This window comes from Mugil cephalus, chromosome 2, assembly GCF_022458985.1.
Source record: "Mugil cephalus isolate CIBA_MC_2020 chromosome 2, CIBA_Mcephalus_1.1, whole genome shotgun sequence".
In the NCBI taxonomy this organism is placed as follows: Eukaryota; Metazoa; Chordata; class Actinopteri; order Mugiliformes; family Mugilidae; genus Mugil; species Mugil cephalus.
The window spans coordinates 15,660,030-15,789,068 of NC_061771.1; the positions used below are offsets into that span (position 1 = coordinate 15,660,030).

The 129,039-nt window shown below is 45.0% G+C and overlaps 5 protein-coding genes across 15 annotated transcripts; 3 read left to right on the top strand and 2 right to left on the bottom strand.

Annotated features, from left to right (window-relative positions):
• Nucleotides 1–441: 441 nt before the first annotated feature.
• papss1 (3'-phosphoadenosine 5'-phosphosulfate synthase 1) lies at nucleotides 442–17,008 on the bottom strand. The gene is made up of 12 exons (XM_047578662.1): nucleotides 16,730–17,008; nucleotides 16,002–16,116; nucleotides 15,667–15,902; nucleotides 14,367–14,505; nucleotides 13,486–13,604; nucleotides 13,048–13,161; nucleotides 12,736–12,847; nucleotides 10,363–10,568; nucleotides 6,181–6,316; nucleotides 5,589–5,857; nucleotides 4,188–4,417; nucleotides 442–1,540 (listed from the first exon to the last, which is right to left on the bottom strand). Exons 1-12 carry the CDS (start codon nucleotides 16,787–16,789, stop codon nucleotides 1,402–1,404), a joined length of 1,875 nt encoding a protein of 624 aa, XP_047434618.1. The 5' UTR covers nucleotides 16,790–17,008; the 3' UTR covers nucleotides 442–1,401.
• A 353-nt stretch (nucleotides 17,009–17,361) lies between these two features.
• On the top strand, nucleotides 17,362–25,226 carry sgms2a (sphingomyelin synthase 2a). Of its 2 annotated transcripts, none has more exons than XM_047574823.1 (6): nucleotides 17,362–17,646; nucleotides 21,237–21,744; nucleotides 22,601–22,718; nucleotides 23,084–23,237; nucleotides 23,536–23,702; nucleotides 24,502–25,226. In XM_047574823.1, exons 2-6 carry the CDS (start codon nucleotides 21,296–21,298, stop codon nucleotides 24,685–24,687), a joined length of 1,074 nt encoding a protein of 357 aa, XP_047430779.1. In that variant the 5' UTR covers nucleotides 17,362–17,646; nucleotides 21,237–21,295; the 3' UTR covers nucleotides 24,688–25,226. The 2 variants fall into 2 exon arrangements, with proteins under 2 accessions (XP_047430779.1, XP_047430788.1); XM_047574832.1 differs by having other exon boundaries at nucleotides 21,240–21,744.
• Nucleotides 25,227–25,763: 537 nt separating this feature from the next.
• On the top strand, nucleotides 25,764–30,875 carry LOC125000118 (cytochrome P450 2U1). Of its 2 annotated transcripts, XM_047575493.1 has the most exons (5): nucleotides 25,771–26,821; nucleotides 27,790–28,434; nucleotides 28,904–29,065; nucleotides 29,616–29,783; nucleotides 29,923–30,875. In XM_047575493.1, exons 1-5 carry the CDS (start codon nucleotides 26,389–26,391, stop codon nucleotides 30,135–30,137), a joined length of 1,623 nt encoding a protein of 540 aa, XP_047431449.1. In that variant the 5' UTR covers nucleotides 25,771–26,388; the 3' UTR covers nucleotides 30,138–30,875. The 2 variants fall into 2 exon arrangements, with proteins under 2 accessions (XP_047431458.1, XP_047431449.1); XM_047575502.1 differs by lacking the exons at nucleotides 29,616–29,783; nucleotides 29,923–30,875 and adding an exon at nucleotides 29,194–29,333 and having other exon boundaries at nucleotides 25,764–26,821.
• A 1,764-nt stretch (nucleotides 30,876–32,639) lies between these two features.
• hadh (hydroxyacyl-CoA dehydrogenase) lies at nucleotides 32,640–35,960 on the top strand. Its single transcript, XM_047578005.1, has 8 exons — nucleotides 32,640–32,837; nucleotides 33,171–33,299; nucleotides 33,383–33,540; nucleotides 33,772–33,898; nucleotides 34,133–34,222; nucleotides 35,223–35,295; nucleotides 35,390–35,506; nucleotides 35,606–35,960. Exons 1-8 carry the CDS (start codon nucleotides 32,721–32,723, stop codon nucleotides 35,722–35,724), a joined length of 930 nt encoding a protein of 309 aa, XP_047433961.1. The 5' UTR covers nucleotides 32,640–32,720; the 3' UTR covers nucleotides 35,725–35,960.
• A 1,134-nt stretch (nucleotides 35,961–37,094) lies between these two features.
• Nucleotides 37,095–79,441, bottom strand: lef1 (lymphoid enhancer-binding factor 1). 9 transcript variants are annotated; one of them, XM_047577998.1, is made up of 11 exons: nucleotides 78,174–79,441; nucleotides 76,135–76,201; nucleotides 74,708–74,832; nucleotides 57,131–57,263; nucleotides 53,192–53,282; nucleotides 51,419–51,538; nucleotides 50,473–50,635; nucleotides 49,568–49,675; nucleotides 47,910–47,949; nucleotides 47,233–47,290; nucleotides 37,095–38,692 (listed from the first exon to the last, which is right to left on the bottom strand). In XM_047577998.1, the coding sequence occupies exons 1-11, from the start codon at nucleotides 78,372–78,374 to the stop codon at nucleotides 38,656–38,658; spliced, it is 1,143 nt and encodes a 380-aa protein (XP_047433954.1). In that variant the 5' UTR covers nucleotides 78,375–79,441; the 3' UTR covers nucleotides 37,095–38,655. The 9 variants fall into 9 exon arrangements, with proteins under 9 accessions (XP_047433954.1, XP_047433953.1, XP_047433951.1 ...); XM_047577997.1 differs by having other exon boundaries at nucleotides 47,910–47,952; nucleotides 78,174–79,440; XM_047577995.1 differs by having other exon boundaries at nucleotides 47,910–47,958; nucleotides 78,174–79,438.
• Nucleotides 79,442–129,039: the final 49,598 nt, after the last annotated feature.

Here is a 129,039-nt window from a genome sequence, read left to right on the forward strand (position 1 = left end):
CAGCTGCGTCTCTTTGTATACTGTGTATATAGTGTGCTTAAGTCTGATTGGGGTCACTAGAGGGTCTGTCTCATTCAATATACAGCTGATTGACCAACTGGGAGGTCACAGAAGTTCCAGCAGGCCGTGCAACAAAGTTGAAGAAATTTAATTTTGGGGAGTGCATTGTTCCTTTTACATGCACTTGAAACAAGTTTGTCACAAAGACGGGAATCTACAGTAAGATCACAGGCGGCTAAGAGACGACATCTCATCAGCGCAACTTAAAGCTCATTCAGTTCAGGGCTGACATTTGAAATCAAGAGGAATTCTTAGGGAATATGTTATGAATTTAAAACGCTTTGGTGTGCTTCAAAAGAAAAATAACACATACCGTGCAGTGTGTGTGTGTGTATGTGTGAGAGAGAGAGAGATTAGAGAAGGGAAAAGTAAACAAATCACTTTTTTTTTTAGATAAAAATGGTTTATTGGACAAGGAAGATTACAAATCTGATCCCTCAGTAACCTTCAACCATCTGATGATACAGGCCAACTCTTTAAAAACGAATTACCACATGGAAAATATTAGCAGACCATGAGAAGGAAAAAAAAAAAGAAGATAGAAATGATGAAAAAGTAACAAAATACCAAGAGGTTGAAGCACAGAAACTACAAGCACGACGACGTCAAAAAGAGATAATGTTAGGAGAGAATAAATATAAAAGTCTGGCTGAAATGTTTATGAGGGTTGCATATCTTTCATGCTGATCTGTTTTGCAGAAATTTTTCGGCCGTTTCAGTGCAATAATACGACAGGTGGCTAAAAAGCAGGTGTGTGTGTGTGTGTGTGCGTGTGTGTCCTAAAGCAAACAAGACATCATGTGAGTCGATTTCTCTGAAGACCAAGGCACTCAACTTTCACTCCGAATACTTCGGCACCACAGCCACTTGCACGTACACGGTACAAAGCAACTTGTGTCGGGGCTCAGACACAACCGTTTAAATTTGGATTTCGCACAAACTCGACGTTCATTCCTGAATATTAAAGCGCTGCTCAACAGCGCTTTCCACACAGGTCACCGCGAGCTGTCTTCACCGTTATATTTTCACATGATATTGCAACCAGTCATAATGTTAGTGAGAACATCTACGCTGAAAAACTTGACCCTACGGTTTACCTTTGCTATTATATTTCACAGAGTAGAGTTAAATGAAGCGGGTACAGCTAAAACAGGACCGTTAAAAACGACTGAGATCAGTCTGGTGACTGACAGCTCAGTGTAAAAGTGACACAGACACAAGCCAGAGCGAGGGTTTTTTTGACAGAGGTGAGTGAGTGGTCCCCACATTCATCATTTTAAACATCAGCAGAAACCACTGTGTTCCCATGTTTTTTTTTTTCTTTCATCTTGGACTCAACCTTTAGGCCTTCTCCAGTGACTTATAGTATTCTTTCAACACGGCCCAGGCCTTCGGCGCCATGAAGCCATCGGGAGGGTTCTCCCCCTCGCGGGCCATCTTACGCATGCGTGTGCCTGAGATGAAATCATAATCTTGATGGCTGAAATTAAAAGAGAGGGACAGAAAGAGAGGGAGAGGGAGAGAAGGAGAGGTTTTTAGCAACAGACATATTTCAATCAATGGACAGATGCTTATCAACGGCACAGACGGCCAAGAGCCAAGAATCATTTGGACGAGGGAGCGGGCCGGTTAACATTTCTGCAAACCAAAATGAAGCTCTTACGACGCTATCTCATGACACACCCCGGCCTGTGAAATGAGACGTGATGATTGTTTGCGTATGAGAAAATGTTACTCAACAACATTTCATATGCTGACCGTTTCTCACGATTCAAAATTCCTCCAAAATTACTCAAAGGCGAGCGAGCCAATGTCGTGACGCTGCACGCTACGACAGACGTGTTCGGGAAGTGAGGCCGGTGGAGCCGACTGTCAGCGTGTAGACGTTTGAATTCAGCCAATCAGCCACAACATTAAAACCACCTGGATATAACCGTGCAGGTCTCACGTGCCTCCAAACATGAGGGTTTGGAGGCACTTTTACTGTTGTTTTAAGTAGGATTTCACTAGCTAGTTTTTTCTCTCTCTCTGGCAAACTAGCATGTCACACTTTAAGCTAATGTCCAAGCAGCTACTTTAGGTATTCAGCAGTAAATGAGAAACATTCATTCATTTGAAGTTTCCTCCACTGTATTCACCAAGTAGGCAATAACGTTGTCTGTCACTCAGTGCAGAGTAGCTAGTGACAACAGACGCCTGCCGAGGCCAAAGAACGATGATATAAGAGCAGCCAGAGTCAACAGCTGAAACTCACCATAAAGAGGACGGTGGTGATAAGTCTCCATCGCTCCTTTTTACTGTCACGTTGTTAAAATAAAAACATTCATTACTGCTGCTTTAAGACAGAATGTTCAAGATTATACGCGAGTTGACGTACATTTATAAAATCCAAGACTGATTTAAGCTTTCATGACTGGATATTTAAACAACAGTTTTTTTTTTTATTTAAAGTGTTCTGATGGACATAACTCCTCACATACACATATGGGAATTAATCTGTATTGGAATCAAAGTACCAGTAAAGAAGTGTTTTTAATGTCTCTTACACTCACTGAAAGACAAAAAAAAAAATCATATAAAAAAAAAGGCAAAAAGGGGCAGAAAATGCTTTGGGGCCTTTGTGTGTTACTGTCTGTAACATCCTAACCTTTGCTGTTAAATGTAGCCCAGCCTGAAAAACACACATTAAAACTACTTCAAACTGGTTTAAAAAACCAAGCTAAAAACGCTGTCTGCACGCAGGAAAACTTTACAGTTTTGAAGTGTCCGGATACTTTTGAGCTGAGCGGAGCGGAGCACTGGCTCAGGTTCATCACATCTTCACCATCCTTATTTTGCCCTTGTTTATAAATTACTGTAAGGGATAATCAGGACCATTTTAAACATCTTGTTAGCAGACATATACACACTCTCTGCCCTGAGCTCACATCCACAGTGTCAGAGTGAAGCTATTGGAGGAGTGAAATGTCTAATCGTTATCACATGAAAGCGCTCATCTCGTGGCTTTGAAACATTAAGAATCTGCGAGGAAGAAGATCTCAAAGTTCCCTTGGCGTAAGGTGAAGCCGCTCCAGGCAAATTCTTCCGAGGACAGTTTTACACAGTGTCAAATTAGAAACAGCCTCTGCTGTGATCGGAGTCATCGTGCTTCAGAGCGAGACTGAGGGTTATCATGATTAAGCTGCGCATCCATATTCCTCCTGAAATCTGGCGAGGCCGGCGTGACTGAGAGAAAGGAATGCAATAGATCTAACCGAGTGACGACTGCAGACTGCGGAAATCTAACACTGTTGAATTTGCTCCGTAAAATTAGCCTTCAAATAATAAACAAAATCAGATTAAATATAGAAAAAGTGTGGCGCATGCTGCTAGAGGAGTGACTTAGTATGTAAAACAAGAGAGATTTTCCTCTTAAAAACCAATAACATGCGTAAAACACAAAGTAAACAGCTGCCTATGTCACTTCAAAGCCAAGGAAATCTAAACAAACGCTATTTCTAGCAGCACTATAACATCTTGTCACAGAAGAATGAGATGTCCCTGATCAACAGTTCACGTTGGACTTAACAGCGTATGCATCATGGAAAACAAAGCAAATCTTTTCATTAGTTTGGCCGTATTTACTTTTAGCACGGCTGGCTCAACACAGCTCCAGTTGCATAAGCTGATGGAGGAGGCTGCACCAAACCTGCAGGAAACTGCATGATTTTGTTAGTCATCGTGTGCAGTGTCCACACACAGACTTTAATTAATAGCAGGTTTCTGTAATTCTGAGCAACATCAAAGCTCACACTAATCCACAAAACCTTTTAACTGAGCAAGAAAGAAAAACAATGGCTGCTATTCTTGGCATGGCATTTTCTGCAGATAGAAAAGAAGAAAGAAGGAAAAAAACTGATGAAAGGGAATTTCTTTGTGAGTAAGACAAGCCTAATGAGTAATTAATTTAGAGAATATACCATAACTTCTGTTTAGACTGCTCGTGTAATTGGGCTAAATGTGATATTACTCCGGACTAAACATACAAATAAGCTTTGTAATTAAGTGTGACTGAGCATGATAAAGAAACTTAAAAAGTCGGGGCAACCAACTGGGGGCGAGTTTATACAACGTAAACATGCACTTACTTTTTGGGCTCATAAAAGTCCATTGCTCTTTTGACCTTGTTGTAAGCAGCGACCTTAAAGGGTACGATCTCAAGCGTGATGAGGCCTGGAGCCATGGTGAGGACTTTGGCTCCGTGAGTGGGCTCGTACAGGTCCTTTCCAGTGTCGGGGTGGGGCATGCCCGCAGGGTCACGACCCACAATATAGAAGTTGGCCCCAGCCACCATTCGTGCTCTGCAATGCCACTGGACCTGTGGACAAGGAGTACAAAGGAAAAAAAGTGTCTTAATTAAGCAGGAAGTGAGTGAAAACAATAAGTCATGTTGCAATTGTTGTAACATGCTAACATGGATAATACGGCGATGGCTGTGGCTTAGTTGGTAGAGCGGGTCTGTCCACAAACCACATTTAGAGGATCGATCCCTGGAACGTGCCACATGTTGAAGAGTCCTTGAGCAAGACACCAAACTACCAGTTGAATGTGTGTGCGCTTGTGTGAGCGAATGGTTCGATGCGCCACTGTATCTGTAAAGTGCTTTGAGTACCAACAGGAAGAAAGAAGCCTCAAAATAAAGGTTACTACTAGGTTCTACCTATGAGCAATAACTTTACTATTTTCACTTTTTAGCAGACCTAAACTACCTTCACATAAGTTCAGTCGGCCAGCCTCGAACAATTGCTCTCTTTAGGGACCATAAGCACCGAGGCTCTCTCTCTGTTTCTCATTACCAATAATTGTTTAATCCACACATCAATCCTTGACAATTACTAATACTAGTGCCATTAGGTCTGTGCCCATGTAGCTAGCACATTTCAGGATCCGTGATTTTTAGATTAGACTTACAAAAGTGGTTTCAGCTCAAGGCAGACCTCGCTAAAGAACATTCTGTAAACATTAACGCTGGAGAGGAAGTTCTATTATTTGAGTGGCATGCAGACCAAGGCTGTATGTTGTGTTTAATGGGGAAACAAGGGCTGAGCTATGATACTAACGCTGGGAGTGCGTCTGGCTCTCAAAACCTCCCATTCAGTTACAAACCGAATAAATTCACTGCCTGACATCCACCAGCCTACAATCTGCTCTCAATAATTTGCACCATAGCTTTCCCATTATCATAAGTGAATGATTAAAAGATTCCCAGCTACACAGCTACGCTCAGTCACACACACACAGAGGTTTGTGTATGGCATGGAAACACTGAACAGTGTCTCAAGACAATTGTAAATCCCCTTTCCTGACATTTTTCACTCTCAGAAATTTGCAGACAAAGTGTGTGACAATCCTGTTCTCTGTGCGCCTGTTGTCGTTATTCAATGCTTCAGCCACACTGTTCTCTGTCACTTTTGAAGAAAACACAATGCCTTTGTTTCGAGAAACCTCAAACATGCAACTGCAAATACAACATTCTTGATAGCCATTACCTCAGTTGGCCCCGCATACATCATGGGTGAGGGAAAAATAGCAACAATAGTTGAGTCTGGCTTCAGGACGCCCTCCTCCAGCACGGCGGCGTGTTGCTTCATTCTCCAGGGCAGCGGCACGTCATCGTCTTTGGTCCAACCTCCCAGCGGATGGAGCAGCAGAACGGGCCGGCGATAGCCTCGCTCGATGAGGCGCTTGTGGGTGTCCTGCATCAGAAGAGCGTGGCCGTTGTGGACCGGGTTGCGGAGCTGGAAGGCAAATACGGCATCTGAACGGAGAGGAATGAGAAGAAAGGTTCGTTCAACTGCAACCAAACACATCTGCATACATTTGTACAAGACAAACAAAGGGCCGCAAAGCACCCAGAGATAATCAAACTGCTAAGTTCCTAACCTCTGCAACCACATACAATCTGTCTCATTGTTAAGGAGTGGAATCACACCAGACCATTTTTTTTTTTCTTAGCAAAGAACAGAAGAACTGGGGTGAGGGTACAACCAAAGTTCTTACAAAGAGCTAATGTTAGCAGTTTATATTTACACTGGCGTCTCTCTTTTTGGATCAAGATTGCCATTTTGTTGTTACAGGTACCTGCATTCATTTCTTTAAACTTCTGTTTGAGCTCAGTGGGCGTCAGTCGGTACTGGTCGAGTCCATCATTCCAGTAGATCCTGTCCAGAACCTGCAGGTCTCCACCAACCAGCCAGTCCCCACTTTCCATCACCATCTGCAACCGGGAGGGAAAAACGAACATGACATTGAACACAACTCAGACTTAATCCAGACTTAAGACTGTATGGTCCTTTAAAAATTCACTGTGCTTGGAACCAAGCCAGCATGGATTCTAATAAAACCCCAGAGTTATTACCCAGTTGAAACAGGGACACAGCAGCATAAATCAAAGTCTCAGTGTGTCGTTAAACAGCCAACAAAACCCTGGGATTCCATCCCCTCTGCATTTTGGTCACAACTGCTACCTTAATTTCAAGAACAGCGCACAGACAAAATCAGATTGTATTCCACAATAAAAACCCGGTGATGAGCTCATGACCACATTGGAGAGAAATTTTCCCCTCATGAGATTCATCCAACAATGTCACCAGAGAGCTCAGGATCCAGGCAAAGGCTGCTATTGTTTCAGACAGTATCTTTTTGCCTGCGTCCTGTGGCACTTATGAGACTGTAGCTAGAGTTACTGAAAACATTGGTCTGTGCGATGTTAACGTGATACAAAGTGACAAATTACCACAGGGTAGGTCGTAAAAGCGGAGGCACGGCTCCAGCGCCGAAACTGAGAACTTAAAACGCCAGTAAATTAAATCAAAAGGATAATCGGGAGCGTACAAAAAAGAAAAACACAAATTTATGTCACTTATGTTGTTGACATGTAATTTATCAAACGAATATCATTTAATAACCATAATATTACTCACAGATTGATTTCAGTTTGATCTGGCAAATAAATACATAAAAAAAACAAGTGTTTTCAGGAGCGGAGGTGTCTGTGAGATTCGATCAACAACCATTTGGCTGCGGTCGTTATGAGAAAATTCTTTTAGGGTCATGTTGTGCTTTGTTTTTCACACTGTAGTTCATCCAACCCCTCCACTGCAGGTCTGATGACAGCTACGAAAGATGCTTAAGACTGTTATTCTTTATAAAGATCAACAGCATAGACAAGTCACCACAGATTTTCCCAACACAACTGAACGGAATATATATATGAATAAACCAAAGGGACAGGCCCATGGGTACATGTGCGCTCCGTTGAACCAAGTGTGCCACGACTTCACATGTGGAAAGGGGCCTAGCCAAATAAACAGCCACTACGCCGTAGCTTCTGACGAAGGGGGCTCCTGTCTGACTGACAGACAGGTAAACAGGAAAAAGTGGATTAACTACATGTTATATGGAGCGGGTCATTTCTAGCCGAAAAGAGACGGGATAATAATGTTGTAGCTATCAGTGCGGTGGCGTGTTGACAGACTGGCTCCGGTGCAGCGAGTTAAACATACACTCTACGCATACACACACTCTTTAATGAGTGAGATACTAATCAGAACAGGCTGAACACACACGTAAAGTTCAAGCTTATATACAGTCTACGGGCTCAAGTTGATAGAGAAGGATGACTGTGGAAATACAGAGCAAGGGGCATGTGTTTAAAGCCAGAACTGAGGCATCGGGCGTTGACAATGAACAGTCATGTTATAATTTATGAAACAAGTAGTTTCTAGTGTATTTGGAAACACATTACCACATTTGACCAAAAAATTATTTATACCTAAATTAGCAAAGACTGCTGCTGAAATACTGAGACGGGCAAATCATCATTTACCACAAAGGTCACTATTAAATTTGCAGTAAAGCTTTAGCCTACGTATGAACTGCAACTAATCCGGAAAACAAGGAGGATACAAAAGAAGTCAGACATGCAACTTTTCAATGTAACTTTGCCGTATTAGTTCAGCCAGATGTTATTTAAAAAAGGAAATCTCACATCTATCTTTGTCAGCACCGCCAGACATTTCCGTTCTATTCCAACAACAATCCAATGCCACTTTCCGCAGGGTGTGCAGTATCATTTCAGGACATTATCTCTCCAGCGTCTACCTGAACCCCGCGGCGGTCGATAGCAGACAGATGGAAACAATTCACGGGTATATTTGGAAAAGGGCTGGGTGAACGGAAAGGTGGAAGCTGGCAGTTGAGAAGCACAATCTCAAACGCATTATGGAGGAGGCTGAGCGAGAGACTCCCCATCCAAATGTAACACCTGCGAAACGAGGTTGGACCGGGAAGATCCAAGTGATTACACCGGGCATCTTGACAGACTGTGAGAAAAGCTCCACTCCTTCACCTATTCAGTCTTTCCATAAGCAATGTGAAAGGCCAGCTGGGATCTGTGTTCTATCAGCGTCGAATCCTGGGAGGCAGTTTGCTTTCACATGCTACGAGTGTTTATCACATAGCACTCCGAGACAGACAGTCTGGAGCTCTGCAGATGCCGTTGAGGATTTTGCCAAGGCGGAGCGTCTATACAACTATTTATTTAAATATTGTGAGCATTGCATCTGTGCTAAATGTCATGTGGGTTTCTCAGTATGGTCGCCTGGGATTTTGGTTAAAGTGTGTACACCAGTCAGCCACAACATTAAAACCACTGACAGGAAAAGTAAATAGCATTGACCACCTTGTGACAATTCATTGTTCTGCCGGGAAACGTTTAAACCAAGGATTCATGTGGATGTTACTTACACATGTACCACCCACCTAGACCAGACCAGCCAACACACTCCATAGCAATGACACTAATAATGGCAGCTGCCATGCCCAGCAGTCTGATGCAGTCTGACACACACGCGCGAACGGTTTAGGAACAACTCAAAAAACATGAAGAACAGCACAAGGTGGCCTCTAAATTCACCAGATCCCAAACTGATCAAGTATTTGTTTGATGATCCACAGAGGCCCCTCCCCTCCACCCATAGGACCCAAATTCCCCCACAGGACACCCTCAGAAGACCCACATCTATTCTCTGAAGAGTCACAACTGCTTTGGAGGCACAAGGGAGACCTACACAATATTAAGAAGGTGGTCATAATGTTATGTCTGATCAGTGTATATTAACTGTGTTAAGCTACAACAGTCCCAAAACTCCAACTCTTCCCACTGATGGAGGCTCTGTTAGCGTTTGCTGATGAGGTAGCAGGACAGCTGGTGGTAAATGGAAGGCTGATCTCTTGTGAACACAAACAAAGAATTAGAGGGCAGACTTTATGTGTTGTCAGTACCAGCTGTAAGGGATAGCACTAATTTATTTGTTTATTTTTATTTTTTTAAATGCTGAATGATGCATTTAAGAGGAGTACATGTAGAGTTTTTCATTTATCCTTTAAAGAATGGTGGCAATAGTTTGGAAATGGAAACTGGACATGTATTTAAATTTGACCTTATCGTGCAGTTTTCACATTTTACTCTAAATGGAATAACTGTGTTCATAGCTTGTTGACTGTGGAACAAATCAAAGTTCACATCAGCCAGTTACTATTAAATTCTGGCTGCTATTGTCCCAGGCTTTTCACCCACCTCCTGTGGCATTCATGACAGATACGGTTACTGGCAACACTGGGCTGTACGATGTTAATGTGATATAAAGTGACAATTCTCTAGAAGAATAGGCAGTAAGAGAAGCACAGCTCCAGCACTGAGACTGGGAGGGCTCAAAAAAAAAAGAAGGAACAAATGAAACTGATAAAAAAAGACAAAACAATTCATGTCACTTATTTGGATGACATATAATGTATCATGTGAAAACTCTTTGATATTTATACTTTACAAATAGACTCATTTCCGATTGATCTGGAAAACTCTTCACGAAAATAGGATTTATGTCAGCAGCAGAGGTGTCTTTGCAATGTGATCAATAAACACATCGCTATGATGAAAGAAATGTTCAGGACCATTTTGTGATTTGTTTTCCACATTGTAATTAATCCAATCTGTCGACTGCTGGCCTATGAGGAGTCATGAACGACGCTTAACAGTCTCATTCTTTGGACAGATCAACAGCATAGACAGTCATAACTGATATTCGTACCACAAGTGAGTGGAAAATACAGTATCTATGTGGATAAATCCAACAAGGTCTACACACATGATATGTGTTCTGATTTAACTATTTTGTCCCAAAATTTTACATATGAAAGAATCAACCAAGGGTTATAATTTATGAAACAAGTAGTTTCTACACATCCATCTTTGGCACCAACCTTGATGTAGGGATGGTCCTTGCAGGTGGTGCCCCACTGCCGAGCACAGCGCTCCTCTTTTCGGTGCTCATAAAACTCAGGGTTGCGGAGGATGGCCACTCGTCTGCCTTCGTAAACGAGGGCCATCGCGGTCACGCCATCCAAGCGCTCTTTATCGGCAGTCGACAATGGCAGCACCACAGGCACCGACAGGTTGATCACACCACCTGTAAGATGAGACGGTGCATTTATTCAGCAAGAAATTACATCTACTCAATGTTATTGATATTTTTGCTGAGAATTTGCAAAAAAAAAAAAAAAATAAATATCAAAAAATCAAAAAAAAAAAAAAAAAAACCCAAGGTCACATCCGGCAAATCTCTAGAATTCTGACAAATATCAGCACTATGAAACATTTTATGATTTTTTATTCATGTAATGCTTATGTAAGAGCATGCAATACAAAATGTATTGTTAATGTGATATAAAGTGACAATTCTCTAGAAGAATAGGCAGTAAGAGAAGCACAGCTCCAGCACTGAGACTGGGAGGACTCAAAACAGGCATGAAAGAAACTGTTAAAAAACACAAATCCATTCATGTAACTTATTTAGATGATGTGTAATGTATCATGTGAATATTCTTTGATATCCAGACTTTACAAACAGACTATTTGTAAAGTGTCCTGTGCTATTCCACTCATGGGCACTTGGTGGCAATAAGATGCCAATGAACGTACCAATGTACCTACAAAGACAGTGAAGAACATGGCTGCCCTTTTGTATTAGTTCTTTCAGTCATTTATTAGAAAAGAACTATTCAATTATAAGCATACATGTGATGTGTTCTGGCGAGAAGCGATGTCTGTACAGTAGTCAGAGCCCTAAACACAAAAAAGACTTCAAGATCTAATTCCCAACAGAAGTATTGAAGTATAGGTCTGAATAGCTTTGCAAATGAGAAATATTCATTCATTTTACAAAAACAAATGTGCAGAAGAGTATATGTATGTATGAGTCATCATACAGAAGAAATGAAAGTTTAAAATGTCCACAGGTGTGGTACACGCAACAAAACAACTTCATCATTCGTGTAATGTCCCATGCGGTGAGCCTTCAAACTAAATGTGGAATATATGGCTAAACCACAGACTACAGTGAATCCTCACAGCTGCAATTTAAGAGGCTCCAAAAACAAAAAGAAAAAAAGAAAAAACCCTTTTCTCATTTAACCTGTGTGGGGACAGTGTTTTTGTGGCACGCTCTTTTTGACATCCAGGTTGATGAAAACGTTGAGACCAGCACGCTTTTCACATCACGTCAAATCAAATCCGGTGGAGACAGGAGGGGGCGCCGACTGCTGCTGCCCCCACCTCCCACTGGACCCTTCTCTGGTCCCCTCTGTCACAGCCCAGAGCTCACAGCTGGTTCCAATAAAAACCTCACACAAGAATGCCAAATGTCCGAACAAGGCAGACAGATTCTCCAATTCGGATTCCTGCATATTTTCTATGTGATCAGTGAAACCTTCAGTTTTATGCTTCCCTAACAGTTTTAGCATTAAAGCATTTGCAATCAATCCTTTTACTGCCTGATCTCCTTGAAGGAAGTGAAAGTGGACAAATGGCGGTTTGTGGTGTCAATCCATTAAGTAGCTTCTTCCTCTATGTCCATATTTATTTGTCAGATTTTATTCTACTTTGTCCAAGCAGCTGTTACATACATAGAATGTATAAACTGAATACAAATTATGTTAAGGGTCATTCCTTTTTATGCAAATTTCATTCTACCATTTGTGTATCAAACTAAATATTTGGCATCATAATCATGGTCATAATCTTAATCATGTAGAATTGAGATTTAAGTAGTCGCATCTTCCATTATTTCAAACTGCACTATTGCTATAACTACACAAAAGTGAGGCAATCCTTAGGCCTTCATTCTTAAAACCACAAACCTTTTCCATATTTTATCAGCGCCATTCTGCCACCATAGATAAATCATGTGTCATGGTGATGCAGATTGAAGGGACACATGCAGGATGTACTTGTTCATCTAATTTAATGTTGTGAGTTCAACAAAGACAGTTAAACACTTCTGAGCTGGCTAATTAGATGATCTAATAAAGAAGGCGGATTCGGGGATTCACTGTGTTTGATCTGAGTCTGATCTCACTCAGTTTGTTGTATATTTGCAGGATTATAGCTCCAGAAAGTCTTGTAAAAATGCAATAATAACTGAAACTCAGTCCACACAACATCCCAAAAAAAAAAAAGGACATTTTTCTCAGAATCCATTTTGTGAGCACTTAACTCCCCCTAGTGCCTAATGAGCTGAAATGTTAGGGTTATTTCAAACTATCTGTGAAACCAATTGATTTTAGACAAAATCTTACCATCCAGCAGACAGTCAAAATGAAGACATTGCAAAAACTCTCTCTCCCTCATGAAGCCATTCAGAGGAGTGGCCCAGCCTTCAGCCAGCACCTGCACCCACTGCATGTCCACCTGCAGATTAAATGTCACATACGAAAGGTTACATTCTGACCACTAACTTATCATATGTTCGGCTTAAAACAGTGAATGTTTCAGTAAATAGATAAATGACCAAGTAGTTCATATACAGTGCATGCAAAGATTACCAATAATTGTCTTCTTTCATTTATCATTAAAATCTAGATTGCTTTATATTAAGTGACTACAGTTACCTTTCCAATCTGCACAGCAGGAAGAGTCTCTGCATCAGCCTTAGCCAAGTCCAACTTATTCTCCTGAACATAGAGCTCTTTCACTTCATATGAAGCATCAACAGGAACTATATCCTGTGAAAACATTAGAACATCAAATTAATATTTACAATATTATTAAAAATATATCGCTTCATCGAGGGGTCGGAAAACGTTTTCAATACTCTTAAGTAACCTTGATTTATATAGTAAATGTACAGATGAGGCAGCGTCAACGTTCATATGACAAGCATGATGCTTACCTGCCCCCTAGTGGTCAACAGAAAACTTACAGTACTGTGGTATCTATCAAGTGGGAACTTCAAAACTGTGGATGTATCTATGATTGTGACGTTAAAGAGGACTGCGCTGACAACAAAAAGGAAATAAATGAAATAAAATAAACAAAACACCCCTCACCCTCTCCTGAAGCAGGTCAATAAGCTGTTGTATGCACTCATTCACACTGCAGGAGTCAGTCTTCAGCACCAGCTCTGGAGCCTCTGGCTTCTCATACTCAGAGTCAATGCCAGTGAAACCTGACAAGGAGAAAGTTTAATGCAGCTCTGTTTACTATTCAAAATATTCTACTCCTGCTGAAAACCCGTCCGCACTCGATTCCATTTTATTAACCAACCATGTCAACTATCTAATCGAGATGTAACCACATATATATTAGGATAGAAATGTTTATGAGACAGAGCGTTGCAGAAAACAGCTTGGTCTGAGGGAGCAAACAAAGAAAAGTCTCCTACAGAAATGACACAAAATACAGATTACTCAGTTAAGACATAGAAAACTACCCTCACAATATCACAATGTGGTAAGAATCACTTTCTCTAGCAGTGATGGGTCACTTTGTGACCACCATGTCTGTATGATAGCAAATGAGAATTAGTAAAAAAAAAGAACAAAGTCAAGGAAATAATGGTGCTTCCATGCGACAAGAGGCAGAAAGTCCAAAGAATGAAGGTCACTACAGACTGATAGGAGCAGGTTTTTTTGCCAGTTCTTCATTCACAAGCTCCAAAGTTAAGCCTGCCAACAAACATTAATGCAAGCTTGCTACAAGCAAAAATCAATATTACTTGAATGTATCGTTTGGGGAGAGGAAAGCAAGTATTTTAATCTAATCTGTTATGTGCTCAGCAACAATGGAAGTGCGTTTTGGTCCAACCCCTCTATGAGTATATGTATACAGGGCTGTGTGACAGATGTCATTTATTATCTAAAGTAAAAGTTTTGAGCCAAGTCAACACAGGATTTAAATGTGCAGTTCAGATAAATAAATCATACTCCACCTCTGATCTCCCCTGCTCTGGCTCTTTTGTACAGCCCCTTTACGTCCCTCTGCTCACAGACGTCCAGTGGGGCATCGACGAAAACCTCAAAGAAAGGCAGCCCTGCAGCCTCGTGGATCTTTCTGGCATTAAGGCGATCCTGGTAAACAATAACACAAAGAGTATTTTAGCCCAATTTTTAATTTATTTTTTTTTAAAATCCACCTGAAAGAGTTGGCTGCATGTTTACAGTAGCTCCTTGATGTTAACCTTTTTAGGTTAATCTTAGTGTTTTAGTGGTTGTTTTGTATCTGACTGAGATTCCCGCAGGATTTCAGAAGAAGTGCCGGGGGTGCCAGCCTGGAGTTGGAGGTGGCAGAGCGGAGGAGGTGGTTCGGGTCGGCGGTGCCGTCCATCCTCATGGGGAACATGAGGTCTTTGGGAGCAGAATGGATGGACATGTCTAGTGCTTTGGAGGCCTTGTTCATACCGACCACAGTACATCTGTGCCCGGCTTCGGGACTCTATGAGTTGACATGCTCCATTGGTATTGACACACTCCGTTGCTCTGTTGCCGGTTACACCTCCCCCTCAGCGACAAGGAAACACCACGTGACACGATACACACCGCTGTGGCTTTGCAACTGGCCAAACAACCACATGACCTTGGACACTGTTTTGCCAGGTACTTTTTCTATATATGCTCATAATGCTAATTCTGTACATTTTTTGATTACATCATTTATTTTATTTTACTAGATAACACCCTTTTTTAATTTTACTTTATGTAATCTCATATTATTTTATCTTTCTTGTCGTTTTTATGAGTGTTTACTTTTATGTGCGACGAAGCTACAGTGACAAAGTAATTTCCCTTGTGGATCATTAAAGTCTGTCTAAGTCTATTATGGCTGATTACGCTTCAAGCTTTTGCTGCAGTTAGAGGATATCACAGTGTGCAACAAGTTAGGGTGTGATTATGCAAGTACCACTCAATACAGGAAATCAAGAATACAAAGCACAGGTATAAACAAAAACAAACAACCCGAACCCTAATCCAATAATTTCAAACTGAATGACTTTGTCAGTTCACATGACAGTTTCAAAATGTAGTGTTGGGGCTTGCATTATCAATTAAATGAAATTCACAATACTGTAGAGTACTACACTGCAAATGCTTCCAGTCAAGAAGAAAGATCTTCGCAAAAAGACCAGACTCTATTTAAATATGTTTCAATAAAGATGGTAAAACAGAACAAGAGACAGATATACATCATTTGTCTCATTCAAATGCTGATGCTCTCTTTGAAGAGTCACTCACCCTGCTGTAGGGAGAGATGAAACTGGCTATACAGACAAGTCCGGCATCAGCAAAAAGCCTGGCCACCTCAGCAATGCGTCTAATGTTCTCTTCACGGTCCTCTGGGCTGAAACCAAGGTTTTTGTTCAGTCCCTGGCGGATGTTGTCTCCATCCAGGGTGTAGCAGGGGATACCATGACAGACAAGGTACTCCTCCAGAGCCATGCTCACTGTGGTCTTCCCAGCACCGGACAAACCTTAACACAGAGAAAAACAGCGTTGACATGAAAATATGAGATCAGATGAATTTCTTTTTTTTAGGAGATTGTGTGTCTTCCTAAGGTCTCGTAACTCACCAGTCAGCCAAACGGTACATCCCCTGAATCCTCCTCTTGTGCCCACAACTTGGCCACGTTTGTTTCGGCTCACGTGATGCGCTTGGTAGGTGACATTAGTTGCACGTTGCATTCCCTGAAATGATTCATCATAAGGAGATGGCATCTTAAAAGAGTACTTGAAATGTGGCATCTCAGAAGCTGGGTGATGCATTCAAAGTTCTTGTTTTTTTTTTTTTTTTCCCCCAACCAACAACCAAACCCACAAAGCGTTCAGTTTGCCATTACTAACACAAAGAGAGGCTTTATATCATAACACTGGAGAGAAAAAAAATAAAGATTAGTTTTACTGTGGTTATTGTTTATGTTCATTGATGGACACCATAAGAAGGTGATGGCTGAAAATGCTACAGTGCAGAATTAACAACAACTTGTACTATCGGCATATATAACCTAAAGGAAAATGATGATAATATTGGAACTATTAAAGGCAACGCTGTAAGTAAACAGTAAGAGCATTAACCACTTACTGCATGCCCTTGCGTTGACTGAAATAGCGTTAGTCGAGGCGTTGCTAGGCTTTAAATGAGCCAACTGTGGAGTATAGCATTGTATGCTAACTGCTAGTCAAGTAGCTAGCTTGGCCTCGGCTAGCCCGTTAGCACATTAGCATCTGGTTGGGCGAAGTATGCGTAAATACCGAAGGGCTGTGTTGAATGAACACAACTTGGCCAAAAAAGAAAGCTCACCCAGTTCTCGGTTGCGTTGCCGAGCTTCTGTTTCTTATGCGAGTTGCCATGCGACTCCATTGCCTGCAGCAACAGTCAACGGCTGATTCAACCGGCTACCTCTTTAAAAAAAAAAGACACACACAAAACAACGACACGCCTGTCGGTTCTTTGTTTACCGGCACAGGTAGTGCTGGATTTTTTGGCACAGCTCTGTCCGGTGAATGGAGGTGTCCGGAGCCCAGGAGCCTGGCACAACACCCGGGAAGAGCCTTTCCGAGGAGCCACGTCACCGGCGACAGAGTGACGCGTTTCCTCGGTCTGTCGTCGGTCGGTGAGAGGAACTGATCTGAAGTCAGTTTAGCTTCATCACTGACGACAGACAGCGTGAGCTACCCGACAAATAAAACCGATCTGAAATCTGTAGTCTGAAGGAAAAATCTAGTCTTCTAGATATTTTAAACTATTTTTTTATATATAAAATACCCTTTATTATGAATATTTAATTATTAATGCTGGCTTGATATGAAATGTTACATTAACATGTATTTTTCCCTTGTTTTTGATTTATAAAATTGCAAAAAAAAAGAAGAAAAAAAAGTATATTTATTCCCATTATAAATGCGTAGTTGTTGGCCTAAAATTAAAGCACAACTCCGAGCAGCCCGGTTAGGATGGGAGGCGCGCAGAGCATCGCTTTTAAAAGGGCGCATAAGGCGTACACTGATTAGAGGGAGCTGGATTAAAGGGGATGCGAGTCAGGAGGCTGGATACAGTGTGAAAGGCGTCAGGGAGGAGCGCTCCCTCAAAAGCGAGCGGCAGAGTCGAGCTGTGTAGCAGTGGAGCCTGAGAGAAGCAGCGGCCAGACAGGGCGCAGCATCGTTGATTTGAGGAGCTGCAACTACACCGAGAGCTGCTAGGAGGCCCGAGCGCGCCAGGTAGGATTGCTACAGACAAGAGCAACATGTGAATTTGACTGCAACATCTTCTCGTCGACGTGCTTGGGCTGCATATGTTGACGATGGCACTGATGTGTGATGTTTCATGCTAGGGTTTTGTTACAGGTGCCTAAATATGCCAGCTATGCATACGAATGTTTACATAAATAATTTAGAGGATGCTTATGCATGAGCGTAAAAGGCCACGTGTTGATGGCATGATATTAAAAAAAAAAAAAAAAAAAAAAAACAGGTGACACAGAGGTATCTAATACACAAGTTGTCACATTGCCTGTATCTGGATTATTAGTGCGCTACATGGTCTGTGCATGGCGGTGACTCATATGTATCCTGATTTAATTCAATTTTAATAATTCAGCTCCCAGCTGCAATAGCTTTGACTGAAACTAGAGGGCTTAATTATAGGACACGCAATGACCTGTTGCCCCACCCAGGAGCCACATGGGAAACCTAGTGTTTAACACTGTGTGTGGGTCCACTGCGCTACACCCCAAAAGTAAACTTCAAAACCTTCTGTGCCACACATCACATGTGACAGGCCTGTAATATAGGGCAGGCAAGGGAGACACCCAGCTCCTGAACCTGACATTACTGGCGGCATCCACCCCACATGTGGTTACAGAGTCCAGAAAAGTAGGGCTGGGTCTGTTCACAGCAAGACTATTTTTGGTCTCACTCTGTGGAAGGGCTTGTCTTTTTGGAAATACAACAAGAATCGCTGTGCATTTCTATGTTTTGCTGAGCCGGCCTTGGATGTCGGTGTCGAACAGCAGCTGGGGGACGTGAACATAGACGTGAACACAGTGTTAAAACCAGACATTTGCCCTCCACCATTCACAATATTGTCATGACATTTTAGTAAGTGAATGACCGTTTACGCTGCCGCTACTGACAATGCTGTCAACTAATATTTTCATTACCACTACTGGTACGGCCGCTGCTACTATACACTGAACAAAAGTAACAAGGAGGCCCACAGCAGCAATCCAGGCCTTTACTTAAGTACAGGTGATGTAAAGTAAATAAACTGTTCTTAAGTACATTTCTAAGGTACTTATACTTCACTTGTATTTTACACAAATTTCACCTTCATCTCCACAGAACTGTAGAGGGAAAATGCGGTACTTTTAACTTTAATTTATGTGACAGCTGTTCCCACTAAAACGAGTGAAATCAACTGCATTATACAAACGCTGCTTTCATGTCAACACATCAGTAACATATGAAACATAAAATACTGACAGAAGGCTTGTTTTATGGTCTGTAATGATTACCTTTATTTCATATTTCCCTATAATACTTTATAGTTTGTATATAGTTTGTTACTTTGGTCACTGAGATTTTACAGACACCACATACACAATGTGCGGTCTATAAAGTATTGCCTTCACTTCAGTTAAATATGTTGGCGATGAAGAGCTGTTACAGTTAGCATCATCTATAACGACAGTGAAGTGCTACTAGTTGGATAGTAATAAACCTTTTTTTTTTTTTTTTGCAGGAATACTACTATATTTATGTACAATATGTATGTGCTTGCAACAAAGTATTTATTCTCCGAATCTGTAGTACAGCAAATTTTACTTCGACCTCTAATGCTGCTGATACACAGAATAATAATGATAATGGCTAGTCCTCCTAACAGCATAATGAAGGTCGCCTTTTATCATGTAGATATCATTACAGCATTTAATTTATACATGCTTGTGTCAGATGTATCAGTAATTTTACATAACTGTAATCAAAACGTGTTGTTCTGCTGAACACGAAGGCTTGTGTTAGAGCACGTACATAAAGTATATATATATTTTTTGTGTGTGGTCTCATCCGTTCCTAGAGGGCAGGGCCACCTCTGGTTGGACTTATTTTTAACCCTCCCTTTGATAGAGACAATCTACATGATGCAAAGAGGAAAATGACTGGACAGCAGCAGCAGCATGTCATTATGAAGGCCCCGAAATGGAGTCAAACCCCTGGTTCCCTTTGGAGTAAAATACAGCCTTCAAGGCAACTGGTTGGGTTCTCTGGAAATAGCCTGGGTTGAGCCGAGGCAGCCAAGTTATCCAGCAGTGCCTGTGACTGTGAGGAACAGCTCTTTTCTGCCAGTTTTCCATCACCGCCCCTGTAGAGGGCTCGGTGCGCCAGTTGGTGGGAAAATATTGTGTAGTGTACACTGGGGAGGAGGGGACTGGAAAATGAGTTTAATGGAGACACTCCGCTCACCTCCCATGTGCAGAACATACAGTGAAAGCTCATATTGAACTCCGGAAAAAGAATGCCACACTAATACACCGCAGAGTATGCACAAACACATAAGACGGGATTAGTATTGGGCTGTGATTCTGGTGGGTAAACTGTAAGATGAAAATCAGCTCATAGAGACCCAGTGAGACAGTATTTTTATAGTGTAGTATTTATAGTATATAAAACATACTGACTAAATATGTCAGTGTTTACTATCTAGTCGTACTGTTTCGTGTTGACACTAGAGACCGATTTATTTACAGAGATGATGTAAAGTCTGCGATCGACCACTCAGTTGCTTAATTGGCTTATACTGTTTGTTTGCTCGTGTTGATTGTATTTGCCCTCGTGGTCGGTATTAACATACCTTTATGGAACCATAAATCCTGTCAAACGTTACGCTCTGTTCCATCTATCAGTTGCCTGATAGAGACTGAATCTATTATGGGTTAGTCGGAGGGCATTCTACTCTAATCTTGTCTCTGCTGTAATAATATTTTCCCAAAAATTGATTTGGAGGAAACCGATCCTTTCAGCAGCTCTCTTGTATTTAGCCATACGCTGCCTCATTCCCATCATTCATCTTGCTGCTATAGTGCGCTTTCTCCCTCCGAGTAAACACTGTATTCTGCATGCATCCCAGGCGGCATTCGCTGTGATGCATTTCAGGGCTTATGGCAACGTCCTCTGATCCATTAAGGGGGCCGTTAATCGGACTGTATGCCTTTTAGATGTGAAACCAAATGAAAATGGTCATGGCAGCGCTCTCAAGTCATTAACTGAAGACAGCGCGGAAGCAAATATTTCCCCGAGCTTGACTGCAGATATGTTGCATTTTAGAGCGTCTCACAGGTGTTTGGCAGATACAGTGCATGTATTTAAAGGTGGCGGGTGGCGTTTCTGCAGTTACTGAGGTCAGCTGAAACGACTTTACTTTTGCTGCCTGTTGAGAACAGCATTTTTGTATTTTTTTTTTGAAAAACAGAACTCCTAAAATAAGAGTCCCTGGACGTACAAACAGAAAATTGTCTGAGTGGTTCTGGTGAATGTCCAAAGAAAGGAAACTCACAGCATTACAACCACATCTAGAATAGCAGAGCACTATAAAGTTAAAAATAGCTTTTCAGTCTAAAATGGCTATTTGTGACAGTGGAATCAATAAGACCTCCATCTTTCACAAGGCGTATCCCTGAAATAAAGTCTAGCCGAGCATGTCTCCTCTCTATTTCTCACCGTGGTAATTTCACATTCATGCAGCAACAGCTCTGTGCACAAATGTTCTGTCCAAACCAGAGAGTTTCAGCTTTTTTTGTTTTCCTCCATAGCAGCTAGAAAAGCCTCCGTCCAGAGGAGCAGAGCCTGTGGATGGACATTGCTGGCACCCATGGCGTCACAGGAGCTTGTGGACGGGAGAGACTCTTCCGCTGAAAATCTGAAGCCAGTAATGGAGGGCGGCGTTGTGCCCAGCAGCGGCAAAACCTGCCCCGTCCACACGGTGGGCGGAGAGGATACAAAGAGGGGCTTCCGGAAAGGCATAAGCAGGCATAATGACTATGTGAAGATCTCTGTGCTGGAGTCCAAAGTCAACCGTCTGCCCATGGAGTGGTGGAAGACGGCCATCGCTTTCTTTTATGCCGTTTTCAACCTGGTCCTGACGACGGTCGTCATCACAATCGTCCACGAGCGAGTCCCGCCGAAAGAAACCAGCCCGCCCCTGCCTGATAAGTTTTTTGACTATATTGACAGGGTCAAGTGGGCGTTCACAGTAACAGAGATCAATGGCATGGTGCTGCTAGCCATTTGGTTGATCCAGCTGTTCTTCTTTAGATACAAGTAAGAGCCATTTGTACTCAGTGTCATGCATATGGGTTTTTATGTCAGTCTGAAGGACAGGTGTGGTGACATTCTTTATTTTAGTCTTAGTTGACAACAAGAGAAATACAGAAAAGGGAACTGTGCTGTAAAGAACGTAGATGAACCCATTTGAACAGTCTTTTCATTATCATTCATTCATCAGACATTGTTAAAGGAAGTGAATTGGCACGATAATACTGTAAGTTACAGAAGTGTTACATCAAAAGACGGTAATATCACCACCACTGTCCATGAAGGCTGTTACATTATCTATTTGCAGGGTAATAGCAGGGCTCTACCTCCTTGGGGCACCTCCTTTGTCAATATTCTGTGGAGTTTGTTAACTCTGAATTACAGAATGTCAAAAATTAATGTGAAACAATGGGAGAAAAATGAAGTTCTCCGCAGAATAACTTGATGAAGCTACTGTGTTTGCAGAACTTATTATAATGGTGTATGTAGGTGATTCATCTTCACTGGTCTCTCTGTCCTTACCGATTACTCAGGAAGTCCGCTATATCAGAGCCTGCAATCAGTGATGAAATTAAGTTCGTCGTCTATACAAAGTGCAGCTTAAAAATAGGTTGCTGTCGTTCGCAGCAAAACACGTTTTCCACATTTAGCCGTGTGCATGTATGAATTAATAAGTCTTTGTGATTTGCATCACAAATTGCAGAGTTAAAGCTGGAGAGAAGAGATCATCATTTTGTAGTTTATACTTAGGCTTAAGTAGGCTAATAATGTCGATAAGCCTTTTCGGATGAGTTGCATTATAAAAAGACTGAAAGACACATCTGTCCGTGACTGCACACACATTTGCATTTCCCTTTTGCAGGTCAATCGCATGTAGACGGTTCTTCTTCCTCATCGGCACCCTGTACTTGTACCGCTGTGTCACCATGTACATCACCACCTTGCCTGTACCTGGCATGCACATGACCTGCGCTCCTAAGGTGGGTGGCACGCCAACCTCCACTCCATTCTCAGCCGTACGCTCTTGTGCCATTTTGGGGACCTGTTTTGCACAACTGCGCACAACAAGCAGCTATAAATACATTTCTTTTTAGCCATTTTAGCTATTACTGCCTCAGGAAACCAGCTATATTCAGGTGCATCAGCGTCAGTGGCAATTGTCTGCTGTGGTTGGGACAGTTTAGTAGTTGTTTTTCTCTCAAATTTTAAATGATCCTCATAAAATGAACATAATTCACTTTTGAAATGTTGGAGCATCCAAAGTTATTGGAAAAATTAATATAGAAAAAAAAATAGTTTGCAGCCTTCAGGCTCCTTCTGATCCAGTGTTTATCTCCCTTGTCAGCTTCACGAAGACTCCCAGGCAAAGATCCAGCGGATTCTGCGGCTGATTTCAGGCGGAGGGCTCTCCATCACGAACTCCCATCTCTTGTGTGGAGACTTCCTCTATAGCGGACACACCGTAATGCTCACCCTCACCTATCTGTTCATTAAGGAGTGTGAGTACTCAACGTAGTGTTTGTGCAGGAATAATCTATGGATTTGTCCTGAATAATACATGAATTCTATCGTGTGTCTCCATTCAAGGCGCTAGTGGGACACAAACAGACACGCTGCTTTACTGCCGCTTTTGCATTCACATTCAAAGTTTGACAGTGTCCCTGGATATTTGATATTGGTGTCACCGCCACTAAGATTTAGTTTAATTCCAATGAAACGCCACGTACATGAGGACGAACATATGGAAAGTCTGTGATGATCACTGACGTTCTCCTCTTTCCTTCCCTCTCCCACAAGACTCTCCGCGGTCCTTTTGGTGGTACCACCTCATGTGCTGGCTGCTGAGCGCTGTGGGTGTGGTGTGCATCTTGGTGGCACACGAGCACTACAGCGTGGACGTGGTCGTGGCCTACTTCATCACCTCCCGCCTGTTCTGGTGGTACCACACCATGGCCAACTTACAGGTCTGAACACTGGATTGGATGCGGTGTGTGGCGTGTGTGCTGGTGAACGAAGGCTCGCCTCTCATTGACCCTTTTTATATATGAGTCATTGGCGCCTTCGCTGTCTGCCTGGTGATGCATGGGCCACTTCAGTTTGCCTCAAGTGTAACAGTTTCAGGCCAAGACAAAATTTTATTACAGTTTATGTTTAAAGGAAATGGATTATAGCCTTGATATATATATATATTCATACTGTGTTATAAATAATTCATTATTATTATGCCATCAAAATGGTGAATGACCCCCTCTACTGGGCTGTTTTTAAACAGACAGTTTGCATGTGATTGCACCAGTGCTCGGTTATCTCTCGGCATAATGAAACAATAATGCCACGTTTGACATAATATTCTAACAAAGAACAGCATCACGGGGTGTTTTCTGCCGCTTGACAGTCTTAAATTAAGTTGCCTGTCAGATCTTAATAATAATAAACAGTCGATCTTATATTGTTTGACTCTTGACAATAAATTCCTGCTGTTATCAGGCTTTGGCAGTTTGAGTTACAGAAATCAAGCGATTTCTTTTTCAAAGTTTCAAAACACTTCTTAATATTACTACGGCTTGAACTAATCTGTTGATTTTGTTAAAAACGATTCTAAGGTGCTTCTTTCATGTAACTTTTTAAATGCCAACCCAAAAATTAATCACAGTAGTTACATATACCTACAACGTGTGTACGTATATTTCCCAGGCCTGATCTATGCTATGATTACTATAAACACACGCTTTCTCTAAAGGACTGCTGTTCTTGTCTTGACAGACTCTGAAATGCTCGCCCAATAACTACCTCACCAACACCTGGTGGAACCCCCTGTTTAACTTCTTGGAGAGGAACGTCCAGACCGCGGTGCCGTGCTCGTACAGTTGGCCCATCACCTGGCCTCCAGCCTGCCTTAAGAACCCCTGCAAGAAGTACTCCATGGTACAGAGCACACGAGAGGAGTGATTTGACCCCGATGCCGCAGCAGTGTTGCTTGATAATCCGCTCACGCGTTCAGGAACGTTGATACCAAATGCATAGAAAAAGGCTCCTCATATTGTCTCCGTTTTATTGCCACTGTGATTTATTTATGAAATGACGTCCCGCAAGTTGTCTTCTTTTTCTTTTTTGTAAATGATACTTGTATCTGCTCCTGAATTTCACACGTGAAAGGACAATTTGTTGCGACATGCTCGCAGGTTTGTTGCAGTATTCAAAAAAAAACAAAAACGTTTTTGTTGTTGTATTTGCCTTCACAGCTCTTCCATACGATATGTACTGATAGGGGTTTCCTTTGTATGTCAGTGTGCTGAAGTCACAAGGTGCCTTAGTGTGTTAAATGTTCGTAGGTGTACCAAAGCTGCCGTTATGACTCTTATCGTATTTCTTTATTCTATGAGTTTTATTACTATTATTATTAATTTTGTATTCATTTTAGAAGCCTTGAGTGTCTATATCCCAGCTGTATCTCAAAATTGTACCATCGTATTAAAAATTTAAACATTCGGCGGTTTCAGTGTGTTGCCTTTATTTCATTACATAATTCACAAAACTAAACCCCCAAAGTGTAAATATGTTATGAATAGAAGTTATGAGTACAACTTTTTATTATAAACTGCTCAAATTTTAACTTAAATCTGCTGTATTTAGATCTAACAATTAGCAGGGTAACATTTCTATAAATACACCTATGTGTATTTTAATGGTTAAAAATGTATACATTAGGAGATAAAAGAAGTCTCATCTCATCCTCACTAGGTTTGCAGGGGTTGCTGGAGCAATTAAAAGTATATACCAAAAAGAAGGACGTGTAAGGGATTCAGTTGTAGGTATGCATGGAAATCATAAAATAATGTCTTGCATATGAAGAGAAAATACTACAGTAAACAACAAATTCCACATTCTGTTATTAAAGACTACCTTGCACCAGTGCCTTGTTCAGATACCTTTTTTTCTTTTCGTTTTTCCCTGGAGGACAGCAGTTGTAAATGTTAGTATGGGAATAAAAAAGACATCACCAGTAGATAATAAATGTCATGCCATGGGTTTTATAATCCATCAGAGTCTTAAATATCCATATCAGTCGGTCACATCTTTTTAATGTACAAATTTCCAGCACCCCTTTCCACAAATTTACATTTCTCATGCCCTGTTTCATCAGGAACAACCAAACTGGTAGAAAAATGTGTAACTTATGGAGACGTGTGCAGCCTTTTTGTAGAATCACCTGCATTAAAGAGAGAGTCATGCTTATTGTTGTGTACCACTGCAAATCATTAGCAATTATTAAATCCGTTTCTTAAAGAAACTTATGTTCAATCAGAAAGACATTTTCAATGTCAATTGTTGCTTAAATGCACATTATAGCCAATAACATCCGGTGGTGCAGCCTGTGAGTCTAATTAAAGGGCTAAAAATTCCCTCACGCGACAACGTCCAAGCCGACCAATCACAGCAGGGCACAGCTCCGTCAGCCAATAGGAAGCCAGTAACGGTACAACGTTGACTCCCCACGTTTGACAGTCACAACAACACAGGAAGAGCCAGAGCTACTGGTGGCGTAAATAAGGAGAAGCAGGGGCATCGTCCTCTAAAAGTGTTATGATGTAGAGATGCACCGTCAGTGTTGTCAGCTCGCTCGGTTCCGCTCCTTTCTACTCTGGCGCCATGGCTTTGCTGTCGTGGCTGGGACACCTGAGCAGCTGCTTACTATCGCTTACAAACGTTGTCAGTGCAGCACTTGTCTTATCCGTGTATCATTTAGTTGCTTTTTACCGCAAACAGCGGGAGCTCCGGTATAAAAACATCCCTCCGGGTCCGAAGCCATGGCCGGTGGTGGGAAACTTCGGCGGCTTCTTCGTGCCCTCTTTCCTGAAGAGGAGGTCCGGGCAGCCGGCGGAGCGCAGGAACATAAACACCATGGACGTCTTAGCAGAACTAGCCAAGGTCCACGGTAACGTGTTCAGCCTCTTCGTAGGGAGTCAGCTGATCGTGGTGCTGGACGGCTTTGACGCGGTTAAAGACGCCCTGTCCAACCACCCCGAGGTGTTCTCGGACAGGCCGGATGTCCCCGCCATCTCCATAATGACCAAGCGTAAAGGTGAGGAGCTGTCTGCACAGGAGGCACGCTTAACAAAAACAGAGATCTGAATCCTGTCTGTGAAGAAAATGCTTGTCCCTTGCCAAAAACAAAACAAACAAACAAAAGAAAAACAGTTAAGAAAGAAAGAGGATTGTGCTTTTTTCCTGAATCTTAGATATCGACTAAAAAGACCAGGACAATTTTTTTTAGAATTTGAGAATTATTTATTTATTTATTATTATTATTATTTTTTGTCTGAAAGTAATTTTGACAATTCACGTATTTGAGGGATAACCCAGGAAAACAATTAACGTAATGTATATTTAAAATGTTGGGAACAGTTCATGAAACTAATTAGTTTTAGAATTTGAGAATTCATTTTTTTGTCTTTTTTGAAAAATGTATAAAATCAGCAAAAAATACCAATTTCTTTCTATATTTACTTTCCTTAATAGTAGTTTATGTAGCCTATAATAACCTAGCTATACATATTATTCCCCATTTTGACTTTTAAATTAGGACATTTTTATGAGTGATTTTTATAATTTTTTTAGAAGGTTTATAGAAAAGGCAGAAAGCACTACCAGTCACAGTAGGACACAGTAGGAAATCTGATTTTATGAAGTAGTTGGTGAATTTGTGGAAGTGTACCCTGTGGTCGCCATGTGACCATTCTGGTGGTTGCTCTCATAAGCTCACATATGCTGCCAACCATTTCCTGCATTATACTTACTGGAACAGAAAAATGCAAGCTACACAGTAAAATGTGTGACCGATTTCAAAGATAAAGTTGAGTTAGTTCAAGGAAAAATAAAAGTATTTTTTTGTATTTCAAGGCCTTAGTAGGTCAGTGTGTATCTACGTGCGTGTTACAGTTTTACAAGTTAAACAGGGAAAATGAAAAAAAATAAATAAATAAACACGCCTCTGTGAGGTTAATGATCTGAGCCGTAAACTCCTCCTTTTCTTGCTTCATTGAACCTCAGGGATAGTCTTTGCACCTTACGGGCCCGTGTGGAGAAAGCAACGCAAGTTCTGCCACACCACGCTGCGAAGCTTCGGCCTGGGGAAGCTGAGTCTGGAGCCGTGCATCCAGCAAGGCCTGGCTACCGTCAAGGCGGAGCTGCTGCGTCTGAACCGAGAAGGCGGCGGCGCCGGCGTGGATCTGAGCCCGCTCATCGGCAACGCCGTGTCCAACGTCATCTGCTCCATGGTCCTGGGTCAGCGCTTCCACCACGAGGATCGCGAGTTCCGCACCATGCTCGACCTGATGACCCGCGGGCTGGAGATCTGCGTCAACAGCCCCGCGGTGCTCATCAACATCTTCCCGCTGCTCTACTATTTGCCCTTCGGTGTTTTCAAGGAGCTGCGGCAGGTGGAACGAGACATCACGGTGTTTCTGAAGGGGATTATTCAGAAGCACCGTGAAACGTTAGATCCGGAAAACCCAAGGGACCTTTCAGACATGTACTTGATGGAGATTCTGGCCCAGCAAGGGGAAAAGGACAGCACCTTTACAGAAGATTATCTCTTTTATATCATAGGAGATCTCTTCATTGCCGGCACTGACACCACCACTAATTCAGTTTTATGGACTATGCTCTATATGGCCTTACACCCTGATGTTCAAGGTAACAGTAATAACGGTCCATTCAGTGTGTCCTTTGCAGGCCGCTTCCATTCACGCTAGAAAATCTAATCACTTCTGCAGATTGCTTTTGAAAATTGACCTCCAGTGGAGTGTCCATCAGATATGGTAACTGATATCTGGTGATAATGTTTATGATAACATGAGTGCATTTGAGGAATCACGAAAAGAAACAATGTGGAGAATTGCACTGTTCTATATTAATGCATATTTTTATTGAGAAGCTGCAGCTCAAACACTTCCCGGATTTATAAACCACACGTCTTGCTCACTCATCCATTTAACCACTTCTGCAACTGTTTCAAACCACATCGATTCTCTCATCAAAAATATTCATTCACCGCTTTGTTTTGAAATAGTTTTCGTTTTCTTAAATTGCACTTAACCTTTGCCGATCCGGTGAGATGAGGACTCCATTGATCAGTTCTGTTGCTTCTCTGCTCTGATTTAAGACAAGGTCCAGGCAGAGATCGATGAGGTGGTGGGCAGACAGCGGGTCCCGTCTCTGACTGACAAAGGAAGTTTGCCTTTCACTGAAGCCGCCATCATGGAGGTGCAGAGGCTGACTGTGGTGGTTCCACTGAGCATTCCTCACATGGCCTCAGAGACAACAGGTAAATGAACAGTAAAGTCTGAATGTGTGAATGGCTGAGTCGTAGTTGGAGCAAACAAACAATGACTAGATGTTCCAGAGAACCACATAGGAAGTGGCACTTTAAGACTTTTCAATAACATTGTTCAGCAGGTGATTGGGAGAGAACCATCTGCTGCAGCATAACTTGCACCAATCAGATCAACGAATCATGTAGTAGGAGTATGATGTGGCACAACTATCTGCAATGTGAGTGGTTTTGAAAGGTAGCTAGGTAGGTGGGTGTTTTACTAAACATCTGTGCATATGAAGACAACCTGCATTTCCTCTCTGCACTCTGATTGTTCCTCACCTCTGTGGATCAGTCACAGATGCATAGTTGCAGGATCCCATGAATGTTGCAAAAATTCATCTACTTTTGCAGGTTCCTCAAACTGAACAGCGTCCCGATTCAACAGAATTTTGCTGCAAGAAGTTTGGTGGAACACTTGTTTTCAGTAAAGATTTGCAGGTCATTTGCTAACACGATGGCCTTATAATATGGTCTTTCACACTATTTTTTTTTTTTTCAGAGTTTAGAGGCTACACTATTCCTAAGGGAACTGTCATATTCCCCAACCTGTGGTCTGTTCATCGAGATCCCACCGTGTGGGACGATGCAGACAGTTTCAAACCAGCGCGCTTCTTGGATGATGAGGGAAAGTTGCTCAGGAAAGAACACTTCATACCGTTTGGGATAGGTACGACTTTACTTTACTCATATGTCTATAAAGTTTCCCAGTCATCAAGGTCTCGGTATATCCTTGATCAGAGATTCATCTGTGAATGCATTTAATATTATGCTCCCTGACCTAACAGCTTGTCCCTGGTGTCCCTCAGGTCGCAGGGTGTGCATGGGTGAACAGCTGGCAAAGATGGAGCTGTTCCTGACCGTCACCAGCTTACTGCAGGCATTCAGATTCAGGCTCCCAGAGGGAAAGCCTCCTCCTTCCCTGCAAGGACGTTTCGGCCTGACACTAGCGCCCTGCCCGTACACTGTGTGCGTGAGCGCTCGCAGTTTTGACAGTGGGGCAGGTGATCGGTGCCTGAAATGAGAATGACCTCACAAAAGTATGAAAGTGCCAGTCGAAGTATCCTGGAGAGACTTGGCTTCATGTGGGAAGCACTTAGATATATTTTTGACCAGAGTTACTCTTTTAAAGACTGAAAACCACTGGGATATTTTGCTAATTTATAGATTATTATCTATCTTAATTTATCTTACTTATTCACAAAACTGAATCAAGTATTTGATTCTGACTAATATATGGCAGGTGCCTCATTTAATTTTATTTTAATATGCGTGAAGTTTGTCTTGAATGTTTAGATTTAAGCACTAAATTTAGCAGTAATGTAATTATGAAGTGAAAGACTTTATTTTTATGCTCGGGAGTTTAAATACATGGTGCCTTACAGACTTCGTGTTATGCGATTTTTAACCTTTCAATACAAACTGATGAATACATATTCAGTTGACAATGTATTTTTTTTTGTCCTTTTTGTACTGTTTTTAACTTTTTTAGGATTATTGCAGTTTCGTGGAGACATTTGTGTCTTAATGCAAGAAATTCTGTTACGGACACAAATGTACTGTATCAGTATCTAAAAAAAATATGTCTGTCATTAACACAGACATTGACCTGTTTTCAGAGCAAATCTGGTGTTTCAGAAACACACACACACCTCAGAGTGCAGAGCTGTTGTGTACCAACACGGGCTGGTCTGGCACTCTTTGTACATTGTACAGTGTATACAGTTCAAAGAACAGACTTTGAACCAACACAGGCTTTTTTTAAAAAAAAAAAAAACAACACATTATTATTTCATTTTGTATTGACAAAAATAAAATTAGTTTGGCTATCCTAAGTACACAATGTCAGTCAGTGTCCCAAACATAATTGATGTGCATGTTAAAACCTTTCCTTTTTTTCTTGTTGTTGTTGTTTGAATTTACTGTTGAATCAAACATTCTATAAATCTTTCAATGTGTACATTAACCTTTGGCATTGTATTTATTACCATCTTAATCAAAAATAAAATAAGTGACTCAATAGACAAATTTACCTGCCTTGGAAATGCAAACAAATAATACATTAATTGCTATTTATGTAATAAATAGCAATTAATGTATTATTATTAAATAGCAAACCTACAGAATGATTGCTATTTATGTAATAAATAGCAATCATTCTCTAGGTTTTAAACAGATTAGCGTTTTATTTTGATGTTCCTACCTCGTCTCAATTGTCTTTCATGATGTCATATTCTGTTTCTACAGAGTCAACTAAATTAAAAAGAAAAAAGAAAAGTGGATACTTAAACAGTCATCAGCATTATCAACTATGTAAAATCACTGAAACCATCTTTGGGAAAAGCTGTATTTGTCTTCACCGTTGTAATATGCAACATCTCTACTTCCTCCACAAGGAAAGAAAGCCCGAGCCTGGGCCCCTATCCTGTGCACTTTCTACGGAGGAACCATCGAGAGCAACCTGACCAGCAGCATCACTGTGTGGTAGGGCGCTTGCACTGCGTCCTGCCTCAAGACCCTACGCCCATAGTGAGAGCAGCTGAGAAGACTTACACAATGTCCCTTCCCTTGAGGACATTGCAACACCTGTCTTAGCTGACAGACTACCTGCCCAGCTCCCTAACCACACCAACTCTTGGACTCTGGCCCCCCCCTGTACTCTCCCCTAAGGCACTGTTCACACATGTATACACACCAAACTCAAAGGCTGCACCAGCCACTTTATGCACCATTAGATTCATTTCAGTCTGTTATGTGCCTCAGTTTTTAAACCGATCAGGCATAACATTATGGCCACTTTTGGGTTGAGGGGAGGGGCCTCTGTGGATCAGGCTTATTCCAGTGCATCCCACAGATACTTGAGGCCACGTGAACACCCTGTGATGTTCTTCATGATTTTTTGAGTTGTTCCTAATCCGTTTTGTGTGTGTGTGTCTGTGTCAGGCTGCATCCTGCTGGGGATGGCTGCTGCCTTCAAGGAGTGTCATTGCTATGGGGTGGGGGTGTCTGGTCTAGGTGGGTGGTGGAAGTAACAAGTAAGTAAGTTACATTCACAAGAATCCCAGTTTCCAAGAGTTTCCCAGCGGAACACTGAATTATCACAAGATGGTAAATGTAATTTACATTTCCTGGATGAAACTCTCGCCGAACATAAGTCATGCAGATGTCTGTATCTCCATACTGACATCTGCATGAATGTCGTTACAGTTAAACTTATCGATTCTTTATTGACCCAAAACAATTGATTTGAAAATCACGAAGGTGGAGAACCAGCCTTGGACCACCAAGCTTGCGGTCTGCGTCAATGCGAGGAAATGTGGTTGCATTTCTGGAGACATGTACGTGAGCTACGGCTCTGCATCAACGCCGGAGCCTTTACGTCAATTAACGCAGAAGCATAAATTGCGGTTGAGTCTGCTTGGGAACGTGCATTAGCTCCTCCGACGTGACAGGTGGCGGTAATGCGGCTCAACGCAGCGGCCGGTCGCCATTTAATGAAAGTAGAAGAAGAGCTGCGATTCCTTCTCTTGCGAGCCTGCGTGGTCACGTGATCGCCTGTGCTCCGTGTGTCCTTGCGTCCCCCCTCTGTGTCCACTCTGCTCTACTTATGGCTTTCTTGACTCACCAAGTCCTCCGAGGTTTTTCCTCTTCGGCGGCGAGGAATGTCGTTATTAAACAAGTCACCATCATCGGTGGAGGACAGATGGGAGCAGGGATCGCACAGGTACGCGACGAAGTGCACCTTCGGCCAGTCTGTGGCTAGTCTGTGTACGGAGTAAACACACGACCTCCTAAAGCTCGTACACGCGAGTTATGTTGTGGTATAGAACTGTGACACAGATGCATTTATAGTTTTGTCTGTCTTTATCTCTCAGACACTGTGCAGTGATTGTTTGCACTTTCATTTGCATTATTGTTGCATTATTATAGTGTAAACAGGAGCAGCTCTAAAAATATGTAATTTCTGTTCTCTTTCTATTTCTGTCTGTTTTTGTTGTTTGGTTTGTTTTTTTGTGAAATTTAGTGAAATATTGTCGAATTGATCTCTCTCCTGAAGGTTGCTGCTTCGACCGGCCACACTGTGACACTGGTGGACACGTCTGACGACATCCTGAAGAAGGCCGTCAAATCCATTGAAGGGAGCCTGAAAAGAGTGGCCAAGAAGAAGTTTGCAGACAAGCCCGAGGTGAGAAGTGTTAGGTCAACAGACTGAACCGGAACGGTAAGGGGGTCAAATTTCACTGGTGATCTTGTGTGCGTTGTGTTAAGGCAGGTGAAGAGTTCATCCAGAAAGTCCTGAAGCATGTGTCCACCTCGACCGACGCCGGCGCAGCTGTCCAGAGCTCGGACCTTGTGTTGGAGGCCATCGTGGAGAATCTGAAAATCAAGCAGGATCTCTTCAGTCGGCTCGACAAGCTGGCCCCAGCGTGAGCACTGCCCTTTCTCTGGTTTTGGTTAGAAGTGGACGTTACAGTGTAACAGAGGTTTAATGCCAGCCAGGCGCTCTGTGTCGTGTGTGTTGGTGTTTAAAGGCGTGCTTCTAGTCATTTTAATTTGGTGAACGGACTCATGAGCTCATTTCCAAATCCATTTTATCCGTCGGTGCTCTCAGTCACTCACCGTCTCTCGCTCTTATTTTTCTGCACTTCCTCTTTTAGACACACCATCTTTGCCAGCAACACATCCTCATTGCCCATCTCTGACATCGCCAGCTCCACCAACAGGCTGGACAGGTTCGGGGGCCTCCACTTCTTCAACCCCGTCCCTATGATGAAGCTTGTAGAGGTTGGGCCTCAAAGAAATCGGCTACGATTTATTCATTTATTTGTTTGTTTGTTTTCAGAGCTTTACATACCAGGAAGTAATGCAGCATGTTTAATGTAAATGGAGAATATATGTTTTAAGTCTCTGTTCGTCTGTTTAGTTGTGCTGGATGGAAGTGTGGATGGCACAGGTCCATCAGGAAAAAATATTTTTACGCTGTCAAAGCCGTAGTGCTGAAATATTCACTTCCCGCAGGTTATTGGAACCTCAGCAACAAGCCAAGAAACGTTCGACTCCCTCCTGAACTTCAGCAAGGTGCTTGGAAAAACGCCCGTGTCCTGCAAGGTGAGGTTCAGTGTCGCTTACAGATGATCCAAAGCATTGTGACCACTGGAGGGTGAAGTGTGTGGATTGCGTAACGCAGAGACAGATTCTAGCCTCCGTGTCATCCATTAACTCTTGATAATGGAGACTTTGAACGGCGTTATCCCCCTTATACCAGATGATAAACATAACTAATAAGACTATGATGTTTGATTAATACCTGGAACAATCATTAGGTAATAGGTCCTAATGCAGTGGAAGCATCCAGTACTCCAGTAAATAGGACAAACCTTAGATGCAGTTTGGCATGGGACAGTTTTGTAGTCCTCCCACATTGTAGAACCCTTTGACTTTGGCTGTGATTCAGAAAACTGTCATGCAGTCGAGGCTCAAAGCCAATCAGACTGTTCATGGTGCACAAACACTTTGATAGTACAACAATAACAAGATTAGCTGAACTGTTATAACTACTACTCATTGTTGAACTATTTCACTGTGCAAAAATCGGTATCACGATAGGGTTTGTGAAAATTGGTTTCGGTTTATTGTAGATGGGATTCAAACCTGTGAGTAGGCAGGCAGTGTAGGCTTCTTCTTGCAGCTTGTGTGCAACAGTCGCCATCTTGTGGTCACCAAAGGATTGAACGTTAACTTGTTGATGTGTTGCAATAAATTAAAAAAATAAACAAAAAAAAGGCTTTGGCTGAGTCCCCGTTGCCATGGTTACCCACTCCAGACTACATTATAGGATTTTGTAGAGATGTTCTTTATTACGGATTATTGGACATCATGCAGCCAATCAGAGTTAAGGTAATAATGGCAGAGTCTGGAGAGTCAGATCTGTCAGATTGCGGAGCAGTTGTCCAGGTCAAGTACCAGATACCCCGGGGCTGCTTCAGAGTCGGGAGCTGTTGTATGGTTACATGTGAATAACGCTGCGTCAGAGTGGATCATGCTTTCTGTCACCAGTGTGTATCCCAACTAGTGTCTAATGAGCAGTGTGCGACATCTCTCCATTCAGGATACGCCCGGATTCATCGTGAACCGCCTGCTTGTGCCTTACACATTTGAGGCCATCCGCTTGCATGAGAGAGGTGTGTATAGCTGCTGTTTCAATGGTTCTAGTTTCTAGATTCTTTACTACAGCTTGGCATGGTTACCACACTGTTCCTCTGTTGTTTTCCTCAGGTCATGGATCCAAAGAAGATATTGACATTGCGATGAAACTCGGGGCTGGTTATCCCATGGGGCCCTTTGAGCTCTCCGACTACGTAGGACTGGACACGTTGAAGTTCATCATAGAGGGTGAGTAAAGCTACGACCTAGGTGTGGGTACGACTCAAAAGTGTGTCAGGAGGACGGAGGAAGGAATCTAACCCACGTCTTATTTCTGTAAACCTTCAGGGTGGCGTGAAATGGATCCCGAAAACCCGCTCTTTGCTCCGAGTGAACTGCTGAACAAGTTGGTCGCGGAGGGCAAACTAGGCAAAAAGACGGGAGAAGGCTTCTACAAGTACAAGTGATTCACCGAGGATGTGTTCAGGCGCCACTGTCTGGCTTCTGCGAGTACAAGTGATTCACTGAGGATGTGTTCAGACGTCGCTGTCTGGCCCTGGGAAACTAAGCTATCCAAGTAATACCGATAACTGAAACAGAAGAGTGCCTACATTAAAACCTTCTTCCTCCGCCAGTCCACGTTTTTACTCTGAATGACGTCTGCGTGTGTCCAATTAAATCTGAGTGAATAGATTTTTCAAAACCTGTCTGTTCTCATTCTTGGAGTGAAAGGTGTTGACTGCTCAGTGAAGCTCTCGAATACCTCCTAGCACAACTTTTTATTCATAGAGGAACCCGTTAAAAAAAAAATAAATAAATAAAAAATAAGATAAAACATTTATGATCTGAGGAATGTTTGCTCACTTTAAATCGGATTAAAGCCAAAAGCTTTGATATAGAAAGTCCAATTTAGACCCAAACCTGGAATATTTTCATGATACGTAATGCAGTTGGTTATGAATGGAGATGAACCCACAGAGGGTAATTACCTGTGGAGCTTTACAGAGTTTGTCTGGTTCTAAATCGCAGCTCTCTAAAGAGTTGACAGAGAAAAGAAACTGTGCCTTGACAGCAGAAACACAATTGTTCATATCAGAGTAAAAAGTTGGTGGAGAAATTTTCTGCTGGGCTCGAGTCAGGTTTAAATTCTCTAAAAGTTATTAAATTCAGCTAAATATACTATTCTTATTGCATTTGGTACTATTAAAAGTCATTTCTGGGCAATTTAACACTGCACAGTTAAATCATTACTAAATTAGTTTAATCTTAATTTTAATCCAGAATTAGAGGTTCACGCATCCCATGAGATCATTAAATGCTTTCACACAAACCTGTGATTTAAAAAGTTATAATGGCTCAAAGTAGTAAAGCATCAGATATTTTTCATTTCTTCAAAATGTCCTGTTCACACAACGAACACAAGGTGGTGCTGTTTTACTTGAAATGGACCAGATGAGATGTGAAATTAACTTATGAAATTGGCTGTAAACAGAATTTTTAAGCTTTTCAATCTTGCCATTTTCATTTCAACTTTTAATTCAGAAACATAGTCGTTACCACGCGGTTATCTTAAATTTCAGCGGAATGTGTTTTTCTTACTCTTTACGAGCCTTTAAATCAACTTCTTTCAAAATGATTTTTTTTTTTTTTTTTTTTTTTTTTGCTTCACACAGATGCTCCGAGTACAGTGTGAATGGGACACGTCCGGAGATGTAACAGCTCCTCGGCTTGTGTAACATTTCTGGCAAAGACGATGTTGTACGCGCGTCCCGCCACCGTGTGTCACTGCTGCCCGCGTTTTGCTTCCCCCACAACCTCTCAAGGATGACAGCCAGACTGTTACATGTGGCACATCGAGCTCTGGTCTTCCCACCACACGAGTGATCAAATGAGCCAACGGTGGCTTTTTATTTTTCTTTAAAAAAACAAAAACATGTCGAAACCGTTCAAATATGACCACTTGGGAAGCAAAGTGCCACACCAAGATGACAGTGACCCAAAACATGAGAATAAAAAAACAAAAAAACAAAAAAGGAAGTCATCAAGTAATACTAAAATAGAGAATTAAAATCAAAATGTTACAGGGATGTTTGCATGGAATAAACAACATGGCTAAAGACCACACTATTAGCTACCAGAGAGAAAAGACAAAGGTCCATTGCAATAAAAGAAAGACTGTCAAGTGCTGGGGTAAATATATATATCTGCTTCATTTGTCATGTTTTAGAACAATAAAATATAGGCCTCTGAGCTGTCACTCTCGCCTTTGTCCTAATGTTGCCTGCAAAAATACCAAGAAAATTGACATATCCTGACAGTTTTAAAAAGTACACATACTGAGCATTATTTTACATCTGAGCAAGACTCGAGGTCACTATTTGTTACAAATAGTTATCAAAAGAAGCCTTAAGTTTCAATTTTCTGCAAGACGCTTCAACAAGAAAAATGGCTTTCCTGTGTCCAAAGCTTATTTTCATATATACCACTATATAAAAAAAACAATATTTAAAAAAAACATCACTAAAATATACACCGAGAAATCGAAACGAGGGTTCAAGATACAAAAAAAAAAAAAAAAAAAAGCATTCAAAATAAAAATTCAGTCGAAAATAAAAAGCAAATCAAAAGTGTTGATCCTTTTTTTGCACCAACTGGTCAGCGTCGAACTAAAATGGCGTCTTGAGGACGTTTCTTAGACGAGATGAGATCCCTCCATCTTCCTTAGTGCAGTCTTATAAAGAGGTGTTTGGTCGGTCGGGTGAAACCCCAAATGGTCTCAAAAATCCAGTGAGAGAGAGAGAGAGAGAGAGAGAAAGACGGAGATAAAAAGGGGGGGAAGGTGTCGAGGGAGTTAATGTCGGCCTAATGAGCTTTACAAAGGAACAGAGGTGACAAATAACTTAGAATAACTTAGTAACAGGTGTTGGGGAGTGTGTGGGCGGTGCAGGGGGGGGGGAGTTTGTGCGCACATCACAATTGCTGCTGTTTTTCAGTGCAGTGCCTCAGATTGCAGTAAAGCTGATTATTAAAAAAGAGGGGGGAGAAAAAAAAAAGGAGGACAAAACACGGACGTCAAATTGCTGTTTTCAGGGCTTTCGGTGAGAGGAAGTGATTTGATTGCGTGAGGGTGCTCCTACTAATCTTGATTGTCTTCAGTGTCTCTACAGCAGGCGCCTTCGGGAAGGGAAGGGTGAAGTCAAACAGTGAAGTGTTGTCGGTGACGGTGGTGACATGTGTTGAAGGGGAAAGTGGGTGTGGGGGTGGGGTTAGGGGTAGGACGGGGGGCGGAGAGGAGGAGTAGGGTCCTCTGAGAACTGGAGGCTTCAGTTTGGAGATTTAAGGGTCTTCATGGAATCTAACAGGCCTCCATCTCAAGCAGAGGGCCCGTAGCTGCTGCCTTAGCTTTGCATGTGGAGAAACTGTTGCGTTTTCCTCCTGCAAGAAAGAGAAAAGGAGGCTCAGCCAACCACGCCAGCGAGTACACAAGCGCACACCGAGGGGGGAAAAAACTCCTGCGGTTTCACCAACGAGAGTTTGGTAACGTTCTCATCACACAAACCAAAACCAGACGAGCAATGACTCCAGGGTGACTCCGCGGTGACTCACCATGCATGCATGCGTTCCTAGTTCAGGGCGGGGCAAATAATCTGTCGTTACCGTTCACACAATCAATCATTAAGCCTTTGCGTCCTCAGTGCTACAGCTGATGGAGAGAAAGCCTCTGCAGCCCGGAGCGAAGCGCTGAGCTATAGAGGGGTTATTGGTCAGCGACAGGATGTGGGCCGGCCTCTAGCTTTGATCTCCTCCAACATGGGGGTTGCCGTGACCCAGCTGGCAGCGCTGCGCTCGCCGCCGCTGCTGCTCATTCCTCCTCTCGCTCCCTCGCCCGATTGTGTTGTGCTTGACATTTAAACCACCGCTGCAGGTGGGCAATGGGAAAACAAGAAAAGGAACTTCTAGGTCGGCCCGAACACCCACATTTACAAACATCTAAAGGCTCGATGTGTGGGGTTTATAGAGGGATCTACAGGCAGAAATGGAATATAAAAGCCTTTATCACGTTTTCATCATAACAGATCTGTGATCTCTGTAGGTAGCGGTTCAATGCCTGGTTCATGGGCCACACGCTGAACATCCTCGAGCAGGACACCGACAATTGCAATCAGATTTCCCAGATCTGATTTTTATTTAACTTTGAGTACCAATGGGTAGAATATAAGGCAGGGGGCTATACAAACACAATACCATTTATCATGACGGTATTGTGAAAATGATGAAAGTAAGAACTATATGTTAGTTTAGAGTGAGTTCATGTCGTGACATCATGTTTCTACAAAAGAACACTTGCTCTGCATTTTAGTTTCTAAAATATGTCCCTTCAAATGGGGGAGAGGCTTCGCCTTTAGTTGCAATCTTTCACCACTAGATGCCACTAAATCCCACACACAGGTCCTTTAAGTGTGCATTCATGAGCAAGACAGGAGTGTTACAAGTGCTGTAGAAATGCCAGCAGCTTAACACACACTGATATTCTGAGCAAACGTATCCCACAATTCACTACACCATATCTATCTATCTATCTATCTATCTATCTGACAATAAGACGCTGAGGTTTATAATGGCTTTGATTCAGCATCAATATTAATGCACCTGTATTAGTCTCTATTAATTGTGTTTCTCTCAACTGAATGTGCGTTGTGTTGTTTTTTTTTTCCTTGTTTTTTTTTCTCTATTAGCACTGATTGATGTTCCAGCAACTCATTTCAGCTCCAATGTGCCATGTGCTGTTTTGTCATTTTAACAGGGACAAGATGTCCTTATTAACTCAAGTGAGTCCCAGCGAGCTCAGGCAGAACTTCACAGGCTCGTGGAACTAACGGGCTCTTCAGTCACCGAAAAAAATACGTCGCGCAAACACACGACACTCGACGCGAGCACGTGGAACCCACTCCACCGCCGCACTGATCGAGTTGGGCGAAACCAGCAGTGTTTACTGGGCCGCGTTGGTAATTATCTGAACCGGGGCCAGGTTCAGGTGCAGGGCGACGAGGAGGTGCGAAAATGTCACGTGCATCCACTCCAGAGGACCCTCTCGAATTTGGCCCCGTTTCCCTGACGGGGAAATTGTTTGTCAAGCTGCGAAAGTGTTCTTTTTCCTCTTGTGATCCAGCCCTGAGCTAACATAACAGAGTTAGCTTCAGTTATTGACAAGCCGAGGAGAGTTATTTTAGACCTACGCAGCATCAAATAGAATCCGTGATCAAAGTGGAGAGGCAGAGACAGAGGTGGATGAATGCCTCCTGCGACTAAAAAGATGGATGTTTTGCGAATAGGAAAAAAAAAAGGGGGGAAAGAAGCGGCATTAGTGTGCTTCTCTCTCTTGTGGCGAAGCCGTGTGTGTTTTTGTAGGAGAGGAGTCGGTCGAGCCCCGCCGCTCGCCGCCGTCTCCGCGCCGAAAAGCCCCGGCGCACGCGCGGACACACACCGCCCTGCAGACGGCTTTACCACATGCGGATAAAAGGGGAACGGGACGGAGGCCACCCTTCCCGAGGAGAGCTGACCCCGAAACCGAAAGGAACGCGGCGCTCGGGAGAAAAAGAAAAAGAGAGAGAGAGAGAGAGAGAGCCCCTGTCGCTTTTATTTACCTCCGCCGCCCTCCCTCTTTTCATCCCAGGATCTCAAAGCGGGGCCCGCACGGCCGGCCCTGCACCCAGTTTCCTGGGGAGCATTTTTCCTTCCCCCACCACAGACATGAAAAGCGCTGGCCTTCCTGCCTGGGGAAGAGTCCTGAGGGGCTGCGGGCGAGAAGTGTGTGACCGTGTGTGTGTGTGTGTGTGTGTGTGTGTGTGTGTGTGTGTGTGTGTGTGTGTGTGTAAGTTTCAAAAAGGGTTTGGTGGTGGTAGCAGCAGGGGTGTGCGCTTGTGTGGTGGCTGCTCGTGGGGGGGGGCACCAGGCCAGCGCTTCACAAGGTCCGGCCGACACAAACACTGGGATTCAGGAGCAACTTGACCCCTCCGCTCCCCTCACCTCACCTCCCCTCCCTCCTCCTCCTCCTCCTCCATCCATCTCCCCCTCCTTCAACATTAGTGCTCAGGAATGCTGGCTGGACTTTTTTTTTTTTTTTTTTTTTTTTGCAGGAAATGAAACGCTCCTCTGTTCAGAAGGTTTTAGACTCCCCCTTCTTTTCTCTCTCCCCCAATCCCCTCGCCCCTACGCGACGGAGGGAGAGAGGAAGGAGTCGGAGAGAAGGGTCTCGCTCCGGCGTTTGAAGTGTGGGAGGTTAAGATAACTGGCACAGCCTCTCGCCTCAATCGCCCGCTTTCACCTCCCGGGCCAAATCAAAGCGGCCGCAGCTGGGGCCCCCCCCCCGCCCCCCGAACGCCCCCGAGCCCCCTAACCTCCACATCCCACCCACCTAACACAGTCCGACCTCACTCCCTAACGCCGCGACTCGGGGGATTCTTTTGGTGCCATTAAAAAGGGGAAAAATGACTGCAGACAAATTACTCTAAAAATAAGCTGAGTGGAGAGAGGTGTCTCCAGCGCAAGCTGAGGTGCAGACTTTACCATGGCAGAGGGAGGAGGACAGAGAGGAGAGGGGAGAGAGTGAAAGGCTGGGAAACGGAGAACAATCCTAGTGAAGCAGCACTGGTCTTAAATTCTCTTCGTTACAAGTCAGGATTTATTTTTATAACGCTCTACTCGCGGAAGTTAATTAAGATCTAGAAACGTAGTGAGCACTTAATAGTGCTGGAGCAGGGTAAGAATCACGTGTAGTTAGATGATTACCGGTTGTAAACTAGCTGTAAAAGTAATTATTCCACTGTGCTCTCAAAACGGTGATAGATGAGAAAGTTTGGGTCATAGTTTTGTCTCCTTTTTTCAGGCTTCACATAGGTTTGAGCAACGCATTACACAGCAACTACGTTTACTTAGAACAGCAGGAAGTTTCCATCAATATTTCCAAATGTCCAAAGTACGAAGAGTCAAGTTTCGAAACATGTTTGATTTAATATAAAACCGAAAATCAGCTGAAGCCACGTATTGTTTGGCTTTTTTTTTTTTAATAATTAATCAAACAACATAAATCGGCCTTGCAAAGCGTGGTGACTGAATTAAGGTAAATGTCACCTGTTCAGTCTGTCTCACACTGACTGAACTGACGCGTTCCCGTGAAGGAACGTTCACATTCCTGGTGCCAAGGCGTGTCGCGGGTCTCGCCGGTGACCTTGGCCCCGGACGGCGCAGCTGGTTTCGGTGACACCTTTTCAAAGGAGCCTCCACTCTATAAAACTTTGGCAGTGTCGCTCTTAAAGACAAAGGGGAAGGAAAGAGGGGGAAAAAAAAAAAAAACGAAAAGAAAAGAACGGGCACCTGGAAGGGACGCTGACGTTTTTTAAAGAAAACGCTCTGCACTGTCAGCACTTTCCTCAGCTTTGAGCCGCTCGACATGAAAGAAAATCGACCCTTGAGAGAACGCTTTGAAATGTTTAACTTCCAATCAAAAAAAAAAAAAAAAGTCAATTTTTTTTGTGACTATCGGAAACTAAACGAGCGCGTCCGGAGTTTGCTAAAACGCTACGAAGACAAAGGAGACGAAAGACGGTGTCTGGCTTAAAATATTGGAGGGGAAGGGTGGGGTCTGGTTGTGGTCAAAAAAGGGAACGGGGAGGTGGAGGGGAGGTGGAGGGGGGGGAGTCGCCACAACCCCAAACCTCAGGTATGCGTGGGTGAGACTAGGGGGAGCGCAGGAGAGTGTGGGAGTAGGGGGGAGGTAGTGGGAGGCGGTGGGAGGGGTTGCCCACATCAGAGGCGGCATCGCTGGGGGCCCTGGCAGCTGAAGTCTGGCCATGTGCCCCCGCACGACTCAGTCTGAGCCGCTGCAGGCCGGGGGATGTCAGGAGGGGAGGGGAGAGGGGAGGGGAGGGAAGGGGAGGGGAGGGGAGGGGGGAGGGCGTGCGGCACATTCAAAGAGTCGGCACAATGACTGCTCCCTCTGCTGTGGTCTCGCTTCAAAGGGCCTCCGCCGCCACTCGCATTCACCATCGGGGCGGCGGAGTGGAGCAGGAAAAGGAGGAGCGGACGAAAAAAAAGGGAGTAAAGAGGCAGAAAATGAGTGGAAGAAGAGCCGGGGTTGAGGTATTTTTTTTTTAACTCTTCACAATGGCCAGACGGACTAGAGCAGCGTAAAAAAAAAACAAAAAAAAAACAAACACGGGCCGAACGTACTCCTTCCTGCCTGCGCCGCGTTACCTGGGGGCCATTTATTCAGAGATAAGCATCCGACGAGGGGGGGAGCGCTTTATAAGGTCACATAACTCTGCCTCTTCCGAGAGGCTGCTGCTGCGCCCCTAGGGTGAGGTGAGGGGGGGGGGGGAGAGAGTGTGAGAAAGACAGGAAGTAGAGAAGACATCACAAAAAGCCTTGAGACTGGACCCTCATACTGTTACTGCAGCTGGCCAAACCGCAGCACAATAGGCCCGTGACTCAATCAAAACAGATTTCAGGCCCCAGTCTAAACAACCGCACCGCCAGAGCTGCATTCTCTCCCCGTGTAAACAGGGGGACGTTGAGACGTTCCCCCCTTTCTCGGGGTGTCAAAATGTCAAATGAGGTCAGTCAGCGTCGGTGTGAAAGATCGGGCCGCGCACGTTAATTACGGGTCCGTTTTCTAAGTGCTGAGGCGGTGGGTTTTCTTCACAGGGAGGGCTTTGTGAAGGTCAGAGGGAGGGAGGAGGGGGTGAACGTTTCCGACTCCATTTCCTACCTAGAGTAACATTAGCCCTGGGCGTCGCTCTCATTTAGGCCCAAATTTCCCTCATCCACCTCCTACCTCATAACCACTTTCACCCCTCCTTTTTTTTTTTTTTTTTTTGGGTAGCACAGTTTTAAAAACATCTCCTCATCTCCTGCTTTCACTGCTCAGAGCCAGAGTCCGTTTTTTTTTTTTTTTTGCGATCCGGATTCCATCCCCAATTATCCCGTGTCACTAATAAGGCAGGGTGTGGAGGCACTGGGCTGTGCCGCAGTGGCCTGGGGAGGGAGGGTGGGGTGGGGGGGGGGGCTCAGCTCCAAATTGAAACGGCTCGGGAAAATGGGAGGCAGACGCCGAATCTTGCCTAATTGCGGCCGGGGTGTAAGGCAGGCTGCTCGGATGTGTGTGTGTGTGTGTGTGTGTGTGTGTGTGTGTGTGTGTGTGTGTGTGTCAGAGAGGGAGAGAGAGAAATGTTTTGGGCATGATGAGGCTCTGAGAAAAGAGACAAGATGAGAGGCAACAAATAAAGGCAGAGGAGAAAGGGGGAGAAGCGAGGGATGGAGGCTGAAGGATGAGTGGCAGTTGCGCGAGAACGGGTAAACTCAGAACCCTCGGGAATGTGGGATTTTCTTCTGGCCCTTTTCTCACCCTCCCTTTTCCACCTAACGCACTCGCTCCCTCTCTCTCCTCTCTCCTCCTCCTCCTCCTCCTCTTCTTCTTCTTCTTCTTCCCTCCTCACTCATCAAAGCCTTCTGACAGCTGACTTCTGGCTGCACACATCAGAGGGAGCAGAGCCGGGGCATGACTGAGACAGAGAGAGGAGGAGAGGAGAGTGGCCACCAAAGCTCCTGCTTGATCAACACTTTCTTTGATGTCTCAGAACCAGGACGTGATGCATTTCTACCTGATGATCATAATATATATATATATATATATAAATATATAATATCCCTACTCACGTGCTTAAAAACATCCGTCAGCAAAAGAGCGCCTTCGTTAAGAAGTGACGTGATTCGCGGTTTTATGGCACAAGTTCCAAAGCTGGCCAGATTAAAAAGACACTTTTGTCGGGAGTGTCTCCCCCTCTAAAAAAAAATATTAAAAAAAAAGAAAAAAAAATGGAGAAAGCCTGGAGGGCATGTATGCGTCTCGGCCAGATAACTATCTCAAAGGCTGTGAATCAGCGGGCTTAGTCAGACAAAAGGCCGACAGCGCGGGAGGAAGCAAGACAGAGGGAAACAAAGTAAAGAAGGGCGCAGAAACTGTGAGGAGAGGAGGAGTGCGAGTGGACATTTGAAGTCAGTTTAAAAAAGAAAAAAAAGAAAAGAAAAAAGGATCTGGCGGAGCGCAGCGGCTGGGGGAAAGAGACGGAAACTCTAATTTCACAATGTCAGAGTAATGACTTCTCAGAGAGCTGTTCTACTGTGGTGGGAGCCAGCTGTGTGGTGGGCCCACTGTTTGACATGCTAAAGATAACAAGAGGGAACCAACATTGAGCCATAAAAAAAAAAAGCTGCGCTGCAACTCGACTCCTGGTTTGACTCACAGGCTGAAAAATTAAAAAACAAAAAAACAAAACAGGAAACATGTCGATATGAGAAGGCATCAAGTCACCCTCCTCCTTAAAATCCACCACTTTGTTATTTAGAATATTTTTCTTTACAACTGCAAAAGTGAACTAGATGCTCATTGGGAACAATAAAAAACAAGGTGTTCACTTTTTGTCTTCCAAATAAACTCATTAAGAAATCTTTTGGATTTTTCACACAGGGGGACAGACAGATGGGGCAGAGGCTGGGACACATGAAAAGAAACAGACAAACGAGTTCATTTAAAGATGTTTTTGGCGTCTACAGCAAGCTAACCTCAATCCAGCTCTTTGGGATCTGCATAAATTGAGGGCTTGGGGAGTTGTGGCAGTATCCTCGGTATTATGCATATTAGTTTAAGGCTGTCACTGAGAATCAGCAAGGGTGTCCATCCCGCTGCGGCTAGGCACTGCTAATTATTGGATCAGAGATAAAGTGCTTTTTAGCGCTTGCGCTCTCCGCGCTTTGAAAACGGGGCGATGGGCGAGAAAGAGAAAAAAGAAAAAAAAAAAAAGGACAGAAGAAAAGCAGCCCCAATTTTGGGTTCAGATACAGCCACTGGGTCAGGAATCGATCAAGTGGAAAACCTTTGTCTGGTCGGGGCGATTTCGACGTAAGACCAGATTTGTCACATCTGCCCGGCTTTTCCCCGCTGCCAAAAGGGAGCGGAATAACAGGATGCTACCAGACTCGCAGGGAGGGAGAGGGAAGGGAAGCGGAGAGATAGAAAGCAAAGAGAGAAAAAGGAAGATCGGTAGAAAGAAAAAAAAAAAACAGAGTTGCCTTCACCACATGCTGTGAACGTGTTAATCCTTCTTTCGGGGGAGAAACGCGGGGACAGGTGACAGTCCAGTCGAGGGTTTGACATTCGATCTGAATCAATCTCTCTCCCTCTACACATCTTTCACATGTTAGGAAATAAAAAGCGACCACAGAGGCCCTTTGTCACGAAAGCATTATAGGCACCCCGAAAACCCCAGATACCATGAAATCTTATTAAGGTATAGCATCTCATTAAGTTCCTGCCAAACAAGCTGCTGGATCCCGCTCTGCCTCACAAAGACGTGGGGGGAAAAGGCAACACATGCAGCCCATATGGGGCCGAGCCTCCACCGGCAAGTCGGGGAGGTGGGGAGAAAAAAAAAAAAAAAAAAAAAAAATTAAAAATATTCTGGGCGAGTAAAAACCGTTTTCGCCTTTATTATTTAGACCGTGTTTAGAAAACACTGAGTGGATGCCTGATTTATCGAGCAATAGTTTTCGCATTTTTCAAACACGCGGTAAGAAGAAAAATAAGCCGTAAACTGCTGACAGAACATCTGACTCTTCATCCAGCCACACAGAAACAGTGACACACACACACACACACACACACACACAGACACACACAAGGCAGAAAATCCAATGCATATTGTGCTAAGGCCATTGAGCAAACCCTACACACAAAGCACAATCCCTCTTCAGGCCTTAACGCCGCTGACACAATGACTATGGTGAGGTTAGGGTGGACCTCTTTAGGATTAGTCTGTGAGCACACACTCTCAAGTCAGTGTTTAGCAGTGTTAAAAAGAAAGCTTGACATGTACTGAAGTGGACCAGACAGGGAGGGCATAGAGGGGGGTTTGTCTTACCATATTCTCAGATGTACGCCGTTTTCATTCTCTGGCCTGTACCTGCAGAAAATTGCATCTTTTTTAAAATAATTTTGAGATATCTGGACGGCATGGATCAAAGCCGCCCATCTGGCCTACACAGTGTACAGACCATTAAAAAAAAAAAAAAAAAAGAAAGAAAGAAAGAAAAAAAGGAAAACACTGACATTTTATTTAAAGCGTAATTCTCAGTGGATTACAGTTGCAGTGCTAAGAGGAGGCTCGAAAAAGCGCAGATAAACAAGGTCAGCAGAAAGACACACTGTAGCGCAGCAGGCAAACAAACAGTGCAAAGCCCCGAATCTGTAAGTCGTCGTATAGAATGGACAGACTAATCCCAAAGTAGGTGTTAATATGTGGAGACTGGGACGACGGACAGGAGATGGAGGGATGCACACAGAGAAAGTCCGCTGAGGCCGGACTGAGGATAGAGCAGGTGACATTCATGTGTTGGTGTATTTCCTGTGGGGATTAGGCATTTTTTTTTGTTTTTTTTTTTACAGGATGTAACGAAATGCAGCCAAAAACTGTGACAGATGATGCGTGTGTTCTTTGGAAAGACGGCACAACTTCAATATGCATCAGAAGACGAAAAAAAATAATAATAATAATAACAACACTAATAAAGAGGAAAAGCTGCGTGGATCACTGCTTACCTGGGGCCGTTTCCTGCATCTTCTCCCTCTTCCGCTTCTTCTTCTTTCCCTAAAAAATATACAGAGGAACGCATAAAGTGTGGCTCCAGCACTCACGCTCACTAGACCACTCTGATATCCTGCTGCTGACTGCCATGTTCACTCATCCCCTGCTGGGCATCCAACCAGCATCCCCCAGACTCCGAACTCCAGCGCAAACTGCGACACTGAGAGGGCCTGACCGACCTGCCTGAGTTTCATCTCGCGTGGGCGCGCCCCACCGGCACTCAGCCGCTTCTAATTCTGAGCTGTGGCCGTCCCGGTGGAGTACAGGTAGCTACACCACTCCACGTCCTCGGAGCCCCTCTATCGACGAGCATTAGCGTGAAGTGCAATTAAAAGTGATGGAGTTAGTCTAGTTTAGCTGCGTGTGTGTGAAGTGCACCACCTTTTTCCAGCGATGTGGTGGGAGCGTGTAAGGATTTATAGCTTATGCTAAATCCCCGGGGGGGGAGACTATAGGTATAGATAGCAGCGCAGAGTCGTTCTAGTCAAATATGAGCAGCACTTTGGTTTCCTGCTGCAAAGTCTGCTAATCCACTTATTCATGAGCTAATCTGCCTTCTACTGCTGCGGCAGACGGCGAAGAAGAGGGACTAAGTGAGTGTGGGTGAGAGAAAGGATGAGAGAGGGGGCACGCGGCGAAACTGTGAACGCCGCATGCTCCCCGTGCCAGCGCGCTGCCTATTTTGGGTGTTTCCAGGCACGATGCGCTGCCCGTGCACAGCTGAGGATGTCGACTATGGAGGAGCGGTCACAGGAAAGATCACGCTTGCCGTATCTTTACCTGGTAGAAAGTCATTCCATCCGGTGGGACCTGAGCTGACTGTCACTAGCTGATACCTGGTCCCCCACCCTCCCACCCCCACCCCCCTCCCCCTCCCGCCCACCCCCTCCCTCCCTCAGCGAGGCATTTTGGCAGCGGAGCAGCGGAGCCAGAACGAGGAGGGATGCTGTCGGTGTCCGAGGGGAGGCAGATAAACACCACAAAGCACTTCGGTGGTGGAGTGAATGTGAGTGCCGGAGCCACACTTTTAATAAAAGCTGGTGCTCTCTTTCTCTCTCTCACAAAGTCATACACACCACACGCTGAAGAGTCGAACACACACAGACACATGCGACGGGGGCTAAAAAAACAGGCCGCGTCCTAAATCCGGCCCGATGTGTGAGTCCTACCCACATCTGCAAACAAAATGGGCAGCTACGCTACGGGGAGGCGGAGGGAGGGGAGGGGGGGGGTTAAAGGTGGCTGCTGCTGAATGCTGAATGCACAATCCAGACTCCTCAACTCGTTCTAACAGTCGCTTTTTACATCCCATGCTGATGTGGAACATCAAAGACTAGCATAACCATTACCAGGCAATTTTCACTCACAGTGGCAATAATAGTGTCCGTGGATGATACAGTGTCATGAATTACACATTAGGCTGAAACAAAGGGGCTACAAATGGACCCCATTAGCACGGAGAATGCTGGTGCGAATTAGCCCGTGTGTCACTCTCGCGTGAAATTTAAAAAGAAAACGAAAAAAAAAAAACAAGTCATGCGACACAGACGTAAACAAACGACACAAACGCACGCACGCGCACCTCTTGCCAGTCTGTTCTGTTGATACTTACATAGTTGTCTCGGGCGGACCAGCCTGGGTAGAGCTGCATGTGGAGCTGCCGTTCCTTGCGGGCTAACTCATAATACTTAGCTTGCTCTTCCCGAGATAAAGCATGCCACTGTTTCAGCACAAGGGAAAAATAGTATACAGTCAATCACTGGTGCGCGCTAGCATGTTCCCTGCATAGAGACGTGTGCGGTAGTGATTTGGTAAAGGAGAAGAAAAAAAAAAGAAGAAGAAGAAGAAGAAGAAAAAAAAAGCCTTTTTCAACTTCCAAACTTTCGGCGCAGGATAAAAGACAGAAGGAAGACGAGGGAAACATGATGAAGAGATTAGCATGCGCAAGAGTCGGAGAGGGAAAGAGGAGAAGAGGGGGGGAAAAAAAACTTTGATTTCATATCAAAACACTGCTTCCAATTTAGCAGTGCTTTTTATTCAAACTATGTCAGCGAGCAATTACCCTGCGCAGGCCACAAACTAGGCTTTGCTGTGGCTGGCTGCTTCAACCGCCAGGCCTATTCGTTAAGGCTTTTAACATGGCTCTGTGGTTCCACTCTTTTCCCAATCCTCAAAAGGAACAAATTTTGTCATTTCCAACCGTGCCATTATCCAGGCATATTTTATTAAAGCCAATTTGATTAAATGTCAGTTAGACAGGCAGCCTGTATCTGCGCTTCTGAGAGGGAAATAATTGGCTTGGGCAATCATGACAATAATCACAACTTGTTCATAAAAGGCTCCATGTTAATAAGGAATCTTTGTACTTTTTTCCTGCTAATTGGGCCCGGGAAGTGAGCGCGTGCGGCGTCACGAGAGCCGCGGCTCGAACTGCGATCCGCCTGCGATTTAAGTCAATCAACGAAAGATCCGGGCCGAAGCGGGGAAGGGAGAAACGAGGCGGGTGCGCGACCTTACCCTCCGTCCCAGGATCTGATTGATGGCGGCGCTCTCCTTCAGCGTGCACTCGGCGACCACGTTCGCACGCATCTCTTTCATGTAGAGCATGAAGGCGTTTAGCGGCTTCTTGATGTGCGGTCTTTTGGGCTCCTGCTCCTTTCTCTGTTCGTGCTGAGGTTTCCTGCAGAGAGAGAGAAAAATAACAACAACAACAACACAGACGAGGAGGTAAGAGGAGGAAGAAACCAAATCGCTGGAAAATGAGAGAACAAAAGGGCGACGCGGCGAAAAGACGGAAACTGCGGCGCGGCCGTGGCGACAAAAAGCGGCGAGGGTCTGGCTGCTATCAGCCAATGGCGAGCCAGCGTGAGAGGGGCCGCCACGCCACAGGCCCCTGCCTCTTTAATCATGTGCAGTCGTAGCCGGAGCCCTTCATGCGGAGAGATTACTTCACCAGTAATGACAACCAAACCCTCTTGTCCGCAGCACATTGGCAACTGCTTAAAACCAAATGCTCGAACTCAGAGACGCTCCGCTCCCACTCCTGACTTACTTTCTAACAACCGTTTTGATAATAGTACAGTCTTGGTGTGAGGATGGCCATGAATAATGGAAATATCAGTGATAAACCTCTTCAGGGCGCTCGCAGCGCTTTCCCGCTGCACACACTTGGGATGAGAATTCGGTTCATCCCGGCACTAATCTAGGACCTGTATCTGTTGCCGGCTAAGGCTGTTGTGATCCCTGAGGCCAAATGAAGCGCAGGCCCCTTATCAGTGGAGCACGGGCTACTTATCTGTTCGCATCGAGAGAATGAGAACAAGGCTCTGACGGAGGGTTTGTTCGGCAACGGCCTACCGTAGAGCACAAATACCTGGAAGTAGCTCAAATAGCTGCTGATAGAGGGGGAGGGGGGCGGTACGAGCTTCCAAAACGTGCGAGTGAGGGAGTGTGTCGGACTCACATGTGCATGATGTCGGTTTCATGCGGCGGCTCGTGTTTGACCTGTGGGTTGACGATGGCCGGGTGGGGGATCCCTGTGGCGTGGGGACCGGGGGGACCGGGAACCATGTGGTGTGAAAACCTGCAACAACAGAACACTTTGATTAATTAGGGAGGCGCTCGTTTGGCACACGAGGGAAACGGATGCATTCTGATGTAACAGTCTCGCTATAAACTGAGAGCTCATGATTCAACTTTTCAGTTTGGAGGCTGCGGTTCGTGGTACTACTGAATCGTACCGTCTTGTACCGACACACATTTCAATCATTTTCAATCAAAAGAAACACAAAGTGATCACAGACTTTCTCTTGGTCACTGGCTTCAGTGTCCCTCTGTGTCTGTAACCTATTCAAGCCCTCCACATCACAAACCCTCCAACCTGTGGCCCTGCATGGCTGCCCGATGCTCCAAGTGTACTCACTACAATCTGAGAGTACGGATTGAAGGGTTACATGCAGAGAACAACTTCCTCGTACGTGTATAGGTCGATTTCCAGGTTCTGTAAATTCATTTAAATGCTGTAAAACGACACAATCAAATATCTCATGGCACCGCTTCATGGGATTATAGAGCAGAGCAAACAGCGTGTTTGTTCCACGCGACGTACCACAATGACCAACGAGTGACGAAGCAGACGGGTAAAATATGACAAACTGATAGACAAACATATTTTGTCTCTATTTGTTTTAAAAGTCTGTTTCAATTTAGCGCGCGTTTCTTTTAGATATGCTTCATATACACAGATCAGCCAGACACGAGGAAATCTTTAGACATGCTTTTCATCCCTCGTCACGTCTTCAAATTCCCTCAGATTCCTCCTCAGACATAATAAATAGTGAAGACTGTGTCTTGTCATCAGATCGACTCCGGGTCCAAAAACTCTTAATTTTCTGCTTTGTTTCTTTTTCTTTAATAGATTTGTTTTTACGCTCACTTCTGAGGTCTCGTTTCAGCTATCTGGCTTCAAGTTTTTTTTTTTTACTGTCAGACAATCTGAAGCTTGCTTTTTTATAGATTTGTTAGCTCTCTGAGTCTGTAGATCGGCCAGTTTTTTCTTAGACATGAGCATAAGCCTTAAAAATAAGCCACACACCATGGGTAAAAATCCTATACCAAAGACATGGGCTGATATACTGTAGATATTCCAATTTAAGGGGGTCTGAAGAGGAAAAGGGAAAACCGTCGGGTCCATTGCCTCATCCTGCCCGGCCCATTGATATTACATCTGTCTTCACTCAGTCTGAATGTCTGAAGCCATCACACCAGCAGAGACAGAGATAGTAAATAAAAAAAAGGAAAGAGAGAAGAGAGATGTGTTGGGGGAGAGAAGAAAAAAAGTGGGGAAATGAAATGGAAGCGACAACGACGCAGTAAAACAGGCAGAAGAGGAAGAGGTGGAAGATACTTTAAAAAGCACTCCTCAAACATGAAGTGCTTCCAGAGAGCTTTGATGGGGGGTTAAGCAGCCATATGGGTATGCAGGGGCACGTATGCGCTGATGTGTTTGACATGTGCTGGGCACACACAGAGGAGAGCTGTGGCTGAAGCCTCAGCCTCGCAGCACAAAGAGCCAGGAGCAGACCTCCCCACGAAGCCGGCTGCTGCAGGCCTGCGCTGCTCCACCCTGCGCACGGAGAGGCTGCAGCGTCCACATGATGCGCACAGACGGGATAGTAATTTTGCTTTTTGTTTACGTGAATCGACTAACTGTGCATGTTTTCTGTCTGTGACTCACCATCCCAGCGGCGGCGTGATCTGGCCCACTCCTCCAGGAGACAGGGAGTAGAAGTTGGGCATGTCTGGTCCGGGGTGATGCCTCGGCATTCCTGGAGAAACAGCAACGGTACGCGACTATTAGATACACGGAGCGCTGACAGAAGTAAATGAGACCTCGAAACTTAAGAAGTGTTTCTGGTTTGAAACCCAGAGTTCAACCAATGACTGCCGTAATTTTGCGACCATATTTGGACAAGAGGGAGGTTCTTGGGAGGAGCTGTGCGGTCCATGCTTCATGCCCATTAGGGCTGCACGATAAATCGTTAGAAAACGTCGATCTCAATTCACACACACACACACGTGATTGATTCTTAAGCATTTTATTTCACGAGCGGCGTCACAAACAAATGCTCCCATTTCTTCACGGATTTTTTCAAGCCCCCCTAAAGGCAGCACCCCTGCTGACTCCTCCCTCGACCTATGGTAAAGCATCTCTACAACATGTGATTCTGTCAGTGGAGGAAGCCTGTCTGCAGTTGAGTGTTTGGAAACAGTGATGGAGAGAAGCAGAGAGAAGTCAGCGGTAAAGACAGTTAAACTGATGGCTAACAAGCTAACAAGCTTATTGTTCAAACGTAAGCTCTACATTCCAAGGAAATCTCAATGTGTGATACTGTACTTGAATGACCATTTGAATGTTTTTTGTTTTGTTAAAGTTCATCAGTGCAATAAACAATTTGTAAAAAAAAAAATCATGCCAAAGAATCGTGATCTTAATTCTTAGCAATGAAAATCATGCTTCACATTTTTTTCAGAGTCGTGCGCCCTAACGCCCATGAAGCATCAAACATGCTTCTGTCCGAGCCATAGTGTCTACTTAGTTGAATTGACATATTTCTGAATGGGAGCTAAAAGAACCAAAAGATTTTTTTTGGAGCTGGAGATGCAGAAGTGAGGCACTTTCAACTCTATTACTATTTGTACTGAGGAGAAAACGATCAGGATCTGTGCAACAATTTGTGAAATCTCGACCTTTTCACCTCGGCTTACGGGCTTTTTACAGAGCTTTAATATATGACGACCGAACGTGAGTTCAGCGAACCCTGACCCTACACGAGGACCGCGCACGGCGGGGCACCAACGTGGCTCCTGACCTCACATTATCCACCAGCAGAAAAGGATAATATTTTCTTGGCATCTTTAAGCTGGATAATTGAGGCTTCCTCTTTATGGCGGAGGCTTCATCTCTCCCTGCAGACACAGGATCGACTCGGACTAACTGCCGGTGTATCTTCAGGACTAAGCCGCTCCATCTCCGGCTCGCCTGCTCCTACTGGGCTCCAAGGTCAAGGGGTCTTTTTTCATTCTTTTTTTTTTTTTTTTAAGAAGAATTATAGAGAACAGGGCAGCAGGATGACAAAAACTCTCAACGTCTCGTGTAACCCCTATAAAAAGTATGACAAGTAATAAAGAGATATTATGAAATAGTGTTCGTACACAGACGTGTGGAATGTGCCTACATATGTGCTCAAACACACACACACACACACACAAAGAAAAGAGGGCAAATGCCTCCAGATTAGCACCATCTTCTAATCCCTGCTGGAGCCAGCCTTTTCTCCCTGCCTCTATCTCTCTTTCTCTCCCTCCGTCTCTCTCCGGGGCTGTGGTCGAAAGGGGCCTCCCTCCTCGGAGGGACCGGGGCCGAGCGGGAGGCTTATATCTCCAAAGCCAATGTTGCAGCGGCGGATTCACGGCGAGGATAGCGCCGCTCCCTGCCCGCTAATCCGCCTCCTAACGCTCCTCAGGGCCCTCCTCGGGGCAGAAGGGAAGGAGGCGAGGGTGGGAGCAGCAGGGGGGCGAAGAGAGAGGCCTGGCGCGTTAACCTTGTCACTCACATCCCTGAGGTGCCTAATTACTCACTCCCCCTTTCGCGCGGATCCTTCCCGTTCACGCCCGACGCAGCTTCTCGCTCGCAAAATTTCCCCTCAGAACGAGCGACAGTGACGGGATCCCGCCGTTGCCGTTGTGTTCCGAGTTTGTTAAATTTGCGTTTTGTTTCGTAACAAAAACTACAACACAAAGGTTTAAATGCAACACGCCGAAGACCCCCCTCGCAACACCGCCCTCCCCCGCCCCCCTCGACCTTCCATCCCTAATTGCGGCCCTGCGCATATTAGAGCTCATAATGAGAAAATCCATGATTGTTTTTCATAATTAACGAGCAGATCAAAGTCGGAGCCCGCTAAGGAAAGAGGAGCAGCAGTCGGTCGATGTGAGGGAGAGAGAGGAACAGCAAAAAAGAGAATAAGAGAGATTTGGTTTTAAGCATCTCCGGCTTAGCCCTACTGATATATACACGCACACGTGAATACGTCAAGGGAAATCATTCAGAGCCAATTCTGCTACACTGTTTTTTGGATTTCTTTTGCGCAAACATCAGTCCTAAGAAAGAGTCATCTTTTCTTCTCACTTCCGATGTCCAGAACTCCAAAAGTGGATCTGGTGATCCAGCACCAACGGTGAAACAACTTCCTCACAACCTGCGCTACGCGCCGACTGAAATCCAACGCGCGGGGCGGTTCAATCCCGATTTTCCTTTCCCGCTTCCACAAGAAGAAACTTCAACGTCAGACGTGTGCGATTCTTCTGACTTATGTGGAGCACAGTTTTCTTTACACGTCCCACTCCCTTCATCTCCGAAGCTCAGTTCTACATTGTTATTTATAGCCGGTCCCTCAGAACCTCCTAGCCTCATCACGAGCATCGCCTGCATCTCGTCTGATCCCTTCCCTCCTTTTTCAACTGGCAGCCGCGCGAGAAGAAGAGCGGGGGAAAGAAAAAAGGTGCGCGACAAAACTGCGGAGGTTCTTTTTCTGCGTTTGTTTGAGCTGCCAAAGTCTCCAGCTGCGCAGGGGGCTGCGGAGCAGGTCCAATCGGCGGAGGAGCTCCTGTGCAGCTGTCAGAGCCGTAGCCTGATGTTATTACCGAGAGGCAGCGAGCGCAGGAGGAGGGGGCAGCGGAGCTCGTCCCACGGGCTCATTCAAATGAGCGCACGCTCGGAGATGATAGGAAGGACGACTTTCCTGCAACGCATCCTGGTTTTTGTGTCTCTGCTGATTCCTGACAGCGTTGCCTGATGGGAACGTAAAATGCTGGCGACCTTTTCCTCTGCTTTTATGATTTCCAGTTGAGCAACATTCCAAATTCGTGTTATGTTGGAATAAATACTACAGATGCTAGACAGAGACTAGAAAGCCTTCGCTAAGACGACTGGCTGCTGTTGGTTATTGTGAATTATCGACAATTATTAATCACGTTTTCTTTTTCATCATGTCCTTATAAAAATGTATGAAAATCCATTTAGTAATAGCACGCTGGCAGCAAAGTATTTAGTCCCAGAGCAACCTCTGGCTTTGTGTTACCTTACCGTTCCATGCAGTGAAAGAAATTAAATGTGGGACAAGAGAGCACTGGTCTCAGACTAGTGACCCTGAGCTGAATTACTAATATTGTTGTGTTGAAAAGGTTGGACATGTGCATCCCCAATTAATAGCCTCCATCTCAGTTTAAAATGTTATCACAGTTCTGATAGGCTACACCGATCAGGCATAACATTATGACCACCTTCCTTGTGCCTCCAAAACAGTTGTGACTCATCAGAGAATGGACATGAGTCTTCTGAGGGTGTCCTGTGGTGTCAGTAACGGTTGTGGGGGTCTTTGGGTCCTATGGGTTGAGGGGAGGGGCCTCTGTGGATCATCCCACAGATGATTTATTCCTAAACCATTTGTGTGTGCGTGTGTCCGTGTCAGGCTTCATCCTACTGGAAATGTATTCAACCTGTCAGCGGTTTTAATGTTGCGGCTGATCGGTGTATGCTAAATTCGTTATGCAACATTTACACTATTTTTACTGCACTGCTAAAACTGACACCAAACACTCAATGCACTCGTACCTTGTTTGTTGTTGGCATCCTGAGGGTGATGGCCGGAATGGGACCCCGGAGCGAAGTGTTCGTCGCTGTACGTGATCAGCGGGGTGAGCGGGTGGACCGCGTGGGACGGCTGCACCACCGGTACTTTGTTGGACTGCGGAGGAAAGAAAATAAGGCGATTTTAAACAAATATGAAAGAGCGGCGGCATTATACGTGAGTCCAGGTGCCACACGATCCAGGTTTAACGGTGCGGCCGGGAAGACACCAAACAACATTTCTTTAATTACTTGTCTTTTAGCGCTCCTGAGCACAGTAGCTCAAAACTTTATTTAGCCTAGGTCAGCAAGACTGAACCCCCCCCCCCCCCCATTCCCTGGAGACGGGAGGAAAAAACAAGTCAAAGGGGTGCATGAGCATGAGGTCTGAGACAGAAAAGGGAGAGAAAGATGCAAACAGAGGTTGAGCGAATAGGAGCGAGCGAGCGATGGAGCAAAGAAAAGGAGAGAAAAGAGAGACTTGCAGGGTAGAGTCAGAGCAGAGGTCTTAGGCGGGAGATCAAAGGCAGTCATTAGCTGGTGAATAAGGGGAGTTCATTACAGAGCAAGAGCCGGGGGAAGGAGAGATGAGGGATGGAGGAGGAGGAGGAGGGGGGGCTGACTATAGAGAGAGAGCTGGAGTGAGACAGATGTCTGCAGTGGTACTTAATGCAGGGGTAATCACGTCAACAGCGGCCCCAGCCACAGACCCCTCATCCCCAGCTGACTCACAGAAGACCTACCTCCCGACAACTAAAATAGACCGAACCAGGCCCGAAAAACTCCGGCCCCCCCAGCCCCCCAGCCAACAGCGCTTACATGCTTCAGCTGCACTCGACACATGGTAATGCTTAACCATGCTAAATCCACTATTCACAATTTGAGCCCAGAGCCGAGCCGGAGTCAAAATATCACCTCCACAGGATACACGGCTAATCAGAGAGACGTCGGGGAGCTGCCGGGTGAGACACCGAGCGGCTCCCACGAGCTTTGAATCAAAGGGTATGAAGAAATTGTTATCAGATTCCTTCAAGGAAACGGTCACCTGATTAACAAAGTGGCCAAAGACCTAAATTTAGCATGCAAATAAAATTAGGACGAGATGATATAACAAATGGGCTGTTCTTTATTAGCTCTGACTTTGTTGACTTGTGTGTGCCAAGGTGACATTCCTGCAGTGCTAAGTGGTGACTGGTGCCCCCCCCTCCCTCCCTCCCTCCCTCCCTCCCTCTACTCCACTCCACTCCACTCCACTCCCCCACTGGCCCACTCACACATACATGAACACACATGTACACAAAGACCCTTGGACACATGGGTTGCTGGAATGTCTTGAGTTGCCCTGAACCTCTCACAGACTGGCACTGGCCTCAACTTAAGACGCGCGCCTTAGCTCTCCCCAACCTTCTGGGAATGTCCTAACCAGGAACACGAAGGGCGGCATGTGTGGTGTGGGAGCCTCAGCAAGCACAAGTTGCGCTGTCCACTTTGCACAATCTCAGCATAGACAAAAAAAAAAAAACATGACAAACCGCTTGTAAATGAACTAAACTAGGATGCTTCTTTTTTCCACACTTGCACAGGTGAGTTCTTTGACCCCGCTCGCCCAGAGTCAAAGGTGACGGGATAATCTGAGAATGTGGGAGGGTCCGACCCTCATCCTCACAGAGGGCAGGGCTTATTAGCGAGGCTGCTAAAGCCTGAAGAGGGACTAACCGGGATTGATTCGGCCGGGACATGCCTACACCAGGGGCTAAACGATAGCATTCTCGCCCATATTATTTTACGCCTCTCCACTCCCATTTGTTATCCTGTGGGAAAGAGATAAGAGCCCAGAAGATTAGCATTTCAGCTGGAAGTCATCTCCAACTTGTAGCAGAGAGAACAGAAAAGAGGAGCTGCTGGAAACAAAAGTTGCGCTCGTTAGAAACTACGGCGGCACAAAAAAAAAAAAAAAAAAAAAAAAAAGGGGGCGATTGAATCTTTAGCGCCGCAGAAAGCCAGCGGTCTCCGTCATAGTGGAGGAGCCCTCTTCGGTGATTTTTCCAGTTAGAGCTGTCAAATCCCATTTTTCTCAACTTCTTAATAAACTGCCCCCATTGTGGAAAATCCACCAGGAAAATCCTGCAGGCCCCTGTGACCAATACAGAGTGGATGGTTATTTGGAGGCATATTTGCGGAAACTGCATGCGCCCTAACTAAAGATAGACTAAAGATAGTTTACTTTCAGAATAAGAGACAGGCAATAAAATGTCATTCAGACTTTTAACGGCTTCATGTCGCTGTAGATGTTCATGCTGAATGTACAGGGGTCAAGCTATATCGCAGCTATGTTTTCACCAGTTCAATTTAAAGACGAGCGCCAGGTGGATGACTTGATTTTTTTTTTTTTTAAACCAATCTCCTGGATGAAGTAGCCAGAGACACTCAACTGACCACGATCACGACGGTCATACTGCAGCGATTTCTCCGCTCTCATCCCCGTTCCGACTCCAAAAGCAGCAGCACTGCATCAATGGAGGACAGTCATATCGGAGGTCCCCTTTATTGTACGGGAGAAATAATAGGCTTAGGATCTCTCTATTCATATTTCTCAGGGAGAGCGAAAGAAGAGAGGCGGCGAGGATTGAAAAGAAAAACGTTCCATTTGGAATTTCATATCCAGGCTTGGCCAGCCCTTTTAAAGAGCCCCTCAGATGTGGTTTTAAGAGAAATTCATTGTGCGGAACTGGCGCTGGCAGGGAGCCCTCAATGGAGGAGACACTCCAGTGTGTTTCAGCACGGGGAGCCAGTGACTTGGCACGCCATCTGAGATCGGGGGTGGGGAAAAGAAATGGGACGTTTCATTTTTGTTTCTTTTTTTTTTTCTTCCCCCCACCCTTCACCCCCCGCCCCCCTCGGGTCAGATTTTTCTGACGACACGCCGGTGTCTGCGAGCTCGCGTTCTGTCATATTCCGCCGACGTCCCGCCACGGTTGCTAAGCAGGAGCGCGCGTGTTTGCGTGCGTCCGTGCGGAATATGGAGCAAGGATTTCTGCAATATTGCCTTTTTAGCATCACTCTCCCCTCTCTCCCCTAACAGCACAGCTTTTGTGCTCCACTCAATTATACCACTTCTGCAGAGTGGAGTGGAAAAAAGGGAAAGCAGGAATTTTATAATAATCACTTCCCACTTCTGTAATTTATATGCAATGAGGACTCTTCGCGCCCGCAGCTACAATCAAGCGTGTAGAACCATGTGAGGTGTTTCGCAAACAGCTGGGGAGACGGCAGCTCGAGCGGTGGATGTGGATTCCCGTGCTGCTGAATGTGTTCGCCGAGAAGTCCTCCTCACCCCGAAACACAACCTCACCTACCCACAGGATTTTCCTCACTCTGGACGTAAAGGACGCACAAAGGAGGATGAAAAACAAAAAGAGAGGGAGAAAAGGCAAAGACGTTTTCTGCGATTACAGACGACGTCGACAAGTTTGTTTTCAATTTTCAATTAATGAGGACACGATTGCCACTTATTACCACAAGCAAATCTTTAAAAAAAAATTACAGAAAATCCTGCCATTATTTAAATAACTTTTTTTTTTTTCTTCCCACTGACAAAGCGCTCACAGAGAAAGACGAGATTACGGAGACAAAGGCTCTGTAAATGCCGATAGTTGGGAGCATGAAGCACGGGTGTGTCCACTGCTGAAACGCAACACAGAGTCACCCACAGACCAGGTGTTCGCTCTCAGGTGTGCTTGCGTGCAAGTTGTCCAACCCTTTTCCCAACAAAAGTGAGCAAACAGTCTGCGGCAGTAGCTTTACAGCGCAGGAAAGAAAAAGCCCCGTTCCACCCTCTTACACCCCCCCGCCACCACCACCCCACCCACCCCACCCCCTCCTTTCCCTCTTTACCCAACCCAGCGGAGACCAACCTGAGGAAGCTTAAATAAATAACCAATTACCATTCGCAGCTCAGGTTGAACCCTACCAGCTTTGAGTGGAGCGCTAAAAATGGAATGTTTTATTGGCAAGATGGCCCCTCGGCCGGGGGGCTTAATGTAACGAAACCCAATTAATGGAGAAGAAAGCTGGGCCGCCAGCGAGCGAAGGAGCGCCACGCGCCCAGGGTAATGAGACGAACGAGTGAAACCAACCACGGGGACAGTAGCGGAGGAGGCTGCGAATAACAGGAAAAGCCTGCCCTGGAGAGAAATATACATCTGTGACGCCCCCCCCCCCCCCCCCCACTCCCAATCTCTCCTTCTCTGCCCTCCTTTCATTTAAATCAAAAATCCCTTCGCGCTACTAAGAGTCCGATAGTTGAATGGAGGCGGTGGCACTGAAGGCAGCGGCCAGTTAGTTACAATAGGAAAAATATATATATATAAATATCAGAAGTTTGGTGAATTGCCCACGCAGCAATAAAAGGCATGTACCGTTTATTCAGTCTTATGGGTTTCATCAACTTGTCACGCTGTCCTCTCAATATCAATGTTGCACCCACACAAGCTATATGTCAAGTTGACTCACCCAGAAAATAACACTCTCTGGAGACACACACACACACACACACACACACACACACACACACACACACACACACACATAAAAACACCAGCTCCAAACGTACATGCACATGCTTTAAAACACGTTCACGGTTCAGAGACTCCCAGCAACCACGCATTTAATGAATTTAACACATACATGGCTGCATACGGTCACAAAGGAGCTATTAATAGTCAAGTGTCTTCTTTTCCAAACCGCCACCGAGCACGACTGAATGGGACGAGATGGATTACCCATCATCCCTCAGTTGGCACGGGGAGCGCGTGCTTCGAGCGAACCCCATCGCGGCGGCTCTCGCACCGACATTCTCAACGCGCAAAGGAGATAATTTGTGTGAAATGCGCCTGCCCCAGATGAAAAGACTCTATCCGCTTCGTGAAGTGTTCAACTCCTAATTTCTATACGTCGCGGTGCTATTAAAAAAAAAAAACGGAGGGAAAACGAACATTAGAGACATTAGGATTGATCCAGTTTTTGTTTTTCTGCTACGTTGAGGCGCAGAACGCACAAAGGGTGGAGCGATATGACGACAGCCTGTTTGTAAAAGGTATTCTGTGTTATTAATCCAAAAAACACAAAAGCTATAAGAAAACTCAAAGTGCAACAAGAATATTTCAAATCGTGCAAAAGCGTTTCCTACTTGTGTGTTTTAATAGTAGTTCGACAACAACACGATACTTTGAAATGGAAGAATCCTCTTGATCAGTTTCTATACACTTTTGTCCCGAAATAATAACACTGATTGGCACTTGAGCCGTGTCCCTGTGCCACATCGAGGATAGTCATTGTGTTCACGCTTTCTCAGCAGTGTGTAGAAGTTGATCAGCTCTGAGTAGAGGTCGGCTCCTTCACTCTGTTGGCAGAGGGAGAGAGAGAGAGAAAGAGAAAGTGTGTGTGTGTGTGTGTGTGTGTGTGTGTGTGTGTGTGTGTGTGTGTGTGTGTGTGTGTGTGTGTGTGCGCGTGTGTGTGTGTGTGGTGGGGGCTGGGCCGCCGCTCTGGCAGAGCCCTGGGCGAACTGCAGGATGTTCACCTTGCGGTGGGGCACAGGGCTCATTATCACAGCGGGACCTGGTCACATCAAAGGACTAAGGAAAGGGCAAACATTCTGCTGAAGTGCCACTGTCAGCAGGCCTGCGAGCGCACACGCAAACACATACACAAAAGAGCAGACCGCACACACGCTTAAGCGCCCACCAGGCATCTGTGCCCCCTCAAAGAACATGGCTGCTCTCGGTAACGCCATCGCTTGCGTCACGTCTTTTTGGAGACCAACAGAAAATCCCGGTGTAGGAAACGACAATGGAATTGTGTCGCGCATTGGTGGCGGCACAAAGGAGACGGCTTCCTAGACTCTGTCCCTGTGTCTACCCAAAACTGACTCATCATTCACCTGATCAGCTGCGCGCCTCAAACCGGGAGGAATGTTAATCTCGTTTGAACTCATCCTCTAAAGCCGACCACGAGCGGAAAATGTTTAGAGCACACTTTTTTCTTCCCGAATCAATCGGCAACACTCTCCATCTACTATTTATAGCAGCCCCCGCCGCTGCATTAACACACTGCACGATTTATCATTAGAAGCCAGCTCCGGTCTGCTGAGTAGCTGCATTCATGCCAGGCGGCGCGGTGGTGCCAACATCCACATTCAACAACAGCACTCCGAGGCCCTGGGAGATGTGCACAAATAAAATCGCAGCACAGGCGAACTCCGCGCGGCTAGCGCGCTAAAAATCCTCAGCGCCGCACACAATGGCGCGGGCTGCAGAGAAAAGGGGGAAAGAGAAAATGCGGTGCGAAACGGAAGCAAAAGTGCTGATGAGTTGTCTCACGCAGGAGCTCCAGCGATCCGTCGAACGAGAGCGGATTTGCCTGCTACACCTAGATAGTGTTCCCCCCCCTCAGCTCGCGCCCAGGTATTCTGGGTATGAATGGCTGTCAGTTTGGATTTGGGAGCTCAGTGTTGAGGGGGGAAAATAGAGTCTGGTGGGGGTCTTTGTGAAGCGCATACTTGCGGAGATGAGCGCCGGAGACAGCGCTCTTCTCACTAAGCCGCGGCCAGCGCCGGCGCAAAAATTTCACATTACGGCCACGGAGAGGGACCGGGTAAATATTAGCACTGCGAGCTAGCCAAACTAGGAATGGCAGGCGAGCAGCCCGGCTGTAGAGGCGCTGTCGGGTTTGAGGGGGAAGGTTTTTTCAATGACACACACACACACAGACACGCGCCAGGAGAATGTGGATGGGGAGGTGTTTTGTGTGAGAGCTGCTTCTGCCTGAGCCGAAGAGAGTATTGACCTAGTTTTCCTTCTGTATTTCACTCAGACAGATGCACACCCACCCACATAATGTATAAGAATAGACAGGAGAAGACTATTGACAGGTTCATGAGCCTTCGCCATTGATAATTCAATGGACTAAATAAATGAAACTTATATGTATATATAAAAAAAAAACCTGGGGATTTTGTTAACAGATTCAGTATTATTATGTAACGGTTAAAATTTACATTCATGTTATGTAATATTTTCACATAAGGACACCTCAAGGAGCGGCTTTGCCTCAGGTGACGAGACACCTGTGTCCCGGCCTCCTGTGAACTCCGACCCCGGTGATCGTCGCTCCTTTCACCTCGGCGCACATTTGCCCTTTGTTCCATCCGTTTCACTTCCAAACGTACCTCTTGCAAAGGCAGCCAGACAAAGGCGTGTTTTCATTACGCCACAAAGGATGGGACTATTTCAGTAACAGGCCATAATGAGGTACGGTTCGTGCCACGGCGCTAAGAAGCATTCATGGGCGCGGATCACATTGCAAACCTTTCACATTATGGGCCATACAACAATACCAGCAGCCCACTGTTTGGGTGTGATTCCACGTTTTAAGGGATTAACTGGTAAAGACTACCAACAACTGCCTTTCAGTGTGGAATTAGTCATTAATCAAACCACACATTTTAGGTTCTTTTTTTTTTTTTTTCCTCCTTTCTTACCGAGGCGCACACGCCCCTGCTAAGATCTGAATGGCAAGCACAAAGCCATTCAAATCTGATCCCCTACGAACAAATGGCTTTTCTCCGTCCCCACAGAAGCAGGGAACACTTAAAGAACCTCTCCAAGGATCGGAGCGGTCACAAGAAATCTCCGCCCCGTCAATTAGCTTTGTGGCGGGGTTTAGAGGGCTTTAACACAAACAAAACAATGACCATGTACGACATGGCAACGGACAACGTCTGCTTATCCCCCCGATACGTCTAAAGAAATGGTAATTGGGAATCTCTGCGACATGAAAGGGACTCCTCAGACCCAGGGCATATGGTCATAGCAACATTATAGGGCGCACTTATGCACCTGATGCCACAATGCTCAATAATTAGACATATAATGAAGCCAACAAGGCTGGATTTTATTCATAGCCGACCACTCACATGTGAAACGCAGCCTAGACAGTCATCTGAATTAGCAAGACATCCATTGCCAACTTCCTTGATAATTAATTTTCATCTTTCAAGCTGTTGAATGTAAAGATATATTTTACATCTACATTACAGTATAAAACAAGTGACACCTTTGGCTCTGGGACCTTCACTGACTGCTGGGACTTCAGCAGATAAAGTGATAATGAAATATCTCAAACGTCCGAGCATGCAATCACCAGAAAAAGCAACCGACCAAACAGAACAGCAGCTCATGACTACGACGGTTAAGAGAAATAGTTTGACCAGACCTTTCACAACCTGGCTCTCACCTGTGTTTAACTTCTAGCTCCTTGTATATTCAGTCTAGTATGGAAGTAGCGCTGCTAACAGGAGGAGTGGAAATGTAGAATTGATATGTGGGGGGAGGTGGGCACTTATACCCCCCCACCCCACCCACCCTCGCCCCATCTTTCATCTCAAAAGATGGGGGTACTGCGGGGGTGGATTGATTTGATGTTTTGATGCATTGTTTGATGACGGGCAGCTCAAAGTGGAGGATGCCTCTGTGATGTCTCTGCGCTGGCGGACATGAAAAGCGTCACCTGGCCCCTGAGCAGAGGGCTATGGCTGATAGTGGATTTAAGGGCGCCCGCTGAGCTGGACGGTGGCTCCATTCACGCCACATAATCCATTCGGCGTGACCTTTATATTTTTAGAGTCAGTTCCACTTCCCCGTCGGGCCCCGCCTCGTTAAAACTATCGCGGGCACCGGGGCCCTGATGAACCGCGTCCTTTAACCGCGCGCGCACACATCTCGTTTATCGCGCGCGTCGGGTCCCGCGAGGAGAACAGGCGCCTTCAATCACCTACCGAGCCGTCTGTTGATCAAAAGAAACACGGAGCACGAGTCGAGCTCGTCAGTCGAACAAACACATTCTTGCTGGATATCTTTGTGGGTTTCATCATCCTGCATCAAGTGACTGCTGGGGGAAAAAAAAAAAAAACAAAGCCTTGTTCTCATCCCTGTGACATCAGCGCTCGCAGACAGACAGAGAGCAGGGGAGGATTCACAGCGCGGCCGACCATATATTATCAATTAGCCCCGTCCAAAAAATGTGAATGCAATTTTCCATCTGGCCTCCACCCATCCTCCAATTAATTGTTCCTAAAGGCTCGTGTAAAAAAAAAAAAAAAAAAACATATATTAGGACAAAAGAAATAAATAATCTCCTAAAGTATGCTAGGCAGCCATTAGTCATGAGCCTCAAACTCCTACCACGTCCCAGATTTGCCTGGACTAGGAGCAAACATAATTGGTATAAATCTCCTCAGTAAGCCACATAAAAAGCAGAAGGGTGCAAATTGCTACACTGCTGTGTGTTAAGACACTGAAACAGTTGCGCGGATCAGACGAAACTGCAGCGGCAGGGAAAGAGCAGCGTTCAGCTCTGCTCTCTCCCTCTGTGACTCGGGGGCCACTGAGTTTTTCTCCAGCCATAGTAAATTGGGCGCCTGGGGCGGGAGCCTTGGCCGAGCTTGCGTTTCAGTGCCGGCTGTGGAGGGCATGAGGGATAGAGATATGGCACTGGAGGGGGGGGGGGCGGTGGTGTTGGGAGGGGGTGCGGGCGCAGGGCGTAGATGCGGGGGGAGGACTGGCAGCGCAGCGGAGGTGACATTAGGCACATGTTTTAACACAAAAGGGACCTGGCTCGTTAGCACGCTAACTAGCGAGCTCCATGGCAATCAGCGCTCCTCATTCTTCCTTGGCCTCTCTATCCACCTCCGCATAAATATGGCTACATCTGCAAGTGTAATCACTCCATTGTACTCCGATTTTCTGCTCTGCTGGGCAGCAGCATGGCAGCCTGCTTTTCAGCACCTCTCCCCTCTCCCCTCCGTCCCCCTCCTCTCCCCTCAAGTGCCCTCGCCCGTTCCTGGCTACTCCTTCGCCGGTGAAGGCCGGTGTGTCTCGGCAGATTACAGAGCTCCGGTCGCTCAGGTAACGAGAGTCACTAATCTGGCCGGGGTTGAATTACACATAATTGCCTCGGCACCGTGATTGATTTCAGCCCTGGAAAGGAAAAGACGATGTCCCCCCTCCCCTCCCCTCCCACCGCCACCCCACCCCATCCCCTCCCCTAGCACCCACCCACCCCCAAACACCCCTCCACCACCCCCCACTCTGCCTCTCTCCAGCGCTCACGAGCGGCAGCCAAGACTCTCCATCTAGTAGGAGGCAGGAGGCTTTGAAGAGATCAAAGCCAAGGCCGGGAGCAGTTGCGCGCCCTGGGAATACGGGAGAGAGGCTTTCTGCTCCTCAGTCCTATTTTCTAGCGTCATGTTGGATTGCAGCTGTATTGCATTTCGCCAGTTTTCTTAATGCTCTTGGTTTTGACTTTGACATCAGTGATCCCCCTCGGTTTCTTCAAAAAAAAAAAACGAGAAAAAAAAAGAAAAAAAAAAACAAGAAGGGAAAAGCAAAAAAAAAAAAAAAACGAAAGAAAGAAAAAAAACGGGAACGCAAACGAGGAAAGGAGTGAGGAGAAGAAAGGAAAGAAAAGAGAGGGGGTAAAGAGATCTACAGACTGATTTTTATTTTCACAACTCCATAATTGGCCAGTTCAAAGGAGAGGAGGGGGGAGGAGGGGTGGAGGGGGGTGTAGCATTTGTTTTCAATTCCGCAGCCGATATGAAAGGAGCGACAAACTTTTATGGGTTTCCCAAAAATTAAAGACAGGCTCTTTTTTTCTTTTTTTTTTTTTTTCACAGTCAAAGAACGGGGTGTTTTTTACGGCCGAGACCACACAAAATGAACTGATAGCAAAACCCTCCTCTTTGTCCTCCCACAGAAGACTCAACAGGGTGGTGAAGCCCTTGCGTACAGCCAGCGTACGTACGCCTGCCTGTGTGTGTGTGTGTGTGTGTTCGTGCGAGTGTTCGACCCGATGCCCGTTTAAAGCGCGCGCTGGAAATTGCTGGACGAGAAAGAGAGAAGCGGTTTTGATGTTTTGGTGCGAAAGGACAAAAGGAGGCATGGGGGGGGGGGGAGAGCGCAAGCTATAGCCATCTATTCATTTAATAGCTTGGCTAATAAAGCCTGGTGGCGAGAAGGCACCCTTTGTACTGAAACTATGCCGGCCCTACACCAACCTCCTACGCTGGGGACCATTAATATTTCAGCGCTGTCAGATACACATTGCATGTGTGAGCCTCTTTAGCACTCGCACCCACAGCAGAAAGAAATAATGAGCTTCTAAAAAATATGAAACAGCAAAAAAAAAAGGAGGAGGGAGGGCGAAAAGCACGCCCGAGACTGACCAACTTCATACAACAGAGCAGCTATTGATCATAGCTCCGTTTCGCGGGCCGGACAAAGTGAGGACTGTTTGAGCTCCTCTGAAGTCTGGACGCAGCCGACGGGATTTGTAGCCATGTTTCACTCCTGTGATCCCATTGTTCCCCCTCGTTACAGTTTACTAGTTGGAACACTGCTCGCCTCTATATAGACCTACGAGCTGTCAGGAAGAGGTCAATAAAACCATTCATGTTTTGACTCATTTCATGTCTATATCAGGGAACCGTGAGGTGCTGCGAATCAGCCTTCGGGGGGGGGGGGGGGGGGTCACTGTCGAGCTCGAGTCAGATTTATGCAGGGTCACGCGGTGTGTTCCCAGATAAACAACAACGATCGTTAATCTAACCGTGGAGATGGATTTTGAAGTATTCCAGACGGGGGATTAAACCGAGTTCCTATGCTCCAATAAAATCATCTTTGCCAAGCACAGTCATAACATCACCAACAGTGACTCACAACAAATTGACAACAAAAAAAAAAAAGAAAAAGAAAAACACACGCAGACGTCGCCCCCTAGTCTGCATTTCTAATCCGCCCTTACAGGAAGTCCACACCCAGGCCTTTTTCTAACAGAGCTGGGCATGAGGGACAACCTTGGCGAGGCCCCTCTCCGCTGACCCCTGGAGATCGGTGGCAGACTGCTGGTGAGGAGTGAAGCCCTCTGAGCAGGTGCTGTGGGCCCCGAGCAGCAGCCTGTCCGTGGAAGCCTGACCGGCTGACTCCAGGCAGCACCGCTTGATTAGTTAAGCTTCATACAAGCCGGCGGAGGAGGGACTGGGGTGGGGGGGGGGGTGGGGGTGGGCGAAGACGGTGTCATCGTCTGCGAGTGCTTCTCGCTCTGAGCGGTGGCACATACCAAAGTAAACAACAGGGTGTGTCGAGTGATGCTCATGACCATGACGCTCCCAAATGCTTTTCCCCGACACGTATAGACAAATCAGAGCTTTGAACAGTTAATGAATGCAACTTTGTTTTTGTTTTTGTTTTTTTAACACGGAAACCGACGCAAGGAAGCCACGAGCGTCCGATTGTACTCGCCGCTCGCTCCATGGCCGCGTTTTGACGCACCGACGCTGCCGTAATTGCCGCCCTTTTTGGTCCTCATCTTAAACAACAATGGCGCACATCGCTTGCTCCCGGTATACAATCACTCCGCTGAGCTCCATTTAACGCGATGCAAACACAGATAAGGTGATTGCAGCCACATGGCGTCGTTAGCGCCGCGCATATGGAGCGAACGTGTCAACCAGCAACGCGGCAGCGCGGTGGGAGGAAACCTCGGCGTCGACGGCGCCGTTTATGAAACGCCGCGACCCGGCGGCGCTGAAAAAAAGCCGAGCGTTTCTTCCGTGTGAGGTCCCTGGTGCAGGCCCTGCATGTGTGCAATCGCGTTTTGAGCGCGCGACAGATCTGCAAAGCAGATGACACCGGTGTCAGCGACGCTAGGATGCTGCCAGGCTGGAGAAAACTGCTGATTTGATATCTGCGGCGCAATAATGGAACAAGTATTTATACATCTGTCTTCGTGACAGTTGCTTTATTTTCTTGACAGCTCTTGATATATTTTTAGACGCGGGACAGCGTTGAAGCTGCACCGGGGACACTTATAGAAACAGAACAGTGAGACAATCATACGGAGCCTAGCTTTCTTTCTTAAATGCAAAACTCCTCTAACACATTTAACACGCACTCCCAGCCCGTAGTGAGACTTAAGGAAGCTACTTAAGGTGCCATAAGCCGCCATCTAGAACATTATGCGTGGACACGGGAGGCTGCTGGTAAACGCAGTGTTCTCTTTAACAGGGATCTTCCACGGTAGCGCTGGGGGCATGAGCTCAGGACACACATGGCACTGAGGGGACACCAGAGCGGTCCGACCAAATCCCGTTAGGTAAGCCTGGGTTAGTGATTCCACGCTGCGAGACACTGGCTACCAGATCCGTCACGTTCCCGCTACATCAAAGGAAAGTGCAGTGCAGCACCCCCCCCCCCAAACGCCCCCTCTTTCTCGCCACGAGGATCCGCAATTGAGGGTCCGAAGGGAAAAAAAGAGTGCACGGCAATGGAGAGGGAGCTCTCTGCACTCCCCCCCACCCCACCCGACAACCCCCACCACCGCCGCCGCAACAAAACCCAGCTTTAAAAAAAAAAAAAACTGCATTTCTCTCCCGTTTCTCTCTTCGAGCCGTTGCCCAAGACTTGCGAGTCTGTTCTTACACAGCTGGAGATCACAAACACATCTTCGCAGTCAGGTGTAACACCGCGCGCCGTATCTCTCACTATCAACATTTCAAAACTACGAGCGCGTACTCATGTTTCTATCTTGTCAACCATGCACGTATGAGTTTATTCAGGGGATGCGGTGGGATTACACAGGCTCGCGGATTCTAATGGTCTGTTTAAACCTATGGAGGGGCGGCGCGCGAGAGAGGGGAGTTTCAACTCGTCGGGAAGGCGCTTGTGCGACGGCGGCGGCGGCGGCGCGCCTCGCAGCTCGGGTTTTGGGTCATTTAAACATACGTGCCGGCCATGTCATGCGTGCGTGCGTGCGTGGGGAGCTTTATTTAGAAGCTGTCATTTTCCAAAATCCTGGAAGTCCTCAGCTTTGGGACAGTGAAGAAGCACCGATGCAGTGATAAGGCTCAACCCACATCACACATGGCGCAACGACACCCTGTTTGATTTAAACATCATACGTACATACATATTTAATTTGTCAGTACAGTCACACAGATACACATGTCGGCGGGTACTGGTTTTAAGCGACTAAGGTCAGGGTTTCTAATTCTAATTAATCCTTACAGACAAGACTGACGTGATCTGATGCATGAAAATAATCAAGTAGGTAGAAAAACCCTGATAAAAACCTTCAACCTGAATCTGAAGTAACATGATCGCTGTTGATATTTCAGCATACCTTAAGTGTCATGTGAATAAGTAAACCTCTTCAATTAAGCTGTAAAATTATGGCAAATCCAACCGTATTATAAGTGGATGCTTAACTAACTTGTGAGACTCGCAAGACATAACAATGTTGTGAAATAACAATGCAGCGTCTAGCTACAGCTGAAATACACTAGTTGATTTCTTCACAATAACCTGATTTCTTGTTTACATTAGAACATATACAAGAAAACAACCAATATTGATCCCAAAAGGACAAGCATGAGAAAGTGCTTCCCAAGCATCCTGTGAAGTACACACAATGACCTCAGCTCTCTCAATAGAGGGATCAACATCCCTCAAGGCTTAAGGCTCCTAAACAGGTCTGGGTTCAGGGTGACTTCATAATACACGAGCGACTCTCTAACGTGGTTAGAAATGCTTTGAATCCACACATGAATGCGGCCGGCGATCTCCAGGCACCGCCAGCACCAGAACCTGAGCTCTAAGTGGCGCAGTCGGTTTTTATCAGGCTTGGAAGTCCTGAAATCTGCTGACAATCAGCTACTCCCCACAGCTCCGTCGTGACTGGACGGCATGTGCAGGAATGTCATGGTCAATGGAAATCAATCTAAACTACTGGGATCGGGGGGGGGGGGGGGGCGGCGGTCGGGGCTGGGGATGGAAGAGAATGAAAGAGAGAATGTGCCTTTGATCTCGGTGAAAACCGATCCCAGGCCTGCAGATACTGTGGCTGCGGTGGCCAGCAGCGGAGGCGGCGAGCTGACATCAGTGGGAGAGCCAGAGGACTCGTGTTTCGTGATCCCTCCGCCGAGCCCGGGCTCTTTTTATTGGATAAGTGAGAAAAACGTATATAAAATGACTACCGTTTTATTGAAGACAGGGCGAGGGGGGAGGAGGTGAGGGGAAAGGAGGGGAGGGGGGGGGTGAAATGAAAGCGGGGCTTTAGAAGTTTTGGCAGCAAGTCCGCCGCCTAACTGCCTGGCCTAATTCATCTGCAGTGAGGGGTAATTTCCTCTCACACAGTCAGCTGGTCTCCATACAGACCCCTATGAGTTTTTTTTTTTTTTTTTCTCCCCAGTGTGTTACAAAATGATGAAATAATTGATAAAACAAGACCAGAAAAGAAAGGCCCGAAAAGGAGAATTTGCAGAGCGCCCCCGCCACACGTTTCGCGTTTTTATTTGTAAACCGAACGGAGCACCTCGTGAGGTAATCGGGATCACGTTTTCTCCGCAGCGTCAGACGCTTCCACCCTCTTTGGCAGCGGAGGGAGAAATGCAATTTTAACATCACTCGGCGGTAGAGTTGCGTGTGAATGAGGATCCTTTGCACGCAGCATGTGGCATCTGCCCCCGACAATCACATCTGCCTCCAAAAAAAAAACCCCAACTCTAATAACAACGCAGAACTCGCATTTCACAACTTCGCCCCTGATGAGACGGGCTCGCATGCGAAACCGAGGGCACAACAACCGAGGGCTCTGGGTTTTGTTCCGCGCCATGTGCGAGCGTTTCCTGTGTGGAAGCACCGAGCCGCAGACAGACCGAAGCCGGTTGTCTTCTCTCCCCGAGTGCGACACAGAGACGAGGACAAAACAGGATTAGAGTGGACAGCTGCTGGTGCGCCCTGAGTTTTTATGTCTGCCTCGAGAAGGAGAAATTTGCAAACGGGACAGACACAGGAAGCGGCCAGTGAGAGACCTGCAGCTGGGCTGAAATTAATACCATCGCAGGGAACGGGATCTGCAACACACGCCACCCCTGGACGCTTCCATGAAGTCTTCTGCGGGGCAACCCCAGAGACGCGGTGCCGCGGTCGGGCCTCCTCAGACATGCTGGACTAATTAGAGGGTCTTCTCGGGTCACGCAGACACGCATCGCTTAAGGTTTTAACAAGACGAGGGAAAAAGTGTATACATCTCGCACTAATCTCGTTTTCTGTTTCCAAGGGTCACACAGAGTTGTGTAAACAGGGCTGATAAACCGGGGGAAATAATGCGAACACAATGCTACACGAGAGCAACACAAACAGCAAATAGACACGAGCAAACACCGGGGAAAGAATGTCGTTGAGTGATTTATTTTGATGTTGAGATAAGGTTCGATTTTGTGACAAGAGAATGATGATAGTAGGAATAATAATAATAATAAATGAATGGATTTGTGTAGCACCTCAACAAGAGGAGAGATGGAGGAGAGTGAAGAAATGTGACTTTATCTTAAATTGAAATTCAACTGATTCTTGAATTATTCCTATTCTGTGATTTGGGACTTCTTTCTTGGTACACTTTTATTTTTCTTCAGTTAAAATGTTGTTAAATTATTTATATGCCAATATCTTACTCTGGATGTATTTTGACCCAAACACACAAAAAAACAAAAAAAAAAATCAAAAAAAGAAATCACACTTTTGTTTTTTAATCTGAGAGGCCACGAAAACATTTCCGACGATCTATGTGATGATCCTTTTATTTTTCACCCGCACAGATCCACAAACAAAGCAGAATCTTTTAATCAATTCTGATTAGTTTATTTTGATTAGCTGATTAATTGTTCGGTTACTGAAAAAAAAAACAACAAAAAAAAAAACATCGCAAGTGATCGGCGGTCAAAGCAATCAGGCGCATTTGTATGATCCTGCTTTGGCGCCGCCTTCTAACTTCTTAGGGAACCAGCTGAGTCTGCGTTTCATAAGAGTAATGTTTTCAGTGTTTGTGGGCAGGCGAAGCAACAAGTTGCTTCCCTCCTCCTTCCTCCCGCTGCCTGCTCTGTGTCCCATTAACGGAATATGTATGAAGTGATGCTAAGAGATGACATCCAAACAAGTCCGCCATCTGAAAACAGCTCCCACTTCTACAGGAGCTGGAAAATGACATTAAATCAACGCTGGACAATCATGATCATCCTTTACGTTTCGTTTGGCTTTCCATCCCACATGCGCGTCTTAACAGACGGATGCTACCGACCAGTGCTCTCAGCATCAGCACCACCTTTTCTCACTTCACTCTGGAAACACCAAACCAAATAAATATCGTGCCAGAAGAAGTAACAGCGATTCATATTCTGTTTTCTGAATCTAATTAATAGTGTCAGAGGTTTATTTTCTGACAACTGTACTTTGACATGCTTGCCATGCAAATTTAGGAAGCCTTATGTTACTTTGTTTAAGATTTTTACTATAGCTGTGTTGTTTATTTTGTTCAGTCTTACTGGCAAATCCTCTAATTATCGGCCTCTTCGGGCTCCGGTTCATTGTGGGTTCAGTTTCTTTATCTCACCCAGAGTTAAACTGATAAACTAGTTTGTGAGGAGGAGAAAAAAGAAGAGTTTGTACTGACCGTTCTGGGCATGGGCGGCGAGAGGGAGCCGTTGTTCATGTAGGAGTCGTTCATGTTGCTCATCATGATGTAGCCCGGGTAGCTCGGGTACGGGTGGCCTTTACTGTACATGTCCTGATGCTTTCCTGATATGGGGCACAATAAACAGGAGTCAGCAGCTGTGAGTTTGCAATAAGGCTCGAAGAACATAAAGAGTCCAAAAAAAATAAAAGATAATCAGCTGGCGTCAATACTATCATTTTAAAAGGAACGAATTCCAAAAACGTGCTTTGGTCAACGAAGCCGGGCGGCAAAGCCGAGCGCTAAAGTTCTCCGGTCCGTTTTCACGCGGCAATGATATCGCTGTCAATCGCTTTGACCTGCGCTCTATTTTGCCCCGGCCTTTTGTTTGTGCCCTTTCTTCCCGTCTAAGAGAGGAGGGTCGTATTATGCGGGGGGACAATGGAGCCCCTCTGTGCCAATTAGCGCCAATTAGAAGAACATACAGGCTGTGTCAAAACAGGAGACGCCCCAACCGCTCCTTTATGCCTTTGACCCGAGCGGGGGAGCTTTACACAAGAGGCCTCAATGCAGCGCCACTTGCCACTCAACTGCGCACTGTGTAACAAGGCCGGGAGAGACGGAGAGGAGGGGAGGGGAGGGAGGGAGGGAGGGAGGGAGGGAGGGGTGTGTGGGTGTGGGCTTGGGAGGGTTTCTGGTATACGGCCTGATGGCAACATGGAGCTTGTTGTGAAGAAAGCCAGTGTTTGGTTTGAGGGGGACCTATTTAGGAGTTAAAGGGGAACAAAGAGGAGACACACTCCTCTTCAAAGCCCTAATGATGACCTGCAGCAGCGGGGTCAGACTGCAACAGCCAGAGAGCAATGAGCCCCGAGCAGCAGCAACATGTAGCATGTGACAGCGCGACCGGAGAGCCTGTGTGTGCAGGGGAATAGTTTTTAGAGCATTATACCAAAAAATAATAACATTAAAAATAAAAAAAAAATAAAAAAAAAACATGAGTTGGACAGAATTTATTACAAACTGTGGGCGGCTCTGATGAATTAAAAGACGAGAAACACGAGAATATTTATCCCCCATTCACCCCAAGTGCACATTTCTGCAGGTGCCCTCATCTCTGACGTAGGTAACAGGTAGCTGCGTTCGCGGAGATACAGCAAGTCCTGACTAGACTGAGATGAGCAGAAACAGGGGCCCTGATAAGAAAAGGACCAATCGTGTGGTCGCTGCCGTGAGGGGGGAAAAACCATGTGGGCACACTTTGACCCCCTTCACCGCCGCTCCTGAAGCTCCGGCGAATTATGTGCGGTTTTATTACAGCTAAACGTTGCGACGCTCAAGTCAAGCTGACGGCCCCCGTAAAGCATGCATTTTTTTTTTTTTTTTTTTTTTTTTAACGAGCTCCTGCTCAAGGCTGCGTCACTTACCGTCTTCCGAATGGTCTCTGTGTTTTTCATGATATGAATCTTGCGGTATTTGGGACTGTCTAGCTGCCTGCGAAAAGACAAAAGGGTGAAATGATGGTGAATCAATTAGGAAGGCCTTCGCGCAGAGAGACGCAGGCCGCCGCAGTCAGACGCCCGAGACACACTGATGGGACAAATGTTGTCCCTGTAGCACGGCACCAAAGTAGAACAGGCTCCCACACACAAACAAACACACACACACACACACACACACACACACACACACACACACACACACACAAACACACACGGCGCTATCTATAGAGGAGTGATGGAGCAGCCTGCATCAAAGCTTCAGAAGAACCACTTAATTAAGCTTCATGTCCTTAAGGAGCTTACAAATTAACTTGTTCTCAATACCATAGGTCCACTCTCATTTTCATCTCGCAGTTTTAAGCCCCCTCGTAAATTCAAATAAACGGAGTGTGTTTGTGTTATAAATTAAAAGCATCGGTGAAATAAAAGCGTCCTGTGAACGTAGAAAACGGTGCAGACAGGAAAAGGAAAAAAAAAAAGAAAAAAAAAAAGAAAAAAGATCCACTGCACTTTAGAGGCATCCATTTCCTCTCTCTTTCAGAACAGGAATTGGGAAGAGGACCTCTTTCTCTGGAGCTCACGCCCCTCAGGATGGCTTCAAGCTGAGCAAGGGAACTTCACTGTATTTCTAATTAACATTCAGCCTCAGTCCCCAGCGTCCCCGGGACACTCGGCGGCGAAAAAACGTGTTTCGTTTCAGGACGTGGGCAAAATTTCATTAACGCCGCAGCTGACGACAAAACAGCCGGCTAAGTTTGGGGATGTGGGAAGCTGCAGCCTGCATCCTGAGGACAGCGAGTGTGCGGATGGACGCAGAAAAGAAGAAAAAAAAATAATTCTACATCTCAGCTGTCGGACTGTCACTCACGGTGCCAATAAAACTGCACCTTTCCAGAGCAGCAAATAAGGCGTGACAGGAATAATTTCAGAAACAGTGAAAGAGAATCACTAATCACACCTCCATATAAACCGTGAACGCATTTACAAGGAACTGAAGGAATTATTTCTTCTCGTGAACCCACCTCGCCTCTTAATATTTTTATCAGAAAGAAAACAGGAGGGGAAAAAAATATATATATTATCTCATGCCCAAAGCATGCTAACTAAATTTACAGGCACCATTAAAAGGACACGGTAAAAAAAAAAATATTTAGCAACATTTGAGGGAACATTAAAGGATCGGATCTTGGCAACAAAATAATTCGATTGTGTTTTACACACAGCGACCGCTAAAGTGAATTAATAACAGCGTTTGCCAGTTTTATAAGCCACGTGTGCTAAATGGATTCATGTGCCGGTGTTTATATCTGCTGAGGGTTGCAGTGTAACAAAGAAAACATTTCTATTAGCCTGCCTGTCACAGGCTGCTCACAAGGCCCCGATTCTTCCATCCTAAATGTCTGTTGTGTATTTTTGCTTTTTTTAATTCAGATTTCACCGTGAACACGTAACATAAACTTGCTGGGGAAGGCTGAATGAACACTCACACCTTTTACTGTCTGCAACAAAGAGATTATTTAAGTGACTGGGTGCAGCATCTTTAAAGTTTTCTGGGAGTGGATGAGAGGTTTGCAGTGGCATCACTAAAAGGCTACACGTTTGATTAAATAAATTAAGCCACACAGAACGACATGGTTTAGTATTAGATAAACCCTAAACGTAAAAAAAAAATGCTAAACTAAAGCTAAGCAAACAGGGGTAATAAATTAAAGATGAAATATTGTTTATTTGGGCCTAATCTGGCTGTGACGCACGTCCTTTGATTCAAACAAACCCAAGGCGTTAAAAACTAATTAAAAAGAGGTTTTGTGATGATTAAAGTGACAAAAAAAAAAAAAAAAAAAGGGGGAGCGTGTTGCCGGGCTGCTGCGGGCCGTTTCCCCTCTCTCTCTGCTGGAGTTCAGAGTTGATACCCACCTTCCTCGCCTGTCACCACACCAGTGTGCACACACACTACTACTCACATCGTGGCTGTTGCTGTTGGGGCTGCTCTCCGACTCGTTGACCAGAGACGACTTGATGTCGGCCAGGTCTCCCTCCTCCTCCGAGTGGCTCAGCTCGGCGAAGATCTGCTCCTTCTGCGGGTCCCCTTCGTCTTTGAACGGGATCATCTCGTCCGTGGCGCAAAGCTCCGGGTCCCCGCCGCCGCCCGATAACTGTGGCATTTTGTTAATGTTTGTTTTTGTTTGCCCGCTCGTTCGTCTCGCCGAGGAAAACTACAGACGGCACGGGCGCCACCACCGTCCGGGAACTAGAGAAAAGAAGGGGGGGGGAAACTCCCACCGAAATCCCCCGAAACCGTGTGGAAGAAGCGTCTCTCCCTGTTGCACCGGAGCGTCGACCGTGAGTCACTCGGGAGAGGAAGCGGCGTGCGAACACGCTGCCGGTGTGTTTTTACTGAAGCAACAGGAGGAGGAGGAGGAGGAGGAGGTGGCGGGCGGCCGCTTGTCTGCGTCCCCTTCTACTCGCCACTTAAAACGCAAAACACCTTCAAACTCGGAACCCCGAAAAACTGCGACGCGCAGGGTCGGAGTTAAAGTCCGGAGCACGCCTCAATGTCATGAGGAGAAAATAAAAAAGAAAAAAAGAAAAGGCTGACGAACCACGAGTTAAAACCTCATCACTAGTTTGTGCGTATCAGTCACAGCCGACGTCGTTTGTGGTCCTCGAGAATAAAAAAATAAAAATAATGATAATGACTCGACGTGGGGAAAGTGCATTTATAAAAGCGAGAGAAAATATTTCCTCGGTGGTCCAGTGAAGGCGTCCTTCAAAAAAAAAAAGTAGGTTAACAAAAATCAAAACACCGTCTGGAGGTGAAAAGGTAACTGATGGACGTGTAGCTGGAAAATGATAAAAAATAAACACAGTTTAACACTCGAGACGAGACAACAAGCGACGCGGCGAGTCGACGTGATGCTTAAAAATACATCCTCGAGCCGGCTCGGGCGGGGAGGAATAAAAGCAAAAGTCATAAAACAATCAAAAAAAAGGAAGATATAGTGGAAAAACGCTGTGGACCGACTTCTCCGCTGCTCCCGCACTGCTTCCACAGTGTAATGTAACCAGTGTGTGTATGTGTGTGTTGGTAATGTAGCCTCTCTCTCCCTCCTCCTCCTGCTTTTGCTCTCTCCTCAGTCACTGGGAGGAAGGAGAGATGAAAGGGAAGCCGAGGCTCTGATTGACACCGCACCGATTGACACTCCTCCTGAGAGAGAGATTTATACACAGGCTCACAACAAATGGGCAGACAGGAGGAGAAGAAGAAGAAGGAGGAGGAGGAGGAGAAGGAGAAGAAGAAGTAGCGATGAGGCTGACGCACAGCGTGTGTGTGAAAACAATTAGGATAAATAAAAATGATAATGGCAATGGAGGAAAAAGGCGAGACAAGCTCAGGCTTGTTCGGTCGAGACACGAAGAAGAGGAATTTAATCGAAACGGAAGCAACAGAAACAGACGCGAAAACAACTTAAAACATTCAGTTCGAAATAAAATAGAAACTGTGTTATGCCTTGCTATACATTTTACCAACCTATAAACAAGCCAGGATATTTATTTATATCGGCCTACTTTTTTTCAGCAACATTTAGTTGTACGGCGATTGTATTTATTTAATTTAAGCCTCATTTTAAATTGCATTCTTTCTGGCACGTTTTCTTAAAGAAAATAATAATAAATAACGTGCATAAATATTAAAGTGCACTGAGGCTATTCAGCAAGACATAAACATGACAAAACGTGATATATCATTTTGTAGGGAAACAGACAATGTAATAAAATGAATTATCATTATTATTATTACTATTATTTGTGCATAATACAGAAGACACAGAAAGGCGTGATTGTCACCCAATAACACCGTGTTATTATTGCAACAGAAAAACAAACGCAAAGCAAAAAAGAAAAAAATACCAAAATGTGTAAAACGTGTACATGTAATAAAAACACAATAAAGTAATTTAGTGTTGAATATTTCATGACAAAATAGGCAACAAGAACAAAAAAAAAAAAAAAAAAGGCAGTGGAAGTGGCGTGCTTTTCTGTGTGTGCCCGAGCGCTGAGAGATTGCGTGAGAATCAAAGTTGGGATGGGGAGGCAGATCTTTATAAAGCGCGGAGGTGGGGTTAGCGGGGCGGAGCCGCGGCTGCCTTTGATCTTGCGGCGGCTGGCTCTTTCATCCCCGACTCCCCCCGCCCGGTTCCCCCCTCCACCACCGCCGCCTTTCCTCCCTCCTTTCCTCCCGCTTCCACCCATTCCACCCGCCTCGCTCTCCCTCCTCGCCTTTGCCTTTGTATGACTAAATTTGGTCCGAGTGTGGAGCCGGGCCAACATTTCCACGTGTGCGTTCATCCCAGCTGAGAGAGGGAGAGAGAGAGAGAGAGAAGGAGAGAAGGGGTTCTCTTCCGGGTAAGGAGACAGCGAGGAAAAAAAAAAAAAAGATCAAAGGCTTTTGGGTTTTGGAAGCCGAGTGTGGATTCAAAAGAGACTGGCTGCATTCCACAGTATAGCGGAAAGCGCGCGCGGCTTCACCCCCCACCCCCACCGCACGCACACACACACACACACACACACGCACGCACGCGTTGTACCCACGAGCCTACATGCACGCGAGATACGTTCACCCAACACGCGTTCCAAAAAAAAGAAAAAGGAAAAAAAAAACAGCGGTGAAAGAGGGAGAGCTAATTAGAAAGATTTCACACAGGCAGACAAGAACAAGCAAACCTTTCATTTAAAAGACCCTTTAACGTTATATTTCTTGTTTCCAGCCAAAAAAAAAAAAAAAATCTGTGATAGGATGTAAGAAAAAATAAAAAAAAACAACATGTCTGTTTTTCCTTCCCACTCTGTAGAATGTGTCGTTTCTACTTCATTACACTTTAATTTAATTATCCGGCACTTCTTTCTGGCACCTTCTGAAATGTTGCTACCTACATCCTGCATCGCCCTAAAACAACGCTAACAGGAGCAACCTCATTTCCTTTACATGCGTGTGTGTTTCTACCCCGTGTGTTCTCCAGCATTCACCTTGGATATGGTTTTAAGTCATAAAATCAGGAGGGAAAGTGGGGGAAACGGAGGGTATAAAAACGATTTTGGAAGCATTAAGGCCTATTAAGATACTAAAAAAGAGACAGCACGGGCCTGCAGGGCCTGGGGTAGAGGTGAAGAGATCCAAACTGTGGAAAATAAAACAGATTATATAAATCGCAGGTCTAAATGATTCATGTTCTTTTTTCTCTCTCTGGTTTAAGGTCTATTGGCATTCAAATATAATATATAAGATACCAACCATAATTGTAACGTTATGTTCAGGATCATTGTGACCTAAGGCCTCAAACACCGGTGTAAAGACATATTCAACACAATGAGACGAATGGTGTTCACGTGTGTCATTATGAGCAAGATTGTGAACCCAGTAAGACAAGAAAACAACTATATTCTAGGCTCAGCTATAAAACACAAATAAATAGATTATCAGTGCTTTTTATGCCACACTACAACCCTACCACACGGGTCTATTTAAAATCCCTGTGCATTTCTTTCTTTGTCATTCACTTTTTGCCAAATGGAATATATTTTATTAATGCACACCTTGTAAAATATTAAATATTTTGTGACATAACAATACATTATGGATAATTCAACAGAGACAATGGTCACTTCAATGAGTCAGGCTCAATCAAAAATAACAGAAACAAGAAACAAATCAAATATTTAAAGGAGATTAACAATCTCTCATCAATGACGAAAAAATAAACCAATGACTATATGTGCACAGACAGTACATATTTTTAAGAAGTAAATAAGTTTACGCCCCCCCCCCCAACACACAAACACACACACAAGATGATATGTAATGTGCAAACATGTATTTTGTGAATATGATTTTGCTGTCGTTGCAATAACCTACACAATGCCATTTTATAGCTTCTAAGTGAACATGAAAGAACACTGAGTATCAATTAAATGTGTTTCCCGCTTCAAGATCTTCCCTAAGTTTACTGTAATGAAATATTCTGGGCTTGTGAAAGAAGATGCAGTTTTGTGGAAGTCATGAGTTAGTGAGAGATTCATTATTTAATGCCTGCTGCTGCGTGATGGGAGACAGGAGAGGAGTCCATCTTCCTGATTAGAAGGCCTGAGAGAAGAAGAGGTCATTTGTCCTCCAGGATAACACACCGATGCGCATATTTCACCAGCCGATATAGATTTTCCCTTTCATTTATTTAATGACTGTCGTTTGCAGCAGCAGAATAAGTGTGTCAGTAATAAGCCAGCACAGATTAAGATACAATGCTTGTTCGCCATGTAATAATTCTATCTTAGCGACTTGATGACAAGGCAACAAACGACAGCCTCTCTAATGAAGCCGCCATCAGAACCACCGAACACGCTTTCCCCTCGACATCAAACTACATTATATTCTCCAGCGAGGCTCTCGGTGCTTTGCGGCCCCGGTTATTAAAATAACCAGGAAAGTTGAAGTGGAGAGAAAAAGAGAGGGAGAAGGAAGGTGGGGAAGGAAAAAAAAAACAGAGCTACATTAGCATTTCTCTCCTAATGAGTTCATAAGAGTGACCCCTCTGGATCTCACATGAAAAGGAAGATTTCCTACTGCGCTGTGACCTGAATTCAGTTGTCTCTCACTTTAGATACTCCATTTTGCATGTTATATAAAGGAAGAAATACATCTATACACACACAGCATAATTCATCACCATCAGATCTCGATTCTTTATCGCGTCCCTCTCTCCCTCCTCTCAGACTGGCGGTCGATCTCAAAGACGCAGAAGTGAAAAACCTGATCTGCAAATTGCGGTGACATCCAAAGTGTTGAATATAATAATGCATACTCAGAATATTTTGTTTTATATGATGATATTCCGCCTCTTATAAAGTTGGGTAGTGATATCAGTTTAGCATGGCCTACAATATGAATTGTGTGTCAAACAAAATGCTTTTTGTTGGAATAACATTCAGTCAAGGTCCTCCTTAGATCTATTATTGTCTCATCTTTTATCTGTTCTATTTTCATTGCAATGCATAATACTTCAAACAGATATTACCCTAATTATCTGCCGTTTGTTCGCTGTGCCGTGCATGTGTGTTTCTCCGTCTGCGTCTGCGTGTGATCCGAGCCTATTAATTGTGATGATTTGTCAATATCGGCTCCTAAAATCACTCGCCAGGTGATTTCAACAGTGAAATTGTCACTCTGCCACCCGTTCCACCTGCTAGTCATTCATAACAACTTCCTTGACATAGAAATTACAGCCCTTGCGCTCGGAGCCATCCTCGAGAAAACGACAGGAAACAAACATTAAATTATGATGAAAAGAGTGTGCAATTAAAGCCGAGAAAAGACGGCATTTATCAAACGTGCAAATCAAAACCTTGGGGGAGGTCCGAGGTGAGTGATTATCGGTGCCGCTCTTTGATAGGTAGGGGATGAGTCAAAATCGTGAAGGGGGAGGAAAGTGTCTTGGGGGTAAGGTGAAGGAAGAGAGAGGCAGACCTGTGATCTGTTGATTTATGGCCGTGCTGTCAGGAGGCTGTCTCAGACAAACTGTCATTAAAATGAAATTATCTCCTTGATGGAAAGGGAGGGGAATAAGTTGGGATATGTGCTACAAATGTTTTGTATGTGTTCGGATTTAGAAGGTAAGTACGGTGGCCTTGAAGGTCAAAACACAACATTCCCATTACCATAATCTGAAATGTCGTTGTGTTTTCTGAATGTCATTGTGTTTTCTGAAATGTTACTGTGTTTTTTGTAATGTCATGTTTTTAGAAGTCATGTTTTTTTGAAATGTATTTTTTTTAAATGTTTTCTGTAATGTCTTGTCTTTTTGAAATGTCATGTTTTGTGAAATGTTGTTGTGTTTTCTGAAATGGCGTTGTGTTTTTTAAAATGTTGTGTTTTCTGTAATATTGATGTGTCTTTTTTGAAATGCTACTTCGTTTGACCCTCAGGGCCACTGTAGGTAAGACTGTTTGGTGTACACAAAATCAAATAATGTGGGCAAAGTAACAAAATCAGTATCCTTGTGTAATGCTAAAGGCTCTGTAATGTTGAATTGCATCATTGTGTGCTAGATGCTAGTGTCAGCGTGTTAATAAACAATGCTAACGTGGCGATGTTGAACGGGGGTAACTATAAGCATGTTTGGAACATGTTCACTGTCTTATTTTAGCACAGTGTTAGAATGCTAAGATTAGTTACTTAGCACTGAACACAAAGCCTGAAGAATGTTTGGCACCATGATGAGAACATGACGATGGAAAAGGTCAAAAGCTTGGAAATAATAAACATCAAAAGATGTTGCAATATTCCATGCAATAAGCGGGAACTTTGATTTGCTAGTGGTCAGGGGAAAATTATGAAACTCATTAAGATTTAATTTTTGAGCAACATTAATGTAGCTGAACAGAATATCATTACAGTCCATCAATTACTTGCTAAGACTAAAAACACAGCACTCGATGTAACTGAAGGTTGCGTCCACTGGGGAATATCTGTGCAAAATATTGCACCACAGTTGCTGAGATATTTAATTCTTGACCCGTTTAAAATGACACAGTGCAGCATTTTCTATGTTTTAAACAATATACTAGAAAAACGAGCTCACTCAGGAGGATCCATTCCTCCACCCACTGTATATATTACCAAATTCAACCCGCAGACTCCCCTATTGTCTTTCTGACAGAGATAAAGAGTGATTCATGCCAAGTGGCACCCGAGTCTACTTCTCTATCCTCACCAGTCAGTGATGCTGACAGAAAGGAGAGAAGCGCTGATTTCACCTCTCAAAGAAACAGAGGGCGAGTTAGAGATCACCTTTCCTCCGAGACTTGGCTCCCTCTCGCAGGTTAGAGGGTATTAGCTTACAATCTCTAAACTTCAAAAAAAGAGAGGAATTGCGTGCCGCCATGACCGCCAGACACTGAGCAAGCACGCACAGACACAATCTTTACTTCTTCCATGACTTTCCCTGAGTGTCTCAACACACCCGCAGGTTCACGTAACGCAAATATTCAAAGGTGTTACCTCACTGCAGCCAAAAAAAAGAAGAAGAATCCTCCGGGCATATAATATCACGACAGACAGTCTTTTCTCTTCTCTGTGTGTACATGCACCACTGTCCCGCCGTCACTCCTGAAGACTAATGGGCAGATTAACACTTGGCTGACCCAGGAGCCTTGAGGGAAACTGTTGGCCGGGGTGTTTACCTACAAACTTGGTCCAGCTGGGACAGCCACCTTCTCCGTGATGGGCTCTCGGTTTAGCAGGAACTCATGAAAATCTGCTGAGCTTGCTTGTTAGCACCATGTTGTTATTGCTGACGGGGGCAGTTGTTTAACTCTGTGTTGCGCACAAATCAGGAAAAAAAAAAAAAAAAACACTTCTGCAAAATCCCTTTCCCCCTTTTCAAAAGTGAAAGCTTTGAGTCATTCCCCCAAATTAGACTGTGGGAAAGGCCAAGGTCTCGACTGGTGCAATTGATCAGGTTGAAGGGACGTGACAAGGTCCCCTTTTTATTGCGCAGAGCCTACATATGTCCAGAGGCTGGCCCGGCTTCACCACCAGCTGTCCTGCACTGTGCGCCGCTGTGTTGTGCTGCATTCTTCAGGTCCAAAGGGGAAGTGGTCCAGTCCTCTCGGTGCACACAGCCTCCCCTTTCATCCCACTGTGTTATTGGAGAAAGCACCGAGCACTGCATCAGGGCCCGCTGTGCCGAGGGTCAGGGGTCGGAGCCGACCTGCTGAGAGGTCGCGGGGCCCCCATCCAGTCTGTAATCAAGCACACAGCACACCTCGCTGACCCCGCTCCTCTGCCTGAGCCCATCGCCCTGCCTGAGCCCGCCTCGGCTGCCTGAGATCAAACACCAAGCGGCAGTACCTCTGGCCTTGTGTTATCAGCCTGGGTGTCTCATCACATCAACACGCAGGGCTAAACAGTAAACACAGACAGCCTGGTTTGGCTCACTGCATGTTTGTGTGTGTGTGTGTGTGTGTGTGTGTGTGTATGTGTGCAAGCCCGTGTACATATCAGTATGGAAGCCCTTTGCGTGACTGCACGTGAAGGGAAGGATTGGATATGGTCAAGATTCCTATCAAGTCTGACTCATGTAGATAACTGGTTAGAGTTTTATTCATGCCCCAAATATGTAATGTCGGACACATGTGGCAGCACAACAAACTATAAACAGCGAAAGTGTCCACTTATAGAGGTGATATGGAAAACTGGCTCGTTTTTGGTCTCTCCCATCTGTACCAAAGGAAATATCTGTTCTCCAGCTAATAGTCACACTGTCCTTTATGTTGGGCACAGACCTGGTTTCCACTGCTTTTGTTTCAGTGCTCCCCGCTGTGGCTAAAAATGGCTACAATGACCACGATTAGACTGATTTATATAGGCTATAAAATGAAAAGTTAAGGCTGTGACCATGACCTTCTTCTGTTATGAAATTCTTTCTGGATGACGAATCAAATTTCTGTTCGTAGTAGAGGTGGAGCCAAACCCGAGTACGGAATTCGGATAGGCACAGATTATGTCTAATTAAATAATACTTATTTTAACACTTACAATTATCCTAAATTAGAATTGTAACTTACATTTTTTTTTTTGTTTTTTTGTTTTTTAACTTTTTTCCCCTCAACAAATACAAATACAAACACTGGATGCGTTGTACACTCCTAGTTCGTAGGTTTTTCCCCCTAAAAGCATTAGCTTTATATTTTCTGGACATGCTGTTTTCAGTTAATGGATGGATTGTTTTTCGTTACTGAGTCAACGTCTATTATTTCAAACTTTAATTCAGTTATTTCACACTTTTTCTCATGACATATTTAACATAAAATCTATGAATGAATGAATGAATACACTTTCACATGATGATACTGCTCATCAGAAAAGCTAATATTAATTCATTGTTGAGTGGATAGTGGATAGTGTGAGATTTAACTAGATTTAACTGATTGTTACAAGAAACGCAGGTGTATTATTAATATGGAGAAGGTTGTGTAATATTAATAGTGATCTAATTTTATAGGTAAAACAAACCACCAGCAAAGAATCAAGACGAAACTCTCCCTGATAGTAAAAATACCGAGGCTGCTGAGTCATTGTTTAGAGGTCAGGAGGTTGAGATACTCCCGCGTAGCGGTCGTGCTGCCGCGATGGGCCGTTTGATATTAACAACGCGTTTAAAGATTTCTGACACTTTTGACGTTCGGGTCAGGCTTTTTTTTTTTAGGATAAAGTCTCACTTTCACTACGTCTGGCAGCTAAAATATTCCAAATCGACAACATCAAAGACATCGACGTGTCACTCCAGCCCTAGTTTCATGTTACATTAAACTGTTTGTCATCTTGCGTGTAATATTTTAGCACAGTGGGTCACTTTATTTTAAGAACTGATATGTGATTTTTTTTTTACACAAATCTGAAGCAGTTTAAACTTTGAGTAAGTTTTTGTTGCCAAAAGTGAATTTTTCTTAACTAACTGTATATTACACAGTTTATAATTTAATTATAATCACAATACAATTTAAAATCCCTAATATTAATTATTAATTAAGCCCCAATACACTTCTGTAGGGTATTGACGTTACCATATGCACACGGTACAGTTGAAAGGTCTACTTTATGACAATGTATTTCAACTTTTGTCTCGAAATTTCAACTTTTTTCTCAAAATGCATGATGGGAAAAAAAAAATCTACCTCCTCTAAATTTTTTTTCTCATGTGTGGCCCTGATACTCCTCCGTACAAGTGACCATTTGAGTTGGCTATTAAACACTCACATCAGCAACAAAATACTCCCTCTGTGGGATTGTTGTGGGTATTAAATTTTGCTATATATATAAAAAATATATAAAAATTGTCTCTAGATGCTTAATAATACCTAATCCCAAGATCAGCAGAGCACGAAAGCACACAGCGATCACGGGGAAGAAACAACGGTGACTATGGTGACGGCTGGATGAAGGGCCCGTGGTTGAAAAAAGCTTGAGCAAAGAGCCTAAAAAATGTAATATTTAACCAGAGATGTAGCAGATTTGCTCTCTTCACCAGCCGACACCATCAGGACCACTGGAGCGTGATGCTCGGTCGCGCTGATTGATTTTTATATTCTCACAGAAGAAGAGTCTGCAATTCCCAGGAGTTGTTACTAGAGAGGAAAGCATTTCCAGACACAGGCACATGTTGCCAATTTGACAGGTTTAGTTGGGCACCTTGGCTCTTTGTTGCATCTAAAAAAAGCTGCTTTTTTTTTTTCTTTTTGTTTTTCTGTGTGTTGTCTGTCAGATAGAAGGAGAAGCAACCCTCCCCCCCTCCGCTCCCATCTCCCGACATGAAGAAATTATTGCAAATGAGTCATTTCTTGTTGGCAGGCCTCAGGCGAGACGGGAAAAAAAAAAAAAAAAAGAATAGCCATAATCTTGAGTAGACAAACGTGATTTACTTAGCCTGTCACCACTTTTAATTACTTCAGATTGAAGCAGTGATTACAAATTTTGGGATTTTTTTTTCTTTCTTACTAAAAGTACATTCTCAAAATGTTCTTTGCACACATTTTTAAACCCTCGTGCAGAAACGAGCGTTTGTTACTGTTCTCGTCGGCCTGGGACTGAAGATAAAAGGCAGGCCTCGTCTCTCGGTAACTGGCCTTCATTTTCTGGGTTGGCTCTAAATTCGAACTGTCATAATTTTTCCCCTCCCAGAGTTCTTTTGAGCCCCGGCGTGTGGTTACAGGTAATATTTCCGAAGCGCAGAACATACAGTACGGGGGGCCTGAGACGAAGAGATTACTGTAAACCCACGGCTTGTTTTGTCTTGTCTCGCTAATTTTATTACAGCTGAAATGTGCGGTCAGGAGAGGGTTTGAACTCTTGGCTTTCGGTCTCACCCGAACCGTGGCCGGAATCGAGCCAGATTTGAAACAGTAAAATCCCAGGGGACATATAGTTAAGTGGCCGTGCCAAAAAACCCTTCTCGCCCTGCCATCTGCTTCATAAAGTGTAGTCACGAAAAGGCCTGCGAGGGTGCCACCACACCTTAAGACACTTGGCAAAGCAAAGCCTGCACAAATGTTCTGTAAACACACATGCCATGTTTCCAGAATTCCTTGTGTATAATTAAAATGTATCAGGAAGGCTTTTCATTCAGCGGTGACCTGCTGGCCCCTGATCATTTTTCCAGCGTTTCCAGCGCATTTCCACCACTGTTAATGTCGTTCGCCTCCATCTGAATTCGCCTCGGCAAAAAAAAGTCATGAACAGTCCTCTCTGGTGCGTTTCTGTTTTTTCCCCTGAACGCCTGAATGTTTCATATCTCTGAAAATGCCAGTTCACTTCTTTTTTTTTTTTTCTTTTTTTTTCAGGCAGCGCCAAGACAGACAGAGGTGAGGGAGAAGGTTCGTGTAACGATTTGAAGGAGGCCAATCCTCTGGAGATGAGAGTCAAAATGTTCACACGTTTCCGTGGACAGAAATCCCTCCCACACCACATAAAATATGTGAACGTTTCCTCCCTTTGTAGACCGCCACTGGTCCAGGTTCAGACTTAAAAGACATTCCCAACCTCTCATTCGAGCCCTTGAGCCTCATTTTTATTTCCCTCTTTCCTTTTAATCCAACACATTTAAAGACTGTTCCCGTGTTATGAGAAATTCCCCAGGCCAACGATGAAACAATTGATATGGAAAAGTCGGGCTCCTCGAGGAGCCTGAAAGGGAAGTGTGCATTGGATTTCAACAGCCAACATCTTAGGATCTGTTGCTAAATGTTATGGGCTTATCAGTTATGGTAATGAGTCAATATAGCTGCTATAGTCTGTGTGGATGTAAATGTCTCCACTTTGCTGCAATTATAACTACTTAGAAATGTAATAGAGTTTATTATTTCTATTTAATCATTTCAGTAGATGGTCAATATTTCTCTAATGTCTCACACTCACTTGCCAGTTCATTAGCGACACTAGTGAAGATGAATGTATTCATGCTATAAGTAGCTGGGTTTACATGGAGAACAAATATTGCGATTACAATTGGCTTAGAAACCCAAACCAAGTGAAAATGTTCCATATAACCACCTCAATCGGAATAAACAGGAACAGGAATTTAATTCGGTTTCACGAGGGTAAAATATTCCTTTTCCCTTTTGCTTTGCTGGAAAACCTTAAACACTGGCTACTATAAGGCTATAGTAAAAGTGGATATAACCCCACAAACTGTCCGAATCAAGCTGTTGTTTTTATAATAAAACTGTAAAAACAATAGCAACTACTGTGCTGACTGGACGAGAGACGTCCATCTTTGATCAGTCACATGATGTTTTCATCGACCTGCGCGTATCACGCGTCTGTAAAACGGCCGTGGTACGTGTAAACTCCCCTCATGTGTAAACAGCTGACCTGAAACCTTCAGTTGGAACGAGAATAAAAGTGTATGTAAACCTGGTTAATGTTGTCTTGAAGGTTATGAGTATTGAAGGTTATAGTATTTCATTTGTTTAAAATAACTGAGAGAGCTGAGTCATTCTGGAGGATGTGGTGCTGTGGTTTGTGGTGCTATTTAATTGGATTGTGTTGTAGCAGTGCATGTTTTTTGTTATTTTGACAACCTCATTTTAGTCGTCATTTCGACGTAAACCGAACGTGAAAGGGAAAGTTTGTGATGTGCAAGGAACTCTCCACTGGAAAAATATATACATTGACCAACCACAACATTAAAACCACTGATAGAAGAAGTGAATAACGTCAACCATCTTCTGACAATTTAATGTTCTGCTGGGAAACTCTTGGACCTGACGTTCATGTGGATGTTACTTAGGCATGTACCACTCATACAGACCAGACCAGACACACCCACCCCATAGCAATGACACACCTCAATGGCAGCAGCCATCCCCAGAAGATTGACCTGGGCTCCAAATTCACTAGATCCCAAACTGATCAAGTATCTGTGGGATGATCCATAGAGACCCCTCAACCCATACGACCGAAAGGCTCCAACTAACAACATCACCGTAAACACCGTCAGAAGGCCCACGTCCATCCTCTGATGAGTCACAACTGTTTTGCGAGGCCTAAATAACATTAGGAAGGTGGTCATAATGTACCAATAACACCCAGAGTAATAGCATCCATCCGTAAAGTTGAAATCTGATATGATCGGCCAATCTGCGTGAATGGAGACATTATGAATCAAAGTCCGTAACCAGCATTACGTATAACTGCGGAGGACAGTGCTGGCAACGCAGCGTGAGCGTTGGAGTGGTGCATGTGCGTTTGAGGCACCCTGATTACTGCCCGGCCTCAGCACGCTAGGAGATCCAGAGACATGCTCAGCGTGATCCGTCGCAGGGGCATCGGGCCGGGTGACAGTGGATGAAAATGAAGTTAATCTTGGCGCCGCCACAACAGTTCCTCCCGGCGATATGAGGCATGGTTAAATAAGAAGAAGAAACAAAAGGAAACTTTGGCTGTTGTGGTTGTTTCATGATGTGAGAATGATGGGCGGGTGATCCTTTGTTCTGGCAAAACGTAACGATTTCTCAGACAAAAAAACAGATTTTTCTGCAAATACCGTCATCAAGGCGAGTAGTGAAATTCTCTGGAAAGTCCAATTAAAAACACACCTTTTTGATGTATAATTAAAACTGCTCAATATATAATATAACCTTCCAGTTGGGCATTATATTTTCATGAGTTCCCAGTTGAATCCTCTGACACGGAGGAAAGTAAAACACGCAAAAGTAAATAGAAAGATTTGTTTTGCTTAGTTTTTTTTTATATATATTAGATTTTCATTCTTTGTCATTTTGTGTTGACGCTTAATATGTGCGGCCGCTGTGCACGTTGACCACAACTAAACGCAAATAAATATTAAAAGACACGACGGGAAAACAAAACCCGTCCACCTACCCTTTCCGATCGCAAGCAGATGACACTGCATCAGCATACATTACGCATGCATATCATCTTCGCTAATCACGCCATTTGCGGGCCTTATTGCGACGTTGCTTAAGACGGGGCGAGCAGGGGGCTCCTTTGTGTCGGAGCTAATGATGTCCCTTTGTGATAGGGTTGGGTGTGAGGGTTGAGGACACTGCTATAGACTCCGAAGAGTTGCTGTGTGGGTCTTAGTGTGACTGGCAGCTGCAGTAATCCGTCCTTTGTGTCTTCAACAGGGCCCCACTGAGCTCCCCTGACAGGGACCGATGTTCCCAACTCCAGCAGACACCCCAGATGGGCTGAGCGACACAGCGCGCGAGAGGGAGGGAGGGAGGGAGGGAGGGGAGGGAGGGGGCGCAGAAAGCATCAAGATGTGGAGGGGAGAGGGAATAAGAAAGCCAAAAAGAGAAGAGAGTGAAGTGAAGGAAAGCAAACAGAGGAAAGAAAAAGATCAAGACTGAGGTTAGAGAAGAATCCTGAGAAGGAAAGCCTGAAAAGCCGTGTGACAGGTCTGTTCCCCCTAAGACGGGATAGGCTCAGCGGTTTGCCCAGAATTTGTTTTTTGTTCCTCTGCGGTCACCCTGAAGCGTGCCAGAGTAATCCCTCTGATTGGTGGACGCACAATTAAAATCCACGGCCGCACACGATGCACACACGCTCCAGCTCCCTCTCTCTCAGTCGCACACACACACACACACACACACGCGCGCGCGAGTGTTTATTTACACAGAGTGGTCCTGTCATGGCGTCTGACATGACCAGGAGGTTTTCTGTTGCTGCTGCTGGTGGTTTGCGTTTGTCTCATCTCATTAATCTCAGCGCTGTGTCGTGTGGTGTTTCCTACACGGCTTTACATGTGTAATCTCGGCGAAGGCTCGCACAGCGAGCTCCCGCAACAATTTTCACGTCTACCGTGACCGCCACTTCTTCCACAAGAGACGGAGCCGTGCATCTGCCCTGTCATCTGGCAAGAGGCAGCATGTATGTAAATACAGCGTGGTCCAACACTCTGAGGCCGCATCGGAATCGAAAAGCTGACAACAAACACAAAGTCTGGTTCAGCTAGAAGAATTCAAAATCGCAAGGAATTATAGAATGAAGAAGAAACACCAGCTGCGTTTCCATTATTTATTTATTCCCCCCCCCCCAAAATAAAACCAATATTTCTGAAATTTACTATTGCACTTTAACGTATTTCCACTGAAAGGTGTTTTGTGAATGAGCTGTAACAATCATAAAGTCTCATCTTGCCATATCCCATAATTCTCACATGAAATGGGGAAACAAGTGTTTCCATCGCACTTAAGCGGTACACTTTTATATGAGAGTGTAAAAGTGTTTTATCGATATTTGAGAGGTTTTTTGTTTCCATTCCCAGTTATTTATTGAGATATTTAGGTTTTGTAAAAGTGAAAGTGCGACTCATTTCTGTACAATTTCTGATAGATGTGAAAGCAATGATCATGGCAGAGATCCCTGAAGGCCTTCCTTAAAGCAGGTTAAAAAAGGTTGCATCCAGGACGTAACTGAAGTAACTGTGTGTGTGTGTGTGAGTTTTTAGTTTCACACCATCGGAGTGAGGACATTTGCTCAAAGTGAGGACATTTTAGCCTCACTTCTTTACAAAGCTGTTTGACAGGTAAGACTGAGTTTTAGGGCCAAGTTACAAATAAGTTATAGTTAGAATTATTGGCATTTAGTTGAGATGGTAAAGTTTAGAGTAAGTCGGCTAGGGAACGCATTATGTCAATGGACGTCCTCACAAAGATAGACATACAAAGGTGTGTGTGTGTGTGTGTGTGTGTGTGTGTGTGTGTGTGTCTGTGTGCAAAGACTTAATTAATAATTACTCATAATTACTTTAGGTTTCCTGGTTAATGCACCGGCTTTGTTGGGGGAAAGTGTAGTAACATCAAGAGCTTCATAAAGATTTCAAATTCAAGACTCCAGAAGCAATGTACAGGCTATAAAAATGAATAACGACAGAGAAATATACAGCATATATGAAAATGAAAAATGAAAATGATTGAATATTAAAAATTAATTAAACAATCAAGTGAATGAATACACCAACAAAAAAACAAAACAAATGAAACACATGCTGTCAGTTTTATTCCACTGTTACATCTGCTTAAACCATCTGCTCGTCAAAAACAGATCTATTTTTCTGGAGTCTGGAAAACGAATATATGTGCGGATCTGTTCTCATCATTATTTGACTTTAACAAAAAAAGAAAAATTCTAAGTGTGCTTCTTTAAGAAGGAAGTATACAGAGAGCAGCAAACGAAACAGTTACACAGTATATTGTACGATCAGTTACTACTGCATCTGTTTGATAAAAATACGCAGGAGACTGATCACTGCTCCCTGATGGCGATCAAAACATCGTATAAATATGTTGGTCAGCAGGCAGCGAGTCAAAGCCAAGCCCAAATAAACCTCCCAGTGGAAACAACAGTTTCCTAAAGGCTTAAAAACAAACCCATGCCCAAAGTCCCGCACCATGATATTATCTACTCTTACTGCAACCACGATGACAGGTCTTTGATTTTAGTGTGAATGAGCTCTTCACTTGAGACTTCAAACAGAACACAAAGCAAAGGGGATTTAAGAGTGATAGAAACCTCATTGATCTTCCGCTTTCTTCTTAATTTATATTTAACCACTGGCTTGGCACCAGAAAAAGATTGTGTTTATGGCCTTCTAAAATCCATCATTAATTTCTTACTGCTAAACCCAGGCCAAACAATGTCATAAATAATGTTAATCGCAGATGAAACGGCATGATTTCACCATCAACATTTCCTCAAACAGCACCGTATTTACCCTCGCTCCCACAACAAGCTGTTGAGCCTTAAAGTCTTGGTACTACACTGCAAGTAGAAGAAGTAATTGTCCACACTGAATTGCATGAGCTCAAACGCGAACTCGCTCAGATGTGTTTGGAAGCTAATTGGCAGACAGACGTGGCAAACAGATCTGGCGAGGGAAGCCGGGTCAAAATAAATTCAAACAACACAAACTGCTTAAATGATACGGAAAGCAACCATACTGTGCGTGCGTGTGCGCTCCATTGCTGTGGTAAATGAATTTATAAATTAAGCAGTTCTGGCAAACTGATTTTCTTTTTCTCAGACACCACGTTATTTTAAACTAATTTAAATTCATGTCTTTGGATTTGCTTTCTTTAATTTGACATGTCTACTAACACACAAAACACAGTGGTGCAACACAACTTGATTGTTTTAATTGTGGTAGTTTTACATAAAAATATATAAAACATTGGTGAAAAAGTACATAAAAAAAAGTTTGTGAAGGTTAGTTTTGAAGCCCAGCTGTCGTCATGGGCTGACTCCACCTAAGTCCTGATTCATTCAGTAATGTTAGAAGAAGTGGAGCATTTACACGTAACTTTAATAAACCAATTTAAAGGTTTAAATTTAACCCTGACGTGTTATTAAAACTGCACATGACAGAGAAAAGCAATTGTTTGAAAGGGGAGTTAAGGAATATACACGAACCTGTCAGCCTCTCAGAGGACACGTGTTAAGACTGTGTCCCCCTAATGCATAGGTCTTCAACAACTGCAGGGGGGACTCAAAATCTTTGGTTGATTAGACAGTTTTTGTATATTTTTCAAATTTCCCCCCACAATTTTCCCTCACAAATTTAGATTTCTTTAAATACACATTAACATAAACCCAACATATTTTAGTAAAGCGATAAATGGAGGCAGAAGACGTTATCTTTCAGTCATCACTCATTCAGCGATGCAGGAGCTGTCTCAACAGCGCACTGTTTCACACAGAGCGCCACACTACACCTGTCAATCTAGGCCTCCTGTACACATTAGGCCACGCCCCTATCGCTGATGAGCTAATCCTATTAGCAGAAGAGAAGCAAACTGTGCTGTTTCATTTTCTTTATATGTCAATTATACACAAGTTAGGTATGTTCATGTAAGTATGTTGATAATAATAATATATATTTATTAATGGCACTAGGCTTAAGGCTTAAATGTAAACATGCATTTAGACCATTAGAACATAATTGTTGATTCAGGCTCTTACACATCATCACGTTAGACAAGGTTAGTTCTTCAGTGCTTCCTCGTACCTAATAAAGCAGTTATGCTCAGAGTTCATGCAGAGGTTGGCTTTGCAGAACGTATTTAACCCTGATTTGACCTGAGAATGTTGCCTCGATCTTTCCTGATTAGCTGGGTGAAAACAGCCTCTTCGACCTCACTGAGAGGTGCAGAGACACAATCTAAAATGTGTGTGGAAGTTATCAAATGTGGTTCCTCACCTTATAAAGGGTTAAAGGCCTTCCTTAAACCAGGGGAGAAAGGTTACTTCCAGGAAGTAAACATATGCGGGCGTGTGCCGTTTATTTTGGTTATAATTATAATTATAGCTACTGTAGGTTTCCTGTCATTCAGTATTAGACATTAATGGATTGTCAGAGAATCACTAATGGTGAGAGAAGAGAATACCACAACTCTGGCCTTTAACAATTGAGGAAAATAGCTCATTTTATTTTTATTTTTTATTCTTTGTTTTTAGTCCCAGGCTGTAAACATGTTTATTTCTAATGGAACTTTGGACATTTCAACTATCGGGACTGACTCAAGTCAAACTCAAGTGGCCATTCAAGGAACTGCAACTTTCTCATTAACGTACCTCATGTTTCCCCAGAGGTTGCTGAGAGAGTTGCAGCTCCCTGAAGGCCAGGTGTGGGGAGAGAAAGAATCAAGCAAAGTAATATCTAAATTTCTCTTCTTTTATTACACAGTTAATTCTGTCACTCTTCACACCCAGGATACGCTACGAACACCTGCCACACACCTTCAGATTCCTGCCATTGCATTCTCCTGCCTCCTTGCATGTGCCCATCCTCACATTCTTGTATGTGATGAGAGACGCGTTAAATGAAAGGCAGCGAGCGAACCAAATCTGATGCAGCCAGTCTGCAGATTTCCCACTTTGGGAGCGGATTAGAAACCGGAGAGCTGCACGCCCATCCTCCTATCTCCGGCTAATTGGCGTGTCATAATTGCGACTCCACAAAGCTCGGTAATGTCTCGACAGCGAGTGACTAAAAGTAGGTGTTTTTGCACCCTGCTCTCTCCTGTCTGCAATTTTGGTGAGGAAATGTGGTGTTTGAGGCCTGCAATTTGATACCCCTGGAAACCGAAAAAGCTCAGATCAGGGTTACAATTCAGCGTAATTAAAGCCCAACAGCGTCCAGCAAGTCACTTTTCTCTCCCCTTGAACTAGAAACATTATGTAGATGCGCGGAGATCTGAAGAAACCCGCTTGCAAGACCGCAAACAGGCGCGAGGAGGTGATATCCGCAGCGCACAAAAGTGGTGTGGCTGTAAAGGATGCAACAAAACTTTCCAGGGAGTTTATGGTAGTTTCACATAAGTCATATTTGAGCTTGGTCTCAAGTGCTGCTTCATGTACATGATGAAATGGCCTTTTAAGTACTCTCAGAGGACCCAACACTTCAAGGGCTTCTTAGAACCCGCACCACTGCCTTATATCACCCCGGGAGAGGGAGAGAAAAGAGGGCCAAAGAGAAATAGAAAGAGAACGCAAGAGACAGCAAGCAAGAGGGAGAACACTTTAAAACCAAAATGCAAAAGAGTCATAGAGGCTGAGATGAGCAGAGAAAACCTCGCAGAGAAAAAGAAACTCGAAATGAAAGAAAAAAAAAACTTTCTCTCTGAGCTGATCCTCAGATCAGATGAGATAAGAGCACAGTAAGTTCACTCTCTGCTCGCAGCTGAGTTCAGGCATTTCTTTTTCTCCCCCCCCCCCCCTCCAACTTAGCGAATGTAGGACTAAAAGGAGGACCAGAGGAAGAAGAAGGCAAGAGCAGCATGAGCGTGCCCACTAGCTTTTAGTCGGGGAGCCTAATGAGTTCCTGTGGGATGGAGGCCGCCTGTCAATCACCCTCATTCTTCTCCGACACCACGCCGCCGTGTCGTCCTGTACGCACAGAACCAAGGGGCATGAAATAATTAGGGATGGCCGAGACGCCACAGTGTGACTCTGGTTGTCTGGCAGGGGGAAGGAAGTCACAGCGTGTCTCGCCGGCGTGAGGGGGGACATTTGAAGCCGCTGGATTGCGGCGTTGGAAGACGCCGTACCCGCCTGCGCGGCCGCGCCAGAGCGTGACACCGAGGTAACACTGTTTCAGGACGTTGCGTAATGTCGCCATGATCCCTCACTTACTGCGATTGGTGATGAAAGAAAAAAAAATGGTGAGCAATGGATTCGGCATATGATGAAAGGGAGTCCCTGCTGATGGGGCAGCTCCGTTTAGGCGGAGGACGGCGGAGAATGAGCCAGGAAAGGAGGATGGACGGATGAGACGCATTGTTGCCGCTTTTTAGAAGCAGCAGTGACACGGGGATGAGGCAGATGCTGCACATTTTTAAATCAAATATTCATTAGTGGTAATTTTTGTGTGCAGGGGTTGATTACATAGACCGTGTAGTCAATTAACATTTCTGTACCATCCCCATTTGGGCTTAACCTCCTTTTTTTTTTTTTTCATGTGCGCAAATAAGGGAACACATAAAGAGGAGGAGAGGGAGCTGTGGGAGCGCCCGAGCCAAAACAAAATGAGCCATCTCCGAAACAATACCAGGAGAGGATTTAGCAGCATCTGCATGTGAATAGACGCTGCCGAACATCCGCAGCAGCAACAGCGAGGGCTTTATGTAACTCCTGATGAACAATGTCGCAGATTGGGGGAGGGACGGCTCAGTCAGATGGTCGTGTGATGAGAAGTGTGTTTGCACTGGAAGCAGCATTTGATCTGTGTGACTGTGCAAATCTATATTTAACCGTAATACCTTCTCAGACAATTCAGTAATTGAAGGTAAAGGGGAAGGCTGTGGCTCTGTGAAGGGTTGCGGCGCGTTTTATTATTCCTAAACAAGGGATTGACTGGAATGTCCTGAACGTCACACGTGAGCATTTTTCCGAGCTGACGGCACCGATCGTCACTCGAAGCTGTTAGAAATCACGTCTGAAAAGCAAATTCCTGAGCTTAAGCAATGGTTAAGGTTTGGTTTTGGATTTGACACCAAAAAAAACATTTGTTTAAGGGTTTGCAGGTATTGATCTTCGTTTGAAAGACCTGACACATTCATAAAATCTCCAGGCTGATGTTTTAAAATATGCGCCGTGTATTGCCTCCTCATCAGATCGCGCAGAGAGATGAATCCACAGGTGAATGAGAACATTTTGGACGGCAGCCACATGCAAGATGTGCTATCAAATTAATTCAGGAAACCACTAAACCCAACTGCAGAGATGTGCATCTGTGGAGCGGCGTCACGGTCGCCAGGTGACAGTGACAGTGAATTACAGCTGTGGGAGTTCAGCTGGTTTCTCGCATCTTAAGTTCTTGTAAGGTGCCAACAGCTTTTAATAGTCATATCACAGGAGCCACTGCTCTCTCCTTCTCTGTGGCTGTTGCATAATGTGGGAAGTGCATGAGTCACAGCGAGCCCATAACTCTTCAGAAGTGGTCCTGTGACCCTGACAGAAGCCACAAGCTGAAACGTGTCTGCGTTTCCTGTGTTTTGACTGCTTCATACCTCGTTCTCTACCCCATGCACCTTGGGAGTAGGTGAAGTGGCACCAGAAATTCAGATGCAAAGGCTCATCCAATATGGAGAAGTCCCGTTTGAAGCATTTTTTTGGGAAAACGTTATAGTTTTTGCTGCTCTGTTCTTGCACTTTGACATGCGCCCTCGAAGCAACAAAGAAAGAAAACAAACGCAACAATAAATTTTACAACAATATAGTCTGTTGGTAAAAAGTATTTTCATGAGAAGTTATCGGAACTCAAAAGGACTCATTGTCTTTGTTGAGCCAAAAGATTCCTTTCTTTTTAAAGTGCACTGAGACTTGGGGAATTAAAATACTGAGTCAGTTTTATAAAGTTACCACAACTTGAAACCAGTTCAACGCCGAGTATAGCAGACATATCAGTTTAGACTACACACAAGTTTACTACCGAAAATATTGAGACAACTGAACGCATCAAATATTGTTTGTAACTCAAAATATATATATATATATATATATATATATATATATATATTTGTGCATTTAATTAAGTGGTTTTAACAGGTCCTCTGAATTGTTTTTTGGATTGTAGTGTTAATGTTGAGACCAGGGGTCTAGTACGGACCCCCTACACTATATGTGTTCTATTTTAAACTCAGCCTCATGCTGTTCAGAAGTACACATTATTATTATTATTTTGCATTAAATATTAAGCGATCCCTTATCCCTTTACTAAAATATGTTGGATTCATGTTAATGTGTGTTTAAAGAACTTTAAATCTGTGGGGAAAAATTTAAAAATGTACAAAAAATGTCAAACCAACCAAAGATTCAGTGCCCTCGCGGACCCCCTAGGGGTCTCAGACCCCCTGTTGAAGACCTTTTGTTAAGACAATAATCTACTAGGAATGTTCGAATAAGCCTGTGAACCTGTGCTTTTAGTTTCATCTTTCACATGAGAGTAAAAGTCAGAATGAACCCGGCCTTGAGGAAAATCATGACTGAGTTCTTATGGTTAATTATTAGCCCCTTTACAGTTACATCATCATTGGAACTATGTGATCGCAACCTGGGTAAGATAATCATTTTCTTCCGTGTTGAAGTCCAGTTTTCTTGACTCATGCATCCACTCAAAGTGTGGGAGTCACGCTACTTCCTCCTTTAACACTTCTTGGAAGGACAGAACAAATTTTATCCAGACAACAGTGCAGAACAGCATGAACTGCCACAGTTGAGAAGCTCGTTTACAAAAAAAATGAAAATAAAACATTTAAAATATTTATTTTAAATTATGCCCATTAATTTCCTGTCAATTGTGTAATTGCTGCAGAAGGTATAAAAACTTCTGTCACGCTGTCTGCTGCTCAGACGGCTGTGACCAACACAGAAGCCAATCCGAGTGAGCGGCCAGAGAGCCACAGAGGTTAATGGACGTCCTTTTTGTTAATTTAGCCCCCGCCCCTCTCACATCTCCATCACTCCCAGCTGTTTGCTAACCTGCCTTCCACACTTCTCCGGAGGCACCGACTCAGAGCGAAAACTCCCACAGTCTGGGGTTAATCACACGTCCATCCCTCAACAAAAACACTGCATTGTGTCCTCTTTGGTTTCGCATAAAAAGCTGCCGGCAGGAGCGTCTGCGCCAGGGGTGATGGGATGGGCACTAGCTCAGGGGAGCGTGAGGGCGTAGAGAGCAGCCGAGGTTTGCCCTGCGAGGCGGAGCCGGAGAATTGGCCCGGGATCTGAAGCAAGTGGTGTGAGGACGCCGGGGAGACGCTCTATCAGCGGGCACCGAGCCAGCTGTGATCTACTGTGGTTCCCCCGTCAGACAGGCCGGTAACGCTCGGAAGCCAAGAGGAGAGGGGAGAATTTAAAGCTCGCAGACACAGAAGAGTCATAAAAGGAAATATGTCGTCACTGCCAACTGGCAGGAAAGAAAAGAAAAGAAAAAAAACAGGTACAAAGACATAAAATGTAAAGGCTGCAGAATAATTGTTCATGACATAGCTTTATTATAGTGTTATAGTCATGGTTGTGGCCAGAGGTTTGGAAATATGGTGAAAAAACTTGCACTGGACTCGCTACCTGAGTTCGGAGGGAAGCTTCCACAAAAGAAAAGAAACCCTTAAACTAAGCAGTCTGACGAAAGTGATGAACAAACTAGTTAATTAATTCCAGCTAAACTAACCAGTCAGTTTGTAGCAGTGTGACGCTCCCTGCTGATTCAGCTGTTTATTCATTTCTTGATGAGGCCAAACAACTTCTGTGGTTATCACAGATATTGTATTGGCGACAGGAGCATTGACTCCATCCACCCACACATGCACAAACAAGCAACCAGGAGAAAGTTGCATATCTTCACAGCGCTGATGTGGAGTCATTATTGGAAAAAAAATACCGGAGGCCTGGACTTCAGGGACCTCAAGGGCAAAAAAACAGCATTTCTGGACCCCTTCTATTTATTATCCACTCTTATTAGCTTCACATGGGAATAATCACAAATTTTCCTATTCAACTTCCAGGACTATTTTGGTTTGATCACAGTTTATACTGAGGATTCTACACAACTCACGGAGCCACTCACACGGATCAATAATTAAACCCGGGCGTGAGTCATTCCTAAAAGCGTTTTACACGGGCAAATACTTTATGAACTTTCTATCGCAACTTTCCCCAGCCAGTAAAATGCGACACAATCAGTCTCTCATGTTGCTTTACAACGAGACAGACAAACTGGTTTATGTTCAAGCGTCATTTTTAGCAGCGGGGAAACCCACAGCTTGCTGTCACACAGGTTGGATCAGATTGTTTGGCGATAACTTTCTCAGACTATTGTTAGGCAAGGCATCAGAATATTAGACCCCAAACCTCACCAAGTGTTGCAGCTGTGACCGGTGGTGTATCTGCCACGTGAAGATCAAGTTATTTGTTCTTGAAAAGACGTTTGGTGCAGCAGGTACCATGCGGCGTCCTGATCCTGCAGAGATAGACACTTCAGATCTCAATGACTTCTCCAGTGTGTTGTTTAGTTTTCACAGACTCCTTCATCTTAAGGTTACATGTAAGATTTTGACAGTACGAGGCAACACCGATCAGCCATAACATTAAAACCACTGACAGATGAAGTAACAACATTGACCGTCCTGTGACGGTTCATCGTTCTTTTGGGAAACTTCTGGACCCGACATTCATTCATGTGGATGTTACTTAGACATGTACCACCCACTTAGACCAGACCAGGCACCCCCACCCCATGGTAATGACACTCCTTGATGGCGTATCTGGATGTGATTTACTTTATTTAGTGGAAATGGATAAAAATGAAACTCCTATTTCGAACTGTGAGTTAGATTTAAGGATCTGTGGACGTTACGTCCAGGCTCCTTGAGGCCCGGGACGTATCTGTGCTCTCTACACTCAGTTACTTAAATGAATTTAAACTTACTGCAGTGTACATTATCTCTCCCCCTCAACCCCCAACCCTCAACCCTCTTCTTCTTCTTCTCTTTTTTTTTTTTTTTTGCTTTTCTCCACTTTTCTGTCTTTCCAATTTCTCCCTCTCGGCTCTTTCGCCTTCTCTTCTCCCGTCATCTTCCTCATTTCTCCATTTCTCTCCCCTTTCTCCTCGGCGTCTGCTGTCCCCAGGGGGTCTGAGACAGGCTAGGAGATTCGCTGTATGTGCCGCTGTCATGGCCCGAGCTCTCTGGTTGAGGAGCCTTTGATGGTGTTGGGGATTATTCATCCTGTTCGTTGGGCCGTGTTCCACTGTCACACAGCGGCGGCAGCATCACATGCGTGTGTACAGACATACACATAAAGACACACTCTTTGCAAATAATTGCACTATAATATATATATATATATATATTTTTTAAAAAATCTAAAAAAAACTTTTTCCAATGCAACACTTTGATGTTGGAGCTGCTGCCATTATCGGGATATAGCAAAGTCATAATGTACCGTGTAGACTCTTAACTCATCAAGATGCCGCAGTCATTATTTACTCCATATTTGTCTTGTAGGATGCAGGCACACAGATTTTGGCTCTCAAAGCATTTTTCTTTTTAAGTAAACGGCAAACATCTCACAGCACTGACAATATGTGCTGTTAAGTAAAAGGTACAGGACTTTTTTTTGGAGGAAAAGTGAAAAAGTGTGTAACGCTGTGACGCGATGAGCTTTCAAAACAAATTATTACGTGTTCTGATTATATGTGTCTTCAGTCGGCTGAGTATCCAGAGCTTTGTGAGTCTGGTCTGAATGCACAGAATAGCAATTAGGCAGAATGCTTGTTGAGTCCTACACACAGTTTGGACTTTTATCTACGTCAGTGTCTGGGCACAAGCTTATGCTCTGCAGATGGACGATGCAGCGCTCACAGGTGTAGCTTTGCTTCCTGAGAGAGAATAGTGAGAAACGTAATCATTTATTTGGTCAAGGAATTCCATTTAATGCATTAAAAGACGTCTTGCACTACACAGTACGCAACTTATACACCAGTACACCGGTATCTGGCCACTTCCTGGAATCCCAGTTTCCAACATCCATGACTCATCTTGCCCTCGGGGGTTGCACTAATGTTGCGTCCAATTAAATGCTTTCTCCAACTTTGATGTTCCTCCCTCCTTGAAGCAGCAGCAGCACCATGTGCACACCTGCTCAGGATAACAGGAGATGACCAATCAGAGCATCAGGTTTTCTATTAACCACTGTGAACTGTTGGGTATTTCTCGTCTTACATGATCCTACTCCAAAATTTAATTTGCTTTGGGAATAGACAAAACAAGACACTCGTGACTTCACCCTGAAATCTATAAAAACTGCAGAGGGAAATTATTTTCTGAAACCATTTGGGCTTTTAGATTAATCAAGAAAAGATTAAAACTTGCTTATTCTGAATAAGCAAGTATAACTTGTTGCTTATTGTGTTTTATGAACAAATTGCACATGTCGAGCGTGTCCCTGTCTCTGCTCTTCCTACTAAACGCACCGGCAGCTTTCCAGGCCTAGACGGATCGTCAGGTTTCTGCAGCGTGTTGGTCAAACATGAATCTGATCTGTGTGTGTGTGTGTGAGCTGGGATTGCGGGATTGCGGCTGCTGCTGCACCGCGCCCGAGTCCTCACCTCACCCGAACTCCCGCGCTGGCAATCTGGAGGGCTGTGGCTTTGCTCTCTTCTCTTTCAGGGTCCCCGGAGGAATCTTTGGGAGCGTCTCCTTAATGATCCTGAGTGGTGCAGCAGTGGCAGTACGTGGGCCGCTGGTGTGTAGGCGATGGGAGATGGAGCGGCAGAGCTCCACAGCACCTCATTAGGCCCAGGACTCCCGAGCTGGAGCCACATTAAAGAGCAGCCATGCCTTTCAACATGTGCCGGCTGGTCTCTCTTCCGCTTTCCCCGCTGCTGGAGCAACCCCTCCTCCCCGCACCCCCCTTTTTAATTTCGGATGCATCCAGACATACTGTACACAAAAAGTAAGGTGGAAATGGAGTGATGTGGTGCAGTTTGGTGAAGGAGGAACAGCCAACAGAGGAGGCCGGTGAGTTCGGCGCTCAGTGCACATTAAAGATCTTCACCGTACCTGCGTCCAGCTACGGTCACGCTCAATGTCAAACTCTGAAACTAAAAGTCGACGCCAGCTGAGACAATGGTGGCGGCGCTGGATCCTCCACCGAGGATGGCTTTCAGCGCTGACGCTCCCTAGCGTGTGCCAGCCAGCCAGGGATCACAATAATCCACTAAAGCCCTCCACCTCTTCACACACTTGACAGAAGTGGAGGGAGCTCCTCCTCGCTCTGTGAAGTTTGGCTTTGGAGGCTTCGCGAGGTCAGCCCCGTTGTTATCGCTGTCATATTGATGAAACACTCAGCGCTGCAATTGGTTCGCGGCCCGCCCATATTCCAGCTGACAACCTGGGAGCGGAGCGAGATTAGGCTGCTCCCTCTGCAAGTGCACAGAAAGAGTAAAGGAGGGTGTTTGCCGAGGATTGGTATTCAAATTAGTGTGGGAATTTATTTTTCCTAAACACCCCCTGCCCCTCCCCTGCCCCTTCTCCGCGTGCATATGTTTGCTATGTGTGTTTACAATTTCGACGGGTTTCTGCTGTAAACAAGCGACCGTGAGAGCGGATGATGCGATAAAACGCACGTCTCTTTTTGACTGCTAGAATCAATATCCCGTGTAATCATAAACTCGAGGGCACTGGAGAGCGACGTTCCCCTTTCTGGTTGCGAGGACATACAGTATGTCATATTAATGCAGTTTAATTCAATTAGCTCTCCGCTGGGCGTGCCGTGGGAGCCCGGGGGGACATTTTGTTGACGGGTATGCAGCGAGCGAAAAGTGAGCCGAGAGACGATTGCCAGTTAATGTGATGATATGATGAGAACATTCGGTGTCATAACAAGCAGCAAACCGAAAAGTTTTAATTAAGGGCAAAACAAGTCTGCGATCGTTCACGCAGAAAGTTGGCTGCAGCGAGGAGCGAGAGACCCAAAAGGTTTCGGAGTGGGCTGGAAAATGTTTTTAGATGGAAGTAATAATTGAAATCAGACTCGCAAGGCTGTCTGTGTGTTTCTCTGACTGTCAAACACGTTCAGTTCAAGCAGATTCTTATTTACACAGCGCCGACGAAATTGTCTCAAGATGCTACGGAGAGCCCACAGTCTGAAAACCTCCGAGGAAGCAGTAAGATGATGAGGGTGGCAAAGAAAATAAAAACTCCCCGTTTCTAAGTCGCGAGCCGAAGTTGGCTCGCGTCGGCTCGAGGCCGGGCCGATCTGGAGGAGGTGAAGGGGGGGAATGAGAAGCTGCGAAAAACTCATTCGGAAGTTGAAACTCTGCGCCAGCAAAATTTGGGTGTGAGGCGGCGATCGTCACCGCACCTAGGAACAAAAATAAAACACGCAAAACACACAAAGGAGAGCCCGAAAGGTTCCTCCTCTCGGGCGACTCCCCAGTCACCGGTGACACGAGCACTTATTTCCCTATTTTCACCGCATTTCATTTAAATTTCTATTCTGTGTCTCAGGAATGAATATTTGATCTTTTCCCCCCGAACCTGTCACTGATGGGCCTTTGAAGCTTGGAGACGCCGCATTGTGTTTGTGACACTGCGGGATATACAGGAGAAAAAGATCAAACTCCTCGGCGCGGAGAGAACATGAAAAGGTAAACACCGTGTCCTGGCGGTTTACCTGTTTAGAGACCCTCTTTGTTTTCAAATGCTCTGACCACGAATGTTTGGGGGCAACAGCCTCGCACGCCTCGTGTTTGCTTTTCTGGAAATGACTGTCTGCTTTAATGTTGCTGTTTTTTTTTTGTTTTTTTTTGTTTTTTTGTACGTGCGTGCCTTTTTTTCCTTGCACTCGGACTGTGTTTGTTCTGCTGCAGTTTGCAGAAAAAACTTTCACGCCCGTGATCTCCACTGTTCTCTCGTGCTGTTCTGCTCACTTAAGGTTTTGTGCCGCTAAGTTCCCATTTGTGCGTTTGCATGTGCGCGTGGCGCAGCAGCACCGGAGGTCTGCGCGGCGGCAACTCGTGGAATTCCCCCGACTTGAGATCAAATGGGAAGAAGATAAACGTGCTCTCAATGCTTTCCAATTAATACTTAACCTGCGTCTGCTCTGTGACGAGGTGGAAAATGAGGGAGAAGTGTGAAACCAAAACGGAATGAATTTTTATTTTTTTGGGGGGGAAAAAAAATCTCAGATTTGTTCTCCCGTTGTTCGGCAACTCCGCAACATAACAGGCGCGGAGGGAACACACTCAGAGGTGTGTAGCAAAAGTGTTGATTCTATGCTTCTAATTATAGGCCGACGTGAAAACAGGAAAACATGATGAGCACGGTCTCGTGAAAAAAGAAAAAAAGAAAAAGAAGAAGAAGAAGAAAAAAAGTGGAAACGGAGCACCCTAGTTAGTCATAATTGGCTAATTTTGTTTGTAAGGTCATGATAGCACTTAAAGCCTCTCTGGATCCCTTCCCGCAGAAATGCAACATGCAACACAGGCAGCCCTTTTGTGTGCCAGCGAGCGCTGATGTGCTTTCTGTTTCCATGCCAACTCACTTTCATCTTTCATCTTTCTTACCAGCTCATCCTACGCTTCAGATGAATTAGGTTTGTTACAAATTCTTTTGAAGTGCACACACAGCCCCCCCCCCCTCCTCACCCCCACCCCATCCCCACCTCCCTCCCCTCCACTGCCGCCCCATAACCCCCCTCCCCAGCCCTCCACCCTGCACCACCCCACTTCAGCGAAACAAAACAAAAATACTGAGGAGCTACAAATGTAAGCCAGTAATCTTGCTCGTTTCGGCTCCTTGGCTAACCAATGGCATCACGGACAGGATATTTCCACTTCATTTCAATTTGGAATACATCCCTCGCTCCCTCTACCTCTCGGCTCCCATTCTCTGCTGCTGCGAGCCGCTGTGCGCCACACAATTCATTTCCATTATGGAGACGGTCTCTGAGAGGGTTGCATTGTGGGTTAGTAATGACCTTCAATTACACTGATGCCCGTACCTGAAGGGTAAAAGGAAGGTGGGGGTCTCTTAAGGATCAAAGGTTTAGACCTGAAGAGGACTTCTGTGTCCTTGCAGATGCATTTTCTCAAAAAGCTCCACTGAATTCTGCCCCTGGACGCAGAGAGGCAATTTCCAGGCCCCAGGCTGTGTGTCAGTAATAGAGGCGATGGAAAATCTACCATCGGCTGGAGCCCCGGCCTTTGAGATTCTGACAATGAACTCATCAACTTGCTCCCTTTTCACCCTTTTGGGCTCAAAGTTGATTATATCAAAATCACATTCATTCTTCTTATTTTTAATGAGTGTGTTTTAATGGCTGCGCAAAATGAGGAGGGGGGGCCACGTGGCTCAACAGAATGGTTTTGGCGTTTAATTTACAGATTATGCAATTTCCAGTTCATTAGGCACACATGTGAATATGGGTGCACTCTAATATATCAGTCTGAACTAAGTGATCTTAGCTCCACGCAGGTTGTGCTATTTAGCATTTAAAACTGTGTTTTCACGTCGGAGGCAATTCACCACAAACCACATCGTCCAAAGTGACCATACAGTTGAATTAGTGGCGTTCTGATGCCGTTTCAACTTGAACATTGAAACAGTCATGGACGGGGATTTAGAGCGGGGCTGTTTTATTAGAGGGAAGCCTTTCTCACTAGTGTACCTAATGAACTAGCAAGTTCATTTTCTCAGTATTTAGTACATGACCAGGACCATTCACAGCCAACAACTCTTAGGTTTTAGATCTTTTTTTGGGAAATTGATCAGAAACTGTACAGGCCAAGGACAACCAAACTGATGGAGAGATTAAGGAGGAACCCCCTACTACTGTATGTGTTCTATATTAAATTTGACATAGTGCAGTTTATAAATATACATGATTATCATCATTTTGCATTCAATACTAAGCCGTTCAAATAAAACACAGATTAAATATATATTTTCTTTATTTCAAACATGAGTTACAGTAGGACGGCCAACTGCCCTAAACACACGTGACATAAACACAGCACCGTGTGTCTGAGATTTCACATGGGGACTGAACAGGATCTTGGTCAACTGCAGGAAAACTGCAACGTGTGATATGCGGCCTTGTGGTTGACTCAGCAGCGATAGGAACGGAATCTACTGTGTGCTGACTGAAATGTATATATACATATATACATATATACATATATATATATAAATATATATATATATATATATATATATATATAAAATGTCTAATCAACCAAAATTTTGCAACCCCTCGCAGTACCTCCATCACTATTATTTTCACCGACCTACAGAATCATAGTACTGTGTTCAGCTGTGGTAGAAGACAGCTGAAAACACTGAAGAAGCTTTTTTAAAATTCACTGAGAAATTGAGCCAGACGGGCGACGTTTTGGACACTCATCAGGTTTGCCAGAAACACACTTTCAAACGTTGCCCTGCGTCTAAAGGATGCATAAATGAATGAGATAATGTGTCGTAATAGAAAAATCATCTCTAAAAGCTTTGTTGGAAAAGTGTGTGTTTAATTAGTCATGTCACTATATTATTATCCAACACAATTTGGCTTAATTAGAAGCCTCTACACTCGTTCACGGGCCTGTTGCAGATTTACAGCGCTACATCACAGCGAATATGGAACTGCCGTGGTTGCAGCGGATCACAACTGCCTTGGAAGCAGAGAAAAGTCACAGAAAATAATTAGATCAGCAATTAAAACCACCCAAGCCAAGAACTGTATTTAATGGTGGTTCAAACAGAAAATCTAGCGCCAGAAAAAAAAAAAGAAAAAAACACTCTCACAGTCTGCTTTTCCCACAGTCAGCGTTTTGATTTCATATCCATCTTGTTCCTGACATGTCGACATCGACATCAACAAAGCGCAGAAAGTCTCATTTGGACGTCTCCTCGCATATGTCATAAATTGAATCCGAGCTAATTCCAAACACAAAGCGCCCTTTTCATTCGTTGCGGTTTATATATAGTAGCTGCGCCTTTTTTTCTGTCTATCTCATATTGCGCCTCCACCACCTTCCTTCCTTCAAACTTTACATCAGTAGCGATATTTGTCCCCAGTGACATCAAACGTGCTTCACACTATCTGGGTGTTCTTTTGAAGTTCTTTCGACTCAAGAAAAAGAAATAAATAACCAGCTTCCAAGAGTTTTGGATCCAGTGAAGCTGGACACGAAGGTTCAGATTTCTTTTTCGTTGAGGAAAACAAAAGGAGACGGATGATTTTTATCTCTTGGTGAGCACAAAAAAAAAGAAAAAAAAACGTATTGGAGGAAAAGCGTATTTATTTGCGAGGAAACGCTTTGTGTTTCCAGTGGGGGCTCGGGCAGGTCATCAAATATCGCCGCACGCTCTGTGAAATGTCGATGTGAAACACTGGCGGAGAAGTTTGCATCTCGGTTGAGGTTATTGGACACACATGCTTCACTGTGATTTACTACACCCGGCCTCTAATTACTTTCCTGTCTCATTTAAAGCACTGACAACATATGGAGTCACAGCAGATCCAAAGTCTAAGGACAGGGAAACGCTCTCAAAGCCTGTGAACCTGCAAAAGAAATAAATAAAGTGTGCTCAGACCGTGTCCGAGATCAGCTCATTTAACGCCCGATTATGCCTGGTAGTTTGTGACAAAAACTAGAGACAGTAAAATTCCCTGGTCAGCCTTTCAGAGCCGGGAGTCTGTGGTAATTTACTTGATTGGAACACAATTTTGAGGTTCAATTAAATCCAAGCTGATTTGGAATACATTACAGGAAGACTGATTTATTTAGGTTAAGCTTCCATTGGCGCCTCGCGGAAGAGTAAGGAGGCTTTAACAGAATGATAGTTCATAGTAGAAGAAGTGAAAAAAAAAAAAAAAAATTCAAGCCCCTTGAAAAGGCGTTAAAGGAGCATGAAAGGAGCCAAGGGTGATACTATACCCCTACAACATTTGGTTAATTGGAGATTGGTCACGGGCTGTAATATTTGACTGTAATCTGAAAGGCCTGTGAAAGCAGGAGTGTGCAAAGTGTGTGTGAGAGAGAGAGGGAGAGAGAGAGATCAACACAAGCTGCGAAGAGCAGCCAATGATAAGATTAAACCCATTCACATGCCATAATGAAAAAATGAGCAGCCCTAGCTCCTTTTTTTTTTTTTTTTTTATCAGCCTCATTTCTTACGTCGTCTCTCCTCTAGGTTGTTTTCGCGTAAATAACCGACTACGAGGCCCCTACCACACGTGCGCGACAATGGCCGTCCCCTTGCGCGGCGGCACGCGTTGACATTGGCTCAGCTCGGTGTGGAATACCAGGAGGAATCGGAGGCGGAGAAATAAGAGAATAAATATCAGCCCTGGCCTTATTTTCGCCCTGTTCCTCCGCGTAACCAAACTGACTCATTATGAACTTCAAAGACACAGATAGGAGTTTTAATTAAGAGAAATGCTGGGGAGCAGTGGAGATAAGTAACCCACCCCCCCACACACCCCCACCCTCCATTTTCCCCCTGCACCCTGTCTCCCCTTCCTCCTCCCCTCCTCCTCCTCCTCCTCCTCCTCCTCCTCCTCCTCCTCCTCCTCCTCCTCCATCTCCATGCATCCCCACCCCTCTGTGCTCAGACAACATCATTAGGACAGTGCAGAGGCTGCGCGGCGCACAGCAGCCAGCCATCATCTCGCGGCACGAAACCAAAAGCGCCTCGCGGCTTCGGCGTGGTAATCCTCACATCACAGGTCCTTTGTGCTGATGTGGAGTGACACCCTGTGCGCGTTTGCAGCGCATACACACGCAAACATAAACACGGGATTACCTGGCACCGCCGCCACCGTTGCCTCCGCGCCACACCGCCGCGCCCACCAGTCAGCTGAGCCCAACGGAACCAGGAGGCCTGAGAAGAAGGAAGGTTCACCGTTTCAGCGTTTCTTTTTTTTTTTTAGACGATTATGTAACAGTGGAAATCGCAAAGCTCATCTGTGGCTCCAACACAGAGTCTTTAACACACAGCTGGGTGATACGATCAAGTCATTTCAAAAGAGATTGTGTACGCACACTAACATTGCCCTATTGTTCCACCAAGCATTTTCGTCAAGTATTTTCCAGCTGAGACATGTCAGATATGATGATTTTATTCGGGTTTTCAGAGCAGAATATTGTCATGTTGAATACTACTACGTACTCATTGGAGCAAGGGTGGAGATACAAGAGCAGGTCTGTTAATATGAGAAAGAAATGACTGAAAGTCTCCAGTTTGAGCTTTTCACGTGACTGCGGGTCTTCACGTTTCTCTGTGACACAAAAATCAATACTCGGCATGTTTTTTTTGATGTTTATGGAGGAAACGAGTACATCATTAACCTAATCGTGAACAGAAGATTGACAACTTTTTTGTCGGTGTTTACAGACTTCTACATTCATAGTTAAACTTTTTTATTTATTTATTTATTTATTTTTTAATTTTACTTTTATCAGATACTTTCATCCATTCAGCCGGTGCTGCCTCCACATATGCATTTGTGTGAAATGCTGAATGTGTGACAGAAAACATTCCCGGTACAAACACGTACAACCAGGCACAGATTTGTTTCTGAACTTTGCGCATCAAATTGTGATGACTCTCACGCTGTCGGATCATTTGAAGATAGAGCTGAGAGTCATCCAGGCTTCAAAACCCACTGGATAACGTCAGAATGCATTGTCATCAAAGTAAAACCCAGGCGGCTTGACTGAGACAAACCTAGAAAAAGGAAATTGCATTTTGAGATGTCAGATTTTCCAACTATGAGTAACTAGCAATTATTTACAAATAAAACCTTCGCCTCCTACGTCGCCGTCTTATTGGATTTGGGATCAGTATGACCTGAGGCCTAAGGTGTATTAAAACCAAGCATAGTCTTTGAACAGGAGGTAGTAGATTTTGAAAAAAAAAAAAAAAACAATGTCCTCATATGTGGACACTGGGATTATTCCTACTTATATTATAAAGAAGTCACCAAAGTGTGACAAAATATAAAACTGTTTTGATACCTGAACATGACTGAGAAATGACAGAGTTGCAAACAATGAAGTCCCAACGTCCTCACATGAGTACTTGCTAATTAGCAAAAAATGCTAAATTCTTAAATTTGTGCATCATACCAAACTAGAAACATTAAAAGGCATAAATAAATAAGTTTTAACCTTTGCTAGCACTGAATGGCAGACTTAAGCATCCACTAATGAGGACAATGGGTTTAAATGAAGCAGAATAAGCTGCAATAAAACCTAAAACATAATGTCCCCATATGAGGACGCAGGGTCTCAAAACTTCTAAAAGAAGAAGAAGAAGAAGCCGCCAGGAGTGGAGACAATGAACATGTCCTGACATTTCTTAAACTGCTTTATTACACTTAATGAACGGAAGATCAAAACTATTCGTAGATCACACTCCTGCCAAACCGAGGGAGCTGCGCTGTTGCTCGTGTCTCTCCCAGCGCTCAGGTGTATACCCCCCCGTTTGCCCAGTAGACTGGGCGAGCTCTCAGGCCGCCCACAGGCCCCCAGGCCCGCTATGTGGTGGAGATCAGTAGCAGCGGAGAGAAATCTGCCACCCCTCCCTTCCCAACCCACCCCAGGGGAAGGCCTGATGTCGGAGAGATTAATTGCGGACTGCGGAGCTGCAGCATGCTGGGAGCACACATCGCTCTCGGGCTCAAATATATTCATCTGCGTGCACACAAACATGCACAATCCCAGTCTGCCTCTGCCGCTCGCAGACAGGATCCATCAGCATGTAGAATCCCAGATGAACATCAACCCCCCCCTCCCCTCCTCATCCCCAGAGGTGCTGCTCCTTTGTCTCCAGGTAGCGCTGCCTGGCGTTGGGCCCACCGCCTCCCGCTTTCATGTGGCCAAGGGAATTATCCTCCCTTTTGTGTGTGTTGGTGTGTACGGTTTGCACTAGAGTGTGACGCCTTCACAGGTACTAGCTTTCATATCTGTTTTCTGTCCTGGCGGCGGGCCAGCCAGCCACCTGTGAGGTTTGTTTCCCCTCAGGCTCCTGAGCAAGGCAGCGCTGCGGCTCAGGCTGCAGCCAGCCAACGATTACGAGAAGAGCAGTCAGAGGAGGGACATAACTCTCAGACTGCCACACTCTAGTTAGTGGTAAAGGGTTAGGAAGTGGTTTGCCATGTGTGTGCAAGTACAGTAAATCACCGAGGCTTTTTTCATGTATACAGCGTGCCCCTGAATCTAAAAGAGTTTGCCTGTGTGCTCATGCATGGCTGTGTGTTTGCGTTTCCCCCATGTTTAGTTTTATTTGTACAAGGGAAAAAAATGAAGGTACAAACCCACAGTGTGCCGCGCTGCTTATTTTGGGGAAACATAACAACTGGTATTTCCCACTCTTCAAAGAAAGCTCTATAATGCTCGGTTTTGCTGTCTTCTGAGTGCGCGCCTCGTGGAGATCCCCGCCGTGAATCCAGCTTAAATGCTTTTTCCATCCCGCAAACTCCTCGCTGAGCGCCGCGGCTGACTGAACCTTGAAGATGGCTCCAGAGTCTCAGCTAACTTTTCAAAACAGAGATCACGGGGAGCTTTGCTAACGCCATCAGATGTATGCGCTCGTGTTTGCGCGTGTATTACCCAAGTCTCGTCGTCATTTAGTGTGGTCCTCGAGTCAAAACTCTGCGCTGGGCGTGCACGTGTTTGTGGTGAAGCCAGCAGTGGCGGTGGCATCCATCTATTTATCTAGATCTGTGCGACTCGACACCTCAATTCCCCCCCGTCTTTACTGGAATCCGGTTAATCCCCGCTCTGACCAAAGCTATCAGTGAAATCAGCACCTGTAGGCCTCAACATCTTGTTCAGTGCCGTGCGTCCACACGCGCAGCTTCTCCCCGATGTCCCGGGCCCCCGGAGCGGTGCAGGTATGTTTATGCTGTGACAGAATGAGCCTGCAGGACTCGTGGCAGGTGGCCCGTGTCTCTGGTGACTGCTGGCTGGGTCCCGTTTGTTGATACTGGGCCGTACAAAGGGGAGAGGCCTCCTGCCGCGGTCCTCCTCTCCCCGAGTCTAAATCCTGACACTTAAGGATGATGTTGATGCAGAGGCAGAGTCTCTCTGAAGTGTGTGTGTGGGGATCTTTTAATGCATTCCTTGACTTCCCCTGATTGCTACCCATCTCAGTGACATATGACAGGAAAAAAATATAGTAGATGTTATTTATTTTTTTTATCAAATCCAAATGTCAAACATTTGTTGAATTTATAGGGGTTCAATTTGCTTTTACATGTTCTTCTTCTATTGCTGTGACATACGTACCCTAACCCAAATAAAACCGCTAATGAGGTGTTAAAAAAGAATAGAGTCACAGAGCATTAGTATGTTTTGAGATATTCAGCGATCAGGCATAACATTATGACTCCTCCTAATATTGTGCAGGTCTACCTTGTGTGTCCAAAACAGTTGTGACTCATCAGAGAATGGACATGGTCCTTCTGAGGGTGTCCTGTGTGGATCAGGCTTGTTCCAGTGCATCCATTTAGGGATCCAGGGAATTTGGAGGCCAGTTTTTTTTTTTTTTTTTTTTTAGTTGCTCCTAAACTGTTTTTGTGTGTGCATCTGTTTCAGGCTCTACCCCTAGTTTTTGCAGTGTCCCTCATCATGCCGGCATCCAGCTGAGTTTTGGTGATGGAGCCCGTCGTTGTGGGAGACTAGCACGCTGACGCAGCAAAGCCGAGAGGGCATACGCAAAAGTCTCTTCTTGTTTAGAAAACAACCTGCAGACCAGGTGATGAGTATGTTTCAGGAGAGACCAGCTTTGTACAACATTATTATTTTTTTTTATCTTTTGTTTTTTGTTTTCACTTGGAATGACAAATCGATCGATACGCTGCTGCTTGTCTTGGCCAGGATGCTCCACAAGAGCTCCTGTGGACCAAAACATGAAGTCAACCAGAGCGCAAATCCCTGGCATGATCGAGATAAAAAAAATAAGAAAAACAACATCAAATGGATCCAGTTCATGTTCTGGTAAAACAAAAACATGGCACCTCCTCCGTGATAGTTTATAATAGATTGATTTGAAGGAAAAAGGAATCAATTTTTTGATTTTATGATACCACACTGAAGACGAGAAGCTGGATACTTCATCACTCTGGTGCCTAAAGTCAATATTTCTTCCAAAATAGAAATCCATTCTCCCACCCACCCCTCCACCCCCCCCAATACCCTTTGATGTGTGGGTGTCTGAGTCTTACATCAGACATCAGGGTCAAAGCCTGAAAAGGCAAGTCAATTTACAGACAGACATCAGAGGGAGCGGCGTCTCCTGCACAGGTAGGGCCAAGAGAGCCAGAGCAGCAGCTCCACAACCTCCTCATCTGTCAAATTTGAATGGAACAGACAGCTCAGACAGCTCGACTAAAACAGGTTCATTGTTGGGTTCGTTGCACACATCGATTTATGAGCTAGAGTGCAAATAGTTCAGCGCGGAGTCCCGAAGCGTGGGTTGACTAAGGCGGCGTGTCCACCGGCAGCCATAAAGGTTCGTACGTCGGCACATCAAAGCCCCCGGAGAGGCCGCTCCAACAAACTAGTAAACTGCTTCATGGTATTAGCAATTTGCCCATGTGCCTTTATCTTCACGGCTCTTAAATATCGCCGAGTTCATTCACACTGACATGAGAGGGATGACAGGAAGTGAAAGCTCACTTCACCGGCAGCAGTCGGTCCGCAGTGGCACATTTCAGACTCGCGCGTGTACCACAAGGTGCATTACACAAATAGAGCAAATCTTGTTGTTTACGTGCCGGCGGGTGTATTGGTATACGTGTTTGACCAAAGTTAAGATTTAACTTTTCTGTTTTGATCTGCATGAGGCATATTCAAACCACTGTAAGCCCAAAAAAAAAAAAAAAAAAAACATATTTTACTTTGAACTGCATTGAAGTCAAATGTAATATATGTCTTTGTATGAGGAGTTGTCAGACATCAAATAAATGCAGGAGTTGGTAATAATACATTTTTTTTTCTTTTTTTTTTTTTCAGATCGGCTTCAGTAGAATGTTTTAATCTGAACCTCTCAGGAACCGAGGCTTCTTCAGAGAATTAATTGCTTTGACTGTTAAAGAATATTTAATTTCTCGGCCAAAGCTCGATCAAAATGGAGAGCGTGCGCACGCCCCGAAAATCTCTGAAATGTTCGGCAAGATCAAATTCCTGTGCGCGGGGAAAGTCGATTACGCAGCGCCGCCTAAACATACCACCATTTATTACTGCTGCATTCAGTCACAATTTGAATTTGTCCATGCGCACAAAAGGATACCGCGCCACTGTGCGAAGGTTTGTGCTCTTATTTTGTGGAACCTCCGTTGTGAAATCTGAATTTCTCTGCACTCAAATCAGTTTTGACACACGGACGCCGCTCGTCACGGCACATCGGAACAGATAAATACATTTTGTATTTATTATTATTACTGCTATCCTGTTTCAAGAACTGACCTCTTTGTGATGCGGGTTACACCAAATTAAGGAAGGGAACAGCACCACCCACTACCAAAAAGGCGAAACCTCAAAGCCATAAACAACAACTCTCCCTGCGATATAATGAACTGGAAGACTCACATCAAATACAAACACGGATGAAAGACGGAGGCAAAGCACCTCCAACACAGCTCCTGTATGTGCCATTACATGCAGCAGAGTTCATTAAGCTGAGTATGTGAGGAGAGATAAAGGCCCCTGTACTGGGGGATTTCCCCCTGCTAGCATACTGTCTGAACATGACTGCCAGTGTCTTTGAATACTGTACAAATGCATGGCTGAGGGCGTATTCTCATCAGGCCTCAGATCCCAGATCCTGTCGTCTTTCCACACACAGATGGAAGTTCGTTCTCCCTCTCTTCTCTCTCTCTCTCTCTTTTTTTTTTTTTTTACTAGCATGCTAGTTAAACGGTACATGCAGCGATTGAAACATGCCTTTGATAGAGATGAAAAAAAAAATGATTTACAGCCGTACTTTTATCATTTCTCACTTTCTGCCCACTGCCCCAAGCGCTGTATCCTGTGGAGAGTTTTTTTTTTTTTTTTTTTGGTGGGGAGGGTGGGGGGGGACCACCTGCTTTTATTTATTACCCCCATGGATAGAAACTTAGTGTCTGGACTCAGGTGTGTGAAATGTCAGTCAACCTGCTCGGCGGTCCACACCTGAATGTCCCCATTATAAAAGAAAAAAAAAAAACTGGTTGATGTAAAGTAATAAAACGGCTTTGCACATTTCTTAACAAACTATTCGTGACACCAAGCCACAGATGGGACTCCTCCAGTGCAGCACACTGGCGAGAACCCCGACTGGGGCTTCCGATACTCTGGGATCTGCATTGGAAATGCAGCTTGTCTCCTAGGGCTACAGGCCATCCTCCATTGTTTCACGGCTATCTTGACACCCACTCACCAGAATGGAGGCATGCCGCAATGAACCCTGGGATCTGTGATCCTGCCACCGATAGGCACAGCAGTGCCACATATTCCATTAAGCTCCAAATTAAAGCAGGCACATCAAAGGGCCTGTGAAGAGGCAGCATGGAGATGTGACAGGGAGAGGGGGAACGAAAATGAGTGAGGGGAGAAAGAAGGGGGGAGAAAAAAAAAAGCCTCATTTACGCAATCCCCGAACGTGACAGAGCCTAATCCAAATCAATATCTGTGAGTGGTGAAGTGTTGTTACAATGCTGGTGTGGAACATATTAGCGGAAGATGAAAGCGTCGAAGTGGTTAGCTAGATGAAATTATGTCTTTTATATCATGAGAAATAATTGGAAAATGCTGGGAGAGCTGGCATACGTTTCTTTTGCTAAACATGCAAATGTTCTCGTATGGGAACTGGAAGAAGTAGCTTTCTTTGGCCCAGGGGACGTTTTACAGTCCGACACCTGACTGACAGCTATAAGAGGAGCGTTTTCCCACCGGAGACATCGAAAGAAACAAACCTTATTTGCAGCGGCATCAGTGAAATCACTTGACTTGAAGACACACCCACGTTTTTTTTTTTTTTCTTACAGCTCACGGAAACAATTTACAGTGTTGTTATTATTGCCCAGGACCATACGATGTACACCCAATAGCTTACTGTGCATGTTTGCCATCTCAGAAGCTTTCCTTTTTTTCCAGTCAATATCTGAGGGGCTTTATCTGTGTCCTCCATGCAGAGCGCAGCGTAAGGAGGGGACTATTGGGATCACATTGTCTCTATAGATAATCTCTATTTATTTTTCTGTCAAGGGTGGAAAATTTGCAACCAATCCCCCGGGTTTCTGTAAGTGTTTTATCGCTCCGAGATTCTCCACGAGATGTTTTGTAATGATTGGTGACTCTACGTGATGGCGTCCACACGGTTCCCGAGGCCCGTCCGGGAGGCTCCGTCGCTCAAACGACACGCAGAGAGAGCCTCGCGGCCGTCCACGAGCATCTCTCCAATGCGGCTTTTCCCGAAGGCGGAATAAAAGGGTGAAGAGGGGTATTGGACTGCAGCAGTGGGGGTGGTGTCCGTGGCCCTACAGCAGTCTGCCTGATTACATCGCCACGCAAGCGTGCCTTCAAAGCCTTCCCCTCCCCACCGCCCAGTTTGACCAGATAAGGGCCCCCTCACGCTGTGGTTCAGCTAGGGGACAGGAAGACACACGGAGGGGTCAACGGTAGTGCCATCTGCTCCTCGCGCCGCAACAAACACAACGCGTCAACAAGCCGCCTTACTGTCCTGCATATAGAGTGGCTTCTGAGACGGCAGCTTTGATCGCGCGCCGGGCTCCATGAGGAGGCCTGTACCGTGTAACACGTCCCGGATGCGTTTCTCACGCAGGTTTACTGAGGTTAACCGAGTCAATCTTTTAATTCAGTGCTTCAGACAAATAAGGGCTCAGTTACAGCAGAAAAGGCAGGTCGCTGTATGGGTCTTCAACAGGGGGGTCCATGACCCCTAGGGGGAGACTGATGATATTCAGTCTATGGAGTGACTGCAGCCAAAGAGAAAGAAGTCAGAGATTTAGATATTATTACTTATTACTACACTTGACAGTTTTTTACGTGGTTGTAAATAGTTGCACAGAAAGGTGTGATGCATTTCCCGCGTTTTAACGGAAATAGTTGAAAATTGCTTTGTTGTTTGCTAACTTTGCACATAAGCTTTTGAAATTTACACTTTACAGTTACAAAAATGGTTCGTTAAACATGTTTGTGGTTTTCACAGGGAAAAATCTAACTTTTTCCTACTCGGATTTTAAGGTTTTAGTGTGGCTTTAGGTCCTTTATGTTAATACGGTTTGTCAAAATGAAAAAAATAATCGGAAAATGACACAGACGAGGCTGTGCTGAAAAGAATAGCTCCAAACAAGGCAGGGTAAACCGTTTTTAAGATGTAATATAAAGGTAAAACCAACCAACCAACGGCCAATTATACTCTGGACTCCAGAGGGTTAATATTGAATGCAAAATGATAATATAATAATGTGCATTTATAAATAGCACTAGGCCAAGTTTAATATAGAACACATATAGTAGTTACTTAATCTCTGCATCAGTTTGGGGTCCTTGGCCTGAAATACGTCGCAGCCCCCTGGTCAGCAGCGTTAACGATGCGTATTGAGAGCGCGCTGATATGGGTCATCTCCTCCTGACATCACATTCCCGCGCGTCACTCCGTGCGGCGACAGCGATTGATGGCGGGCGCAAGACGTCTCGGCCTCGGAATGAAGGGGCGCACCGGCGTGCAATTCAATCCGCGAGCAACAATTCTAAAAATGGAGGATGGTGTATCATTTGCCTCGTGGCATTTCTGGATAAGCATGCCAGCCGCGACCCCACACACGCCACAACACACACACGCCACAACACACAAGCACACACACAACCGCTGCCGCAGCCCCAGACTGGTTCCACCACCTCTACGCGTCGAGCAGCATCAGCAGCTGTCAGAGAGGCTGGATCGTGTTGCGCGCAGGCAGCCAGCCCAGAGCCTCCAGGTTTACCGCTCGCTACTTTTACAACAGCTTTTCATCTCTTTCTTTCTTTTACGCCTCCGTCACATGTCTGTCCATCAACCTCGCCGCTCCATTCTCCCTCGCGCCCTTTGAAGGGGACGCTGGCTCCCGGTGCTAGCGCATTATCAAGCCAATCAGGAGATAATGACTATCATCTGGATTTATGTTTAATTAAGTAGTTTCCAGTAGTTTTCCCCCCATGACTTCACCTGAAAAAGGTGTTTTCCACCGCGTGGTGTGTTAGACCCGAGGGAGTTTGACTCTCCGCAGTCAGGGCCCCCCACAATCTGAGATCGCTCTAAAAACTTCAATTACATCTGTGGTTCCAGCCATCTGATGAATGGATGGTTTGCTTGCCAAGACAACAAAGGAGGGGAGCTGGATACAGTCACCAGGCTGGGTAATAAAACCGGAGAATATCAAAGTGTTTAGTCAGTTTAAAGGCAAGCATGAACTCCGGCGTTTAGTATGAGCTGTTCCCCAAGCATGAATCTCTGCAGTCACTGAAACTGCCATGTGGGGAGTTGAAAAGGAGCCAATGAAAACAGAATCAGCTTTGCATAAAGGGAGAAATGTTACACAATAGAGCCTGTAATACCTGGCCAAACAAACCTGTGACTGATGCGTTTCAGACAATGGGGCAGCTCAAGAGCGAGCGGGATCACGCGACTGTGACAAACAGTTTCTGGATCGTTTTTCCGGGAGAGGCCGGGGGAGCAGCGAATGCTTCGCCGAGTGCCTCGCCGAGTGGTTATCGTGTTTTGTTTGGAAAACCCACATTTATATTAGAACTAATGGAAAACAAATTGGCCAGGCATGTATTCCCCTCAAACTCAGGGATTGTCTGATCTGAATCCACAACAGACAAAAAAAAGAAAGAAAGAGAGAGAGAGAGAGAGAGAGAGGCAGCTTTAGACCTCATAACGTCTTCTGTTTGGTTTGGCAGGGGAGGACAGTGACAAGGATGATCAAGAGCACCGGGCAAATCCGCTGGCACGGGCCCGGGAAGCCCCCCAAAAAAAGAATAAGTCTCGTAATAATCCGTGACACCGCAAGCAGACGGGTTGAGGGAACGCGAAAGCGGGGCCAAGCATATGGCTGCAAGGGAAGACCGAGAGGAGCAGGGGAAGAGAATCTGAGAGAGAAATGACTGAGAGACCACATACAGACAGAGCAGAACAATGAGGCTCTTTCACTGGGGCTCGGTGATGAGGGGAAGACGAGATGGAAGGAGATAGATGGCGGCGAAGTGTCAGCGCAGCTTCCACGGATCGCGGACGCTGGAGGGACGAGTGGATGTGGTGCACGCACGGTGTCTATGCGTTCGATTGATGACAACACACACACACACACACACGTGTACGGCAGAGAGAGGGTGCATGTGTGCGTGCGGTGAAAGGGTGGAGCATCGAAACAGAGGCCCCTCTAGCCCAGACTTGAAAAGGCATTCTTTCATCATTGCTAATCTCCTAAACATAAACATGAGAGCATCCACGCAGTCTCTCTCTCAGGGCCGAAGGGGTGACCCTCCCATGACTGGCGATGAGGGACCGCACGAGCGCAGGACCGCGCGCCCTTCCCTGTTTGTTTTAGGGGGAGCTGCTCCGACCGGTATCAATCAACACATCAGCACGCTTCGTGATGTTAAAGCATGCGTGCGTGTGTTCCTGCGTTGCTGGGAAAAAAAATTAAAAATCAGACTCCCAAAAAGCAGGGCGCGACTCGACAACCGACAATTAGTTGTTGTTTTTTTTTTTTTCCACAACAGCCGCGTAAAACTTAATTGCTTGCGATTTCGAGCAGGAAATATTATGCCGAGAGCATGTAATTCTCAGATACGGGGCGACAAAAAAGGAGATCTGATATCTGGCAATCGGGAGGCGTATTCTGAGAAGCAAAATCGGTCACCGGCTGGCTGTCGGGCTTTTTTCAGCGAACCAGGGAAGGTTGGAGAAGGTGGCACGGGATCCTCTCTATAATGGGAACCCTTATTTCTCTGGGCCTGTATGGCTGGCATGAAATAAGCTCAGCTCACATGACTCATGCACACACACATCCGAGCACCATCCCCTGTGTACACGCCAAAGCTGTTTTTTGCAGAGCATTTAAGAGATAAGGACAGTGAGTTAATGCAGACGTACTGCCATAATCCAGTCCCCCCCCCCCCCACTTCTGACTCTCCGCCGCCCCCCCTCCCCACCCAACCACCCCCCCTCTGGTCTCCGCTAACAGCTTCTTTGCGCTTCAGCTGCATATCTGTGACAGATTAGGGCAGATCACCAAGGATTACCTCCACCAGACACAGCCTCTACACGCTGACCACAGTCCCCCCCCCCCCCCCACACACACACACACACACATCTCCCCCACAGGGAGCGGGTAAGAGAGGCAGGGGTCCGGAGTAAGCTTTAATATTGAATTGCTTAATTTATTGTATCACGTGCTAGAAGGTGTTACCTCTCAGTGTTTGCCAAAGTCAAAAAAAATGAAAAAATGAAATGATGGTGTTTGTTTGCAAGGAGTTAATGTATTGCCAGGAGGGGGCACGGTGCCCCAGTACCTGTCATTCCTGTGGGATTCTGCTGCAGCGTGAATATAGGTCAGAGCTCGGTTTTCCTTATTTGCCTTTGATTGCCGGATTAAAAATAAAGGTGTCTGCCCTCTCCATTACTTTGCTAATGATCGCCCTGCGCTAAGAGCGCAGGCAGCGTTCAGAACCCGCGGCCAAATATCTGACAGAGGAATCATTATTTTCTTTGTTCCAGGCTCGACAACTTCATTCCGAGGCGGCGTACGTCTCAGCAGCACCCAGCGGCGCGTTCGGGTACTGCAAGCGGCCGGGGAGCTATAGGGGAAAGGGGAGGAAAACGTGCAGCGGAGGGAGGGTTTATCTCCTGGATTTTGATGTGAGATAAAAAATGAAACCGATATCACAAAGTGTTGCTTTTGGGCACCTCGAAGTGCAACTCTTCACATGCGAGACGCGCTTGGAACGCGGGGCGAAACTTTCCGCCCCAACTTTCTGGACTTAAAGTCTGGAGAGAATATTTTAACCGTTTCCGTCAGAACACAGCCTGAATAAATTAGCATCACCCTTTATTCTCCTCCAGCTACAGCTCTTCACTGACACCAGTGATCTTGTTTATGATCAATAATGTATGGATCGGATTAATGTGTACACGGAATATGTATATGGTTGGGGTTCCATTCTTGTTCTTCGCGGGCTCTTTGTTCAATCCTCTGAATATCTTGTGTCACTGAATCGAACCAAACAGATCAAGGGGAATATATCGGCGTTATATAACCACAAAAGGGCTAAATTATTTTATGGGCCAAGTCAGAATTGGACTACAAACGCAACTCTTTGTCAAAAAACGGATATTTAGCGTAAAGAGGGGGAAAAAAAATAATAATTGAACAGCAAAGCAGCCCTTTCTGGCTCTTTAATCTGCATTTGCATGTGTGGACAACAAAAAGGTGTGTGTGAGTGTGAGGGATGGAGCAGGTGTGTGTGAGATAGGCAGATAGGGGGAAGGGGGGAGTTGTGTGTGTGTGTGGGGGTGGGGTGGGGGTCTGAGACTCCACCTGGGCTCAGAACAAGCAGGAGACCAACTGGGGACGCGGACAGTACACCACGCACAACACAAAGGGCTGTCGGGGCGAGGTGCACGGACGCCATAACACAGCCAAAGTCCCATTGTTCTATCCCCGTTTCATCTCTCCTCCTTCTCTCCAAATATTTGGAGGAACGCTCTGAATAACATACTGGTGCTGAGAATATTGCACTCTGTATATTGTTGAAAGGAACTTAGGCAGCCGGAGTTTTTCTCTCTTCAAAGACACTCGCTTTGTTTTGTTTGGGTTTTGTTTGCTCCTGTATTTGAATTGTGTACCGTGATTTTGTGGATATCTCATTGTTCCAGGATTTGAGATTGTTGGACAGAGGAGCGCCCACTGGCTCATTTATTTTCATTGCGTCATGTGACCTATTGTAATTGCAGCTCACTGGGAAAGCAGGCAAATATGATGCAAAAATATATATGGATATATAAATATTATATATATGTAACTTATGACTGCAGGCTCCTGCTTCCCAGTGCCGCTACCGGGGAGCTGTTTGCGAGAGAAGTTTCATTCTCCTTCATCATTACAGCTGCAGCGAGACCCGTTCCTATACGGACTCGCAGGGCGCTCATTTCCATAACCGAGCCAATGGGAAGTCAGTGATTAAAAATACAAGACCGCAGCTTTGCACCAGAGTTCAAAAAACAGGGAGCCGAAAAGCGCGGAGCCGAGCTATTAATCATGTGATCAATGGGGGATGAGCGCGAATCTCGACGGCGCGGAGTTACAGCATCGTCTTCTAGGGCCGTTTGATGGCCCTTTTCCCGGGGACCCCAACATTGATTGGGCCCTGAGGGCGCCCCGCGGCGCTGCCCTGTCGCTGGGGCCTGACTGACAGCCCTAATGAAGCCTGCCATCGTCGGGCAAGGGACCACTCAAGAGCAGGCACCGAACTTCAATCGGGCCGCGTGACGTCCAAAGAGTTTTGATTTCTCGGCGGCGGTGAGGGGGTAAAAAAAAAAAAAAAGAGGACCCCTGTGGGACGGGCGGCCTCTGCCTGCCTTTGAATGCGTCTCCGTTTACCGCATGTCAGTTCTTGGTGTTGGAGACGCGAAGAAGAGACGTGTGGGGGAGGGTGGGATGAGAGGGGGTTGGGTGTGGTGAATTTTTCATAGGCAAAAAGGAAAAAACAAAAAAACAAAAAAAAGAAAGAAACAGACGGGGCCCACAGTCCCACGAGATTATCTCTGGATGCTGTCATTCCGTGTAGATGTCACTTTGCCAGCTCACAATTACCGTCGTTTTCTCAGCCAGGTTTGCGTCGACAAAAAACACCGCTGTCAGGTAACTTCTCGGGTAGTTTGGCGAAGAAGGACGGAGAGAAGTTGCGGCTCTCTCGCGCGCAAACGCAGCCCGTTCTCGGCGCAATGGAAGGATGCTGAAGAGCAGAGGAACCTCAGAAGACTCATCCTCACTTTGTTCTATTATTCACCATCTCTGGCTTCAGAACTCTCTAGGATCTCTGTGGGGTTACACTCTCTATCCTGATGGAAAGACTCCTGCGCCACCGAGAGCCTGTTTACTCTCCGGCCCCGCGCTCCACACCCGAGTACACAACCCAGTCCCTTCACTTCCACGCTCCTCGCGTCGGAGCCATGAAAAATAAATCAAAAACAGAGCGGTGCGAGCCATTTTGTTAATCTCGTGTTCGCTGGCACTTTTTTTTTTTGTTGTTTTTTTCGGAAACCACTTGCTGAATCAAGAAAGAACAAAAACAAGCGTTATTTCTTTTAAATTGGCCGTCCACTTAAAATCCCTCAGACATGATGACAACCTGGCAAATGTCACCGAAAACAATTTACTCCGTCTTCCTTTTGTTCTTTCCCAATCGGCACGGATCTTTACATTTTCGCCCGCTACAATGCGATGTGATCCCCCTCTCCGAATGCTCATTTGTACCAGCATAAATAGTTATTTGAAAGATAAAAGCAAACATGTTTGTTTTTTGTTTGTGTTTTTTTCCTCTTTCCAACTCCCCAAAGGCATTTATGAGCACTTTGGTAATAAGGACCAGAGAAGGATTTAGCTGGAGAAGAGGAGCAGAGGATGCTTTGATGTACTCTTAGATTAAGTGAAGTCTACAGCGATGTCTACAAAAATACACGCAGCGTGTACGCTGAGCTCAGCTCAGACGTACTCCTCTCTGCTGGCCCTTCCTCCCCGGTCCCAAACCGCCACAGCATGAAAGACGGTCTGTACGCGGCGTGGTAGCAGGAGACTTGTATGGACCTTGTCGACAGCTTCAGATGAACCATTCCCCAAAGAAACACAAACTGGGGAGTTTTTTTTTGTTGTTTTTTTTCCCTCAACCCTGAAATTTCCTCCAAAAAAAAAAAAAAAACTTTTAAAAGCCTGGGTTCAGAGTAGCTTTGATTTTTGATATATTGCTCGGCTTAAAAGAGATTTAGCAACGAGGCAGCGCTCACAAGACGAGTATTACAACTTGACACGGAAGGCTGAAAGTCTGAAAAAGAAAAAGGTTTTGTAACCTGTTACGAAACGGTCAGCATCTTCTGTTGTCTTCGTTTTATCTGGAGAAATGTTAAAACATTGGACCGGTGAGAGCGATGAGCTCATCGGCCGGAGCCCGCGAGCAGCCAGAGCGTTTTCCACATTTCAGGTATTTCTAATCACTTGCGAACTAGTTAGTAAGCAGAGGGCGAAGAGAGCGGGCCGGGAGGTTTTGGCGAGGTCGTGTGATTCTTGGTAATGTCACGCAGGAGGCTGGTTTACAAATCAGCGTGCAGACGTTTTCTCAGGAAAATATTCCTTGGCACAGTGTGGCTGCTACGGTTCCCGCCACTGTATGCTGTGCAATTTGTATTTGCTTAGGGTGTTAATGAAAGGTTGCATGAATAATTAAACATAAACAAAGCATGTGATTCCAAATTAGCTGCAGCTATGCAAACAGGCGCAGTATGTGGGGAGCGATAGGCTGATGTGATGCTGACCTCTAGTGGCCACCTCTTCACCGGCTATAGTTTGGAGTTTGGAATTTCTTTTTTTTTTTTTTTTTCCCAGAAATTATTTTAATTTAGTTTGCCTTATTTTTTTATAGGTAGGGTTAGGGTTGGGTCAGTGGAGAGAGACAGGAAGTAATGCAGTGAGGCTTCATTCCTGAATCAAACCTAATCCAGTCTATTCTAATACAAACACTCCAGCATTAAATACACTTTTGTGACTGTTATAATCTTCAGTTTGTGTTGAAACTGTGTAAGAAAGGTGGTTATTGAACCGTGTGATCATTTCACCTTCCTAATATTGTGGAGGTCTCCCTTGTGCCTCCAAAACAGTTGTGAGTCATCAGAGAATGGACATGGGTCTTCTGTGGGTGTCCTGTTGTGTCTGGTAACATAACGTTGTTAGTGGGGGTCTTTATGGGTCCTATGGGTTGAGGGGAGGGGTCTCTGTGGATCATCCCACAGATACTTGATCAGTTTCTAGTGAATTTGGAGGCCAGGTCAACACCTTGTGCTGTTTTTCATGTTTTTTTGAGTTGTTCCTAAACCGTTTTTGTGTGAGTCAGGTTGCATTCTGCTGGGGATGACTGCTGCCTTCAAGGACTTTCAATGTTTTGTGGTGTTGGTCCTGGTCTGGTCTGGTCTGGTCTGGTCTGGTCTGGTCTGGTCTGGTCTGGTCTGGTCTGGTCTAGGTGGGTGGTACATGTCTAAGTAACATCGACACTAATCCCAGTTCCAAATGCTCCCCAGCAGATCAAGGTTACTTACTTCGCCTTTCAGTGGTTTTAATGTTGTGGCTGATCAGTGTATAAGCATGTCTACTATCTTCTTTATATTTTAAAAAGCGAGCATATACGTGAATTGTTTCACATTCATTCAGTGAAATGAATACCTCCCTTCCTACTATGCAAATAAGAAGAGTAAATATTTTACCTCCATTCATCACTGATTCACTCTACTCTACTAAAAAAAACACACACAACTCTACTGTTCATTGACCCCAAACTATTTCCCTGCCAACAAAAAAAAACCCTTTTACCCCTTTTTTTTGTCCTACAAGTTAAGGAAGGCCCACTTCCCATGTCCTCCATTACTTTTTAAGCCCCCTCCAAATCGCGCACACACACACCCCACCAGGCTCAATTAACACTTCAGCTCTGG

Bases quoted from the DNA above. Each gene is read 5' to 3' on its own strand.
- papss1 (XM_047578662.1), bottom strand. From the start codon at position 16,789: ATGGAGTCGCATGGCAACTCGCATAAGAAACAGAAGCTCGGCAACGCA. The intron at 13,605-14,366 runs GTGGAGTATGAT...TCTCCTTGTCAG, and splicing joins CAGAGCAGGGGAGATCAGAG to GTTTCACTGGCATTGACTCT. The intron at 1,541-4,187 runs GTAAGTGCATGT...TTTTAATTTCAG, and splicing joins GACTTTTATGAGCCCAAAAA to CCATCAAGATTATGATTTCA.
- sgms2a (XM_047574823.1), top strand. From the start codon at position 21,296: ATGGCGTCACAGGAGCTTGTGGACGGGAGAGACTCTTCCGCTGAAAAT. The intron at 22,719-23,083 runs GTGGGTGGCACG...CTCCCTTGTCAG, and splicing joins ACATGACCTGCGCTCCTAAG to CTTCACGAAGACTCCCAGGC. The intron at 23,703-24,501 runs GTCTGAACACTG...TTGTCTTGACAG, and splicing joins ACACCATGGCCAACTTACAG to ACTCTGAAATGCTCGCCCAA.
- LOC125000118 (XM_047575493.1), top strand. From the start codon at position 26,389: ATGGCTTTGCTGTCGTGGCTGGGACACCTGAGCAGCTGCTTACTATCG. The intron at 28,435-28,903 runs GTAACAGTAATA...CTCTGATTTAAG, and splicing joins CTTACACCCTGATGTTCAAG to ACAAGGTCCAGGCAGAGATC. The intron at 29,066-29,615 runs GTAAATGAACAG...TTTTTTTTTCAG, and splicing joins CATGGCCTCAGAGACAACAG to AGTTTAGAGGCTACACTATT.
- hadh (XM_047578005.1), top strand. From the start codon at position 32,721: ATGGCTTTCTTGACTCACCAAGTCCTCCGAGGTTTTTCCTCTTCGGCG. The intron at 33,899-34,132 runs GTTGGGCCTCAA...CACTTCCCGCAG, and splicing joins CTATGATGAAGCTTGTAGAG to GTTATTGGAACCTCAGCAAC. The intron at 34,223-35,222 runs GTGAGGTTCAGT...CTCTCCATTCAG, and splicing joins AAACGCCCGTGTCCTGCAAG to GATACGCCCGGATTCATCGT.
- lef1 (XM_047577995.1), bottom strand. From the start codon at position 78,374: ATGCCACAGTTATCGGGCGGCGGCGGGGACCCGGAGCTTTGCGCCACG. The intron at 50,636-51,418 runs GTGAGTCCGACA...CTCTCTCTGCAG, and splicing joins GAAACCGACATCATGCACAT to GAAACCTCAGCACGAACAGA. The intron at 47,959-49,567 runs GTAAGTATCAAC...TATATTTTTTAG, and splicing joins GGTCCGCCCGAGACAACTAT to GGAAAGAAGAAGAAGCGGAA.